The sequence below is a fragment of the Phoenix dactylifera genome, chromosome 8, assembly GCF_051530095.1.
Source record: "Phoenix dactylifera cultivar Ajwa chromosome 8, Ajwa_hap1_PhDact_Kaust_v1.1, whole genome shotgun sequence".
NCBI lineage: Eukaryota > Viridiplantae > Streptophyta > Magnoliopsida > Arecales > Arecaceae > Phoenix > Phoenix dactylifera.
Window position 1 is genome coordinate 27,377,405 of NC_143197.1, and position 140,480 is coordinate 27,517,884.

General features: G+C 43.0%; 10 protein-coding genes across 20 annotated transcripts; 3 read left to right on the plus strand and 7 right to left on the minus strand.

Moving 5' to 3' along the window:
• The first annotated feature begins 2,686 nt into the window (after positions 1–2,686).
• Positions 2,687–7,562, plus strand: LOC103717905 (leucine-rich repeat receptor protein kinase HPCA1-like). Of its 2 annotated transcripts, XM_088703352.2 has the most exons (16): positions 2,687–3,030; positions 3,169–3,336; positions 3,986–4,109; positions 4,184–4,255; positions 4,644–4,718; positions 4,801–4,872; positions 4,988–5,149; positions 5,306–5,380; positions 5,465–5,536; positions 5,659–5,730; positions 5,826–5,894; positions 5,983–6,057; positions 6,147–6,218; positions 6,337–6,471; positions 6,573–7,045; positions 7,120–7,562. In XM_088703352.2, the coding sequence occupies exons 2-16, from the start codon at positions 3,252–3,254 to the stop codon at positions 7,170–7,172; spliced, it is 1,686 nt and encodes a 561-aa protein (XP_088559478.2). In that variant the 5' UTR covers positions 2,687–3,030; positions 3,169–3,251; the 3' UTR covers positions 7,173–7,562. The 2 variants fall into 2 exon arrangements, with proteins under 2 accessions (XP_088559478.2, XP_017700875.4); XM_017845386.5 differs by having other exon boundaries at positions 2,765–3,336.
• Positions 7,563–9,047: 1,485 nt separating this feature from the next.
• On the minus strand, positions 9,048–10,451 carry LOC103717903 (glutathione transferase GST 23-like). The gene is made up of 2 exons (XM_089925043.1): positions 10,077–10,451; positions 9,048–9,520 (listed from the first exon to the last, which is right to left on the minus strand). Exons 1-2 carry the CDS (start codon positions 10,389–10,391, stop codon positions 9,161–9,163), a joined length of 675 nt encoding a protein of 224 aa, XP_089781169.1. The 5' UTR covers positions 10,392–10,451; the 3' UTR covers positions 9,048–9,160.
• Positions 10,452–14,458: 4,007 nt separating this feature from the next.
• Positions 14,459–22,854, plus strand: LOC103717890 (uncharacterized). Of its 6 annotated transcripts, none has more exons than XR_005511160.3 (7): positions 14,459–14,629; positions 15,385–15,550; positions 18,155–18,206; positions 18,294–18,360; positions 20,775–21,433; positions 21,557–22,056; positions 22,539–22,854. XR_005511160.3 is itself a non-coding variant. In XM_089925044.1 (5 exons), exons 2-5 carry the CDS (start codon positions 15,395–15,397, stop codon positions 20,863–20,865), a joined length of 366 nt encoding a protein of 121 aa, XP_089781170.1. In that variant the 5' UTR covers positions 14,459–14,629; positions 15,385–15,394; the 3' UTR covers positions 20,866–22,854. The 6 variants fall into 6 exon arrangements, 2 of the variants coding, with proteins under 2 accessions (XP_089781170.1, XP_008804668.3); XR_005511161.3 differs by having other exon boundaries at positions 21,567–22,056; XR_015968323.2 differs by having other exon boundaries at positions 20,775–22,056.
• Positions 22,855–24,556: 1,702 nt separating this feature from the next.
• On the plus strand, positions 24,557–31,181 carry LOC103717891 (leucine-rich repeat receptor protein kinase HPCA1-like). The gene is made up of 19 exons (XM_008806448.6): positions 24,557–25,119; positions 25,758–25,881; positions 25,956–26,027; positions 26,394–26,468; positions 26,551–26,622; positions 26,735–26,896; positions 27,023–27,097; positions 27,182–27,253; positions 27,376–27,447; positions 27,543–27,611; positions 27,700–27,774; positions 27,864–27,935; positions 28,054–28,188; positions 28,290–28,762; positions 28,836–28,991; positions 29,546–29,685; positions 29,779–29,998; positions 30,092–30,327; positions 30,575–31,181. The coding sequence occupies exons 1-19, from the start codon at positions 25,035–25,037 to the stop codon at positions 31,076–31,078; spliced, it is 2,889 nt and encodes a 962-aa protein (XP_008804670.4). The 5' UTR covers positions 24,557–25,034; the 3' UTR covers positions 31,079–31,181.
• Positions 31,182–33,175: 1,994 nt separating this feature from the next.
• Positions 33,176–55,136, minus strand: LOC103717892 (putative methylenetetrahydrofolate reductase (NADH)). The gene is made up of 12 exons (XM_026808768.4): positions 54,614–55,136; positions 53,592–53,774; positions 53,157–53,217; positions 52,983–53,065; positions 38,864–39,037; positions 38,126–38,299; positions 37,951–38,051; positions 37,731–37,842; positions 36,292–36,372; positions 35,963–36,140; positions 33,729–34,063; positions 33,176–33,495 (listed from the first exon to the last, which is right to left on the minus strand). The coding sequence occupies exons 1-12, from the start codon at positions 54,830–54,832 to the stop codon at positions 33,412–33,414; spliced, it is 1,785 nt and encodes a 594-aa protein (XP_026664569.3). The 5' UTR covers positions 54,833–55,136; the 3' UTR covers positions 33,176–33,411.
• LOC149753056 (uncharacterized) lies at positions 48,607–50,448 on the minus strand. Its single transcript, XM_089925042.1, has 2 exons — positions 49,708–50,448; positions 48,607–49,626 (listed from the first exon to the last, which is right to left on the minus strand). The coding sequence occupies exons 1-2, from the start codon at positions 50,299–50,301 to the stop codon at positions 48,712–48,714; spliced, it is 1,509 nt and encodes a 502-aa protein (XP_089781168.1). The 5' UTR covers positions 50,302–50,448; the 3' UTR covers positions 48,607–48,711.
• A 2,956-nt stretch (positions 55,137–58,092) lies between the features above and the next one.
• Positions 58,093–60,453, minus strand: LOC103717889 (protein SKU5 SIMILAR 14-like). The gene is made up of 3 exons (XM_088703353.2): positions 60,077–60,453; positions 58,592–59,704; positions 58,093–58,516 (listed from the first exon to the last, which is right to left on the minus strand). Exons 1-3 carry the CDS (start codon positions 60,319–60,321, stop codon positions 58,219–58,221), a joined length of 1,656 nt encoding a protein of 551 aa, XP_088559479.1. The 5' UTR covers positions 60,322–60,453; the 3' UTR covers positions 58,093–58,218.
• Positions 60,454–62,015: 1,562 nt separating this feature from the next.
• LOC103717888 (putative galacturonosyltransferase 7) lies at positions 62,016–74,064 on the minus strand. Of its 3 annotated transcripts, none has more exons than XM_008806441.4 (10): positions 73,447–74,064; positions 73,090–73,118; positions 72,937–72,996; positions 72,692–72,748; positions 68,935–69,055; positions 68,777–68,832; positions 68,162–68,457; positions 64,178–64,535; positions 63,547–64,092; positions 62,016–62,868 (listed from the first exon to the last, which is right to left on the minus strand). In XM_008806441.4, exons 1-10 carry the CDS (start codon positions 73,586–73,588, stop codon positions 62,587–62,589), a joined length of 1,947 nt encoding a protein of 648 aa, XP_008804663.3. In that variant the 5' UTR covers positions 73,589–74,064; the 3' UTR covers positions 62,016–62,586. The 3 variants fall into 3 exon arrangements, with proteins under 3 accessions (XP_008804663.3, XP_026664568.3, XP_038980804.2); XM_026808767.4 differs by having other exon boundaries at positions 72,948–72,996; positions 73,447–73,771; XM_039124876.3 differs by lacking the exons at positions 72,692–72,748; positions 72,937–72,996; positions 73,090–73,118; positions 73,447–74,064 and adding an exon at positions 71,251–71,388.
• An 18,358-nt stretch (positions 74,065–92,422) lies between these two features.
• On the minus strand, positions 92,423–105,431 carry LOC103717887 (uncharacterized). Its single transcript, XM_089924965.1, has 11 exons — positions 104,862–105,431; positions 102,110–102,595; positions 97,108–97,280; positions 95,891–95,912; positions 95,660–95,794; positions 94,979–95,092; positions 94,293–94,436; positions 93,947–94,159; positions 93,548–93,758; positions 93,229–93,335; positions 92,423–93,131 (listed from the first exon to the last, which is right to left on the minus strand). The coding sequence occupies exons 1-10, from the start codon at positions 105,324–105,326 to the stop codon at positions 93,295–93,297; spliced, it is 2,004 nt and encodes a 667-aa protein (XP_089781091.1). The 5' UTR covers positions 105,327–105,431; the 3' UTR covers positions 92,423–93,131; positions 93,229–93,294.
• Positions 105,432–109,649: 4,218 nt separating this feature from the next.
• Positions 109,650–118,517, minus strand: LOC103717885 (uncharacterized). Of its 3 annotated transcripts, XM_008806435.5 has the most exons (10): positions 118,377–118,486; positions 118,120–118,246; positions 117,837–117,949; positions 116,247–116,335; positions 115,976–116,114; positions 112,115–112,189; positions 111,790–111,911; positions 111,638–111,713; positions 111,204–111,263; positions 109,650–110,137 (listed from the first exon to the last, which is right to left on the minus strand). In XM_008806435.5, exons 3-10 carry the CDS (start codon positions 117,912–117,914, stop codon positions 110,000–110,002), a joined length of 777 nt encoding a protein of 258 aa, XP_008804657.3. In that variant the 5' UTR covers positions 117,915–117,949; positions 118,120–118,246; positions 118,377–118,486; the 3' UTR covers positions 109,650–109,999. The 3 variants fall into 3 exon arrangements, with proteins under 3 accessions (XP_008804657.3, XP_008804656.3, XP_008804658.3); XM_008806434.6 differs by lacking the exon at positions 118,120–118,246 and having other exon boundaries at positions 118,377–118,517; XM_008806436.6 differs by lacking the exon at positions 118,377–118,486 and having other exon boundaries at positions 118,032–118,145.
• Positions 118,518–140,480: the final 21,963 nt, after the last annotated feature.

Sequence of the window (140,480 nt, forward strand, 5' to 3'; positions counted from 1 at the left end):
ATAATACTTAGAACGGTAATAATACTAAAAATCGTAATAATACTAAAAATAGCAACAATACTAAAACTAATAATACTTCTAAAATAATAATAATACTGATAATATTAATAACACCAATAATAGTAATATACTAAAATAGTAATAATAGTAATAATACCAATAATAGTAATAGTACTAAATATAGTAATACTACTAACAATAGTAATAATACTAAAAATAGTAATAATACGAATAATAGTAATAATACTAAAATAGAAATAATACGAATCGTAGTAATAATACTAAAAATCGAAATAATACTAAAAATCTAATAAAACTAAAATAGTAACAATACTAACAATAGTAATCATAATAATAATCCTAATAATAGTAATAGTACTAAAATAATAATACTAATAATAAAAGTAATAATAGTAATAATACTAAAAATAATAATACTACTAAAATAGTAATAGACTGCACACCAACGTGCTACTTGCTAAAAGAAGGTTGGCCTATTAGCTTCCGTTGCCCATTATGCGGTTTTAAGTGTCGAAACTGCAACTCATCCTCTTATCAGATGACTATTGACTTAAGAGACATTTGGTCTTCCATGATCTCTTCTCTAAACTTGAATGGAGAGGTCCTGGAATTTTCATAAGATGTGGACAACCTGGAGGAGGAGGAAACTCAAAAAGGGCAGCTGAGGGAAGCATGGGACAAACCATGGCACTATGTTGGCAATTTGGCACGAAATAAACTGGAGAATTTTTAGGGAATGTCTCTATTTGCCATTGCTCTTTGGCTTATATGCAAGGCCGGTAACTGTTTTCTTTCTGAAGGCACTTTGTCCTTAGCCCCTTATGTGCTCTGAATTTTTAGGCCATGGATTACAAGTCCTCAAAAATGTGCGTCCCACACAGGGAAATGAAGAGGATTCTTGGGTTAGATGGTAGCCTTCAGATGACGCATTCATTAACTTGAACACCGATGCTTCTTTCTTGGATGTTGACAGATTTGCGAGAGCAGGTATTATTTGTTCAAGGCTGAAGCCATCAGGGCCACATCCTCACTAATGGCTGAAGCATGAGGAAGCCTTACTTCAAAGCAAAGCTTGATGGCTACCTGACACCACAATGACCACATTATCATTGAGAGTAATCATGCTGCTCTCTAATACAGCTCCTCAACAACTATAGCAGATGCTATTAGTTCTATTATCACATCCATGTATGGATCCCTATTTAAGAAATTTCAAGCTATAACTTTTGTACGGGAAGGTTTTTATCCTGATCGGTTGAGGCAGCTGCTTGTTTTGATGTTACTCTTGGTTTTTATGCCCAGAGAAAATTTTGTAGCTCCGTGGTATATTTTAATCTATATTAAAAAAATCAAACAGCGTTTCTTTTGGACGATTTATATGCTTCATCCAGTCCCGCGTAGGCCTGTGCCACCGAGGCCCCGACCCTTTAAAATCCGCTTCGTCTCCTTGTTTTCCTCTCTATCTCATCAATCGGATACGATAGAATGTTGGAATTAAGACATGATTGTACTCGTTGACAGGAACTTGAATTAATATTTTTATAATGCAATATTTTTGTTGTAATATCCTATTCACCAATGGGAATGGATTTAGATCACAATACATTATGACCGTGATCTCCTCCTTGATGTCAAACATGTGGCTACAAAAAAAATATCCAATATTCTCAAAAAAAGAAAAAACTCCAGTAGTTCATAAAGTTAATAAGGGATTAGCGGCAAACATGGAATATGAGAGAGTCATAGTATTTTAATCCACCTCTTCATCTTACCATCCACCACATATTGGGATGACATAAATTATTAACTTGCCTAGGGGGAAGAAGAATGATCAATTTGATAAAAACGACTGAAGTTTTTTTTTTTAATCCTTTTTATGTGATTTTATTAAGTAGCTAGTGCTTTCTTGAGGTTGCTCAATACGAGAAGGAAGAAAAGGTCAGAAGAAAAATTATAATTGTTTCCCTCTTGCCCCTTCTCAGGGATTTCCCTAGTTCACAATGTGTGACAAATCCAAAGATTAACACCCCAAATCACAGAACTGCTGGATACCTGGGGAGGACAAAAAACAGCAAAAACAAGGAGAAAGATGAAGGGATGCTTGACTGCTTGTTAACCAAGTCCTAATTCTTTGCCCCCTCTTTTCAAGGACAAGATTGGCCGGCCCAAGGAGACACATGCCATGTAACCGCTATACTAAATCTATATTACTGTTGAAATATCCATGTAACATGCCAATTTGATATTCAGCTGATGTACTCGAGCCAAGTTCGCCATGCATGCAGTTTGCATCCATGTTTTCTTTCTGTGAATTTGCAGTTAGTGATATGAGAACTGAGATTGACGAAAGTCTTAGCATATTTTCTGTTGTTTCTTGTAATCACCAAGTTAGTTCCTTTTTATAGTCACATTGCGGATCGAGCAGTTAGTTAAGTTAGTTCTAAGTTTTGTTTCGTAGCTATCCATGAACAGCTGATTCCTGCACCTGTTGCCAAGCCTTGACTTTGTCGCCTGGTATACCAAAGAGCTCAACCGGCAGTTCCTTCAAATTTTCAGATTCAATAGAGTGAATGACTCAAAAAATTAATATATGATACAGAAGAACAGCTCGGGGTCCACACAACTGCCCCTACTAATAACATTTATTAGAAGCTAAAATAATGGCAATAAACACTGGATCAATTCAAACACCCTTGCAATTTGATGTTTTTTTTCTGATTTCTTTATTCGCGTCCTCTTCCTTGATTACATCCAGCATGATCTCCTACCGAGGGACGGCAGCAATTCAAACACCCTTGCAATTTGATGTTTCTTTTGATTGCTTTATTCTCGTCCTCTTCCTTGATTACATCCAGCATGATCTCCTACCGAGGGACGGCAGCAATTCAAACACCCTTGCAATACGATGTTTTTTTTTTATTTCTTTATTCGCTTCCTCTTCCTTGATTCCATCCAGCATGACCTCCTACCGAGGGACGGCAGCAGCGTATCGATGATGACGAGGAAATGGTAAGAAGATCCATGGGCAGACTACCTTTTTAAACCTCCATCCTCATGATTCAGCATCCCAGACGCATTGATGAGGGTGAATTATGGCATGTTAGTTGCTAGCCTTTTCTCTGCCAACTAAACAGCTTCTAATACAAGGTGCTGATTGGAATAAGCTGCTCTGGTGGTTGGCTTTGCCGGCGAGAGACCGGGCGTGTTCATTTTATCTCCTTCAGGCTACCATGGGGACGACCCTGCGGTTCTTGCTGTTGCTCATGTGGCTATCAGGTCTTCAACTTTGTTCATGCGACACCGATCCACAAGATGGTAATTCTCATCCTGCTGTTTGTTTGTCCACTGATTTGAAATAGATTATAGGAAGAGATTTCTTCTTTGTTGGATGAAGCAGTTCATAGAGACGTGAGGTGGTCCCATATAAATGCGTTTTGATGAGCTTTGTCATGAGTATCATCATATTTTGGGCCGAAAAATCAGTATGTGGAATGAAAATCTCAAGTGTACGGATAATTTCCCAGTCTGTCTAATCTAAATCAATATTCAGCGTCCTTTCTCTGCATATTAGAACCCCCAAGAAGATTAAATTCCACTTAATAGTTCATCACATCTCTAAAAATATTATGTGAACCACAAATTTTCACCTCTTGATGCATAAAAGTTTAGCAGCAAGATATTTCTTTCCATTCTTACATTCTGAAGGATTGCTGATAATAGAGTTCTGTTTTGGATCTTTCATCGTAGAGTTCTCTTCCGAACTTTTTGTTATCTCATCAGATTTCTAGTCCCTTGATTATGAATAACTGCGTTATTGTTTGCTGTTTTTACTGTCATCAGTATTTGTTTCTTCCAATCTGTACGAGGAGGAAAAGAACTGACTCAGAAGACAGAATCTAAAATTAATAAACAGAGTTAATTATATTATTATTGGGCTAACAATGAAGTGATTTAACGCTGACAGCTGCTGCACTGCGATCGCTGATGAATCAATGGCAGGCTGCGCCACCAAGCTGGGGGCAGTCAGATGATCCCTGTGGGATGCCCTGGAATGGAGTTATCTGCAGCAAATCCAGGGTGACAATACTGTAAGTATTTAATCTTCTCTTCTAACATGTTCACTCTCATGCCATTCTCTACTTAATTGTTTTGGTGTTTGCAGGAGACTATCAACAATGGGCATCAAGGGAACATTAAGTGGTGACATAGGTCAACTCACCAAATTGCAATCCTTGTAAGTTTTTTCCCTTTCGAGGTTTGCTAGAATCTGGACTTCATCATGATGTAGGCATGGCAATGCCACGTAGGGGAAACTTTTTTCAGGATGACAAAATTTAGCTGAGCATCCCCTTCACAGTTACACACAGCACTGAAACATCTTAAAAAGTATCAAAAGATGTCTCCTATGCCTGTATGACCAGTTTATCTTTCTCCAGTAAAAATAATGAATTAGATAAATCAAGAACTTTACGAAACACTACACCGTCTAATCTACTTGGCAAGTCTTGCTACTCATGTCTGAACTGCCAATGGATAAGCATAGTGGAATCATGCATCATGATGAATATGAGGTTTGATCGTATTTTCTGGATCCGGTAGAATCTAAACCAAACCACCTGCAGGGACCTGTCCTACAACAGTGATCTTGGCGGTCCACTCACTCCAAATATTGGGAACTTGAAGGAGCTCACCACCCTGTAAGTCCAACGGCATTATTACTTGCCCATCTCTCTCTTACTAATTAACATGACCAACAATACTGGCTGTTGTACTTCTCAGAATCTTGGTTGGTTGCAACTTTAGCGGTACCATTCCATCAGAATTAGGCAATTTAGCAGAACTCTCATTCTTGTAAGTCTTGCTCGATAGGGCTTAACAAAATTGCATCTTGTCGCTCCAGATCTTAATTTTTCATTGGTAAACAAGGATCTGATGATTTTTCTTTTCCACCAACCATAATTTCCAGGGATCTGAACTCCAATCAGTTCACTGGAAACATACCTGCCTCGCTTGGGAACCTCTCCAATCTCTACTGGCTGGACCTGGCAAACAATAAGTTGACTGGGATGCTCCCCATTTCAAAAGGAACAACCCCTGGTTTGGACCTGCTAATCAATACGAAGCATTTGTGAGTGCTCCTTTCGAATTTCTTCATCATCTCTCTAGAAAAAGAGGGAAGAAGACAATTTATGTTGCGTCTGTTCGAGTCAACCAATCTAAGCAAGTGCTATTATATGCTTCCTTTCACATGAATGATTCCTCTCTTCTTTGGGTGATTTGACAGCCATTTCAACAAAAACCAGCTATCAGGTCAAATTCCAGAACAACTGTTCAGCTCTCAAATGACACTGATACACATGTAAGCTTGCTATTTCTCATTGTTTTTGTCAGACTTACCCTCTTAGCTCTTCATTCCTTGACTGCTTTTAGCTATATGTTGCAGACTCTTTGATGCAAATCAATTTACTGGGCCAATTCCGGAGTCCTTAGGACTCGTGAAATCGCTCGAGGTTCTGTGAGTATCTTCTAACCACAAAGTGGCATGGCTCTACTGTCCTAGTCACTAGAATGTTTCTATATATTTACCTCTTATCGTAAAGGAAAGGTTCATAACTATAATTTACCATGTTGCAACAGTCGTCTTGATCGGAATTTCCTGTCGGGTTCAGTTCCTTCCAATATTAACAATCTTACAAACATCAATGAATTGTAAGCGATCCCTATGCTAATCGCAATCGACACAGGTCCATAACAAGTGTTTGCAAGTGCCATCTGTACTAATTTTCTATTGCCATCATTTTCAGGAGTCTAGCAAACAATAAGCTTGATGGGTCAATGCCAGATCTGACTGGAATGAACAACCTAAATTATGTGTAAGAAGCCGTTCAAACTCCACTGCTAGTTAAAAGCTTCAAATTATCATATGACTAGTAACGGGAAATTCTTTAATTTGGTCTACAGGGATTTAAGCAACAACACTTTTGAACCTTCAGAAGTTCCAGCCTGGTTTTCAACAATACAATCTCTCATGGCCCTGTGAGTTCTCTAAGCTTTCACTAGAAATACGGTGCACTTTTGTTTAGTATCAAGTAGGCTCATTTAAAATGTGTCTGCTGGTTATCCAGAGTCGTAGAATCTGGAGGTCTTTCTGGGCAAATCCCAGAGAAGCTATTCAGCCATCCTCAACTGCAGCAAGTGTAAGTGTGTTGCAACAATCTTTAATCAGAATATGAGAGGAAAAAGAAAAATTCTATTGATGGACCAGTGTAAAAAGGATCCTCTTATATCTATCTCATTGCTGTAAATCTTTCACAGGATACTGAAAAACAATGAACTCAATGGCACCCTTGATATGGGCAGCAGCATCAGCTCCCAGTTACAGATTGTAGATTTCCAAAACAATTCTATTGCTTCGTTCATACTGACTTCCAAGTACAACAATACTGTAATGTGAGTTCTTTCCTCATTCCAATTCACTATACACTAGAATCTACATTGCATTTCCATCCTGCACATCCTCATCTATAAATCATTTGGTTTTTCCATCGTAGACTTGTCGGCAATCCTGTGTGCAGTTCTCAGCTATCAAATACCATCTACTGCAGCCTTCAGCAGCAGAACTTAACACCATATTCTACCAACCTATCTCAATGTGGCTCCAAATCATGCCCCAGCGATCAGAGTCTCAGCCCTCAGAGTTGTGCTTGTGCCTATCCATACCAGGGGTCGATGATTTTTAGAGCACCTTTCTTCCGGGATGTGACTAATAGAACCCTGTTTGAAGAACTGGAGAGGAGCTTGTGGACAAAAATTAACCTTACTCCGGGTTCAGTATATATTGCAGACCCCTTCTTCAACAGTGATAACTATCTACAGCTGCAACTCAAACTCTTCCCATCCACTGGAATGTACTTCAACGGGTCAGAAGTTCTAAGAATCGGGTTTTATCTTAGCAACCAGACTTATAAACCACCAAGCATATTTGGACCGTATTATTTCATTGCATCTCCATATCCCTTACCAGGTATCTGCTCCATCCTCATCTCAATATACGAAATTTCCTTGAGAAAAAAACTGACAATAACCACTGCATCGCAGGTGGGGCTGGTGGGAAAACCTTGAAGAGCACAGGCGTTGACATGGGTGCCTAAGAAGAGTCTTTTTCAAATGGGGGAGCCAAAACGAAATTTTGTTTATAGCGATTTTGACACGGGTGCTTAAGAAGAGTCCTTTTCAACTGGAGGAGCTAAAAAATTTTTTTTTTTATGATAATTTATTTTTGGTTTATGCCTAAGGAGAGGCAAATTTTGGAACGCCTATTTATGGTGTTTTTCCCCCAAGTTTAGGATGCTTTTCCTTACGTTTTTTGTTATGATCTTTTTTGTTATGGTGTTTTTCTTTCTCTTCACGTTTAGGATTATTGATTATAATTGCTTGAAAAGCATTCCAAACGTGCCTATATGAAGGCATGCCCTATGTTATGTTTTCAGAGAGAATTTAATTCGAGTTTGAGTGAATTAAGGAATTAAGCATTTGGCTTATTTTTTGTCTCTTGAAGTGCTTCATCCTCAACTCAGTTTTGAAAATCTATACATTGATTGAAGGTTAAATCATTTTACAAAATGTGCCCAGTCCGTCATTCTCATGTTGATTGCGGCTACATGTTGGACATGTTGAAAGGAGCGGAACACCATAATTTTTCTAAATAAAAGATCTTTAATTGCCTCAATTACTGCATAAGGACTTAGAATTTTTAATGATTAGTCGGGGCTATGCGATCCTATTACGCAGATAGAGCTGGAAAGAATTTGGTCCAAAGTGAAGAATACTGACTCTAAGCTTATAGATGACTAATGCAGTTGATTTTTTTTCTTTTAGTTTTTTTTTCGGGGAATGTTCTCATTTCAGATTGCTCGAGCAGTGGGTTTTGTTCTTCCTTGTCAGCATGGTTTTGTCCTGGTTGTATATGTTGAAGTTTCAGCCAGCTACATCTTCTCTATGGCCTTTCAGCAGATTGTATTATGCTTTAGAGGAGGTACCATACATGTCTCATTCGGATGTGGAAAATGGTACAACAGCTTAGTTTTCGAAGATCAACAAAACAGAGCTCTTCACGTTCAAAAGAGGATGGTATAGCAGGAAAGTGTTGGTTTGGAAATTTTTGTAAAATCACTTGAAACTTTCAGGCAATGAATGCTCCTGCTTATAGGTTTGGATGAGGTCCTTTCCTTCACTGCTTCTTCTTATGAGGATTAATATTTTCTGTTTTGATTATCAGACACTTGGTTTGGGGCCATTTAGCTTCTTTTTATAGCATTTGTTCCTCTCCTCTCTCGATAATTTAACTCATCTCTGCCCCTCATCTTTGTTGTAAATATGATTAATCTTCAATAAAAGTTGGATGGCTCCTTTTTGCCTCCCTTTACATCAAAAAAGAAGAAGAGAGAGTCCAAATGATGGTGATAACAGCAATCTAGGTTGCTCCTTGATGTGCTCATCTTTGAAGGTCTGAAGATCAAGAAAGAAAATAATTACTCGAATTTGACCATATTGGTCTTAGCACAACAATCCTTTGCTTGCTGGTTAAGAACTCTTTTTTGGAACCAACGGTGTTAGCTTAATTGGTGAGTACCTTCATCTTCAAGTAAGAGAGCGGTCGTGAATAACCACCATAATTTATTAAATATATGTCACCATTTTGTCATCATAGGAAACCAACATCAAAGTTGGATTCTCGCATCCCAAGTTTTTTCTTTAATCCAATGAATACTCATTGTAGTTTGGTGGTCCAAGAACTTAAGAGAAATTTCGGGCTTCCTATAGAGTGGCATCCCCATGGAACCCATGAACAAAAATCTGGTGGTTCTTATGCCCTTGATATCAAATCTCGCCTTCGGCCCCCTCGAGAAAAGATTCCTATTAGTTTACACTACTTCTTGCCCTTGGGCTCCACTAACAATTGGTTACTGCGTCTTGAAGCTTTTCGTGTACTTGCAGTTCACAAAGGTTGAGACAGTAAAGCTATGGCTTATTACTGCATTCCTTTCATTCACAGTATAATAGCTATTACATTTAAGGTATCTACTCTGATACATTAACTGGGATCGAAATCAAGTTGGAGACAATGGCCATTTTGCGTTCATTTATTCCCTTTTGCTAAAAAGGTTTCACGCAGTGCTTGATACCTGAGGAGCAACTTCTCTCCAGGTGGCAAGCTGTCTTTGACGACTGGAGAATTTAAGAACTCTTCCATCCATGCAGAAAGTAATGGAAACCTCTCGGTGTCGATCATTTTGAGCTTGGTGATCTCCTCATAGATTGGGATCACATATGCAAGTGGACCAAATGATATATCTGCAAGTCCAATTGTTTCTCCACAGAAAAATTTCTTTCCTTGAAGCACTTGTTCCAATATTTTAAGGTTCTCAATAGCTAATGCATATGCTTCCTCTTGCTCTTTCCCTTGTGTGGTAAAAAGATGCCAAATTGGAGGCGACAACTGCAGCATAGATCGAGCATCATTTCACAATAGTGATGCAAGCAAAGAAAAAAATTGAGGATTGGAGGCAGAAATCGAGCTTAAAAATTGTTAAGTTTGAATCATTCTTCCATTCTTCGTAAAGTCAATCCTAACGAGCAGGTAGAATGAAGAAATAATGCAATCAATGCACACTTCTAACAAAACTTTCGGTGTTCAGTTATGAGCGCAAGCTAAACTTCTCAGCGTGGCAAATCAGTTCAACCACCAACCAGAGAGGATCCATTAGTGCTAAATTACGGCTCTGTTTTGGCCTCTCTGCTGTTTTTTACTGTCACCATTAGTGCTAAATTAACTAGTTTCTATCTTGGTATTCTATCCAAATTTATGGAGTCTTTGAAATTTTTTCTGCGAATGTTATTTTCTTGTTCTACTGTATAGCAGCTTGAGAAGACATCTCCAGCTGAACTGAGAAGAATATCAGGAAGGAGATGTCTCTTCTACGTATTGGAAACAAAAATCTACAAGTATTGGAAACAAAAATCTACAAGTACTGGAAACTGCAAGCGGTCTGTACCTTGTCCTCGCCAAATTTGCACCAGAAGCGGGCCATGGCTCTCTCGTAAGGATCTTCAGGCAAGATGGGATTGTTCTTCCAAGTTTCTTCTATGTATTCAAGGATGACAGGTGATTCAGCTATTGGTTTTCCATTGTGCACAATCACTGGCACCTTCTTATGCACAGGATTGTATTCCAAGAGCAAATTGCTTTTGTTGGAGAGATCCTCTTCTATATATTCGTATTCCACTCCCTTGATTCTCAGCGCCCATTTGATTCTGATTACAAACGGGCTCGACCATATCCCAAATAACTTCACCTCTCCCTTCTCCATTGCTTTGCTGAAGGTTCCAACTGTGCTGGTAGAGTTTTACAGAGAGGAACGCATGTTCGTAGGAAGCTTCTTTCATGGAAGTCAGTCTTGCTTGCTTGTTTTTTCTGATGACTGCTAGTTTGGTCCTTGCCCATCTCTGTCAGAGAGGAGTTGTTTTGGTTTGCTTCCTCATTTTTCCGTCACTTGCAGGGGTGGCAAACGATTTGGACAGTTTAAGCTTGGCACAGAAAAAACTTTATTTAGGAACTTTCTCAGAGAATCTTCATGGCCGAGTGTGGCTGAATCATTGACACCTTTACTCTGATGTTATGTGTTTAATTCATAGTTTAAATATTTAAACTCTTAATTATATATTTTTGGGATGCAGGAGGTCGGTTCATACCTTAGATCTGTACTGGGTTAGAATATGGTGGCCCAAACGGACCCAACCTGGGCTCATGATGGGATCGGCTTTAGAAGATAACTTTCACAAGGACCATCCAAATCATAAGTAGGGGCAAATCTTGCTTGGTACTACGCTATGGACTATTTGGAAGGCGCGAAACAAAACTTCTATCAAGGTGTTTGGTGTCCAGATGGCCTGTCATGTCTCTAACCTGAGCATGCGACATAGCCACATATTCCGAGACTCGGGCGAATATATATGACCTACAAGTACAAGTTGAATACAACCTTAATATTATTCGACAGTACGGTCCTCATTTCAAAATAAAATAAAATAATTTTATTATTAATAAGTAACAAAAATTATCTAATTGTAATTTTCAGTTATTTGATTGGTATAAGTGATGCTCTAACTATTTCCCCTCTTACCTGTAAATCCCAACCAAAACTGAGCGCCAAGTATCCTCGACTCTAAAAAAAAAAATAATAGAATAGTACGGGCTAACAAAATAGCAAAAATAGTAATTACACAAAAATAGTAATAATATTAATAAAATTAAAAAAGTAATAATATAAAATAGTAATAATTCTAAAAATAGTATTAATGCTAACATAGTAATAATAATAGCAACAATACTAAAAATGCTAACAATATAATTATAGTAATAATACTAATCATAGTAATCATATTAATAATAGTAATAGTACTAAAAATAGTAATACCACTAAAAAGAGTAATACTACTAAAATAGTAATAATACTAATAATAGTCATAATACCAATAATAATAATGATACTAAACTAGTAATAAAAGTAATAATACTCAAAATAGGAATAATACTAAATTATGAAAATACTAAAAATAGTAATAATACGAAAAATAGTAATACTACTAAAATAGTAATAATACTAATAATAGTAATAATACCAATAATCATAATGATACTAAAATAGTAATAAAAGTAATAATACTAAAAATAGTAATAGCACTAACATTATCAAAATACTAAAAATAGTAATAATATTAAAAATAGTAATACTACTAAAATAGTAATAATACTAATAATAGTAATAGTACTAAAATTATCAAAATACTAAAAATAGTAATAATATTAAAAATAGTAATACTACTAAAATAGTAATAATACTAATAATAGTACTAGTACTAAAAATAGTAATAGTACTTAGAACAGTAATAATGCTAAAAATCGTAATAATACTAAAAATAGCAACAATACTAAAACTAATAATACTTCTAAAATAGTAATAATACTGATAATATTAATAACACCAATAATAGTAATGATACTAAAATAGTAATGATAGTAATAATACCAATAATAGTAATTGTACTAAATATAGTAATAGCACTAAAACTAGTAATAATATTAAAAATAGTAATAATACGAATAATAGTAATAATACTAAAATAGAAATAATACGAATCGTAGTAATAATACTAAAAATCTAATAAAACTAAAATAGTAACAATACTAACAATAGTAATCATAATAATAATCCTAATAATAGTAATAGGACTAAAATAATAATACTAATAATAAAAGTAATAATAGTAATAATACTAAAAATAATAATACTACTAAAATAGTAATAGACTGCACACCAACGTGCTACTTGCTAAAAGAAGGTTGGCCTATTAGCTTCCGTTGCCCATTATGCGGTTTCAAGTGTCCAAACTGCAACTCATCCTCTTATCAGATGACTATTGACTTAAGAGACATTTGGTCTTCCATGGTCTCTTCTCTAAACTTGGATGGAGAGGTCCTGGAATTTTCGTAAGATGTGGACAACCTGGAGGAGGAGGAAACTCAAAAAGGGCAGCTGAGGGAAGCATGGGACAAACCATGGCACTATGTTGGCAATTTGGCACGAAATAAACTGGAGAATTTTTAGGGAATGTCTCTATTTGCCATTGCTCTTTGGCTTATATGGAAGGCCGGTAACTGTTTTCTTTCTGAAGGCACTTTGTCCTTAGCCCCTTTTGTGCTCTGAATTTTTAGGCAATGGATTACAAGTCCTCAAAAATGTGCGTCCCACACAGGGAAATGAAGAGGATTCTTGGGTTAGATGGTAGCCTTCAGATGACGCATTCATTAACTTGAACACCGATGCTTCTTTCTTGGATGTTGACAGATTTGCGAGAGCAGGTATTATTTGTTCAAGGCTGAAGCCATCAGGGCCACATCCTCACTAATGGCTGAAGCATGAGGAAGCCTTACTTCAAAGCAAAGCTTGATGGGTACCTGACACCACAATGACCACATTATCATTGAGAGTAATCATGCTGCTCTCTAATACAGCTCCTCAACAACTATAGCAGATGCTATTAGTTCTATTATCACATCCATGTATGGATCCCTATTTAAGAAATTTCAAGCTATAACTTTTGTACGGGAAGGTTTTTATCCTGATCGGTTGAGGGAGCTGCTTGTTTTGATGTTACTCTTGGTTTTTATGCCCAGAGAAAATTTTGTAACTCCGTGGTATATTTTAATCTATATTAAAAAAAATCAAACAGCGTTTCTTTTGGACGATTTATATGCTTCATCCAGTCCCGTGTAGGCCTGTGCCACCGAGGCCCCGACCCTATAAAATCCGCTTCGTCTCCTTGTTTTCCTCTCTATCTCATCAATCGGATACGATAGAATGTTGGAATTAATACATGATTGTACTCGTTGACAGGAGCTTGAATTAATATTTTTATAATGCAATATTTTTGTTGTAATATCCTATTCACCAATGGAAATGGATTTAGATCACAATACATTATGACCGTGATCTCCTCCTTGATGTCAAACATGTGGCTACAAAAAAAATATCCAATATTCCCAAAAAAAGAAAAAAAACTCCAGTAGTTCATAAAGTTAATAAGGGATTAGCGACAAACATGGAATAATTGTGACTGAGAGAGCCAGAGAATTTTAATCCACCTCTTCATCTTACCATCCACCACAAATTGGAATGACATAAATTATCTTTCTGTCGATGATTAGTGCTTGGTTGATATTTTTTTTTGATTGTTGTTGTTGTTTGCTGTTATTATTGTTAAAAAATTTGAGAAAGTTGAAAATAAAGAATCTCCCCCAATAGATAAAAGGGATGACCATTTGTTATAACAAAATCTAGTTCATTATTTTTTTTGTTACAACAATAATGATTGTTATTACAACCATTCTTCATTCAATTCTATTCGAATTGAGATTTTATGAAATATAAATATTAACTTAATGATGTTCTTCATCTCTATCTCTATACTTATTAAATAAACGGGAGAAAAAGAAACTTCACCCTTTCTAAAATTCAAAAATAATCTAACAAAATCATAGAAAATTCTAGCACGACAGTAGTTTTAAAACTAACTGGAACCTTACCAAAATAATTTTTTTCTAATTTATCTTTACTTATCTAATTTTTTTTGTTCTTATTTAGAACTAAGCTTCTATAACCTGAAAAAAAATCATGGATTAAAAATATAAACTAATATATATTATTTTTAAAATTAAAATATATTTTATAAATTTTTTTATCATTGCATCGCACATGTAGAATTAAAATGGAAAAAAAAAAACAAAACATGTTAGTAATTAACAAACGTTGTCCAAAAAAAAAAAAAATCATCGCATCTTTGCATCTTATCAAGCCATTATACATTTATTAGTTTTATATTTTAAAGCAGGTTGCGTCGAGCCAGGTCAAAATTCAATCTCCGGCCCGCTAAGTCCGCACTCGGGGTCCGGGACGTAGCAGAGTCACCGCTGTTAGGGTTCCGGGAAGACATTTTTCTCACGCTCGCTGCCGCGCTTCGTTCTGCCCCGGCAATTCTTCCGCAGAAGGTCAACGAGATCGAATCGTTACTCCATTTTCCTTCTCCTCATCTCTCTCTCGATCTTCGCTCTATTCGATTAGAAAAGTGGCCGTTTCTCGTGTTCGAGGAAGGCGAGCTGTGGTTTCGGTATTCTTTCTTTACCACGGGCATCTCCATCGATCTGGTAGCTCTTAGGATCCGAGGATGCTTTTGTTTACCATTGATCGATGCATTGCATGGACTTTTACGTCCAAAAAACTCGTTCATTCATCAATTTCACTCACATAGGTGTATATCGTTCAGCCTTGATGGCACCTTCGCTCGCATTATTGTAGATCAGTCATGCTTTATGGTAAAATAACTAGGGTAAGGGGAGGCTGGGGTTTTTGGGTAGAAATGAGTGGTGCCTTTTACTCTGATCCATTTATTCCGAACACAATCTGATCTTTCGACAAGAAAGGTGCCTTTTTCTTTCAGTATGTTTGAAAAATTGTAACTTGGTGGGCATGCAACAACCTTAGACAGCGGCACCTCAATCTTTGTCAACTTATAGACTAGAATTATATACTGGTTTCCGGATGGAAGGTTTTCGTGCTGCCTAAAGTTTTTTTGGTCCCTTCAACTCTTTTAAACTTTGTTATGTTCATGATTTCTGGAGATGAATGCGTTCTTACGTATCCAATTGCTGTTGGTTTAATGCAGTTAATATGTGTCACTATTTTTGGAGAATTCGTTCTTTTCATTTTAGAGTGGATCTATGTCTGACATTCTTTTGTTAATCAGGCTTGAAGTCATGGCGGGTCCTGGCAGATCCATGCTGTATTCGCTCCTTCTATTTTCCACTATTCTCTCACTTCTTGAAATGTATAGAGGGAAATTGGCATCTTCTGAGTTGCTGACGATTTTTGGTGGCTTTATCAGCTCCCTTTTATTTCTCGTGCTGCTAACAGTGAGTTCTAAGTGCCTTAGTTGTTATTTTATCCTCTGTATGCGACTCTTTGCTCTGATGCTAAGTGCATGCCATTTTTTTTCTTCAGTTGTACAATACTATATTTTTCTAAGTTTGCCATCATTCCCTTCTTTTATGTGAATCACCTCTCTTTGCTCATGCCTATAATCTATGATCTTTTACTGCAGAGCATTGTAGACGAATGTATTACCATGAGGCCATAATAGAACCTCCTCTCGTCAAGTACATACCTGAATAACTGATAAGGTCATTCAATGTCAAGAGTGGTCAATGACAAGTATATCTTAATTCTTGATTATAAAAGTTGTTTTATAATCAAGAAAATGATAGCTCTTGATGGAAAAGAGGCTCACCATGTATAGATACATTTGCATGTATATAAACATACATACCTTTTTCTTTAGAGCGTACCAGGCCCTTTTTTTATTGCTGCATGGATGGAGCTGTCAAGGAGGGATTACAGTTTGAGACAACTTGCTTGAACTCCACAGCTGTTATTGATACTGTAGAGAATGTGATAGGATGGGCTACAAACCATTCTCTTTGAGTTGGAACTCTATTGCCTCTTCTTGCACTTGGAGAGGCAATAGCCATTACATAGAAATATATTGTTTCTGTTTTTGGTACTCAGTTTGAGTTGAATGTATCCGATAATACACCAACTTCCTAGTATAACTAGAGGCATTTGAATAGAAAGAAGGTTAAATGATTCAGCAAATGACATAGATTCTCATGTGCTGTGATTTCTAGCTATCCTATTACCCTTAAGATTTATATTCTCATTGGAAGCAGGAAATTCTTTGAAAGATACCTCATTTCAACAAGACAACCACTCACTTGTTTTATTCTTATGCACTGTTAGGAATGCCTTCGGTTTCATCAAACATGACCAGATGACTACTGGGTCATAGGTACAGTAAGGCAAAGTAGTTTGAATATCTTACCTAGGGTGCCACACCCACCTTGGAATGTCTATTTGCAATCTTCTACACTAGCTTATAAGTGCTTGTTACACAATATTTTTGAGAGCACTCTTTCCCAACTATTGCACCCAAATCCATGCACATAGTCCAAGTATCATAGTAGATCAACATTTTGGCATTCTCCACAAGAAGACCAACATATCGTCTAAAAGTTACCTAAATAACAATATAATGTCATAATAATAGACTTAGGCCTACATAGTCTCAAGTGTCAAAGTAGATCATTGTTTTGGCATTCTCAACATGAAAACCTTCATAAAGTCTATATGTTCCGAAACGACAATATAACTTTATAATAATATACTTAGGCCTAAGGTTGGCCCCCAAGATTGTAGGATATTGATATGGATGCTATCTAAGAAGATTAATTAGAGATAATTATCCTATCATGAAGCTAAGAAGCGATATCAATAGAGGATAATGAGAAGAGAAAATGCTTGAGATGGTTTCTGCATGTGCTACAGTGGCTAGATACTAGCTGTGTCTGGAAGGAGTCTCTAACATGGGCTGTCTGGAAGGAGTCTCTAACATGGGCTGCATGGTTTTCAACTGAAAACAGGAGAAATGTCATATGGATAAAGGCTTAAGGCTGATCTTGCGTGCAGACCAACCTTGATTGGGGATTGACTTGCTAGAATTAATTTTTGTCTCTATCCTTTTCTCAATAATTTTAGTTTCTCTTATCAACAATGTTTTTGTTTTTGTTCTGACCCTTTCTGCAATTTCCTAAAGCTTCTGTGATCAACCTTTTGCAAACATCTAGGTTGTGTTAGAGATTAATGTAAATTATCCAAACATTTATCAAATCATCCTCATATAGTATTGCTCTTAAGTGTAGTTCTATTAGTTTGGGGTCATTATGACTACTATAATCTTGGGATAAATCTGGAGGGAAATGGAAGAAGAAGCAAAAAGAAGGAATAGAAGAAGGGAGGGTGAACGAGGGTGTCTCACGATTGCTATACAAGTTGGGAAGAGTAAGCCTGAGCCGTAGCTCCCTCCATCCAACTTATGAGCTTACTGATTTGATGAATCTCTCTGGTGTTAGATAAGCTAATAAATGTGTTAATTTTGATCTATCATTTTCTAATAGCCTTACATAAGAGTCACCTAAACCAGGTGTCAGATAGCCACAGAAGTCTTGAAAATAGGATAATATGGAGCTTCCATTGGGAAACAAATATGCCCGTATAATCAATTTGCTTATGCAGGCTAAACTAACATACTTACGTGTCTAACCCAGCTCTGTACTTTCTAGTTTGGATTGAATTTTATACAAATAATAAATATGAAAAAAATGTGTATGACATGCAAACCGAATGTTATGGTGATGCGTTTTTCTGCTGTCAATTATCTTAGAATTATAACCTGCCTGACTTGAAGAGAATAGTAGTAAACTTCTAACACATTTTTTTTTGCAAGAATGATATCCTTATTAAAAGATCTGGTAAAGAACTTTTTTTCTACTGTTATAAAATTTCAGAGGCCAACTCCTTTTTTAGTATTTGTTATATACATAAAAATTTCAGGAGTCAAGCAATGTAGCCTTAGCTAAAGAGCAATGACTTATCAAGTTATGTTGACTTCACTTTTTCTGCAGTTCATCGGGAATTATCAAGAATCAAGTGGGACAAAAACAGGGTGGAGTGCTGGTAAGTATAATAACATTTTACAGGCATTTCTGTTTAGTGACACTCTATTCTTCTTCTTTTTAAAGGAAAATTGCATTTTTTTGGCAGTTGCACTGGCAGAAATTGTTGCTCTTATTGCTGCTAGTACAGTTCATCGTGTTTGTGTCACAACATGGTATTGAATTATCCTATCTCTCATTGCAGCACTTTTATTTTTTAATATTATGATGACGCTAGGGTTATAGGATGGATAAATCTCTGACAATTCTTTTAGATGTTTGCATGATAAACAAAACATAGATACTGACAGATTGTTTAGTTTTAGTTGTCAAGACACAGATAAATGAATTCCTAGGGTGTAACTTCATTTCCATATAAGGAATTTCTGCCTGGAATTTTATGATTGCTCTACAGTTCTAACTATTCCTGGCTGATAAGGTTGGTCCTGTTCCATAATGCTGAAGTGGATTAGGTTAGCGATGTTAAAGAAGGAAGAGGAAGAAGAATATCTATTTGGATTTTGAGCCCTGGGAATCTACCCTATTCTTTCTTTTAGATCCCCCCCCCCCCCTCTTTTTTTACATTCCTTTGATTGACTGCTTTTGTCATTTAATTAATCTACTTTCATCGACAAATTCTGAACCTTTATCATTTTCAAGAACTTCCGTATCCGTACTGTTGTGTAGTCCGGGGCCCCGAAAGTTCGCTTTAGTGATGCCACCATTATAATTTCACTCAATTTTAAGTGTTATCTACAGCTCACATTCAAACAGAAATTTCTTGTCTTCACCATTATGCACCTTCACAGAAAGATAAGATTGCCATCATGCCATGTCATTTGAGCTGGTTACTTCCATTCAAATAGTCCTCCGGTTGTTTGTGAACTGAGGTATGTCCTACTGCTCTACATGTTATAGACTAGTCACAGGTACCCATCCTTGGTGGCGGTTCACCTAATAAGGTTTCTAGGAGGGGCTTCCATCTACTCTTGTCATCGAGCTTTAAGATGATTATGGACATTTATAGTGATAATCCTTCATAGCAGATGTGGTTGAAGAGCAGATTACTATTTTTTCTTGGATGCTGTGAATCTGCACAGGGTTTTGCTGCTTTATTATTCAGGTCTTGACTTTAGAACATGTGACATTTGATGAAGATTATCCTCTTTATCCCACCTTCATTTTAGACTATTACTAACAGATAGCACCAACAGAATCGTGAGTCAGCCAAGCATGACATTATCATATCATCTAGCTGATAGCACAACTCTTCACAAGGCCTACACAGTTTCAGCTATCGGCCCCTGTGCTGACTTCATGACAGCTCCAATATGCTTTTAGCTCTATCAAAATTTTTTGTTTAATAACTCCCATCATGATAGTGTTTTTTGATAAAGATCATGATGGTGCCATTACACTCCTTTTGCTCTAATGATGCTCATATAAATAAACATATGTAGGCAAAAGCAAATTTAACATTTCGCACACCTACTTGAAAGGACTACTTTTGCACTACATTAAAATCAAGGCTTAGAAGTTAGAGCCTTGTTCTCATCCATCAAATAGAGCACTACCAGCTGCAGATGGGTGTACATGATCAGATCTATGTTTGTTGCTTCTTTTGGGTTGATGGAATACAATAACAGTTCTACTTGAAAATTTCAGAATCAACCTTGCAAAGAAGTCCTATACATATTTCTAAATGGCCCTTTTTAGCTTGCTGAGATGAATATGTCATTTTGTTAATGGTGTATCTTAGAAAATTTTGATGGTCAGCTCCCCAGTTTTGCTGAAAATGGTATCTGACCTTGGTCGAACAATTTATGGGTTAAACAAACTTCACAGGCATTATTGATTGTATGGAAAGTTGTGGTGATCAAATAAGCCCTAGTGGTCATCCCTTTCTTCAAGCAAATGCATATATTTCTTCTATTATGTATGGATATGTTGATGGTGTTATGATTATACTGCAAGTGGATCTTATTGTTTTCGCGGTATCAAGGTCCTTTAGACTTCTAAGGATATCATATTGTCTGAACGCAAAAAAAAAAAAAAATAGTTTCTGAAAAGATCAAGCTTGCAGAACAGCTTTTTGGAGTACGAGTCCTTAAGCATCATCTTTTTTACATATTTGATGGTGACTGATCCACAAGCCGAACAGCAAGATTCTGCTATATTTGTATCTATCTCTTGTCAAATAACTTAACCAAATGTCAGACCAGCTCTGACCTTTTTAGAGATCGTCGCAGGTCATGTGCTGTCAATCATTTTTTTCTTGGGAAAACAACCATGTATGACTTTATCATGCTATAACCATGACTTGCATTTTCAGGTCAGTTGACCCAGAAAAATGTCAAGTTGAGACATCAGCTAAATGTTCTTACCATTTTATTTTCTTTGTTTATATGTATATATTTCTCTCTCTCTAAAAAAAAAGGAAAGGAAAGAGAGGAGTTTTTGCATCATATCTTTTAAAACATACCGCTAGTTGTTATTGCTAGTGTACTTATTTGTTTTGGTATACATCACAGGGTTGCGAGATTTAACCTTAAGCTTAACACTGTCTTTCCTTTATTCCCGTTGTTTGCAGTTTCTTATTTTCGGCTGGACTTCTATACAAGGTTAACAAACTTTCGGGGATGATGCTTGCTAAAAGTGAATCAAAAGTGCGGCGCTATTGAATGAGTGGCTCATCAATTGCCTATCAGTAGAGTGGAAAGCCTATAATTGTGCAAATATGGGGCTTTGTTAAGATTAGACTCTTCAACTTTACATCTGGATACACAGATTATTGAGGATGATGCCTTTCACAAAATGATGTTTACTAGTCTAAAATAGGTGAGATTTGGTACATTGTTACTGGTCTGGGTTGATGCCCTCATTGAGGGGAGACCATAAAGAGGGCACGCATTTCTTTCCATAAAGATGGATCTTGATGTTTTTTTTCCGACCGGATGATAATGTCATGCTTGTGATTTGAAAAGCCGGGTTGTATACTTCTTATTCAATTTTGCAGCAACTGGGACATCAATGCTTTTTCAGAGAGAGCAGGTTGTGATTGATACATGGAGCGTGGACCCAGGCTATGGCCTACTGTAGTGCACGGGTGATTCAAATGACAAGGCCCTTGCATGCCAAGTGGCAAGGGTCGACATGAGGACATTATGCCGGCACTGTAAAAATAGCTATTGCATGAGTCATAGGTTAGGGATTTTCACATACAGACACTGTAAAAATCCTCCCTTTCTGGTAATTACATACATGCACTTTAAGATTTGTGGCTGGATTTCTATGTAGCATCTACCACCTACAGTTGATAATCTTTTAAAAGGATCTATTTGCTGATTTTTTTTTTTTTTTTTTGTTGCCAAGCACATAACAGCTTCCAGTGGACTTTCGTCCTGAGAGATATTTTGGTTGAAGACAGACAAGGCATGATGGTCATTTCATAATTTATGGCGCAGATTGGGATTTGTTATGCTTGTGCATGTAGCTGTCGGAAGCTCAGGTTTTGTTTGTAATAAAAACTCGACGATTATAGACGGGAGGGCTCTTGGACTTACAAAGGGCCGAGTTGGTCGTCCCTATCTCTGTTCTTTGGATGCTGCAGTCCAGGTTCAGCCAAATCTTGCTGGATTCTCCAACGTCCACATCTGCTGGCCTCCTTCCAGGATCCTCCTCAACCCATCCTTGGAGAAATTATAACCTGCACCATGAGCATCACATCGGTAGTGCATCACACGACTGAGACAAGGTGTGCAGGGCGGCAATCCAGGACAAATTATTGGATGGACCAGATCTAGTGGACCTGGTCCATCACCATGCGCGCCATGTCAACGGTCCAAACCGGTTAGCCAATTTGGACCAATGTGGTAGATGAACTGCCCTTTTTTTATCCATTTCTTTTAAATTATTAAAGTGCAGATGGACCTTCTTAATTTATTTGAATTACATGATGCTTGCTTTGAAACCCAACAATTTAAAATATTTTGGGTTTCATTTGCCGCATGCCTTTGACATCTTCAATATCATTTTAAGAAAACTTCTTGAGCGCGATATCCAATATCTCTTGTTATCGGTCAGACGTGCAGGAATAGGAAGGCTCTTGTGATATTTTATGTATTTGGTGAAGCCCCGTTCCTCTCGCATTGACCATGCACAATGTTTAGGCCATGCCAAACTTGCCTAGGGAGGAGAAGAATGATCAACTTGATAAAAACGACTGGAGTTTTTTTTTTTAATCCTTTTATGTGATTTTATTAAGTGGCTAGTGCTTTCTTCGGGTTGCTCAATACGAGAAGGAAGAAAAAGTCAAAAGAAAAATTATAATTGTTTCCCTCTTACCCCTTCTCAGGGATTTCCCTAGTTTACCTGGTGTAGCATGTGACAAATTCAAAGATAAACACCCCAAATCACAGAACTGCTGGATACCTGGGGAGGACAAAAAACAACAAAAACAAGGAGAAAGATGAAGGGATGCTTGACTGCTTGTTAACCAAGTGCTAATTCTTTGCCCCCTCTTTTCAAGGACAAGATTGGCCCAAAGGGACATATGCCATGTAACTGCTATACTAAATCTATATTACTGTTGAAATATCCATGTAACATGCCAATTTGATATTCACCTGATGTACTCGAGCCAAGTTTGCCATGCATGCGGTTTGCATCCATTTTTTTCTCTCTGTGAATTTGCAGGTAGTGATCTGAGAAGTGAGATTGAGGAAAGTTTTATCATATTTTCTGCTGTTTCTTGTAATCATCAAGTTAGTTCCTTTTTCTAGTCACATTATGGATCGAGCAGTTAATTAATCTTGTTGCGATGACGGAGAATGTTATTCTTAAGGTTGGTTTTTAGTACCACTTTGGAAGTTCATATAAAATGTCAATAACTTTCTGCATGTATTATGTACTTGTATAGCTGAGGATGGTTGGTGGCCTTGTCAATTCGAAGAAAATGCACCAATCTTTTTCATCCGAGTTCGGTGAAGAAATGTCAGCTATGAGTTGAGGTTGGATAAGAACCACACAACACATCCAGTTTTTCTAGTGGTATCTGTCACCAAGCCACCAACCATCACCCCGTCAACTTGGTACAGCTAAAATGAATACGGAAAGGACGCCGTACATTTCTAGACTCTTTATCCCCTTTGGAAAGATTTTATAAATTGCTAACGCCTAACCAAGACCCCGGAGGGATAACCAGGAAAACACATAATATATTACTCTTCGCAGATAAATTTCAACATAGATTTTGGTTGTTCATTTTGAGGACTGACTCTTTTTGGCATCAAGACTCATTTGGTTTGTAGATTTTTTTTTTTCTTTCGAGAAGTCCATTCTGTTGACAATAAAAAAAAGTGGTACATTGCATAATGATTTATATTTAATTAAGCATCTGCTTTCTAAAAAATTTTGGTCAAATATATTTATTATACCCTGAATAAAATAAATTGATAATTTTAATGACTTAAAGTAGTTTTGAAAAAAAAATGATGTCAATTCTCAAGTGATGAAAAAATAAATCTTTTATGTCCCTTATTAATTTTTTAATAAAATATATTTATCTTATTCCAATATAAATATTATTTTTTTATCGATCTCTTGAAAATTTTAACTAAGCTGGTTTTTTTTTTTTTTTTTTTGGTGGCGAGCCATTCAAGTCCTGAGGCCTCATAGCTGAGAACCCGGGATAACAGTTAGGAAACCGTATTGGATTGGATGGGAGCTTGTAGCAGACTAAGATACGACGTCCATCAGCAAGTTATTCGTACTGACCAGCCAGGGAGGGATGGTAGTTTTTTTCTTTATGAGAGAGAGAGAGAGAGATGTTACGTTTTCTTTTTGATGAGAGAGAGAGATATGGTACTTTAATGTGAACAGCTTCTGACATCCTCCATCTTTAATGGAAGGGCTGATTTTGATAGGTGGTCCAAGCTGTTTGAGTATTCTCTCAGTCAGACCCTATCAAGAATTAAGAGGTGGTTGCATAATCTAACCATCCAACAGCAGCACTTCAAAGAATCAGGCACACTTTTGTGAACCAAACAGCAAATATCACTCCTCTGCAAATGGGCAGACGGCATATAATAAGAACTCATGATAAAGTCCAGGGGTATTCGCCGGAAAAGCTTTGCTTTGTGATGGCATCCCTCTCCTTTTCTTTAAACCAACCCTTGATACCCTTCTAGTTCTAAGTTTTGTTTTGTAGCTATCCATTAACAGCTGCTTCCTGCGCGTGTTGCCAAGCCTTGACTTTGTCGCCTGGTATACCAAAGAGCTCAACAGGCAATCAAAAATTAATATATGATACCGAAGAATAGCTCGGGGTCCACACAACTACCCCTACTAATAACATTTATTAGAAGCTAAAATAATGGCAATAAATACTTAATCCTGGATCAATTCAAACACCCTTGCAATTTGATGTTTTTTTTTTTGATTTCTTTATTCGCGTCCTCTTCCTTGATTACATCCCGCATGATCTCCTAAAAAGGACAAGGTAGGAAGTCTACTCTGGTGCCGATTCAACGTATTGGCAGCTGAGGAGAAGCAACCAACAAGAGATGAGTGATTGCCGCATCATGGTGATTGCTGCATCACACCGATCCATCATTGTTTGGCTTCCAAGATAAGGCAAGTCCTTGGGGAGGCTACCTTTTCTAACCTCCATCCTCATCATTCAGCATCCCAGAAGCATTCATGAGGGTGAATTATGGCATGTTAGTTGCTAGCCTTTTCTCTGCCAACTAAACAGCTTCTAATACAAGGTGCTGATTGGAATAAGCTGCTCTGGTGGTTGGCTTTGCCGGCGAGAGACCGGGCGTGTTCATTTTATCTCCTTCAGGCTACCATGGGGACGACCCTGCGGTTCTTGCTGTTGCTCACGTGGCTATCAGGTCTTCAACTTTGTTCATGCGACACCGATCCACAAGATGGTAATTCTCATCCTGCTGTTTGTTTGTCCACTGAATTGAAACGGATTTCTTCTTTGTTGGATGAAGCAGTTCATAGAGACGTGAGGTGGTCCCATATAAATGCGTTTTGATGAGCTTTGTCACGAGTATCATCATATTTTGGACCAAAAATTCAGTATGTGGAATGAAAATCTCAAGTGTGGATGGATGATTTCCCATTCTGTCTAATCTAAATCAATATTCAGCGTCCTTTCTCTGCATATTAGAATTCCCAAGAAGATTAAATTCCACTTAATTTTTCATCACATCTCTAGTAATATTATGTGAACCACGAATTTTCACCTCTTGACGCATAGAAGTTTAGCAGCAAGATATTTCTTTCCATTCTTACATTCTGAAGGATTGCTGATAATAGAGTTCTGTTTTGGATCTTTCATTGTAGAGTTCTCTTCCAAACTTCTTGTTATCTCATCAGATTTCTAGTCCCTTGATTATGAATAACTGCGTTATTGTTTGCTGTTTTTACTGTCATCGGTGTTTGTTTCTTCCGATCTGTAGGAGAAGGAAAAGAGATGACTCAGAAGATAGGATCTAAAATTAATAAACAGAGTCAATTATATCATTATTGGGCTAACAATGAAGTGATTTAACGCTTACAGCTGCTGCACTCCGATCGCTGATGAATCAATGGCAGGCTGCGCCACCAAGCTGGGGGCAGTCAGATGATCCCTGTGGGATGCCCTGGGATGGAGTTGTCTGCAGCAAATCCAGGGTGACAGTACTGTAAGTATTTAATCTTCTTTTCTAACTTGTTCCCTCTCATGCCATTCTCTACTTAATTGTTTCGGTGTTTGCAGGAGATTATCAACAATGGGCATCAAGGGAACATTAAGTGGTGACATAGGTCAACTCACTAAATTGCAATCCTTGTAAGTTTTTTCCCTGTCCATGTTTGCTGGAATCTGGACTTCATCATGATGTAGGCGTGGCAATGCCATGTAGGGGAAACTTTTTTCAGGATGAAAAAAATTTAGCTGAGCATCCCCTTCACAGTTACACAGAGCACTGAAACATCTTAGAAAGTATCAAAAGATGTCTCCTATACCTGTATGACCGGTTAATCATTCTCCGGTAAAAACAATGAATTAGCCAAATCCGTCCAATCTACTTGGCAAGTCTTGCTACTCATGTCTGAACTGCCAATGGACAATCATAGTGGAATCATGCATCATGATGAATATGAGGTTTGATCGTATTTTCTGGATCGAGTAGAATCTAAACCAAACCACCTGCAGGGACCTGTCCTACAACAATGATCTTCGCGGTCCACTCGCTCCAAATATTGGGAACTTGAAGGAGCTCACCACCTTGTAAGGCCAACGGCATTATTACTTGCCCATTTCTCTCTTACTAATTAACATGACCAACAATACTGTCTGTTGTACTTCTCAGAATCTTAGTCGGTTGCAGCTTTAGCGGCACCCTTCCATCAGAATTAGGCAATTTAGCGGAGCTCTCATTCTTGTAAGTCTTGCTCGATAGGGCTTAACAAAATTGCATCTTGTCGCTCTAGATCTTAATTTTTCATTGGTAAACAAGGATCTGATTTTTCTTTTCCACCAACCATAATTTCCAGGGATCTGAACTCAAATCAGTTCACTGGAAAGATACCTGGCTCACTTGGGAGCCTCTCCAATCTCTACTGGCTGGACCTGGCAAACAATAAGTTGACTGGGACGCTCCCCATTTCAAAGGGAACAACCCCTGGTTTGGACCTGCTAATCAATACAAAGCATTTGTGAGTGCTCCTTTCGAATTTCTTCATCATCCCTCCAGAAAAAGAGGGAAGAAGACAATTTGTGTTGCGTCTATTCGAGTCTTCTTGCACATGAATGATTCCTCTCTTCTTTGGGTGATTTGACAGCCATTTCAACAAAAACCAGCTATCAGGTCAAATTCCAGAACAACTGTTCAGCTCTCAAATGACACTGATACACATGTAAGCTTGCTATTTCTCATTGTTTTTGTCAGACTTACCCTCTTAGCTCTTCATTCCTTGACTGCTTTTAGCCATATGTTGCAGACTCTTTGATGCAAATCAATTTACTGGGCCAATTCCGGAGTCCTTAGGACTCGTGAAATCGCTCGAGGTTCTGTGAGTATCTTCTAACCACAAAGTGGCATGGCTCTACTGTCCTAGTCACTAGAATGTTTCTATATATTTACCTCTTATCATAAAGGAAAGGTTCATAACTATAATTTACCATGTTGCAACAGTCGTCTTGATCGGAATTTCCTGTCGGGTTCAGTTCCTTCCAATATTAACAATCTTACAAACATCAATGAATTGTAAGCGATCCCTATGCTAATCGCAATCGACACAGGTCCACAACAAGTGTTTGCAAGTGCCATCTGTACTAATTTTCTATTGCCATCATTTTCAGGAGTCTAGCAAACAATAAGCTGGATGGGTCATTGCCAGATCTGACTGGAATGAACAACCTAAATTATGTGTAAGAAGCCGTTCAAACTCCACTGCTAGTTAAAAGCTTCAAATTATCATATGACTAGTAACGGGAAATTCTTTAATTTGGTCTACAGGGATTTAAGCAACAACACTTTTGAACCTTCAGAAGTTCCAGCCTGGTTTTCAACAATACAATCTCTCATGGCCCTGTGAGTTCTCTAAGCTTTCACTAGAAATACGATGCACTTTTGTTTAGTATCAAGTAGGCTCATTTAAAATGTGTCTGCTGGTTATCCAGAGTCGTAGAATCTGGAGGTCTTTCTGGGCAAATCCCAGAGAAGCTATTCAGCCATCCTCAACTGCAGCAAGTGTAAGTGTGTTGCAACAATCTTTAATCAGAATATGAGAGGAAAAAGAAAAATTCCATTGATGGACCAGTGTAAAAAGGATCCTCTTATATCTATCTCATTGCTGTAAATCTTTCACAGGATGCTGAAAAACAATGAACTCAATGGCACCCTTGATATGGGCAGCAGCATCAGCTCCCAGTTACAGATTGTAGATTTCCAAAACAATTCTATTGCTTCGTTCATACTGACTTCCAAGTACAACAATACTGTAATGTGAGCTCTTTCCTCATTCCAATTCATTATACATTAGAATCTTTATTGCATTTCCATACTGCACATCCTCATCTGTAAGTCATTTGGCTTTTCCATTGTAGACTTGTCGGCAATCCTGTGTGCAGTTCTCAGCTATCAAATACCATCTACTGCAGCCTTCAGCAACGGACATTAACACCATATTCTACCAGCCTGTCTCAATGTGGCTCCAAATCATGCCCCGGCGATCAGAGTCTCAACCCTCAGAGTTGTGCTTGTGCCTATCCATACCAGGGGTCGATGATTTTTAGAGCACCTTTTTTCCGAGATGTGACTAATATAACTCTGTTTGAAGAACTGGAGAGGAGCATGTGGACAAAAATTAACCTTACTCCGGGTTCAGTATATATTGCAGACCCCTTCTTCAACAGCGATAACTATCTGCAACTGCAACTGAAACTCTTCCCATCCACTGGAATGTACTTCAACCGGTCAGAAGTTCTAAGAATTGGGTTTGATCTTAGCAACCAGACTTATAAACCACCAAGCATATTTGGACCGTATTATTTCATTGCATCTCCATATCCCTTCCCAGGTGTCTGCTCCATCCTCATCTCCATATACGAAATTTCTTTGAGGAAAAACTGACAAGAACCACTGCATCACAGGTGGGGCTGGTGGGAAAACCTCAATGAGCACAGGCGTTGTTGCTGGTATAGCAGTTGGTTGTGCTGTTCTTGTCGTTGTACTCGTTGCTGTGGGGATCTATGCCTTACGACAAAAGAGAAGGGCTGCAAGAGCCATGGAACTAAGCAGACCCTTTGGTAATGCTCAAAATATATAACAATCATGAACAGTGCATGTCTAGTTTGATAAATTCATTTAGCATTTGAAATAGTCTTCAGAAGAGAATGCAGGAAACATGAAATGCTGTCCACATATCAATACCACCGAGAATATGCATATATGCTAGCTATATAGGTTATGGTCATAATCAAAATTTGATATCTCAGTACCGGACCCCGTACTGGTGCCACACTAATACAGTATCGGTACGGTATGGTATGAAGCTTTTTTTGGCGTATCGAATACTCGGTACGTCACCTGTACTAGATACCGATACCGAACACTCGGTATACCATCCGTACTAGATACCGATACCGAACTAGTATAGTACGGTATATCTCGTACTGTCTAGTTCAGACCGGTACGACATATCAGGGTCATAACTTCTCTCCTTCCTAAAGAATTGATTGAAGGAAAAAAAAAAAAGGAACATAGAAATCAAGAGAAAAAAAAAACTTCATAATGCACTGACATGGAAAAAAAGAGTGAAAACATTTCTGAGTTTCCCTTTGGTATTTTTTCAACTTTTCAGCTTCATGGGCACCCAGTGGCAAAGATAGCGGTGGTGCACCACAGTTGAAAGGAGCAAGATGGTTTTCATTTGACGAACTCAAGAAGTGCACTAACAATTTCTCAGAAACAAACGAAATTGGATCCGGAGGCTATGGAAAGGTAAACAAACTGGCAGGTCATCCATTTATTAGTGCTTCTAGGAAGAAGAACACGAAGTGCTGAGTGTTGTGACTTTATCTTTTCCCTCTTAAGGTTTATAGAGGAATGCTACAAAATGGGCAAATGGCCGCAATCAAGCGAGCAGAGCGAGGATCCATGCAAGGTGGAGTTGAGTTCAAGACTGAGATAGAGTTGCTGTCTAGGGTTCATCACAAAAACCTTGTAGGCCTTGTCGGTTTTTGCTTTGAGCAAGGGGAGCAGATGCTGGTATATGAGTTTATTCCAAGTGGAACATTAAGGGAAAACTTGATAGGTCAGTACTCCATCTGCATCTCAAAAGGTTTCTGTTCCATAATGTCTTACTTTACATTAAGATGTATGCTTTTGTTGTTATTTCCAACTGCAGGAAGAGGTCGCACGCAACTGGACTGGAAGAAGAGACTAAGAATTGCTCTAGGCTCAGCTAGAGGATTAGCTTATCTTCATGAACTTGCTAATCCGCCAATAATTCACAGAGATGTCAAGTCTACCAATATCCTTTTGGATGAATCTTTAAATGCAAAGGTTGCAGATTTTGGTCTCTCAAAGCTGGTGTCGGACAGCCAAAAGGGGCACGTTTCTACTCAAGTTAAAGGAACACTGGTGAGAATCTTTGCTCCACTAATCAGCATTTACCAGTGCTTCTTACTTCTTTTGCAATTATTAGATGGCACTTCTCAATGTAATCACTCATTTGAGGGTATTAGAATATATAATTGATGATTTGCATCAAGATTCATTTTGATCTCAATCTAGTGCAACTAAAATAACTACTTTGAATATTAGAATTGGCATCTTTGGCGATGAACGTTTGCTGTCTTTAAAAATTTTCTTTGGTTCTTCCTTACAGGGTTACTTGGATCCTGAGTATTACATGACCCAGCAGCTCTCAGAGAAGAGTGATGTTTATAGCTTCGGTGTGGTCATGCTAGAACTGATAACTGCCAAGCAACCAATAGAGAAGGGCAAGTATATTGTTCGTGAAGTGAGGACGGCAATTGATAGATATGATGACGAATACTATGGCCTAAAGGAGATGATGGATCCTGTCCTCCAAAATACAGCAATTCTTACAGGTTTCAGGAGGTTTGTAGAGTTGGCAATGCAATGCGTCGAAGAATCGGCTGCAAACCGTCCCACAATGAGCGATGTGGTGAAGGAAATTGAAATAATATTGCAGCAAGATGGATTGAACACAACCTCAAATTCAGAATCTTCATCTGCCACAGAATTTGGGAACACAAAGGGTACGCGTCATCCTTATGACAATCAAGTATCAAGAAGAGACGAAGGCGGCAACGCCTTTGAATACAGTGGTGGATACTCGTACCCTGCAATAATTGACCCCAAGTAGCTGCCATTCTTTTTATTTTGTTTGTTTTGCCTTTTCCATATTTGTTTGATACATTTTTCTTTATGCCTATACAAAATCTAAATGATATTTAGAGTTATTGTAACTTGCAACTCTAGAAGATATTTTTTTTGCTCTTTGTTCTTTAATATGTGCAGGGTTTCTTGATAGCCCAAATGACCAATATTGTGTTGTAAAGGAAAGCTTCTGATACACTAAATAAGCACCAAATCATCGTCATAGCAATGATAGATCATAGGCTCAGGGAAAAAAAGGCTTCTTTTTTGTTTCAAAATATAGACTTTTCAACCTATTTTACCAGAAGATTTGTAATAATCCAGAACCTCACTCAAAATGGCTAGCTGGAAGGTATTATTTGGGTTTCTTGATCCAAGATCTATCCAGCGAATAACCGATGTGAGACTAAACACACGCCCGCACGAGTACTCACAAGATTCACTTTTTTTTCCTTTTTTGATACTAAGGGAGGGAAAATCCACCCAAGATTTTATTAAAAGAATTGGTAATTACATAGCAGATGAGTTAAAGGAAGTAGAGAGTCTACCAGATCAGAACTGCAGGTATCAGTTGTAATCGAACAAACCCATTAGAAAGGGAAGAGGATATCTACTCTATCTTTTAGCTAGCTGTGTATAAGCTAAAATAGAAACAAAAAGAAAGGATTGTGACATTTTTTGAAGAGCATAGCAACCACTTCAGCAAAACCAAGGAAATCTTTTTGATTGCAAAGTATAGATCAATCCTTAAACAGATGATGCATTACCTTCCAAAATACCGGTTCTTCCATCAAGCTTTTGTTGAGGAACATCCTAGATTTCCTTTCCTCCCAGCAACACCACACAATTTGCTGCCGCCTGCATAAAAAAAGCCTAACGAAGATCTGATTTGAAATGTTGTTTGCACCATGAAGAACATATGTCAGCCAAGCTAGTATGCACAGAAGGGACCCTTAACTTGTTTGCAAAGCCAGACCAGGCCTGGGACATCAATGGATGGTTAACAAATAAATGGTCGGTTGATTCATTGGCATATAGCACTAGGAGATTTGTGAGGACCCGTACAAACATGTGTTTAGTCCTACATCGATTATTTGTCGGATAGATCTTCGGTACTTATATAGGATCTATGTAAGGACCCATTCGAGCGTGTGTTTAGTCCCACATCGGTTAAAAAATACTTAGCTCATAGCTTATGTGGATAGGAGACACTGCAATACTGGTTCATAGAAGTTGACCACAGGCCGATCGTGGTGCTTGTAATTAGATTTGAATGAATTTGAATTCTTAGCCTGACGAGGACGTCAAGGCTCGAATGAAGGAAGTATGAATGTGTTTAGTCCCACATCGCTTATTATGACACTATGATGCTTCTAATATGTTCAAAGGAACATTTGGTAAATTCTGCTGCTGTTAAAGTCCAAAACGTCTAAAATTTCCCAGCCCTTTGTAACGATGTATAATACTAAAATGGTTCACATGCATGTAGTTAGGTGTTTCTTTGGTTCACAAGGCTCATTTGTTAGTATATTACAAATTAGGAACTAAATGAAACGCTACTGTATGATAACTAAACATAAAAATGTACCAAAGGACAGTGTGTTGGCCCATGCGTTGCAACGATATTTTCATGCCAAGGACAAGTTTGGTAACAGTGTGGCCCCAATGACAATACTCCAAACCAAATACAGGCGGAGATTACGAAGGTTCAGAAACAACAGGCGGAACTTCTTTGATGGTTCCCTGTTGTTTAGTGAGCGGCGAAACCTTCTGGAATTAAAATCACGAATCCTCTTTAGATATCCACACTGCGTCCATGTCCTCTAATAGATTTTACCAGGCTGCTCTTGTTGACAAAATAATGGATGACAAGGTTGGATTGGCATAGGTTACCTGTCAGCCCACAGTTACCGGTGAAAATGTGGAGAGTAAAAGCAGGGTTGCATGGAAATTTTTCGTGCCCTTACGAGTATTTATTTATTTATTTTTCAAATAAAGTCTGTAAGGAACAAAAGCACCTGTCTCATGAAAAGAAATAAATATTCACAACATGCAGCAGATGGAATGACATAAGAGACCAAAGTAGCAGACATGAACTCAACGGCTCATTGAATTTATTAATGAATTAAAATAGCATGACTGACATGAACTTGCATGTTCTGAAAAATTCAATTCATTCCATTTGCAGAATAAAACTGGATATTCAAAGCCATGTGCTGAGCGATTTCTGGCTCTTGAACTGCCTTTCAATCTGTTTTAACTGTAACACGCCGTAAATGAAGGAAGTTGCTAGGCCTTGAGTAAAAGAATTGTCTTAGTTCATATATCCTTGAAAGCAGCAAAAAGATCTCCATGAACATAATCATCGTCGACAAGACTAACCAAAAAGTAATTACTCTGCACCTGAAAACATGAAATGATCAACTTGTTCAGCACCTAATGAACTTCCAAAAGAATAACTAATAAATGAAAGTGTGTGTGTGTGGAGAGAGAGAGAGAGAGAGAGAGAGAGAGGCCTGCTGAACGTCTAAAACTGCCACTTGAAAGTAAAAAAAATGGAAGGTGTTTAGGAAAAAAATCTACACAACCTTCAATCTAATATCTCATATACAAACATGATTGTGTGTCCAACGTACCTGCTCTAATAATTCCCTAGATGGGTCACCGTGAGGAAACAAGCATGCCCATCCCTTCGTCCAGATCTCAAATGCCTCATCCTTCCAAACCATAAAGCTTGCAGGATCAACAACAGTTGGTTGGACGATCTCTTTGGCAGGGAAAACGCCCCATGTCACTGCATTGACTGCATTTGGGGCAACATTGGAGAGACATTCCCCTTCTCTGTTCACAGCAATATATGTGAGAGATGGAAATCCCTTGCACTTTTCAATCAGTAAATTTATCTTATCTTTTGAACAGAAGAATTCAAGATAAGCCTTCTGATAGACGTATCCCCCTGGTCCACCCCACCCTGACAAACACAATAAACAAAAGCATTATTAGAATGTGCCACGGAATAGTAACATGTATGGGAAAAAATGTTACTCAGAAAGCAAGGACTTTGCATTGAAACAAAAATCCAACACCAGATCTAAAATTCACCTTCTTACCCAACAACCCCCCACCACCACGATGAAAAAAAAAGAAGGAAAGAAGGAAAGGCTTAAGAATGAACAGTCATATATGTTACTAGAAAATAATTTATATATACTCAACTAAGTCTTAATCCCAAACTAGTTGGGTCAACTACATGAATCATTTTCCTCCATTTTGATATGTTTAGGATCATAGTTTCCTCCATGAATCCTTTATTAAAGCAGGTTGGATAAAATGAAAAAATAATTAATGCACAACCCAAAATTCAGAGTGATACTTCTAGTGCTTCATTCTGAAACCTTGACAGTAGCTCAAGGTTTAAAGATTTGCAGAAACCCTTTCTGTTGTAACTAATAGGAGTCTCCAAATTATTGCTGTTAGTTATATAAATTTGCCTAGCTACCTCCATGCTCATAAGCTCTATAAGTTTAGCTATATACAGTTTCCCTCATTCCCAACACTTAACAAATCCAATCCCCTTCCTCAAGTGGGGCCTCTTCTAATCTCACAAGAAAGCAATAATGCATGAATACGACAAAAATACAAGCATTAAACAGGAATATGTGAAAGTCCGAGCTACTTAGTAATGATAACTTTGCTCTCTGGTTCTTCCAAGTGAAAACTTCTAAAAACTAAAATTTTACCACATATTAGCCTTTATATTCTAATTTGTGTTATGTTAATAATAATGTCATGCAATCTATTCATTGCCCACCTTCTTGTACATATGACAAGTTTCAGTCCAATGTCTGGTGAATTAGTCTCCTGGTTGCCATTATCTTGTGGTTATCCTCAAAAACACATGGGCACATCTCCTCTGCCATCAGTGCTGATCTGCATATGTACCATATTTTTCGCTTATATTTTCATTCTTTATGATACCAAATCCAAGGTGAAAAAAATAACCAGTCAACATCTTAGAAGCAAGGATCACTAAAATTGCCATCGATCCTCATTCTTGAACAAGATCCCATTCTCTCTTCTGCTCTGTTTTCTGTCGCACACTGAATTTTGAACAACATAATCATTTCCTCCAAATATCATTCCTCTTTAGGCCCTAAATTCTAAAATCATCCCTCTCTAGGTCCTATTTTCACAATGCACATCTAAGAGGAATTAAGTATGAAACCATTCCTAATCACGAATAGCAGGTTTAGTTCATCTATGATAACTAATAAGTGCAAGGAGAAGGTGGCTTATGCCCTAAAATAACTTATGGCCGTGACTTATTCATATTTATAATTATATGTTAAAGGAAAGTTAGAACAAAGTGCAAACATTTACATGTTTATATTAAGAACTCAAATTGTAGTAAGAGCCATCCATATGCAATTTGAGCATGCATCATTGCTTTGAACAATATGCAAAATTGCCTTGAACAATTTAAGTTGAAGTACCATAAGTGATATCATTTCATAGAAAGCAATAATGCATTTTCCTGCAAGCAATTCAAGTCCTCTGACAAATTTATATTGAAAAAATAACAGAAAAAATGGTGTTTGGCCTACAGTCGTTAATCGTTATCTATTCTCTGGCTAAAAGAGGTCACAGGTCACATTCCAAAAAAAACCATATTAAATTTCTCATTTCTCAAGGTCCTTAAGATAGATGAAAACAAGTCTGATCATTTAAAATAAATTGAATTTTATATGCAGAAACATGATTTCATTTTCAAAAAGGAAGTCATGCTTTCCAAGTCAGGGACCGGCTCAGAGGTCATATAAGAACTAACAAATACTTGACCTTGAAGACGTTTAGAATAAATCTCACTTACCAACAGTGGGAGAATCAGATTTCTCTCCATTAATTGCAGGTTGGCTATTGATGGTGAGAAAACCCTTTAAGATGATTTCTCCCAGATGTTCATCAATTATCTTTGTCTCTGGCTGAAGCCCATCTAGCTCCGACCACGGGCTACTTCTAAGTTTTCCCAGGCAGAAGTTCATGAACCTCTGTCGAATGTATTGTGGGAAAAAGAGTAAGATCAGCCTTTCATGTCCACAAATATGCAGATATTCTTCAAGCAAGAAAGATGTAAGAACCATCTGAAATAATTCATAAAGAAGTGTTCCAGAGCAACAATAATCAACTATAGAGGAATACCTCTTTGATGTCATTCAGAGATTTCAATGGGATTGCCCATTCCTCTTGAAGCTTCTTGTCCCGTGCACGTGGGCGCATGAACTGTCAAACAGATAATAAGTTTTAGATATAATTACCCTGACACTGACATACAGTGTGAGTAAGCAGACAAAGCAAAATATTAATCATTTAAATAGCCCTCGGGAAAAAAATAAATTTAAAAATAATAGGTTAATCTAACAGCTAAAGAGCATTACCATCTACCATGAGCTAAAATAAAGAGACGGTGTCTTGAAACAAGCTTTAGCAATGGTTTAATATCTTTCACTTATACTTTGAGCTAGTGTTGTTATCAAATCCCCAACCAAAAACGCGAAGAAGAATAAACATTCTGAAAAAAAAGGACTACTCTAGAAGGGGCTATATGCCAGTTCGTTCTTCTTAATGCTAGAAGGGGGAAAATTTGAAGGAAATAAAAGAACTACCTAATAATAGTACTGTAAGTCAAGCAAGTGAACAATTCTTTCGAGAATGGCATGTCCAGAAGTTTCTGATTTATAAAATTCTAGAACATTAAAGTTTAGCCTAAGTTAGACGATTCACAGGCTTTGATCAAGACTGTCAAAAGTTCTAATGGTAAACCATGAAAGAGATGACAAATAGTGGAGAAGATAACCAGGGGTTGAGTTGTATATGGTTGGTGTCTGCCAGAAATTTTAGTGCTTGATGTGGGCTAAATTTAGGACATATGAATACTGTCAGGAGCAGTTTTTCAGCATGGCTATGACTGATCTGCGTAAGATCTCTCTAATGCAGATAAGAAAAGGAAAGCATTAATGGGAAAGGGCTTTTGGCAGCTAGACATGATAAATCATACCGTTGGTGGATTTTTATTGGGTTCTGGAGAATCTAAGGGGGTTTCAAAAGCCAGTTAAAAACAGGTCCACTTTTCAATTTTGTAACAGCAGACATGGAGAAAAGTTGGGAAACAAAGGAAAAGTTGGAGAAGAGAAAGAAAGAACATGAAAGGAAATAAAGAAGAGATTATAGGACTCCTACATTTATCTTTATCTGAATCAACTGAACCAGTCTATATTCTAGCCCTCATCTTATCTTTGATGGGGCTGCATTGGCTAAACTACTTCAGTCCATATAGGACTAGAAAAACGGGGAACTAATAAGCAAATATAAGTTATTTCTTTTAAGGTTACAATTTTTTCTAAAGACTCAAAAAGTCTTCATCTGGTAAGTTGAACCCTGCATGAGGTCAACATTTTAAGTTATTTTGGACCCTGTATGAGGTCAATATTCGAAGTTTCCAGCACCCAATCTATTGTTGGCTGCACTATATTCCTATTTATCACATATCATTTTGACAAGGAAAAGTCAAAAAATACAATACAGATACATTCTAAAAGTGCAAAATGTTGTGATTGGAAATTTAGAGATAATTTGGTGACCTGGTAGTCTGTAAGGGCTCCATATGATGGGTTATGAGAATCTCCCCACCTCCCATGTGGGTACTGGTCCCAACCAAGAGTCCTTGCAATGTAGCTTTTTGGACGATTAGCCCTGATCCATGGTACAGAGAAAGTTAGAATGCGATCATGACTGAAGAATATCATTATTATAACATTCTCTGTTTACAACAACCATGAAACTCTGAAAAGGAAAGCATACCAAAAGATAGGTCGAACATCTTCTTTAGCACGAAAAACATTTGTTGGTCGCCTCCATGGTAAGGACCTTGAAATCTTAGATTCCTCAATTAATCCAAGGTTCTGCAAACATATTTTCTTGAGTAACTCAAAAGAAAAAAGGGAACATGAAACCGTGATATCAAACAAAATATCACCATTAATATGGCCAATGCAGACTTCTCCATGTTTAGCGTGTAAAGATGCAATGTCTTGATCCCGTGAGCTAAAATCTTATTGCACATCTCGGTTCCAAGGTGGATTCCATATGCCTTGACAGCCTCTTCATTTTCTTTAATAGGCTCTAGGGCAGCTGTAATCTCAGGTGGTATCTGCAGAATACCATTAGTCATATCATCACCCAACAAAAATGCAAATTTACATGTACCCTAAAGGCATTACTCATATATGTTGAACTAGACCACTTAAACATATGATTAAAAAGCAACATCAACAAATTCAGATATCATCCAATAAAAGATAGAAACAGCATGTTTAGGTGCAGAATGTGAACTTGTTGGCTTGGCTTAGAAAGAAGGCAAATGGAATTATCTCTAAAACTCAGGACTCTGTGAAGAGGTTTATTGTGCAAAACATTGGTTAGGTTATTATTTTCTTTATGTGTGCAAACCAGTCACCTGACTCCATCACTCAGCAAGCCCTCCGGAAAATGTAACTTTGTAAACTTTGCAAAAGGACTAAATTGTTTAAAGTAACAAATAATGCAGGAGTTCAACTATTAAAATGAAAGGAACATCTACAAAATCCCATTGATGAGCATAAATGACACTGATATACCAGATTCAGCAACTAATATCATGTAACTTGATATCTGTACGTCCAAGAATAACTTAAATTTATAAAGAAATAAGTAAATTCTGTAAAAGGGAACTTACCCTAGTTTTACAAAAACCAGTCATACGCAAGAAGCCCTTATAGTTGTTTATTGGCATTATACCAGGAACGATGGGACAGGTTATCCCAATTTGACGGCAATCATTCACAAACTTCAGAAATATGTCAGTATCATAAAACAACTGGGTGATAATAATATCTGCACCAGCATCCACCTGTCAAAGAGAACAAGGGAGTTGGGAGAGAGCAACAAATCAATGCAATGAAAGAACAAAAATGAAGCAAATAGAAATAAATTAACAATTCAAAACTTGAAACATGATTAATAAGTATCTTGAAGCATTTAGACAATAACTATATATTATATGAGTGTGTTAAATTTCTTGATGCACCATAATATAAAATGGTTGTGATTCCGCAAGGATTATTTAGCCTCTTGGTTCCTTACAAGATTTAATGATCTAACATGTATACAAATTTAGACAAATTTTACACTCTTTCATAATAAGGATGTTCATAAAATGACAAGAACAACATAGACATGGTTATGTTGGAGGCATGCTAGAACTTGGATCAATATGATCTTTTATGCAATGACAATGGCAAAAGAAATAATTGCAATAAAGGAATTGCATGGATATACTACGTAGCAATGCAAAGCCTCACCCAAGCTAAACACAGACCTGCACGAGTCCTCACATACTCCTCCCGTTTAAGCCTTGCCATCCTCATCAGGCTAAGAGTCTAAATCTAGTCAAATCCAACTACAAACACTACGATCGGCCCATTGTCAACCCCAAATTGGCATGTGCTGTGGTCCACGTAAGTCATGGACCAAGTCTGCCCCGATACCATTTGTAATAAACCAAGACCTCACCCAAAAAAGCTGGCCGATGTGGAAGTAAACACAAGCCGGCACAGATTCTCGCATCCTAGCCATTGCATCACCAACCAGACCCAACCAACATCATAATGGCATTGCAATAAACAATATATCAAATTTTTTTCCTACCAAACTGTTACGGGGGAACTTAGCCACCATGCCCCACGTGACCGGCACGCGCGCCCAGGAAGACTACGGCAGCCCCTTGATCCAGCAATCCGACCCCGAGTCGGACATCTTCGGCTCCGCAGCCCGACCCCGAGTCGGCTGCCCCTTGATCCAGCAATCCGACCCCGAGTCGGACATCTTCGGCTCCGCAGCCCGACCCCGAGTCGGCTGCCCCTTGATCCAGCAATCCGACCCCGAGTCGGACATCTTCGTCTCCGCAGCCCGACCTCGAGTCGGACATCTCTCGACAACGACAGGCTATTCCCCAGAGGCACGCCGCGGCCCTCTGCTCCACTACCCCCAGCAACGGTCGTATCCGGCGCTGCTCCACGATCCCCTGTAACAGCCGTACAAAGCGGAGCTCCACTACGCCCTGTCATGGCCGTACCCAGCGCTGCCCCACGACGCCCTGTAACGGCCATGTCAGTGGCAGCTCCATCGTGCTACACGAGGACCAACCCCCCAAAAGGACCCCCCAGCCTGGTATATATGCGGCTGGGGGGAGAAGGGGGAGGGTAAGCAAGAACTTCCAGAGCATTCTCCTACTTGCTACTATTATCTTTCCTTCTCCTCCAATCTCCTCTGACTTGATCGTCGGAGGGCCCCCACTACCCCAGTGGTGGTGCGAGGCTTGCTTGCAGATTTTTCGGTGGAAAGTGGAGCGCAATCAACACCAACCAAGGCAACCCAAACGGAACCCCGTTCACACCGCTGTGCCAATCGTTCTCGGTTTGGACCACCAGCAACAGTTGGCGCTAGAAGGAGGGCACCGAATCTCAGAGCGATCGTAATGACACGGCGAGGTGGTCGTGGAGCTTCCAATGCCTCCGGTCGCGGGGCCTCTCGCGCCTCCGGCCGGGAGGCCGCTGCGTCTCCAACACATTCTCAGCAACACTCCACCGTTCCACCCCCCATTCAGATGGTCGAAGCCGCTCAGTTCGACCAGTTAGCCCAGCAGGTTCGCACCCTCGCGGAGGCAGTGCAGAACCTGCAGGGTGTGATGTCTCGGGCGCCGCAGCGGGCCCAGGAGCCGCTGCTCCCTGAGCGCTCACCTGTCCTTCTCAACCCGCGCTCCTTCCTCTCCCATGGGGAGGAGCGCCGGCGCGAGGAAGATTCTCGAGCACGGTCCATTCTGCCGGGACCTTCCCATCGGAGCTGCGCGGGGTACGAGAGGCGGGCCCGGGTGCGTTCCCAGACCCCCCAGTCCTCAAGGAACCCGCGCTCCAGTCGGTCCCCCTCTCGGTGCACCTTGTCTCCCATCCATCGGTCGCGCTCCCTGGACCGGCGGGTGGACGATCTCCACCGACAACTCCAGGTCCTGAAGGGCCACTCCAAAGATCCCTTCGCCGACTTGGAGATCTCCTCCCAGCCGGCGCTTGCCTCGAGGATCCTGCGGACCCCGAATCCGCCGGGGTTTAAAATGCCGGCGATCGAGCCCTATGACGGGGCGGCGGACCCGCGGGATCACGTCGAGAGTTTCAGGACCCTTATGCTCCTCCACGGAGCATCAGATCCTCTCCTCTGCAAGGCCTTCCCGGCGACCCTCCGTGGCCCGGCAAGGGCGTGGTTCGCCGGCTTGGAGGCTAACTCAATCCAGTCCTTCGACCAGTTTACTCGCCTCTTCATCACCCATTTCGCCGTCAGTAGCCGGCGGCGACTGGTCTCCGACTCCCTCTTTGATGTCCGGCAAAACGAGGGAGAAAGCTTGCGGGATTATCTTACCTGCTTCAACAAGGCTACGCTGGAAGTCCGGAACCTGAGCCAGGAAGTGGCTCTTTCAGCCCTGAAGCGTGGCTTCCGAAAGGGCAGACTCACCTTCTCCCTGGACAAACGCCTGCCGCGGAGCTTCCCGGAGCTGTTGTCCCGGGCGAACCAGTATGCGGACGTCGAGGAGGCGGCCGCCCACCGGAGCAAGGAGGCCGCCGAGATCCCTCCAAAGCTCGGGAAGAAAAGGCGAAAAGAGGCACGCCAGAGGAGGAGCCCGACGCCTCAACGTCGGCGCAGGAGCCTGTCGCCGGCGAGGAACCACGGCGCCCTACGCCCTCGTTCTCCGCCCCGACATTTCAACCGGTACACTCCTCTCCTGACTCCCCGGGCCCAGATCCTCATGGAAATCAAGGGGCGGGAGGACCTCCCGGTCCCGAGACAGATGAAGAAGATTCCTGGGAGGAGGCCCTCTCGGGCGTACTGTGAGTACCACCGGGACCACGGCCACGACACCGAAGACTGCTTCCAGCTTCGGGACGAGATCGAGGCTCTCATCCGCCGAGGGCGTCTCGGTCGATATGTGAACGATCGACGTCCCCCCGCAGACCCGCGTCCGGCCGATCCGGCCCCTCAGGAGCCTCGGGAGCAGAATCGACCTGTCGCGGGCGTGATCCACACTATCACTGGGGGCTGCCCCCGGCCCGAGAGGAACGCAGGGGGCTCGACTGAAGCGTCAGGGGCAGCCGTCGCAAAGAGGCAGAGGGTCGGTAATGTAATCACTTTTTGTGATGAAGATGTAAAGGGGGTTCAGACCCCCCACGATGACGCCATGGTGATCTCCCTCACTATGGCAAACTATGATGTAAGGCGTGTTCTTGTGGATAGTGGAAGCTCAGCTGATATTTTGTTTTACGAGGCCTTCCAAAAGATGAGCTTGTCCAGACAATTGTTGCACAAAACATCCACCCCCCTCATAGGATTCACTGGTGACGCTATCTCGGCCGAAGGTGTCGTTGAGCTGCCTGTGACTGCGGGCGTTGCACCCGCAGAAGCCACGGTGCGGCTCGGGTTCTTGGTCGTCCGTGTTCCCTCGGCCTACAACGCTATCCTCGGACGACCCGGACTGAACGCCCTTCGCGCGGTGGTCTCCACGTACCACTTGCTCATGCGGTTCCCCACGGCGGCCGGGATTGGAGAGGTCCGAGGTGACCAACCGACCGCAAGGCAATGTTTCCTAGCAACTCTCAAAGGGAAGAAGCCCGTAGAAGCCTTAAGCGTCGAGTCCCTCGACGCCAGAGACGAGGTGGCCTTGCGGCACAGGGAGCCGGCCGAGGGTGTGATCGAAGTTCCCCTCGAGGAAGGTCGCCCGGACAGGACGATCCGGGTCGGCGCCAATCTCGACCTGGGAGCTCGAGCCCGGTTGGTGGAATTCCTCCGAGCCAATGTCGATGTGTTTGCCTGGTCGGCGGCCGATGTACCTGGGATCGACCCGGAGGTCATTTCTCACGCCCTCAACGTCGACCCGACCCACCGACCGGTAAAACAGAAGAAGAGACACTGTGCCCCGGATCGGATCCGAGTGGTCGACCAGGAGGTAGACAAACTCTTGGAGGCAGGATTCATAAGGGAGGTCAGCTACCCGGAATGACTGGCAAATGTCGTACTTGTCCGGAAGGCGAGCGGAAAGTGGAGGATGTGCGTCGACTACACCGACCTGAACAAGGCATGCCCCAAGGATAGCTTTTCGCTTCCGCGGATAGACCAACTGGTCGATGCGACTTCCGGATATCAGCTGCTGTCTTTCATGGACGCCTTCTCCGGCTACAACCAGATAATGATGGCTCCACAGGACGAGGAGAAAACTGCCTTTATAACAGACCGGGGGCTGTACTGTTACAAGGTAATGCCCTTCGGTCTGAAGAATGCTGGCGCCACTTACCAGCGCCTCGTCAACAAAATCTTCAAAGAGCAAATCGGCCGGAACATGGAGGTGTACGTGGACGATATGCTGGTGAAGAGCCGCCATGCAGACCAGCACATCGCGGATCTGGAGGAGACTTTCGCCACCTTGCGGAAGTTTCACATGAAGCTGAACCCAGCGAAGTGCGCCTTTGGCGCTTCGGCCGGGAGGTTCCTCGGTTTCATTGTCAACCAGCGGGGGATCGAAGCCAACCCGGACAAAATCAAGGCCATCCAAGATATGTCCCCTCCGACCAAAGTGAAGGAGGTTCAGGAGCTCGCTGGGAGGGTCGCCGCGCTCGGACGATTTGTGGCAAAATCGGCCGAACGCTGCCAACCTTTCTTCAAGGTGTTGAAACGCCCGAAAGACTTCCTCTGGACGGCCGAATGTCAAGCAGCATTCGACCAGCTCAAGGAATACTTGGCGTCTCCTCCCCTGCTGTCCAAGCCGCAAGAAGGGGAGATGCTCTACCTCTATCTGGCGGTCTCCCCAACCGCAGTCAGTGCGGTACTGGTTCGGGAAGAGGCAAAGCTCCAGAAGCCTGTGTACTACATCAGCCGGGTCCTACGGGATGCCGAGACGCGGTATACGAAGGCTGAAAAGATCGCCTTCGCGCTGCTGACCGCGACCAGGAGGCTTCGCCCCTATTTTCAGGCCCATTCTGTCACCCTCTTGACCGATCAACCGCTGCGGCAGATCCTCAGCAATCCAGAGAATGCGGGACGGCTGGTGAAGTGGGCAATAGAACTTGGTGAGTTCGACATCCGCTACCAGCCCCGACCCGCCATCAAGGCCCAGGCGCTCGCGGATTTCCTCGCTGAGTGCACGGTGCAGGAGGCGGAACCTAGGTCGCCGGAAACACCCAGCCTCGACCTCCCAATTTGGACGCTTCACATCGATGGGTCGTCGAACCCCGAAGGTGGAGGGGCCGGGCTGGTCCTTACCAGTCCAGATGGAGTGATAGCCGAGTATGCCTTGAGGTTCGGATTTCCAGTGACCAACAACGAGGCGGAGTACGAGGCCCTAGTCACGGGACTCAAACTCACCAAGGAGCTCGGCATCCGACGCCTGAAGGTCTTCACCGACTCCCAGCTGGTGGTCGGGCAGGTCCGTGGAGAGTTCGAAGCCCGGAACCCGACCATGCAGAATTACGTCCGGAAGGTGCAAGCACTCATTCCCGACCTCGGCAGTGTCGACATCCAGCAGGTCCCAAGAAGTGAAAATGCCAGGGCCGACAGGTTGTCCCGCTTAGTGAGCGCAGACGCGCACAACTTGTCGAGGGCGATCTACCTGGAGACCCTGGATGCCCCGAGCATCGGCGAGGCTGGAGCGGTGATGGCGATTGATCCAGAGCCGTCTTGGATGGACCCGCTTGTCGCCTACCTCGCCGAAGGGATCCTCCCTGAAGACGAAGATCAAGCTCGGCGACTTGTTATGAAGTCCGCCCACTACGTACTCTATGAAGGGAGGCTGTATCGAACCTCGTTCACCGCCCCCCTCTTAAAGTGCCTCCGCCCCTCGGAAGCGGCCTACGTCCTCGGCGAAGTCCACGAAGGCGTTTGCGGATCACACTTGGGGGCTAGGTCCTTGGCGCATAAGATCATGAGGCAAGGCTATTATTGGCCTACCTTGTTGGAGGACTCAAAGGATCATGTACGGAAATGTGACGCCTGCCAGCGCCACGCCAACGTCCAAAGAGTCCCTTCTGTCCCCTTGGCACCAATCACTGCACCCTGGCCCTTCGCCCAGTGGGGAATGGATATCCTCGGACCATTCCCCGTCGCTCCAGCTCAGCGGAAATTTTTGATTGTTGCAATCGACTACTTCACCAAGTGGGTGGAGGCAGAGCCGCTGGCCACTATCACGGAGGCGCAAGTCCGGAAGTTCGTGAAGAAGAACATCATTGTCCGATTTGGGGTACCTCGGGTCCTCATCTCGGATAATGGTCGACAGTTCGACAACAAGCATTTCTGTGACTTCTGCGAGGAGTTTGGGATCGAGCATCGGTTCACATCTGTGTCGCATCCCCAAACCAACGGCGAGGCCGAGGTCACAAATCGGACAATCCTCCAAGGAATCAAAGCGCGAATCGGTCGGACGGGGCAAGCTTGGGTCGAAGAACTCGAGAATGTCCTTTGGGCGTATCGGACCACGCATCGGACCCCTACTCGGGAGACGCCTTTCAGCCTAACCTATGGCACGGAAGCCGTTGTCCCCGTGGAGCTCGGACTCCCCTCACCTCGGGTGGCCGCGCACCGACCCGAGGCCAATTCGGAGCAACTTCGAGGGAACCTGGATCTCTTGGAAGAAGCAAGGGAAATGGCGCAGGTTCGGATGGCGATGTATCAGCGGAGGGTGGCCCGATATTACAACTCCAAGGTCCGACCGAAGCTTTTCAGAATCGGAGATCTGGTGCTAAGGCGAGCTAAAGCATCTCAACCTGCGGAAGGTGGGAAGCTAGCGCCAAATTGGGAAGGCCCGTATAGGGTTCGCTGGGTAAACCGACCTGGCTCCTACCAGTTGGAGGCCCTAGATGGTCGAGAAATTCCAAGGAGCTGGAATTCCGCTAACCTGCGGATGTATTACCAGTAGAACGACAATGCCAGAAAGACAGTTCAAAAATGTATAACACTTTTCATTTCAATAATTTCTGGTTACAATGGCGTGCTCGTGTGATTACAAGGAATTCCCAGAGGAGAATTAGGGTGTAAAGAAAGTAAAGAAGAGGTGGAGACTCCGAGGAGCTGAAGATCTGGGATCCCGAAACCTCCATCCGAAGCGGCTGCAATCCCGCCGGGAGTGGGTGCTTCCAACCGGAGGCGCCATCGGCGTCTCACGAAGAAGACGAAGAGCCGGCGCGGATGAAGAAGAACTGGACGAAGGAGAAGTCCACACTGCTCCTACCCAGAGGCGCCATCCACGCCTCACGAAAAAGACGAGGAGCCGCCGCAGACGAAGCTCCCGCTGCCTCCAGGGGAACGCCACCTCCAAGGGATATTCCGGTCCTCCCCAGTGTTAGGGGAGAGAAGGAATACAAGGGAGAAGAGCATATGGAGGCGCGGTCCCGGATCAAGCGCCTGGTGCGGAGCTCAATCGGGAGGCCGAACTTCAAGGAGGGGAGACGTGATCCCGGATGAAACGCCTAGAGCGGAGTTCCGCCGGGGAGAACCTCCTTGTTGATCCCAGATGAAACGGCTAGTTGGCGGAAGTCGCGAAGGGCGCGCCTCCCGTTCCTTCGATAGGGGTCTCTCAACCATACGCCGGAGAGGAGGCCCACGATCCATGGCAACCTGAACAGCTCCGGCTTGGCAGGCTCCATCGCACCTGCACCTATATTTATAGCCAAACTGCGGCCCCCCGGTCGTTCCGCTGCGGGTGGCTCCAATAAATGCGGGCGCATTGAATCCGGAGCCGATCCGGCTCTCGAGGCGTATCTTCCCGCGATTTCCTACGCGTTATTCTCCTTAATCGCATTCTTCGTGCAGGACACTCCGGGTGGCCTGTACCCCTAGGTCCACATATCTCCGCTCGCGCCCAGGCCGCATCCGCCTCGAAGAACGCGCGTATCGCGGCCGCTTAACTGACACTCCTCGCAAGCAGCAACTGGCGATCCGATTTCCCAGGTAACCCCTCAATTAGCATTTAATGCCCATCTGGTGTTCCCCAGGCGACGCTTGGAGAGGAGGAGAAACACGATCGCAGCTGGCCACGGAGAAATCCCGTCGGGCGGCAAGCGACAGGCGCACGACCAGCGAACGGAATTTTCCGAGGCTCGGCCCTCGGATGCCAGGCTAACCCGATGATCATCCCGGGAGCAGACTAGCCTGAAGCCCCGACCGGTCGCCTCGGCTTGCGCCAGCCTTGGCCGACCAACGAGCGGAATTTTCCGAGGCTCGGCCCTCGGATGCCAGGCTAACCCGATGATCATCCCGGGAGCAGACTAGCCTGAAGCCCCGACCGGTCGCCTCGGCTTGCGCCAGCCTTGGCCGACCAACGAGCGGAATTTCCCGAGGCTCGGCCCTCGGATGCCAGGCTAACCCGATGATCATCCCGGGAGCAGACTAGCTTGAAGCCCCGACCGGTCGCCTCGGCTTGCGCCAGCCTTGGCCGACCAACGAGCGGAATTTCCCGAGGCTCGGCCCTCGGATGCCAGGCTAACCCGATGATCATCCCGGGAGCAGACTAGCCTGAAGCCCCGACCGGTCGCCTCGGCTTGCGCCAGCCTTGGCCGACCAACGAGCGGAATTTCCCGAGGCTCGGCCCTCGGATGCCAGGCTAACCCGATGATCATCCCGGGAGCAGACTAGCCTGAAGCCCCGACCGGTCGCCTCGGCTTGCGCCAGCCTTGGCCGACCAACGAGCGGAATTTCCCGAGGCTCGGCCCTCGGATGCCAGGCTAACCCGATGATCATCCCGGGAGCAGACTAGCCTGAAGCCCCGACCGGTCGCCTCGGCTTGCGCCAGCCTTGGCCGACCAACGAGCGGAATTTTCCGAGGCTCGGCCCTCGGATGCCAGGCTAACCCGATGGTCATCCCGGGAGCAGACTAGCCTGAAGCCCCGACCGGTCGCCTCGGCTTGCGCCAGCCTTGGCCGACCAACGAGCGGAATTTTCCGAGGCTCGGCCCTCGGATGCCAGGCTAACCCGATGGTCATCCCGGGAGCAGACTAGCCTGAAGCCCCGACCGGTCGCCTCGGCTTGCGCCAGCCTTGGCCGACCAACGAGCGGAATTTCCTGAGGCCTAACCCTCGGATGCCTGGCCTAGCGCCGGAAGAGTTTCCTGAGGCCTAACCCTCGGATGCCTGGCTTAGCGCCGGAAGAAGTTCCTGAGGCCTAACCCTCGGATGCCTGGCTTAGCGCCGGAAGAAGTTCCTGAGGCCTAACCCTCGGATGCCTGGCTTAGCGCCGGAAGAAGTTCCTGAGGCCTAACCCTCGGATGCCTGGCTTAGCGCCGGAAGAATTCTCTGAGGCCTAACCCTCGGATACCTGGCCTAGCGCCAGAAGAATTTCAAGAGTCGGGAGTCAGCGAGACGCTACCAAGAGTTAAAAAGAAGAAGGACGAAAGTGAAATGAAGAAACTCTATTTGCATTAACTTTCATTGTTTCAGGGCCGAGACCCATACAACTTGGCAAAACGCCAACACACAAAGAAAAGAACGAAAATACAGAAGGTCAGCTTGGAGGAACCCCCGGGTCGGGAACGCCGGCCACGTCCGCAGAGGGTAGGGAGACGGTTGGAGAAGCAGCAGGCAATGGCGCCGGAGAGGAGTCGAGAAGGGAGATCCCACTCAGGTCAATTTCGGGGTACTTAGCCGACACCCTTGCCAGGCCTTCCTCGAAGCCTAAGACAAAGGAGTCGGACCCCGCGTCCGACATGTCACGGACGAACTCGTCAGACTGACGATAGGCCTGTACCGCCTCCGACATATCACGGGTGAACTCGGCGGACTGACGATAAGCCTGTACCGCCTGACGCCCGATCTCCGCACTCTTCTCGGCCAGCGCCGCCTCTGCCCGCTCTATAATCTGAGCCTTCGCCTCCAAGACCTTCGCCACAATCCGGTTGTCCGCCTCGGAGGAGACCCTCAGCAGATCAGCCTGAGCCTCCTTGTGCTTCGCCTCGGCAGCAATGCGAGCAGCCTCAGCCTCCTCCAGGCGCGAATGAAGCTCCTGGTCGCTCGCGCGGGACTTCTCCAAGGCCGACTCCAATTCGCCCAGCTTGGCTTTAAGAGACCGGGTTCGGTTGCGGGCGTTGTCGGCTGACCGCTGGGCCTTCTCCCACCTCTCCCGGTAGTCGGCAGCCTTCCGGGACTGCTTCTCGGCCCGCTCCTCCGCCTTCTTGATCTCGCCCTCGAGACCCGAGGCAACCTTGAGTTGCTCCTGAGCCTCCAACAGTTGCTTCTCGAGGGTGACGAAGCCGAGTGCCCGCTCTTCGGCCACCCGGAGCCTCATCTCGAGGTCCCTGGTCGTCCTCCCCACCGCAGCCTGACCTCCCTCCTCTACTGCCTTCAGTTGGCTCTCGGCCCTCGCCAGAAGCCTCGCCTGTTCCTCGTAGCACTCCTCCAGGCGGATCATGTACTGGGCGAGCTAAGAGATAGGAAAAACGAGGGCGTCAGACGGGGATCAACAGAGCCTATAAATGATGAAAGCGACCGAAAGAACACTCACCGATATGAGACAGACGCAGCTGGCAGCCCCAACGTCAGGGACCCTCATCTCCCGGACCTGCCTGCGGTCCTTCTCCAGCAGTACCGTCTCGATGAGGTTTCGGGCGCCGGCGAAAGTGAAGGCCGACCCCGACTTCTCCCCGGAGTCGGACGGTGGTTCTGCAGCCTTACCCTTACCCATCGCTTGGGGAAGAGTCATGCTGACCATGCTCGGGGCGGGGACCGCCCCTGGAATTGACAGGGTCCCGCTCGGCCGGGGCCTCGGCGCGTCCCTCCTCGTATCATTCGGAGCCGACCGAGTCAAAGGCTGGGCTGGGGACCGATCACGTCCGACCCGTCCATCTCGGCCGCGCCCGGGTGATGCCTCCGGAGAAACGGTAGTCTCGGCATCGGAGGGCTGATACAGCGTCAACTCCCGGTCCGCGCCCGCGGCGTCCCCCTGATCGGTGGGTCCGGACCCGTCTGTCGGCGTCGGAGTCGCCTGCCGGCGGGACTTCTTCGCCGGTGGGGCCCCGCTCGGAGGAGCTCGTTTCTTCCTCCGGACTGCTTCCAGTAGGGACGTCCTACCAACAGCCGTTGCCTTGTCCGACCGCATGATGTCGTCGATCTCTGCAAAAAGGACGAGGTGGTCGGAGGTTGAGAAACTGAAGGAAAGAACGAGACGAAAGAGGAGAAAAGAGCTAAAAAAGAAATGGTGGCGGGCTCACGGTCAGTGGGGACCGAGCTCAGACCAACGTTCACCAAGGTATCCTCGGAAATAAGGCAAGCCACCGAGGGGAGCCGGCCCTCGGCAACCAACCCCTTCAAGACGGCGACGCCATCGGATTCCTCCCTCGACAACCTCGATAGGCCAATCGGGGACTTCATCGGCGTCTCCCAGGTTGCCCTGATTCCCCAAGAGGGATCTACGTCAATGAAAAAGAAACGCTCCTTCCAGCCGTGAATGGAGGAAGGAGCCTCCTTGACGAGGCCGCACCCTCGCCGCGCCGCAAAGCACCACCACCCTTTGTCCTGGGGGTGGCCGCTCAGGCCGTAGCATTCCCAAAAGACATTCAGGGTGGCGGGAACCTCGTGCATGCGGCAGAGAACCTGGAAGGCCGTCAGGGCGCGCCATAAGTTCGGCACCAGTTGCGTCGGCGCCACTCTTAAACCCCGAAGCACCTGCACAACTAAGTCCGAGGGGGGAAAGCGAAACCCAGCCTGAAGAATGCCCTCATTGATGGCGACCTTCCCTGGAGGAGGATGGGACATCCTCTCCTCAGGCCCCGGGAGCGTAACATTGCAGGCCTCGGGAAGGTGGTATCGAGCCACGAACCTATCTAGGTCTTCAGCGACCAGCTCCGTCTTAATGCGGTCTGCTCTCACTTCGCCCATCCCTAATGGCCAGTGAATCTACGGTCAGGACGGGGTCAGGAAGGGGGAAAGGACCGGAACGACTGGAGTACCCTAATACAAAAGGAGAAAGTATGGAGAGCCTTAAATTGAAGAATGGGGCAACTCACCGGAAGAGAAGGAAGAACGGCTCCGAGAGCGTCAAAGGAGGAGCAAGCGAACAGTCCGACGGCAATGACGGCAGCGCAAAGGAGAAACTCGAAGATGTCTGTAAAGAGAAAGGCGGACGGAGGAGGGCCCCCGGTTAAATAGGCGGAAAGGTGGGTGACGCCTCGGTGACGCCAGAGGACGCCTGGCTGCCGAAGGGTCGCTCGCGCCCCAAAGGCGAATCGACGCCATTAAGGAAGGATGTCCGCCGAAATCCTCAGACTGCCAGGTCAGCAACAACCGCCATACGCCATAAAGAAGGCGGGGAGCTCGAAGCGCGCGCGCCTCTCCGAGGGATGGCGGCAATCTCGAAGCATCACTCCCTTCACCCGTTCCCCTTCTGGTTCCAGACTCGGAAGTGGGGGGCTACTGTTACGGGGGAACTTAGCCACCATGCCCCACGTGACCGGCACGCGCGCCCAGGAAGACTACGGCAGCCCCTTGATCCAGCAATCCGACCCCGAGTCGGACATCTTCGGCTCCGCAGCCCGACCCCGAGTCGGCTGCCCCTTGATCCAGCAATCCGACCCCGAGTCGGACATCTTCGTCTCCGCAGCCCGACCTCGAGTCGGACATCTCTCGACAACGACAGGCTATTCCCCAGAGGCACGCCGCGGCCCTCTGCTCCACTACCCCCAGCAACGGTCGTATCCGGCGCTGCTCCACGATCCCTTGTAACAGCCGTACAAAGCGGAGCTCCACTACGCCCTGTCATGGCCGTACCCAGCGCTGCCCCACGACGCCCTGTAACGGCCATGTCAGTGGCAGCTCCATCGTGCTACACGAGGACCAACCCCCCAAAAGGACCCCCCAGCCTGGTATATATGCGGCTGGGGGGAGAAGGGGGAGGGTAAGCAAGAACTTCCAGAGCATTCTCCTACTTGCTACTATTATCTTTCCTTCTCCTCCAATCTCCTCTAACTTGATCGTCGGAGGGCCCCCACTACCCCAGTGGTGGTGCGAGGCTTGCTTGCAGGTTTCCCGGTGGAAAGTGGAGCGCAATCAACACCAACCAAGGCAACCCAAACGGAACCCCGTTCACACCGCTGTGCCAATCGTTCTCGGTTTGGACCACCAGCAACACAAACCATGAGAGAGTTACAAGCGCTGAGACAACCATAGGCCCTAAACACTAGCCCAAATAAATGACAGCACTGTTGATATTTCAACAAATCACTTGTTATTATTATAGCCCCACTAGCACCAAAATTACACCAATCTATTAGCAGATTTGCTATATTGACTTGCCTCGAACACTACTAATCTTTGTCATGAAGCTAAATTACAACCATCAGTATTTACAGGACCGCAGAAACCACCTGGTGCCACAACCATAAAAATAAAGCCTTTCACTTAGGAACAGCCTAGTTACCCAAATACTGCCCAGGCACCATTTAGTGTCCCAGTTGCCTGCATACAAAAGGATGCTTTCTATAACCTCATTCATCTAAAACAAGAATAATGACTTCCAAGTATGAATGCGATGGCCAAACATAAGCAACATGAAGAATACTTTTTTAGCATGTAATAAAACCACAGCTGATCTGTTTTCATATCCATTACAACTCTAGCCTTGTGTTGCATCATAACTATGTTTCTCGATAGTATCTTGCTATCATGCCAGATTGTCAAATGCATTTAATTTTGCAGCTTAAAATAGCAAAAGCATTTAACAGTCAGTTGAAGACAAGATAGCATATGAACCAAATGAGGAAACTGAAGAAGGAGGTAACACACCTTTCTCTTCAAATAAGCAAGATCATTGCTGTAGGCTTCTAATGTAGCACCTCCTTCACATTGTATCATGTCGGGGTGTGCCTCTGAGATGCAAGATTTGTTTTTCAGAACAGCTCATAATTAGCAATGCAACAGCATGTACTGATTGTAGTGGTTGAATCTATAAACACTCACCTGGATAGCCAGCAACAGTTATGCCAAAATATTCACCATACTTAGATCGAATGTGCTGCACCTGCAAGTTAATTGAAGTGACCATGCTTTAGTACAAGATTTTCTTTCTGCAAGGCAGCTCGAAGAACTAGGCAGCTAGTACAAGTTCTAAAGGGAAAAACATCATAAGATGTCAAAGCTCAGCCTTATAGAAGGTGAAGTAAATATTTCAGAAGTCCACAAAGTGCCGGTAACGAATAGAATAGTTTATAAGTCGAAGCTATAGGCGGTTTGGCACCAACGGTGAACATAGATTTTTTTTTCCTCTACTAAGGTAATGTCTCCAGAAACCAAAATTAACTACATATATGAGACAACTTCCATAATTGAACTCTCACTCCAACAAGATGGAATAGCTTTTATAAACAGAGACTGAAGACTATAAAGGAGCATTACCAGATCAAGGGCGCAGGCAAATCCACCAGCAACCTGAACAAACTTATCCTGACCATGAGGAGGATCCCCTCTTAGAGCCAAAACATTCTGAATCCCATTGGTCTTGATGGTGTCTAGGGCATGGTCGATCTTCTCCACCGGCATGTTAGTGCAAGTTAAGTGCATCATTGTTTCCACACAGATCTGGAAAAAAGAATCAGCAAACTCATAAATGATACAACATTAATCCTCATCCGTAATATTTATGTTCAGTACACGTTAGATTTCCTCTATCCTTTTAACAAGTAGCCAAAAATTCTCTCAATATTTTAATTGGATATATAGATTTTTCTTTAATTTGATTTTCAGGATTCATATCTCAGTTTCGAAAGTATTCTACATAAATGTCTTAACAAGCACTGATATTAGTAACACTGTAACACCGTTAGTAGTTATTTAGTGGTGCCACTCCGCATCAAGCAATCAAACCCACTTATCACATATGCTAAGTAGTCCAAAGACAAAAAAAAGACTTTAATTAAATGCAGCTAATAAAAGCAAGCCATGATAAGCATCAAAAAACAACTAAACAGAACAGAGGAAGCAGCAAGATATCTCCAGTTCAGAGTCCTTCATACTCAGATCTGCAATTCAAACAATAAAATGGAGCGAAAAGAACAACTTCCAAGAGAAGGTGGCAGCGAAAGTTCGGAAGCGTGAAAGACAGCAAAATTTGAACAGCTTAAGTTTCAGATCGACGAATGCCAAGAAGCAAAAAGTCCAGATCTGAATCTTATCCACCATATCTTGAAGAAAAACACCGTTAACTACAAAAAGAAGCAACTTTAAGCTACAAAATTTTCTGAGAGATCCGAGCAGAAGGCAGCATCAAATCACCTTCAACTACCCGATCAAGAATGTATCAAAAAAAAAAAAAGACGATCAAGAACAATAACAGATCCAAGGAAACAGGATCCTGACGAGTAATAGAAGAGTAACAAGAGCTAAAGAGAGACAGGAAAATGACAGGCAGGATCTGATACCATGTTCTGCATGCGGTTGGCGATATCGAGGGTGAGATCGGCGGTGGAGCCGCCGGCACCCCAGGTTATGTCGCAGAACGAGGGGTTGTGGGCGACCATGCGGTCCATGCGATCGAAGAGGTTCTCCACCCCTTCCTCCGTCTTCGGGGGGAAGTACTCGAAGGAGAACACCGTCCGGCCCTCCCCCTCCGCCGCCCGGATCTTCTCTATCACCTTCATCTCTTCTTCTCTTCTGAGCTCTCTCTCTCTCTCTCTCTCTCTCTCTCTCTCTCTCTCTCTGTGCTGCCGTTAACGGCGTTTGGGCGTCGTCCGAGAAGCGAGGGGGCGCGCAGGCGAATACCTACCGATGATGGCTTTATAAAGCCGAAATTTAGAAGGCCGAAAAAAAGAAAAAAAAACAGAGAGAGAGAGAGAGAGAGCCTTGGATTTGGATCTGCCTGCCTCCAACTACTGCAGTGGATGAACAGTCTCTCTCCTTTCGGCGTCGCAATCACACACCAACCCACTCTAGTTTCCTCCATCCATTGGGCAAATACGAAATGGGGTAGGTCAAGGTCCAGGGTGGGCTTGGTTGGGGAGCCCATGATCACTGACCCGTTGTTACTTGTGGGTTAAGTGCAACTGCATCGGTGTTGCACTGGAAAGGCTCAATCTGCATCATGTTAGGTGCAATTTAGCTTCTACATAACTATGATCATCCAATCTTTTCTCAGCTATTTGTAGTTTAGATTCTAGCTTTATAAAAAATGCTAAAAGATCATTCATCCTTTCTTATGTGACAGTCAAATGACTGACCAAATATACTCTCCAAGTATTAATTTATCAATGATTGTCGCATAATGAACTAAGCTGTGACTAGACAAATGATCTATGACGATATGACGATGTTCATGAACTCAAGCCTCGAATTAATGGTCATACCCCTCTTCTTGGCAACTAGAGATCATAGATTCGAGTCTTCAGTATTGCATCTCAAGTATTTAAACCTAGGTAATCATAGTGCAAGCAGGTCTCTCTTGTTTTCACCCGGAAGTATTTGTAATGACACTAGCTTTACATCAATCAGCTGAGGGAGCGAATATCAAAATTTATGGAAATTCATTGTTCACCTACCCAGGTTGACTAATTTTTTTTCCAAGGCGAAATTTGAATTGATAATTAATTTACTAGTGAGTACACGATCTTTTGACCTTTCAAGGCAGATCATGAATATATATGGTTGATTTGGTCCTGACCAATAGCAATCATTTTCATGTCACTATAGGTAGTAGTTTGCAATAAAATGGTTCCTACTATATATTTTCTTAACTAATATTATAAGCTGCCCTTCATAGGTGCGATCCATGGGCAGATGATCAATTATAACGTTTTGGTCATGTAAGCGCATTAGTTGGTGCACATAATTGGATATGCGTGCGCACCATATTTATATTACTTTATTTTATACACTGAAAAGATTGAGTCGTCTTTGCATGATGATTTAAAATGCTCATGGACTCCTCTTTACTAAACCTGTAAACCATAGCCTTGATCTACTCCAGGGACAAGTGCAGTATCAAAGTAACACAACTTGGAAGACCTTCAGCACCGATCTCTCTTGCTGCAACCTGCTTTTGTGGAGGTTGCCACCTAGCTACGTGACACTTCCATCCAAACATGAATCACTTAAGGTGCCAATAAATTTGTCTGGTTATGCTTGTTATCCTATTATCATCCTTAAAAGTAGACGGCTTTGTCGCAGCCACTGTAGAATTGTCATTGGACACAGATTTTTGAAGAGTAAAACCACTCCATTAATTACATGCCCACGAATAATTTCATCATAGAGATTGGTGCAACTCGAACTGACTAAATCTATTGTTGCCATGCCTATGTTGTTGGTTAATTATGAAGTTATCAAATCAGTATTAATATATCCTATAGACCTAAAGTATTCTCTTTAGGAGGTTGTGTGCTGAAGTATGATAATCCGAAAAAATTAATGGCACCTAGCTAGCAATTGTAGAACTGGTGACATTGGCTCAGTATCTTCTTTGAGCAAAACATGGTCTCAATATATATCGTTTTCTATGACAATTCTTGGGCTGCCAAACCTGGAGACTTCTCCCCTAGCTCGCTTACCAACCGCAGGGCGACTTTACCATGCTTTTTGGCTTAGAAATGTAGGGACTTGGTCGTCATGTAAGCGTCACTTTTTTCACTGGCGAGTGATGCGAACGTTGCTGAAGACTATACTTCTATTTGTTTGCTCATAAATGGGTGAAAGTAATAGAGTAATCCAGCTATTTATTCTCAGACGGAGACCCCATGCTGAAATTTTTTTGTTCCGGTTCACCAGACCTGCTTGATCACCGAAAGATCTGCAGATGTGTCCTCCAGCATGGAACCGTTGCATGGGGTCATTCTTTTTTCCTCACAAAAGAACGAGACCCCACATGATTTGGTGTCGGCGTAGAATTAGTTCATTAGAGCCTCTCAAAGTGTATGCATGGAAGAGCGACATCATAGTAAATTTCATTTTGAAGTCACCTTTTGCAGTCTAAAATTAGCCAACTATTGTCAGATCAAGTGTTTCGATAGATAAAAAAAATGTGTGTTGATTGGTTTATGGACAAATAGTCGATAGATTCAAATAGCCAGAAGGGCCAGATGCATGTATAATTGTCAATGTTTAAGTATCAAAAAATTTCGGTCTGCGCAGTTTTGGACAAATAATAGCACTTAATGGCACTTGACAATAGTTTTAGTGGGGCTCAGTTATAGTTATATACGAACTGTTCTTGTTGAAATTTCATCCTGTCAAGATAACATGGGCATTCTGGTGCACCATCCTTTGTGTCTTATATTGCTGTAAATAATGTTCCTGTCGGTCATTTTTCAGCAGTTCAAGTCCTCTCGATCGATCCCCAGTCTAAATTTTACAAAATTCGTGCAATTTAGTTGCATGAAATGTTTTCAGAGAAACCAAGCACCCGATCCTTTGGGTCCTTGGTTGCCATGTTATGTTTGATCCCAGCATCAAAGCTGTCCTAAATTTGCACACCGCATTAAATATGGTCATGATAATGCAGGTAGTAACTCTCAACGATCGATCATGGAATTCAGCTAAGGTGAACAGTTTGGGAAGTAAAATGGGAGATGTAGAACATCTGGCGATCCCGTTCATCATGCCTTCACCAACATGCAGAAGGCTGACTAAATCTACGTCCCTACCATGCTTGGCATGCAATAACGCAAATAAAACCTCAAGCGCGCGCACATATTCATACGTGCATGCATACATACATCAATTCAGAGCAAAGATATCTAAACCTTCAAGGAAACACAGATTGTAGTCACAAGTATATACTATTTTTATTTTGATGAATGTGCATATTATTCATATATGAACCATACGTTAGGAGAGAGCTTTGCTTATATAGCACACGACCAGCAAACCCAGAGAAAAAAGAACCACGAGAGGAAGAGAAGAACAAGCCCAACAGAACACCCCATAGATAGCACTCAATCTTACCCCCTTTCAACACCACCCTTCCCTCCGTCCTCTCCTCACCAAAGAACGGGGCTCGCTGGTCGGCGGCGGCACAGCTCACCGGCCGCATGCTTTAGGTGTAGGATGGCGGCAGGGGAAGCCCAACCACCGCCCCGCAGCGGAGTGCATTAAGAGGCATATTGTATTCATCCCTTAACGATCGTTCTGGCGAGGTCACACTGACGTACAGCTGCTGCCCCAAGTATTTATTCTCCCAATTCATGGATCTCAAATTCCACATTCCAGCATTGTCGAAGGTCAGCAAGATCGCCGTCCATGACTTGGGGAATACATGGACACTGTGCCGGCTCACGGTGTCCAAAAGATTGTAGCGTTTTCGGCTCTCCGGCGACCACTTACCTGGCCCCATCCTGACATCAACATTGATATGAGAAGCATCAGTAGCTGCATATAAGTTTCATAGCATCAACATTGTGTACACTTACCCGGCAGGGAAGAAGGCGTAGCCATCCAAGTGGTAGGACTGGATGCTCTTCTCCGTGTTCTCGAAGATGATCTCGATGAAAGTCCTGAACTCGACGGCGATGACATTGGGTGCAAGTGTCACCGGAGTATCAGGGGCCGGGGGAGCGTCGCCCATGAGACTGTACTTGAACACCGGGTTGCTGAGGTTGAAGTACTCGGCGAGCTTGAGCGGCGTGTCGGGGTCGACGTGGGAGACGCCGTTGATGAAGTTGCGGCGCTTGCCGTCGACGATGCTGTGGCCGTTGACGAGCCTGATGGAGCGGGTGATGTTGATCTGGCCGTAGTGGTAGGAACCCTGGGGGTTGGGGCGGGCGGCGCTGGCGGTGAGGTTCCACCGGAAAGTCCGCCACTGGTTGAAGGACCAGGCCCAGCCGGTGGGTCCCTCGGGGATGACCGGGGATGGGGGGGTGTTGGAGCCGGCGTAGCGGAGGACGGCGGTGGCGGTGAGGACCTTCTTGGTGAAGCGGGTGGAGGCGACGAGGTAGTAGTCTCCAGGGGCCTGGTCGGCGGTGACGAGCACCGACAGGCACTGGCCAACGTGGACGTCGAGGGAGGTATAGAGATTCTGGACGGTGTGGGAGCCCTCCATCTCAACGAGCTTCAACGGATGCTTCTGGATGCGGAAATTGAGAGACGTTTTGAGGCCAACGTTGCAGAAGCGGAAGCGGTAGACGTCGCCGGCCTGCATGGTGAACATGGGGGGCTCGTCGTGGCCGGCGGCGTCCTTGCCGCGGCGGCCATTGATGAGGACGCCGGCGGGGTGGCCGACGCTGCGGCCGGCGTCGAGCTGGCCGGCGAGGACCTTGTGGCTTTTGGTGAACCAGTCGCCGGCGAGGACGTTGAATTCTTCGGCCGGGGGGTCGAAGGGGACAGGGATGAGGAGGCGGCTGTGGACGCGGAGCATGCCAAAGCCGCCGGCCGCCTTCTGCATGCCGAGGGAGGGGAAGTAGAAGAAGCTGCCGATCTGGTCCTTGGGCTGGAAGTGGTAGGTGAAGTTCTGGCCCGGGAGGATGGGGCAGTTGGTCCCCGGAGCCCCGTCCATCCATGAGTTCTTCCTGTGCTGAATGCCGTTCCTGCCCAATATGGCATGGTTTGAACATAAACAAATTCTGATTAGCAGTATATCAGCTGATCCAAGGCGAATTATATTTAGTGTTCTATGGGTTCTACTTATGAAAGGAAGCATTGAGGGTTCTATAAAACTAGCAATGCTGCCTAGTAGACTCTGATTTAAGATGAAAATGGAACAACTTATGTGATGCCTATACTAGCTCTTTGATTTGTAGGGATAATTGGTAGGTGGTGGATCCTCTAAAAACCAAAGTTGCAGGGAATTCCAATAGATCAAAACAGGACACTTGAGCTTTAATTGCCGAACGACTAAAGGAAAAAAAAAAGCGTAAATTATGCATGAGAATGTTGTGTGTGAGAGGAGAGGGACGAACCATGTGAGGAGGAAGGGCTCATCGAGGTTGTTGAAGACGTTGATGACAATGTTGTTGTTGGAAGTGCAGTTGATTTCGGGGCCCGGGAACTGGTTGTTGATGAGGATGACTTGTTGGGGAGTGCCAAAAGGGGCGATGGTGCCGTATGTCACGTTCCATGTGAAGAAGAGGTATGGGTCCTCTGCCCGGACGGTCGACAGGCCCAAGAGCGAGAGGAGGATGAGCACGGCGGCGACACGCGACATTTCTTTACCCACTCTTCGCGTCTTTTGTTTCTCTGGTTAATGCTTTCTCTATGTAATCTAACTACTAAAAGCAAAAAAAAAAAAGGGAAAAAACAGTGCCTGTACAATATTATGGAATCAGCACAATGCCTGAACTCCTAGAAAGAAAAAGAGAAGAATTGATAGGATGCGGAGCTTACGGTAATGAAATTTAACCGGTGCCCATGGGAAGAGCCCGGCTGAAGTTTATTTGGGGTTCCTCTGGGTTTAGCCGGGGGGTGCTTCAACCGGGGCAGGGAGAGGCAAGCCCCATTTTATAGTAGGGATGTGTTTTGACTTCCAGCGAGGATGGACGGATTTGGATGTCAATGGCCGTTCCAAGCCCCTCTCTCTCCTTCACTCGTTCTCCATGCGTTGCGGTTTTTCCCTTGTAGGCAATGGATGGGTAACTGAGAGAGGGGAGAATTAACTGCAATGCCGGAGGGAGGAACAGCTTGGATCTCTGTTTTGTGTCTGTGAATCGTGATGCTTGAATTTTGACCGATTCTTAACCGGTTTTTAGGCACAAACGGTTCAAACGTCCGTTTAAAATTTTGCTAATCTTAGTTTCTGCTACGTTTCCCCAAGAGCCTCCACAATGGGTGCGGACCTCGTTGTCAGTGCGCCACAGGGTTTCCAGAACAAATTTTGTGCTAAAATGCTAGCCTCATCGTTTGTGGTTCTTAAATGCGATGGTCAGTGGCGTCAAGGAGCATTTGCGAGAGCCATACCATGTTCCATCTTTTCGATACAAATAAGCAGTCAACCATAAGTATTGACGATACTCTCACCATGCAGCAGAATTTAACGCATCAACTGATTGCAAGACTTCCATGTAACCATTCATGATGACATTCACTTTTCATGTAAATGTTACCAATCCTTCTTGCATGTGTGCCAGAGTTGTACGAGAATTTGTCGCACATCATCTGATTGCAACTATGGTTGCAGAGGATCACACCATAGAATATCTATGTTACCTAAATGAAAAATAAAAAGTTCCTTCATGTCACGGCATGCACCTGATCACTGAATGTAGTAGGTTGAATTCAATAAGCCTATTGTTTGGCACATGAATCACAATAGCGTAGGGCACCAGCGATGCACCTGAGAGTAACCTTGGATAGCTGTGACAGCATGAAGTGCATACTAAGACTGGAGGATGGTTCTGACAGTAAACGTGTTTTGCATGTCAAACAACGTACATATTATTCAATATACAGAGTAGTCCCTAGCAAAAACATTGTGGCCCGTGCAGCGATGACCCGTTTGAAAGCTGTGCCACGTACTTCTTCCTACATAGCCAACAAAACACACCAGGTCTTTCCATAATTACCATCCTAAAAATCCATAGAAATGCTCTATTATAATATCTACCATTCAATCAAAATATAATTCCAGATACAAATGCCAACTTGAAACCACTACTGATCTTGGTTACGCTGTAACCAACTACCTAAACATTTCCCCACATATTACAATCTTACAAGCAAATCAATGATTAATTCGATTCAAAAATAATAACACCTTGAACAGAATATAGTTTTACTACATACAACTCTAATTTTCAGGATCATCATGTAGAGCAACACGTACCATTACTTCACCGTAGGGTGGAGAGATAAGAATTCTCATCAAAATTAATAGATATGCATGGTCCCTGAACTAGCAGCACATCTTGTGAAAAACATATTCCATTACATATGCAGTACTTGACATTAAAGAATCACCAATAGAGAGATCCCAGCTATACCCTTATTGTGACAGAAAACTGATCAACAAGGGTCAAAAAATAGAGGAAAAAATCAATCTACATCCAAGGTATGATGACAGCAATCCAATTTGATGTGCCATCTCAATAATTGTCCAACTATATCACAAATGAATGATGCAATCAACTAATACCTGGACTTACCTGCAATACCGCTTTGCAAAATCAACTCTCCTAACCTGTCCGTTGTACATCTCTCCTGCTGCCATTAGGAAGCACAAAATTAACATCCAAAATTTTTTCTGCTGAAGCGCCTCTGGCTCTTATCAGACATGATCAACCCATAATGCTGCTTCACCCATTTATTGCCTTGACATCTCAACCATCTCAGTACCTGACAAGCTGCTCTTCTTGTAGAGGAATCTTCTTCAAACCTAATAATGGGGACATTCATCAACTCTGAAGCAAAAAATTTGTGTTCATCCCCTTGTCTTGAATTTGCATAGTCCGAAGTCCTACACCTCATACAAGTGCCGCTATGGATTTACATTGCACTCATCCATAAACCGCTCTTCTTTAGTGAGAAATTTCTTCCAGTAGCTCTTGTATTTAGGTATACCTAGTTCTAGCCATGGTTTCATATTGCCATTATAATGCAATGCGGCAGCATTCTTAATGGCATCTGCACTAACTCCATAATCATGACCCAGTCTTGACTGAACCCAGGTATCATCTAGTGCATAGATCAAATCTTGAAATGCAAGCAAGCTTATGGGCAGTGCTGAAGCTCTCCATGATGCTTCACTCCCGTTTTGAAACTGACATTGGCAAAGCATGACAAAACACTCAGAAAGTCTTAAAATTAATGAGGCAATTCCTCATTGCTTATCTGCCAAACTTGAATAGCATAGTTTTTCTTTTCATTTCATTCATTGAAAAAAAAAAAACATGTGACTCAAGCCTCAAAAATCTCATATACACTTCTGAAAATTCAAAACTGCATAGCAATAATAGAAACGTAATACAAAGCCATTTATAGGTATTCCAATATGGGGGCAGAAGCCACTAACCAAAACTTATATCCAAACAAGCTGATAGTTCAAGAACAGAAATTATATTTGACAAGGTACCAAACAGCCAACACAGGTCAAAGAAAGTCTACAACTACTCAATTCTGACAACCAATCAAATTGCAGCTGAATTATTAATTATCAAGTTCACGATAGTTTTGTTAATAACTATAAGTAAAAATATTCATTTTTCTATATATATGTATATATGTGTATATGTATATATATATATATGTATATGTGTGTGTGTGTATGTATGTATGTATATAAGTGTATATGTATATATGTGTGTGTGTGTCTATATATACATATATATATATATATGTATGTATATATGTGTGTGTGTGTGTGTCTATATAGATACATATATATAATCCTTGCATACTGCAAAATGACAAGACAAGACTAAAGATTAATGCCACTTACCTTTTGGAGCAGGCCTAGGTAATTTCCAGTAATGTTGCGGTCTCTCCACCTTTCCAAATCTATAATGTTCAGTCCGGACATCCAGGCACAAGAATTTCCGTTATAGTTATATCCTCTCATATACGTTTTCAACTGACCCAATCTAATTCCACAGAACTGAACAGCACCATTCACCTTGCCTTCCAAGTCAAGGTTCCATAAGGATGACAAGTCCTGTTGAACCACGACATCATCATCCAAAACAATCACCTTTTTCAGACTTTTGAATATTTCAGGTACAAGAAAGTGTGAGTGACCAAAAACGGATATATACTCAGTTCTCATCTGCATAGGAGATGACTGAGCAATGTCACGGATGGAAACACGGAATTCCTCAGAAGGTGATAGCTGTCGTGGGCCCAAATTGTAGACGTTGATCAGCTTAAGATTGTCAAAATTCAAGACACAAACAGTTGCCTCCTTGTAAGAATTTCTGGCAAACCAGTGTTTCATGGCATAAAAATTTTGCCCATCAGTGACCAAATGGAAAATCATCTGTCCACTTTTCTGTGAAATTACAAAACAAAAGTCAATCACACCAGTCAAACATGAAATTATTTTGATATCCAATCATTACAACAAAACAGTTTACCTCAGCATTCATCACAGCGGAATTGATGGTAACAGATGCTGCAAGTACGTTTCTTGAGAAGAGCACATAGTGCCGAAAGCTTGGGTTGTTGAGCTTCTGAGCATGTAATTGCTCTATATCCTGCAATGATGTTTTGAAATATTCGACTGTCAATCTCATTGACAAGCAATGGAGACTTCTGGGCATGGTCTGAACACCAAGGTGGTACAGGAAAGAACTCTGCTTCATATGGAAATGAGCTTCATCCTCGGTCAGATCAAGTATCTGTCTAAGTTTCTTGTCAACATTATTGCAGTCTACAGCACATGATTTGGCTTTTGCAATTGTGTGATCCATTTTCTGTATCTTCTTTCCAACACTGAAAGGTGAAAGTGAAGTTGATCTTCAGAACCAATTCCTCATGATCCAAAAAAAAGGAAAGAGAAACTTCAAATGATTTTAGTAGATTTCTGAAGTAAAATCCAATGAAACAAAAATGCATGCTGACCTCTGTAGCCCCAGACACATGAAGGCTAGGAAAAGAAAATTTCAAAATGTTCATTATAAGTCAATAGTAAGCATAATCAGAAGTCCTCAATCAAGGGTTTTCCCAGATCACAAACTCTTATGGTAAGTATGGTTCAAATTTTGTTCTGGTCACAGATAAAACAGGACACAACTGATCAAAGCCATAATGATTATTTTAAGTCATTCGCATGGACCAACAGTCTTGGGCAAAGAAGCACATTTAGGTGTTTCATTAAGAGCTTCACTTGAAATGCCTAGAAACCACCTCAAATAATCCAATGTTCGGTGTCAGTTTTGCTCTGACTTCTCAGGAATCTTGATCATTTTCATTACAAAGGAAATGTTTCGACCACAACTTTTTAATCTACAATTGTAATATGAAACTGTTATAAATCGTACTTGTAATGATCTCTCAGAAATGACCCAATCAAAGTAAGCCACAATGAAGAGAAAGGTTCAAACTCTAGTAGTTAACAAATATGAAGATGACAATGGCCAAAAATAGCTTCCAGAAGTTCTTTAAAACACACAGAGAGAGAGAGAGAGAGAGAGAGAGAGAGAGAGAGAGAGAGAGAGAGAGAGAACTAAATTGTAAAAAGGATACAAAAAATGTTAAGAATCAATCTAGGATCACACTTTAGATGCGGGTCTTACTTCCTCTCCCCAAAGTAGCAAATTAACCCCGTATTGCACCACTCTATATCAAACACTTGGCCAGGTTCTTGGATGATCCTCATACTCGTTTCTTTCGCACCTCTACAGTGCTCACTTCATGTTATGCTCCATCCTATTTAATCATTAAGGTAGCTTGGATGTTTTTACCAACAAGTGCCTAGACACCACATCATCCGTATAGGATTCTCCTAGGGCACATCTGTTTGAACCAAAAGGATAAAATGACACCATATGTGGTGAGGAAAATATTCCATATTTCATCAAGAGAAAAATAGAAGACAAGTGCTTTTTCTAAGTGTTCGCTTTCATAAGGATCCTCCACAAGATGATAGTAAAACGTTTGAATAATTTTTCTTTTCATATTAGTGACACAAGCTCGGACTATAATTTTTTTTTCTAACAATAAAAATTACTTAAGAAAATAAGTAAATGGAATTGATAATACAAAATCCAGCTCACTTTGCATCCCCAAAATCTAGATTCTTTATAATAATTTAGAACCAATGCATTGGATATATGCAGTCAACTTATTAGCTTTTATAGTTTTCTTTTTGTGGAAAAGCTTTCATAGTTTTCTGAATGACCATGGACCTCCAAGGGCTCAACCTCCCCCATCCTGGTATGATTCCTAAACAGACAAAAGGATCATTCAAAATTCAGAGCCTCTGAGAGAAGATGAAAACCAACACTCACTCCCAACACCAAAAGATGTTATCCAGAACTAAACCATCTGAATGAATTCAATCTTAAGTCAACAATGTAAGTAACAACTCCTCTATTGCCTTTCCATTCGACTCATTTGAGATACAAGTAGGACGTAACAATGTCCAAAGCTTTTAATTTGCATGGATGGGATTTTAAGCTAAATAGGTTGTATATGTAACTCCCAAAGATCTTGGGAAACAGAAATTTGAAGGATATGAAGAATAAATATAGTAGTATTAGATCACATAAAAGAAACCTATTTTGCACAACAAGGTGTCAATACATCAGTCTTTGCTCAGTTACGTGTAGGAAACTACAGATATGATTATACATATAACAGGCAGTAATTCCAGAACTGTTACGAAAAGATAAATTGCAGATCCACAAAGACACCTTGTCCACTAGATAATTTGATGGTCATCTATTATGATTAAATGATCCATGTTGATGGGTTCATATATAGACTTTTGAGTTGGGTCCGGTACAAGTCAAGGTTTCATACGTTGTTACCCACACTTGACCTAAACCAACCCATTGTCACCCCTAAGCTTACTCAATGTTGCTACTTGCTTGACACCCAAATCAGAAACTGATCCATACAAAATCAAAAACCAGCGAGTGTTGGGTTGGTTAAAGGTCCAAACATATCTAGACCTAACCTATAAACCTGATGGGTCTTATGAAATCTCTACCATCTAGACCTAGACCAGACCTAATTCTTGAACAGTTAGTCTGATTCAAAATTTAGACCTGAACCATGGGTGCAGGTCCAGGTTGGCGATAACTGGACCCTACCTGACCCAATAGCACCCCTAATAGGAACAATAAAACCTTTACCATCAATTTGGTGAGGCATTAGTTCAAATCATATACTTGAAATTAATTTGGATCATGCATAGGACATATTGGATATAGACCTAGACAAAGTTGAACTCAATCAATAGATGCCAAGAAGCATGAGTTTGCCTAAGGCCCCGTTTGGCAGATCTTTTGGAGGGTCATAAAGCACTTTCTAGTCCTCCAAAAGCACTTTTAAATGGAATAAGGGTGTTTGGTAAAAAAATCAAAAAGTTGTTTTAGCTTTGCCAGAAAACTAAAACAGCTTTTTGGAAGAGCTGTTTTGAGTTATAATATTTTTTTTTCTTTTTGGATCAAAATACCCATGATAAAATATAACAATTACAAAAAATAATAATATTAATATATAATGATAATAATTATAATATTTTATACCTTTATTATTGTATTATACTATAAATATTATATTATATTATATTATATCATAATACATTGATATATTATGCTATATAATATCAAATTATGTTATATTATTATGCTATAGTATATAATATTATATTTCTATATTATAATAATATTATATTACATTACAATAATATTATACTATATTACATATTTATGTATTAATATATATTATATTTTATTATGCTCTGTTGTATAATACTATGCAATATCCTTTATGGTCATTTTGTCATACCAAAAGTATTTTTTCAGTTTGTTTACCAAACACATATTAAAGTCTCATAGCACTTTAGAAATGTAGTTACCAAATAGCAAATAGCTTTTTATAAAAGCTCTACTTCAAAAAGCTCTACTTTCGAAAGCTCTATTGCCAACAGCTCTGCCAAACGGGGCCTAAGTTGTCCATGATATCCTGCTACCACCTTGTAGCCTCTACGTGTTGACACTAATCATCTAACTCGGCCCAGATGGCCTTGCCTCATTTGAACGCTGCATAATATGCAACCCTAAAGGACCTTAACATGAACTCATCTATATAATGCAACAAATCTATGATCTAAGTACCTCAAATTTCGTTTGACATCGGAGGCCACTAATTAATAACATGATTGCATAAACATAACAAATATTTAAATTTAACTATCCTAATGCATTAACATTCATTATATTTGGCACCAAACAAGTTCGTGATAATATAAATTTTGTAGTCTACAATGATTTCTCTCCATAATGTCACTTGCATCATGCATGAGCCCTTTTACTAGCAAAATGCAATGCTTTAAATCAATTGATGCATGAAGAAAGGAAGATTAGATACGTCTAGAAGACATCACTTACAATGATGGAAGGTCAGCATCTAAAATAGCTTCACTAAGCATGCGCTCATGTTCTTGAATATTCTGTTTCAATTCACGTGACAACTTCTCCTGTCCCTGAAGCTTAGCAATGCTTGGGTAATAAGCTCTAGCCACAAATAACTGATCTTTGAGTCTTTTCACTATAGAATCTTTCATCGTTTCTTTATGTTCCATGGACCAAATGCAGTAGCTTCCAAATTCAAGCTGACATGGTCTCTCCATCTCATCACCAGCTGCACTTTTGGAACGGATTTCCTTTTGATCTCCCCCATCATTCTAAGATAATTAACACAAAAAGTTATTTTGGAAAACCTACAAGTTGAACCCAAGGGGATCAAGCAAACAAAATCACTATGGTATCATACACCTCAAGATCTAAAACAAGGTCAAACGTGAAATCTAATGCACATATAAAATCTGCCTATTTTCAAGGCAAAAGAAGCGAAATGATTTTTTTAAAAAAAATTTATTTATCAAGGAATTAAGCAAGAACTGCCACTGGGTCAAAGAAGGCAGTAGGCTGAATCAGTTCCACAATTTTATATGTGCTTAATATAGTGACGAGCATTTGCTAAAACATGAGATTAAGTCTTACTCTTGCATTCAGAGATGAAGGTACTTTTGGTGCCACTACTTGTTCTTTTGGTGGACCTGCATGCATGATCAAGAGTGGGGTTTTAGTTTTAACTTTCCTAGATGCAAAAGAAGGGGGAAAATCAAGACAGTAAACATAGATGAATTTGCAAGGCTTACCTCCATGGGTAATATTCTTGGGTTTAGAGTAGGGCATAGCATCCTTTGGATGTGAAGTGGATTGCATGCCAGCATAACTGGATTCAATCAGAGGTTTCTTTGTGAAGTTTTCAGGAACATCCTGATATATAAACAATTGCAAATGTTCTCATATTCTAATTTGCCAATTTGATGTAGCTAACAAATAACTGGACACTTCCAAAAATAATATAATATTAAAGACGTTTCAGGCTATAGGTTACGTGGACTTGATCGGATAAAATTAATATAGGTGCTCATTATGGCCTAAAGATTGTGTAGAATATATAAACAATTGCAAATGTTCTCATATTCTAATTTGCCAATTTGATGTAGCTAACAAATAACTGGACACTTCCAAAAATAATATAATATTAAAGACGTTTCAGGCTATAGGTTACATGGACTTGATCGGATAAAATTAATATAGGTGCTCATTATGGCCTAAAGATTGTGTAGAATACATAACAAAAGAACAGAAGAATCAGTAAAGCTAGATATTAAATTTAAATTGCTCAAACAAGAAGAAAAGCTGATCAGTTGAGGAATGACCAACAATTGAGGGATGGCAGAAAATTTTCAGAAAGAATATTTATCAAACCAAAAGAATATATAAAAATGAAAGACAATTTTCAGAGAAAATCATGCATGCAAAATGAGATGACAATACCATCACTTAAAGCAACTTACAGTATATGATAATAGTCGAAAAGGTTGCGCTAGCTACCAAAAGCTTAGAACATCGTGCTAAAGTACATGAACCTATGACATCTAATAGGCAGATAAGGAAGCACCTTGGCACATCCATGAAATATAAAAACTGGATCTCATAACTTAATGAGCACAGTGTGAATATGGTAACTTGTTGGGACCCTTTGAAGTTTGAAAAATTAACTTGAAATCAGGCTTCCTCTTTTTCTCTTTCAAAACTAAAGAAAAGAAGACCTTTGATTTTGCTCATGGGCCTCGACACAACATGTTTTCCAGGAGCCTCAATATATGACAATTTTCTCTTGAAAGGAGATATCCAGAGAATTTGAAGCACTTATCTTCTGCCCCACAATGACAAATCATGTAAGTTTGTTAGGTGCTCATGGGATCTATCATACAAATTTGGGACACAACTATTTAGCCAACATTTTCTTGGGTAAACAAATAATAGATAAGGCAAACTTGTGGCAGCACTAAATTTTTGTTTGTAGCAACTGTTCTCTCAAGATTTTCAACTATGTTCTTGCTGTGACAATTAATGAGAAGATTAGGCTTTAATTGATGAAAAGATAATCTATAAATGTTTTTAACTGATAAAAGTATATTATTATAAGTTTGATGACAATCTAATTTTTTATGTGAAACTATGAGCATATAATATTTTTTAATTATTTTTTTAAAAGAACAAAATCAAGGAATCCACATTTTATCAAGAAATTTACCTAAAATTCAAAAAAAATCGTGATAGATTTTCAAGATTTCTGAAAATTGTAAACAAAGATGATTTATCTGCAACACCTATAGAAGAGTGTTAATTAACATAGACTTGAGTTTTGGAACCCAACAACCTATAGAGGAGATCTGAGCTCATATCTCGCAATCCAAGCTAAATTTTTCAAATCCACTATCCATGTAATATGATCCACGCAATAAACTCCTTCTCTTCTTTCTCCTTAAAAATCTGTTAAGCAGCCTCAAGAGACCTCAAAAGTTTCTATGGAACCAGGAAACCACATGCTTCCAATATTCTCAGAACCTGGCAATTCAATCTCAATCTTGACAAGATGCTTCTTGAAGACTTGCTTTATCACCAAGGAGTAAGATGTCCCTATCTTGATTTGGAGGGGGGAGAAAGAATGGCCCTAAGGACATCATTTACCTCACTATGATGTTAAAAAAAATATGGTCATAATCCAAAATGACACATTAAAATACAAAGATACAAATTAAAATACATACAGTGTGTACATACAAATCTACATCATACACATACATATATGTGTGTGTGTGTGTGTTACTTAACCCCCTCACCAAAAGTCAGATGTAACGAATTTCAGACAAAACCCGCCAAAATTGGACCATCAATTTCAGTTAAAATGGACAGCAACTATTGCAGTTTTAAATATGTAATATCTTAAAGTTTTAGCCACATGTAAAATTACTGTTATTTAACTGGCAACAGTTTCTATACAATGAGGTTTTTCAGCTGCGGATTTGTTAAGGATCTGATATCCAACTTAACATCTGATTCAACCGATTCAATCTAATCAAGGTCAGCAATCTCGGTACCGGGTAGTGTATTCGTACCTTATCGATTCGGTATGGCATGGTACGGTACACTCCTGTGCCGAAATAGCTTTCTGACCCATTTTCTCAATTTCTTTACAACCCCTCATACAAGGAATCTTATTGATCATTACATTGCTGTGGCTTCCAATTCAATTTGGAAATCCTGAAACCAAAGAGTGCAAATTCGTACTCAATCCTCAAATCAACTTCATAAGGTCTCACAGCCCTCTCGTGTTAACCCAACCCCAGAACTTATGGACCTCCCCATCAGGTTCATATGAATAACCGACACTAAATTAACTATTATTGGAGTAATAAGAGGTGACAAAATTGCCTAGGAATAAAAAATTATGAACTAACATAAGGTGCATAAGGTTATAAAAGGAACAACAAACACTGCAAGCAGGTGCCCTAATCAACCCCGCTAGGATTCGAAAATGTCTGATGGGATTCTGGGAGGAAGAACTTGCCTATAAAAGGGAAAAAAATAAGCAGGCAGTAATACATAATGATCTAGAACATATTTCATGATGAACACAAGGGGTAGAGATATGACAATGTGGGGAAATCTCTCAAAGGTGCATGTATGGGAACAAGCATTTAGAGAACATGATTAGTTTTAAAAGGAATTACTATGTAAAAAGGCCTGCCCTGAGATTTCATGAGTCACATATAATTTTTGTGGAAATGAAAGAATGAAAAAAGTTAAAATCCGTCTTCATATATTCATCGTTAAACAATTTTTTCTATCCTTATCAACAAGCACTGAAAATAAAAGGTTATATCCCTTAATTTTCAAACATAAAATTATGGGAAAAGCTCTCAGTTTAACTCTCAAACTCTTACATCCGGAGTTAGATTCAACAAGATGTAAATAATAGATGCTATACAGATCCAGGAATGCGTAGCAGCCAATATCAGGTAAAATCCTTATGCAAACAAATTCCAAGATAAGCCCACACAACCCCATCAACAAGTAATTGTTTAAATAATCCTTTGCCTGCCGCCAGAAGATTAATATGCATTAAACAGACAAAAACAAGTGCCTGTCACAAACTCTTTCCACATCTGTCACTTTCGTCAAGATTCGGGCGTATGAAAATATACAGGATTCAGGAAGAAGACCATTCTCGTAATGCATCAAAAGTGTCGAGTGAAAACACATCAATGAAAAGCTGATGCCTTAAGTAGAAAAAGGGTAGTACTGTAGAAATTCATTCAAGCAAAAAAGTTCACGATGAAGTGCTGGAGAGCTACGTTGAACAATTAACCCATAACATACGGTAAGAAGATCTTGAAAGAGGATGACTCCCAATAAATTATCAATTAAAACATGCACTCTCAACTATAGCTATTTTGACTTATTTAGGTGCAACTAGAAAGAAAAAAAATAACGCAATAGAACCCATCCTCCAGATGAATCCAAAAAATGCAAATATACAGTTAGCATAGGGCAAACCTTTGGAATTGCTGGTTTAAATTTATCAATAAGATCATGAACCCTCGACTCACCCACCTGCCAAACACCAAAAGCACAAAACAGCATAAGTTATTAAAGACATATAGACAAACTACAGCTTTTCCGGATCGAATCAATCAGTTCAACAACCGATCTACCAAAATGAAAGTGACTTGAGCAAATCCAGAAATCCACAATAATAAACTCCAAAAGAAATAAAAAGGAAAAAAAAAAAAGAAAGGGACCTCGGACTGACTCTGCTCCAGACCAGCATCCACACGGGCGTAATTCTCAAAGACAGATTCCTACGCAACGATCAGAACCAAAGCAAGCTATAAGAAACAACCAGCGAACAAAAAAATTCACTCCATCAACAACATAATAATAACTTCTCTCACCGAAGACGAGCGCTCATCACTCAAGTATCCTGCACGAAAGACAAGAAACAGCATCAGAGATCCCGACCACATAGCAGTAAAGAACAACCAAATGCAGCTAGAACTCTCCATTCCCCCTAATTCTCGAAACAAAACAAAATCAACCCCACAGATCTCTCCATCTCGAGGCCACGGAAAGCATCCGAGCCAGATCCGGAGCAGGGCGCTGGAATCGGAGTTCCAGACCACAATGCGGCCGGAAACCAGGATCTCGCTGGCCAGACCGCATCGAGAACAAAGGCAATGCCGAGGCCGGGGCGAGATCTGAGAAGATCTTAGGGTTTAGAGAGACAAGAAGAAAGGAGGGGGGGTACGAACCAGAGGGGAAGCGGTTGTGGAGGCCAAGGAGGAAGGCGAGGGGGACGAGGAGAGAGAAGAAGACGAGGGCGAGGACGGCCACGGCGTGTCCCTTCCATCGCCGCTTCGCCGGCGGCGAACTCGCGGCGATGTAACCCTTCATCTCCTGCCCTCTCGCAGAAAAGCGCACACCCTCTCTTTCTTCCCTCCCCTATTCCGCCCGTCCTTTATTTATCTGTCTATGCCTCTGGGAATCGCCGCTGCCTCTCGCCTCCCCATCGTCTCTCCACTCCAAGTCTCCAAACCATAACTGAAACGTGGAAGCCCTCCTCTATCTCTCTTTCTCTCTTTGATTGATACGTAGAATGGAATAATAGAGATAGATTCTTTGGATTTTTTTGCTTTTTTTTTCCTGCTGTCACTGAGAGGACTATGGAAATAGAAAAGGAGAAAAGAAACGAAGGGAGGGTGAGAAAAAGTTTGAGAGAGACGGAGAGGAGTTTGGAGGGTATATTGGTGCAGAGAAGAAAGTGACGGCCAGGAGGATAGGAGCGTGGTTTGTGAAATTTGATGTGAAGGGGGAAGTTTTGGGAGGTGATTGTTCACCGGGGCAGTAAGCCTAGCGGCATGGGCCATCTTGGTCTCTTGGCTCGTGATGTGCTGTATTTCTCTCGGATCCCACGCGGGTTTCCCAGTGGGGCCGACTCGAATAGGAAGTGACCGCTTTCTATTTAACCGGACAGGGTTGTGTCACTCACGCGAAACAAGGATGCACGCTCCTTCGCGCGAATCAACCGTTGGATCGCGCAAGGGTTGCTTCGAGATCCGCATAGACGGATGAATGGAAGTTGCGGGGCGCTTTGAGAGATGTGCGGAGCACAATCCGACGGATGAGATCGCGAAAGTAGATCGATCGTTCTTTCGCGCGAAAGATACAACCCGAACCTCCATTTAACCGACCCTTGTCGCTGCACGTGGTATGCACGTGAAGGGCGTTGATGAGGGAGAAGCTGGGGCAATCCTAATCCGTATTAATTAAAAGTAGCAGAAATAGTTAATAAGGCGATTGTGAGTTAAAAACTACTGCTAAATATATGTGGTGCAGGACACGTAAATGAAAATATAAATAACTGTACTTACGTGAGAAACGCGTATATATGATTATTTTGCGCATTTATTTTGTTTGAATGTTTATTAAAAAGAGGGGATGTGTGAACGGCATCTTAATTTCTGACTATATCAAAAGTTCGATGTCACAAACCTAGCCTTATGGGCATTGTTGGGGGAATAAGATTTTTCCCCCCAAGTGACACAAATGCCTCCAAGAAGCCGCACAATCGCCGACCCTGAACAGCCGAAGTCGGCGTCCGATCTCGGAACGCCCGACCTCAAGACATCCGACCTCGAGACCTCCGACCTAGGAAAATCCTGACGCTCAAGGTCTACCCTTGTCAGCCACCTACTACGGCCGTACTCCTCCGAGGTCCAACTAAGGACCATACCCTGCCACTGCTTCAGCATTTATTGCGCATGGCCGCTGTAACCCTCCGGTTCACTCTACAATTAATGTGGATCTCCGGCTTACTCCACCATTAATGCGGATCTCCGGCTTACTCCACCATTAATGCGGATCTCAGGCTTATTCCACAATTAATGCGCATGGCTCCTGACATCTACGGATCCTCAGCTCTCCACGGCAAGTTAGCCCAGCAGAGTCTGGTCAACCATGATAAGTCTCTGATCTCGGCCATACCTCCGACACCAATGCAATGATTCGCCTGGTAGCGTACTGGTTCGGGTCGTACGACGTCCTCACCGCCGACATCAGCACAATGATTCGCCTGACCGTGCGCCGACCTGAGCCACATGCCGAGCCGTACTATGGCCTCGCCCTGTTACATCACAGGTAAACCGACCCCCACCTATAAAAGGGAGCCTTAGCTTCTCAGGAGGGGGTTGGGAAATTCCGCGCCTTACAAGCACTGTTCATCTCCTCCTTACACTATCTGCCCCCTCCCTGACTTGAGCGTCGGAGGGCCGGCGCCGGAAAACTCGGCCACCGGCTTGTCTGCAGGCACCCAGACGGAGGACGCCGCCCGCTGACGGATCGCTGCCCCGCCGTGAGGATCCCCAGCTCCCTCTCTCCGGCCACCCCAGACGAAGGACGCCGCCCGCCGACTGGTCGCCGCCCCGCCGTGGTGACCCGCAGCTCCCTCTCCCTCGACCGAAGATTGCCCCCGGGTCCAATTTCCAGCAACAGTTGGCGCTAGAGGAAGGGCCCGAGTAGCAGTCATGAAGTTGAGAAGTAAGGGAGCCTCCAACGTCTCCCGGCGTCCTCCGCAAAGTCCTGGACGCTCTGTCCAGAATTCTCCAACTCCGGCTGACCCAGTTCCTCAGGTCCAGCCGAAACAGTTCAACGCCTTAGTACAGCAAGTCCAGGCCCTGGCCGCCGCCGTTCAGGGCCTGCGACGCGAGGAAGCTTTACCAACGCTTCCCCCGCGGGCCCAGGTCCCGCCGGAATTTCTTCCCAACGGCCCGGTTCTCCCCGGCCAGAATCTACATGGCTCCTCCAGAGCCAATAACGAAGAACGGACTTCCCCCCAGAGAGAGCTACCGGGGGAGGATCTCAACAGAAGACTCCAGCCTTCTGAGGCTGAGTCAGCCCCGGACCGCCGTGAGCCGGCGCAAACCGCGGCGACAATCCCGCGGGTGGGGGAGCTCGACAGAAAGGTTGAGCACTTGGAGCGCCAAATTGCAGCGCTCCACAGTAAGAAGGCGAGGCAGGAGGGAGACTTTGAGTTCACTACCAAGTCCCCCTTCTCCTGCCGGATCGAAGATGAGCCGGTTCCCGCAAGGTTCAAAATGCCTCAGGTGGAGCCCTACAGCGGAATCACCGACCCTCTCGACCACTTGGAGAGCTATCGGGCCCTCATGGCCCTACAAGGGTCCTCGGAGGCCATACTTTGCAAGGCCTTCCCAGCAACCCTCCGAGGGACCGCTCGGCTTTGGTTTTCTGGACTGAAGCTGAACACGGTGTCCTCTTTTGAGCAACTCGGCAGGCAGTTCGCCACCAACTTTGCTGCCAGCCGACGCCAGCAACGGACGTCAGACTCCCTCCTCGACATCAAACAGAAAGAGGGGGAGTCCCTCAAGGAATACCTGGACCGCTTCACCGCCGCCACATGGGAGGTTCGCGAGCTAGACCAGTCGATAGTCATGTCGACTCTGAAGACTGGGGTTCGCTCCTACCGATTCCTCTCCTCCATCGAGAAGAGCTTTCCGGCCGACTTCACCGAAATGTTGGCCCGGGCCCGGAAGTATGCGAAGGCCGAGGAGGCAGTCGCCTCTAGGCGGGGAGCAATTGAGCCCGCCTCTAAGAAGCAGAAGAAGCGCCGCAAGGAGCGCGACCGACAAAGGAGCCGATCCCCCCGTCGAAAGAAGGATCTCCCCAGACTGAGGAGCCCGCCCCGTCAGCAGGGGCGACCTCAGCAGAGGACCCCTCCTCGACCGAGGTCCCCACCACGGCCTCGGACATACCCGGGGAGGTACGAGAACTATACACCCGTCAACGCCCCCCGGGCCGAGATCCTGATGGAAATCAAGGGTCGGGACTTCTTCCGACCCCCGCCGCCTATGCGAGACACGGGATTTCCCCGTAATCCCAGGAAGTACTGTCGCTTCCACCGAGACCGTGGGCACGACACGGAGGACTGCTTCCAGCTCCGGGACGAGATAGAAGCACTCATCCATCGAGGAGTACTTAACCGGTTCGTGAGAAACCGGCGCGAGGAAAGGAGGCCGGCGGAGAATGTCGTACCAACCGAAAATCCGGACGACAACAAGCCCATTGCCGGCACCATCAACATGATTGGAAGGGCCTCAGCAGGAGCAGCCGCCCCGGGAGCACCCCCGAAATGCCCACGCACTGATGAAGTCATCTCGTTCTCGGACGAGGACTTAGAAGGGGTCGAGACCCCTCACGATGACGCTGTGGTCATCTCAATGATTGTAAATAAGTTCGATGTAAAGCGTGTCCTAGTTGACAATGGAAGCTCAGCCAACATTTTGTATTATCATGCCTACCAAAAAATGGGGTTGACAGAAGGACATCTCCGGAGGATCAACGCCCCACTGGTCGGGTTCACCGGAGATTCGGTCCCGGTCGAAGGTGAGACCAGCTTCCTTGTCACAGTTGGCCTCGCCCCTCGGGAGAGCACTGTGAGGACGGACTTCCTGGTGGTCCGACTGCCCTCGGTCTACAACGCCATCCTTGGGCGGCCAGGGCTGAATGCCCTTCGAGCCGTAGTTTCAACCCACCATCTGCTCATGCGGTTCCCTACCGGCCAAGGAGTAGGCGAGGTCCGAGGAGACCAGCTGGTCGCCAAGCAATGCTACATGGCGGCCCACGGAGTAAAGCAACCGACCGAGGCGGCAATGCAGCCAACGGGCCCTTCATTGCCCATAGAAACCCTCGATGCGAGGGACACCCTCTGGAAGAAGCAAGTAGAGCCCGGTGAGCTCCTTGTTCAAGTTCCACTAAAAGAAAATTTTTCCGAGCTAACCGTTCAGGTCGGCTCCGGCCTCGGCGCCCGCGAGAGAGATCGCCTCGTCAGCTTTCTGCGGGGAAATGCTGACGTCTTCGCCTGGTCGCCTGCGGACGTGCCGGGAATTGACCCTGAGGTCATGCTTCACCGACTCCAGGTGAGGCCAACCAGCAGGCCTGTAAAGCAGAAGAAAAGGGGCTCCGCCCCGGAACGGCAACGTGCTGCGGCCGAGGAGGTGGACAAACTCCTCGAAGCCGGCTTCATCCGGGAGGTCTCCTACCCGGACTGGCTCGCCAACGTAGTCCTCGTAAAGAAGGCCAACGGGAAATGGCGTATGTGCGTGGACTACACCGACCTGAACAAGGCCTGCCCGAAAGACAGCTTTTCCCTTCCAAGCATCGACCAGCTCGTCGACTCTACTTCAGGGCACCAACTGCTAACTTTTATGGACGCCTTTTCAGGGTACAATCAAATCCGAATGGCGCCAGAAGACGAGGAGAAGACGGCCTTCATCACCGACAAGGGCACCTACTGCTACAAGGTGATGCCCTTTGGCCTGAAAAACGCTGGGGCCACCTATCAGAGACTGGTTAGCCAAATTTTCAAAGACCAGATCGGCCGAAATATGGAAGTCTATGTGGACGACATGCTGGTGAAAAGCCGAGCGGCGGAACACCACATAGCCGATCTCGACGAGACATTCGCCAAGCTCAGAAGATACAAAATGAAGCTCAACCCGGCGAAATGTGCGTTCGGGGTCACCTCGGGCAAGTTCCTGGGTTTCATAGTGACCCAGCGCGGAATTGAAGCCAACCCGGAGAAAATTCGGGCACTGCAAGAGATGTCGCCTCCGAAGACAGTTAAGGAGGTGCAGCGGCTCGCAGGGCGAGTTGCCGCCTTGGGAAGGTTCGTCTCTCGGTCAGCCGAGCGCTGCCTCTCTTTCTTCAAAAGCCTCAAATGGCCGAAAGACTTCCGGTGGTCAGAAGAATGCCAGCGAGCCTTTGAAGAGCTCCGGAGCCTTCTGGCCTCTCCCCCGCTGCTCACCAAGCCCCAGAAGGGCGAGGTTCTTTATCTATACCTGGCCGTCTCCCCGGCCGCAGTGAGCTCAGTCCTCGTCCGGGAAGAGGACAAGCTCCAAAAGCCGGTCTATTACACCAGCCGGGTCCTCAGGGATGCTGAGACCCGATATTCTAAACTTGAGAAGACCATCTTCGCTCTCATCATCTCGGCTCGGAGACTCAGGCCTTACTTCCAAGCCCACACAATAGCTATATTGACCGACCAGCCTATGAAGCAAATATTACAAAGGTCAGATCGTGCGGGGAGGATCGCCAAATGGGCGGTTGAGCTCGGAGAATTTGACCTCGAGTATCGGCCCAGGCCGGCTATCAAGGCCCAAATACTCGCCGACTTCATCGTGGAGTGTACCCTGCCGGACGACCCCGAGTTGCCACCCGTATCCGCGGAGGAAGCCCCGAGGCAACCATGGGTCCTGCACTCGGACGGGTCTTCAACCTCGGGGGGTAGTGGAGCCGGACTCATCCTCACCAGTCCAGACGGAGTGGTGGCCGAGCAAGCCTTGCGCCTCGAGTTCCCGGCTTCGAACAACGAGGCCGAGTATGAGGCCCTCATCGCCGGGCTCAAGCTGGCGAAAGAACTGAAAGTGGAAGACCTGACGGCCTTCAGCGACTCCCAGCTGGTAGTGAACCAGATTCAAGGAGACTTTGAAGCTAAAGAGCCATCCATGCAAAAGTATCTCCAAAAGGTGCGGGAACTTACGTCTGCCCTGAATTCTTTCAATATTCAGTACATTCCCAGGGCGGAAAACTTCAGGGCAGACCAGCTGTCCAAATTGGCAACTTCCCGCATGAGCGAGCTTCCCAAGGGAACAACGCTCGAGTATCTTCAGATCCCCAGCACGGAAGAACCCGAGCCCACCATGTGCATCGACTCCGAGCCAAGCTGGATCGATGGGCTCGTCTGCTACCTCCAAGACGGGACCTTACCTCATGACGAGACGGAGGCTCGCCGAATCAAGCGCCAAGCCCCCCGGTATGTCCTGTACGAGAATAGACTTTATCGTCGATCATTCACTTCTCCCCTTCTCAGATGCCTCCGCCCCTCCGAGGCGGACTATGCCCTCCGAGAGGTCCATGAAGGGATCTGCGGAAATCACATGGGGAGTCGGGCACTGGCCCACAAGATCCTGCGGCAAGGATATTACTGGCCCACACTCTAGAAGGATGCGACGGATTTCGTCCGGAAATGCGATCGGTGCCAGCGAAACGCCAATATCCAGCGCCGACCTTCGGCCCTGCTGACTTCTATCATCGCCCCCTGGCCATTTGCCCAATGGGGGATCGACATCCTGGGGCCCTTTCCCCAAGCCTTCGGACAAAGGAAGTTCCTGGTCGTCTCCATCGACTACTTCACCAAATGGGTCAAGGCCGAACCCGTCGCCCGGATCACCGAGCAAAAGATGCGGGACTTCGTGTGGAAGTCCATAATCTGCAGATTCGGACTACCCCGTATCCTTATATCTGACAATGGTCGACAATTTGACAATGTTCATTTCAGGGAATTTTGCTCTGAGCTCGGCATTGATCACCGTTTCACCTCGGTTGCTCACCCCCAGACAAACGGGGAAACTGAGGTAACTAATCGCACTATTTTGCAGGGACTCAAGGCTAGGCTTGATCGGTCCAAAGGACAGTGGGTCGAGGACTTGTACAATGTCCTTTGGGCGTACCGGACCACGTTCCGACTGCCCACAGGAGAGACCCCTTCAACCTAGCATACAGCACTGAGGCCGTCATCCCGTTGGAGATCGGCCTGCCTTCTCCAAGGGTGGAGCATTATGATCCTGACACCAATTCCTCCCAGCTCAGGAACAACTTGGACCTCGTCGAAGAGACACGAGAGGTCGCCCGGGTCCGCATGGCAAGATACCAACAGCGAACGGCCCAATACTACAACTCCAGAGTCAAGCCCAAGCTCTTCAAAGTAGGAGACCTCGTCCTCAGGAGAGCCGAGGCTTCTCAACCGACCGAGCAAGGAAAGCTCGCCCCGAATTGGGAAGGGCCGTATCAAATCGCCCGGGTACAACGACCAGGGGCATACAAATTGAAGTCCCTGGAGGGGACTCCGATCCCGCGAAGCTGGAACTCCGAGAATCTACGAATGTACTACCAGTAAAACCCCTAGGGGTTCAAGACAATCAGGACAATGGGCTCAGTTCCTTTTTTGCAAATAATTCTCTTATCTTGACGACTGTAATTCTCTTCTAATGTTGGGCCATCTGTGATCCCCAGATTTTCCGGCCAAAATCGGGATGCCTCGAGACTCGACCGTAGAGTTCCAAACTCCCTCGACCTCGAGAAGTATCGCAGGACGATGAAACATCGGCTTGACGCAAGGGTCCCTCGACTAAGGTCGGGATGCCCCGAGGGTCGACCGTAGAGAACCAGACTCCCTCGACCTCAGAAAGAAGCCGTGAGGGGTGGAAAGGGTGGTTCCACCCGGGGCGCCACAAAGTGGACCCCCGGGAGCGGTCGACGATCCCCGATCTCCGAAGCGGACAATACTTTCCCTCGACTAAGGTCGGGATGCCCCGAGGGTCGACCGTAGAGAACCAGACTCCCTCGACCTCGGGAAGAAGCCGTGAGGGGTGGAAAGGGTGGTTCCACCCGGGGCGCCACAAAGTGGACCCCCGGGAGCGGTCGACGATCCCCGATCCCCGAAGCGGACAATACTTTCCCTCGACTAAGGTCGGGATGCCCCGAGGGTCGACCGTAGAGAACCAGACTCCCTCGACCTCGGGAAGAAGCCGTGAGGGGTGGAAAGGGTGGTTCCACCCGGGGCGCCACAAAGTGGACCCCCGGGAGCGGTCGACGATCTCCGATCCCCGAAGCGGACAATACTTTTCCTCGACTAAGGTCGGGATGCCCCGAGGGTCGACCGTGGAGAACCAGACTCCCTCGACCTCGGGAAGAAGCCGTGAGGGGTGGAAAGGGTGGTTCCACCCGGGGCGCCACAAAGTGGACCCCCGAGAGCGGTCGACGATCTCCGATCCCCGAAGCGGACAATACTTTCCCTCGACTAAAGTCGGGATGCCCCGAGGGTCGACCGTAGAGAACCAGACTCCCTCGACCTCGGAAAGAAGCCGTGAGGGGTGGAAAGGGTGGTTCCACCCGGGGCGCCACAAAGTGGACCCCCGGGAGCGGTCGACGATCCCCGATCCCCGAAGCGGACAATACTTTCTGAAGCAGAGCTCTGCCATTGAACTAGCGCGCACCCTACTTCGGTAGAGCGCCCACAGGCCCGCCGACCTGACACAAGACTCCTCGACTAAGGTTGAGGCGCCCCGGGGTCCGACCAGAGGGTCTCAAGCTCCCTCGGCCTCGAAAAGAACTGTGGATCGATAAAGCCTCCCCAGATCCTCTCAACTTCGGTGGGTGTCGTCGGGTCCGTGAGAAGCCCGAGCCCCCTTACAAGTCAAAATGACTCCGGAGGACGACGAGGAAGGGAAGCAACCTACCCCGCCATGTGAAACATAACTCCGAGAATGCAAGAGGTACATCCAACTCGATGCCCTCCTTGTCAAATTTTATCTACATACCGCTAATCATCTAACGTTGGAGTCCTATCTTGCCCCAAAGTCGGGCTACTCCAATGGGTCGGCTTAAGACCGATCTCCTAACTACATTATGCATGCTCCGTTCGACAAGTCTCCGCTCGTCAAGTCTCAACTTGAACAAAGTCTCCGTAAGTTAGGGCCCAACTCGGCCCCCATACATAGACTCCGATGTCTAGCTGAGAAAGCGGTCCCGGCCGCAAGTGCACCAGCCGAACACAGATACTAAGGCGATCTTCAGAGATTCCAGCCTTACTCACTGAAATCTCGGCAGAGTCCGAGAGCAATAACTATAAAAACCTTCGGCGATAATTCGACTATTAGCCCGCGCTCCCTACAAAGGACCCGGAAGTCAAGTTCGGAAACCCGACTAGACTCACCCGAATAGCGGCACGAACAGACCTAGCCCGGTCCTACTCGAAGGGCTAAGGCCCGACCTCAATGCCTTGGATTTTTCTAAAGGCCGAACGTGACGACTTTCGCGATTCTAAGATCCGAGTTATAGGACTTAGAAAATTTTCTGGAAACCTAATCTCGGAGCTCCCTTTGCTCGGAATGACTAAGATCCGAGAAGGCTAAGGTATAACTCAGGAAAAGGGCAACTTCGTTAAGTGGCCCGAGAACTAAAATACAGAGTTAGAGGTCGTCGAGGCGGTTAGCTAAGACCCTAGCCTCATTCACGATAAGAAAGGAAAAGACGAGCACAAAATGACAAAAGTATTTTTTTATTGACAAAGGGCCGGAGGGCCAATTACAAAATTGGAAGTCGGCCATTCAAGAGCCGACCTCGGATACAATGAAAAAGAAAAAATACGCCAAGCCTTAAGCGGCGGCAGCTACATCCGGGGGATCGTCTGGCACTGTGATGACCTCGGGATCTTCAGCCGGCACAGGCTCGGGGTCGGGGGCAGGGGCCTCGGGTGCCGCCTCCGGGACGTCGACCGTCTCGGCCGCCGGTGCCGCCTCCGGGACACCCTCCGTCTCGGCCGCCCTCCGTCCCGTAGCCCGCGTCCATCCTCGGACGGACCGTCGAAAAGTCGTACTAGGGGCAGTACCGGATCACCTGCAGCCGGAAGTTCTCGAAACCCCGGAGAAACCCGTCGACCGTCTCCTCCTCTAACATGTCACGGAACTCCTGCGACCCCTTGAAGAGCTCCACGGCATGATCAGCTCGCTCGAGGGCCCTCCTCTCTCGGGCCTCGAGCTGCTCGATTCGGAGGCGGGAAACCCCGTCCTCATACTTGAGGCCCGCAACCTCGGATTGGACCTCCCCCAGGCGCGCCTCCGAGGCGCGCAAGGCCGACCTGGTTAGGGCGTGAGCAGCCTTCTCCTCCTTGAACTCCTCCGCCATAGCGAGGCGCTCGGCCTCGGTGGCCGCCCTCCGAGCCTCGGCCTCGGCCAACGCCGCCTCCAGCTCGGCGATCCTTTTCTTAGCCGGCTCCAACTGCCGGCTGACCCGCCGGGTCTCTTCCTGGCATCCCTGGGCGATGAACACCAGGGTGTCGAGCTCGTGAACATGCTGTAAAGAAAGAGACAAAATGATCATGAGTTAAAAACATACGGATTCACTAACAACTTTAAGGAAATCGAAAAAAGGACTTACCCGGGCGGTGTTGCAGTAAGCACTGTCAACGACCACCTCCAGCGGAATGTTCCGGAACTCGGCCCGGTCCGCTGGAAGCATCGCACGCCGAAGCACGGAGCGTGCGACCTCGGCGTTATGAATGACCGAGCTCCCCTCGGGAATAGGGGAGTCCGGCTCGACTGACTCCTCCCGAGAAGCTCGGGAAGGGCCCGGCATGCCCGAGCCCGAGGTCCCGGAGCCGCTCGCTTCGGGGCCTCGAGTCGGCTCAGGTCCCGGGCGCTGCTGCCGGATCGTGGACGGCTCCCCCCGCTGGGCAATGGGGGCAGGGCAAGGAGGGGCTAATGGGCCCACGTCGCTGACGACCCGTGCCCGCCTCGGGTCGGCTGTGGAGGCCCCCGCCTCGGGGCCACTCGTCCCGGCCGACGTCGAGGCGCCGTCTGATCTCGCCCTCTTCCGAGGCTGAGGCATAGTTCCACCGGCCTCGGCCTCTCGCCTCCTCAGGCAGGAAAAAAGCGATGTGTTGCTGGTCGGCATGAAGGGAATGTCTGATAAAAATTTCACTAAGTGTCAGACCAGTAGCAGTGAAAACAAAGGACAAGGAAAGAAAGTAATATAATTACCCTTACCCTCGGGGCGCGCCGAGCTCAGACCCACGCTCGCCAGGGCGCCCTCCCGCAGGAGCTCGGTCAGGTCGTTGCCCCTCCCGAGGGCTCGCAGAGAGTCTAGGGTCCTCAGCTCCCTCCCCGACGGCTCGGAGAGCCTGTTGAGGGCCTTCAACCGAGGGTGTCCCTACCTCGGGTCGAACCCCCAAGGCGCCTCGGACGTCAGAAAGAAAAACTTCCCCTTCCACTCATGAATCGAGGAAGGGGCGCCTTGGAAGAGTGACATACCGCCCCGAAAGGCAAAGTATAGCCACCCTGCGTCCGCCGGGCTTCTTCAACAGAAAACACCGGCGGAAAAGATCCACTGAGATCGGAATCCCGTGCCCGAGGCACAGGGACAAGAACCCGATTATCGTCCTCCACGAGTTCGGAGCCAACTGCGCCGGAACGAGCTGGTACTCGGCCAGCAGGTTGTTCATGAACTCGTGAACGGAAAACCGCAGACCAGCCCAGAGTGTCTCGCGGTAGACCGCGATCCGACCTGGGGGCGGCTGCGTCACCCTGTCCTCCGGCCCCGCGGTTTCAAGGCGAAACCCGGGCCGGAAGAAGAAGCGGGAGCGGATCAACTCCAGCTCCTCCTCTGACAGGCTGGACCCTACCTCCTCCGGACCAAGACCCATTTTACAAGAGCGAAGTGAAATCGAAAACAGAGAATGAAAACTGGGGAAGAAAAAGGAAGGAGAACCCTAGCAGTTGCAGGGTAGGAACCTACTAGACATTGCCGGAAATCGCTCCGGGCACCGACGGCGAGGTTCGGTTGAAGAAGGAAGCAAGGGAGAAAGACAACAAAAATAAGAGGCAGCCAAATAAAACCTTTAGGGCAACCTCGAGGGGTTTATATAGACCCCCTCGGCGGTCCCGATCGGCAGGGTCGGTTCCCATCCCCCGATCGGATTGCGCCACGTGTTGACCTCGGAGACCGAGGCACCGTATTCACTCCGGATCAATAAATCGGGTACGAAATCGAAGCCCTGTCCCATCGGATCTCGGGGCCTCATTATGGGTCCGCAGAATCGAATCGCCTTGAAGAACGAACGGACGGCACCTCCGCTCCCCTCATTTAATAAGGCCCTGGGGCACGTGGAGCCCCGACGTAGCCTTCACCTCGCCGGATCCATGATCCAGTAATACGAGATCGGAAGCGTCCGATCCTAGGTCATGCCGCGTGTCCGTTTTGAACCCCGTAATGGCACGCTCATTGATGAGCGGAGAATTCCGATTACGGGATCGAGGCGTCGCCTCGTCGAGCCCAAGGACCCTCATCATGAGTCCGCCGCACGAAGCGATCTTGGCGATCCAAGAGACGCCACCCCCGTTACACCCGCTCCGAGAAACGTAAAGATACGAGCTCCACCATAAGTTCGCTGAATAAAGCAACCTCGAAACGCCCAAGGGCGCGGGTCTCGCCATAAACACTCCGAGAAACACGAGGGCGCAGACGAGATTCGCCCCCCAACTTTAATGATAGACTTTACTTCCCACGTCCGAGCCCGCAAGCCGCTCGAACTTGGAAGTCGGGGGGTAGTGTTGGGGGAATAAGATTTTTCCCCCCAAGTGACACAAATGCCCCCAAGAAGCCGCACAATCGCCGACCCTGAACAGCCGAAGTCGGCGTCCGATCTCGGAACGCCCGACCTCAAGACATCCGACCTCGAGACCTCCGACCTAGGAAAATCCTGACGCTCAAGGTCTACCCTTGTCAGCCACCTACTACGGCCGTACTCCTCCGAGGTTCAACTAAGGACCATACCCTGCCACTGCTTCAGCATTTATTGCGCATGGCCGCTGTAACCCTCCGGTTCACTCTACAATTAATGTGGATCTCCGGCTTACTCCACCATTAATGCGGATCTCCGGCTTACTCCACAATTAATGTGCATGGCTCCTGACATCTACGGATCCTCGGCTCTCCACGGCAAGTTAGCCCAGCAGAGTCTGGTCAACCATGATAAGTCTCTGATCTCGGCCATACCTCCGACACCAATGCAATGATTCGCCTGGTAGCGTACTGGTTCGGATCGTACGACGCCCTCACCGCCGACATCAGCACAATGATTCGCCTGACCGTGCGCCGACCTGAGCCACATGCCGAGCCGTACTATGGCCTCGCCCTGTTACATCACAGGTAAACCGACCCCCACCTATAAAAGGGAGCCTTAGCTTCTCAGAAGGGGGTTGGAAAATTCCGCGCCTTACAAGCACTGTTCATCTCCTCCTTACACTATCTGCCCCCTCCCTGACTTAAGCGTCGGAGGGCCGGCGCCGGAAAACCCGGCCACCGGCTTGTCTGCAGGTACCCAGACGGAGGACGCCGCCCGCTGACGGATCGCTGCCCCGCCGTGAGGATCCCCAGCTCCCTCTCTCCGGCCACCCCAGACGAAGGACGCCGCCCGCCGACTGGTCGCCGCCCCGCCGTGGTGACCCGCAGCTCCCTCTCCCTCGACCGAAGATTGCCCCCGGGTCCAATTTCCAGCAACAGGCATTATAATAGAAAATTTGTTTGCATTCCATATAATTTCTTCTCGTGATTTCATTTTATATAATAGAAATGGAAGTAAGTAAGGGGTGTATTTGTTTAAGATGGGACTAGCTTTGGAGGAAAGAAGGTTAGGGTGCCACGAAATCAAACTTCTAAGGTTTTCTATGCCACGCAACAATATAGATCCAACATATTTATGATAAATGAGGAAAATTCATTTCACAGCTTTGAAAGATTATAGTTGATCTGAAAAGGCAACTCAAATGTTTCATTAATTGACAAAACTGTCATGTTTTTAGAATCTACAAAATTATCAACCTAGGTTAGATGAAAATATTAGACCTTTCTTCTATTTGCGTGGAACGAAAGTATTTTGGCTACATCTCGATCAAGATTTGAAATACTATGAAACAGGATCATATTAATCACATATCAGCATAATATGTAAAGTTGCCGTTGCTTCATGGTTCATCATTATACCTTAATATGGCATGTATTACATATTTCAATATGTTTTAACATGGAACCCAATCTCTTGAGCAAGAGATAACATCTATATGAGCAAGCGCTTGGTGGTTGTTTTCAAGTACATAAAAGTGCATTCCAAACTAAGTCCAAACAAAATTATAAATAAATTATTTGCATAGAATTTCATTTGAAGAGTGGTGATGCCTTTAAAGCAGTTAGCAAAAACAGAGGTTTGCACAGAATTTCTTGTTTCTAAATTATGCTTGTTGACATAATTTATATAATAGGTAGGTTTGATAAACAAATTATTTATTTGCAACATAGACATATTTAATAGTTCTAAAACCTCAACTTGTGCTTCTTAATATATCATAGATAATTAAGAAAGAGGGAAAAAAAAGTAGTTCATGAACTAAGATAGAATGGATATTTATTAGAGCTATACTAGATAGCTGAGATTCATGAGATCACAACTACGTACCCATCAAATGTTCTTTCCCTCAGATAAACCAAATGAATTGGACGTGTCCAATATAGCTGAAATGAATGTGTTCTTACATATTACTTCTCCAAATGCCATGTCGTTGGGTGTGTCCTGATGAACTGGAAATGGTGTGCATGAATGCTAGTAGCTGTTCCTCATAAGAGTTCCCTTCAATTGATTCAAAGTTTGTCCTCCTACTTGCAATGGCTATCAAACTTAATAAGTACAAACCACATGCACAGTGTTCTTCTCACTCCATTCACCTCCATTGGTTTCACTAGTGTTGGATCATCAAATAGGCGCCACAGAGAAACATGGAAGTTATTTTAATAAACCGAATCTTAGCAACATCTAATGCACGCCGCGCAATCTCCTAACCTCATTATTTTTCACCTGGATTTTCCTGTGACAAACTTCCTAAGTGGCATATTAAACATCCTCTTTATTATATTAAACAAGATCTGATGCATGCCTACATCAACCATTTAATACTATAAAACCTTTCAGCACTATTAAACAAGAATACCGTGCTTTGTGTTGTAAACTCAAAGCAATGCTTTTAGAAAAATCAGAGGCAAAGTACCGCCCAAATCAAACTATTCACAAACATGCGGGACCACATCGGGTGGGGTTCCTCTGTCCCAACTGGTGATGACCTTTGCGTACTGTGGATTGCGAGCAATGAGAATTTTTAGGCATGCATGACGTTATATTATTTATTGGCAGGGACACACGACACGTCCGTCTTAGCCCTGCATTTGAGGAGCTTTGCCGACATTGGTCCCCCTTTCCACTTCTTGCATGGTGAACGTTTGATGGAACCGGTTAGCTGTAACATGCTTCAATAGTGTGCTCCAAGAAAGGGGATACATGCTTATCAAGAGTGTTACAACCCACGATCTCACTCAAAAAAAATTAGCTAAAAAATATTATTCAAGATTCTTGGCCCTATATAAGTACTCAACATCTACTCGATGCATAACTAATATGGGACTAAATATATGCCCACATCGATTCTCATATACTTTTCTTGTTTATGTCTCGACAGCCTTGCTAAACTAAGGGTTCAAGTTCATTCAAACATAATCAGATGCATTACGATTGGCTCGTGGTCAGCTCTAATGGACCTATGCTACAGTATTTTTTAATTCACATGGGTTGTGGACCGAGTCCACTTTGATATTATTTGTCATAATTCAGGATCTCACCCCCAAAAACTAGTCAGAAAGTGTTATTTGGGTTTTTTGACCATGTATAAATGCTAAAGATCTATTCAGTGTATAGCTGATATGGAGCTAAACGTATGCCTGCACGAGTCCTCGCAAAAAAGAAAGAGGGGAATACATCTGTTGTTGCTGATCCCACTAACTTCAAATATGGACCACGGCGATACTTCTTTCTAAGTGATTAGGGGAGCAGCTCCAACCTCAACAAACACAAGTTTTGGTTCCTGAAGTTAATACTTGATTGTCCCTTGAATTTTAGAGGGCTAGCTGCTAATCTCTTCCCTAAACTATGGAAGGTGCATGTTGAGAACGAAGACTAGTATAAGAACGATTAGTCGATTTCATGGCGGCTCAACATCATGTTTCTGTTCTGGTCGCATGTTACCAACCAAATATGCATGGCTCCCTTGTAATGGATACCTCAGGACTTGTTAGCAGGGTGAAGAAGCAAATCAAGAGTATTATCGCTCAACCACAGCCCAAACACATGATTTCTTAAAGATGCATATCATGTTTAAAGATGTAAATTTCTTTAAATATCCTTTTACAGCTAGCCAAACATTTGAAATTGATAGATTTTTCAGTAGCTGATCACTTTTGTTGTATGATTCTGGTTTTCCTCCAAAACTTGGCATGGGAAAATTTAAAGCTTTTCAAAAGTCTAGAGCCAATTTTTTTGCTCCCTTTTGCATATACTCTGATCTTATATATTTGGTTGCACTATGATGATTCTATATAGCAATATTCCCAAATCACTCTCTCCTCAAATCACCGCCCAACCCAGTCATAGGATGCTCGTCCTTAAGGTCGGATATCCAAGATCACCTCATGCTAATGATCTTGGACTGAAATTTGAGAACAAAAATACCCCTCAGTCCAGCAAAAAAAATTATATACCATATCAATATTATGTATTATATTAACATTATTATTATATTTATGATATATATTATACTATAGTTATTATTAATCATATTATCGTCATATTATTTTTCAATAATAATTTTAAGTTATAATAAAATATATTATTGTATTTTGTATTTATACATTGAAATTATTTAATATATTACTTTTTTTTGTCTTATTTTCCTAATCAAAATAAATATTAGTATTAAAAATATATATTTAAGTATAAGTAAAAATATCAATTCTATAACAAAATTAATATATATATATATATATATATATATATATATATATATATATATATATATATATATATATATATATATATATATATATATATATATATATAGATTTTTATGGCATATATTAGAGATAGTTTTGATATTATATGGTTAGTGATTTTGGATTCTATGAAATACCAAATAAATTACTTGTGGATACTCGAAAATTTTTTATCACTGGAACATAGCATACCAAATACGGTGATCTCACATTATCAAGGATCATGTTGTCCCGAATAAGGATCGCCTAAGATCATTCCAGTGATCTCATCAGGGTCACCAAAAGTTACCCGTGTTTTTATAGAGGGTACATTTTTCTTTACGCGCTTGCGTTTATTCTAGGTGGGCCATGACCCATTCGAGTAATTATAGAGTTACGAGCCTCTCGTAAAGAACAGCAGCAATAGCAGAGCACTTTGGAGTTGAATTTTTCCACTTGACTTTTGGTTGATCTGAAGTTGGGTGATCTAAAGGCCTTCTGATGAAGGAGAGTGAGTTCACCGAGGAGCTGCAGCAAAGTCCAACACCACCGGCAGATCAATTGTGATCTACTGCCATTGCATGTCCTCTTGGTTTGGCTGCTATGATCGCCTTGGAAGTACCAACTTTAGCTTCTTGAAGCTTACAATTTACACCAAAAGAAGTGACCCTTGCAAACTTAATTGGCATCTAGTATCATGAGCACATTGGAATTTCAGTCTTTGCACTAGACGTCGATGGTGTTTATTTCAAGGCTGCCAAGTTTTTCCTTCATCATGTCCCTTATCAGGTGCCGTAGATGTACCATCCTGGTCTGTGTCGGCAAAATAGGTCGCTTTCAACTGTTGGATTCTTCTATGCGCTTTCTTCCACGGCTGTGATGAGCCCGACACCCACCAAAAGGCTTGGTGAGTGTTTTCAATCCCCGTCTAAATGCTTTCCTTAAGAAAGAAAGTAGAAGATGACATCATGATAAGTTTGCAAGAGCCTGGAATTTGCCATGCACCACAGGTCGAAATCAGCAAAGAAGCGCTCCTTTTGTTTTGCTTCGAGGCCAGTCTCTACCTTTGGACGCAAAAGCATCGGTCCAAAGGCATGAGTCTTAATTTTTTTCCTCTTGGTATTGCGATGACATGGACAGCAGGGAATGCAGGAAAGCAACAGGGATCCATCCAAACTGTATGCCGTTTATTTTATTATGTCGAATTCTGCTCTATATTAGAACACTGATGTTATTTTCTAACAGTACACAGGCTGATTCTGTTTCCAATGTCTACAACGCTGTGTTAGGGATTGGAAGTTCCTAGATTAAAACATAAAAACCATGAGGAATGATGCAGTATTCCATTTACATGCATAGGAGACTAATAACTACTCTGTAAGCAGATTCAGATTGTAGTTCCTGCGCAAAAACACTGATGTAGTCCTATGCAGCCTTCCAGAGGCACCTTCCATAGTTGTTGGCCCATCGTATGCTCTTTTCTCACCAACATCATCCATCAGACTGCAATAAACAATCGTTGCTGTGCTCTCTTCATAACATGCCACCACTCGCGAAATGAAGCCAGCTACAATTTGCTCTAATTCATGTTTTCCGACTGTGAGATTCAATGAAGGTAGATCCAGAGTCCAACTCACAGCTAAGAACATAGGACACAATTTAAAATCAGAGGAATGGAACAAGCTGCAGTCAGAATGGCCAACATTGCAAGGGTGCAAAATATCCATACCCAATTTAAGAGGCCAGCTATTACAGACAAATAACGATAGTTTAATAATTAGCAGCACTTCAAAGGGTTGCTGTACCCGAGTTAAACTGGCGATGTCCTGTTTACAAGAATTCCAATATTCACTGCGAAGAAAGCATCTTCACCGTACTTGCTTAGATGATAAAAATAAGGATCAGTTTTCTCTTCACCATGTATAACAAAAATGTGACATTATAACCATGCAATGCAAAATTGTTCGCAAGAGGCCATTTTGGCTAGTGCTGTGAACAGAACTAATATTTTTGTAACCTAAATGAAAGTAGAGCAACTTTTGGTCTGACCGGTAATCACCTACGCCTTGCTAATATGTCATTCTTGTATCAAAGGGATGTGATACTGCAGAAGTTTCAATGTTTCTCATCAGGGAGATGATGATCCATGTTGGGTGAACCAACATATCGACCAACATATCAGCTGTCTATATTACAAGCTATACCATGGCTACATCACGCAGCAAGTGGTTGTGTTTAAAAGGAGGGATGAATAAGTGCGCAGCTTCAAAAAGAATCCAGCACCTGCTTCTCCCGTCCCAATGAGTGACATCCATAGACCAATCATCAAATAGCGAGTGAGATAAAAGGGGAAGACCATATGATTAAGAACTTCAGCATTTTTTCAGAAAAAAGGCAACTGATGCACATCAAGGAGTGTCATGTCCGGCTTCTTTTTGACATTGTTGGTTGCTCAACACTGTGCCAGGGTATGGTAGAACAGAGTAAATTGTTAAACTAGAAGAATGAACAACAGCATATATATAACCTTTACAATTTTCTAGTGGCATATATACCTTTATAATTGCGTCTCCACTCTAAACAGCAGCAGCATCATTGTCTGTAGGTCCAGACTCACTGGCCTATTTATCTGAAGATTCTATACTCTCATTTGTTTCTGTACCTAAAAACAATATAATGATATAATTCAACCAAAGGTTTAAGAAAGAGGAACAAAATTCCAATATACTGCTTCAGTCCATTTCTGTCATCCATTATAAGAAGACACACTATGCCTACTGGAGGGGGTGGAGATATTTAATAAAGTACTCAGACCAAGATATATTTGGAAAGTTACCGCTTGTTATCTAAACCATAATCAACAACATGTTTCACCTGTTTTCTTATCATTCTTCCGTGAAGCCTTTTTAGATTTTTGAGATTTCCTGGAGCGTTCTTCGGATGACTTGATGAATAAATGGCTATATTTTTCCAGTAATTTATTCTTTTCTTCTAATAAGCCAAGTAATTCGTATGCATCTGCTACTTTCCGGACAATTGATTTTTTCGGAGGCTTACGGTCAAATTCTTCAAGTCCCTTAAAAAGCTAGCCAAGTGGAATAAGAAAAACACATGATCAGCAGAAATAATATATACTGAATATAATTTATTTAATTCTACATGAGATGATAATAAGATTTTACTACGTTCATGAAATTTATCGGAAAGGTGAAAAGATTGTAACACCAAGCTATGATAAAGATATTTATTTATTCACAAATATATGTGCAGTACCTTTACAAGCCTCTCTAGCATGTTATTTCGATAATAAATAGAGAGCATAAGATCACAGAACCGCCAAGGCACTGAATGCAGATCATGACCGATCTTCTTCACCCAAATTTTGTGAGCTTCCTCTGCCCTATTGTCTTTTTCTAATGCACGTATTAATTGCTCATATGTTCCCATAGTTGTTCCTTGCCCTTTGCTCAGCATCCATTTTACAACCTAAATTGAGAATATGCGTCTTGATCAAAGTACTGGGGGTAAAGAACAACATGGAATAAACAAGTAAAAATAGGGAAGCTGGGGCACCACCAAAAAACCAATTAGACATTGGATATTTGTTACACGGTTATACCTGAACAACTCGATGCCATTGCTCCTGCTTTTCAAGAACAATAAGTGCCCTCTTCAGCATGGCTAAAGGAAAGTTCTGCTCCCATGCAACCCAAGCATCAAGAGTACCATACACAGCTTCTTTCGAATTTTTGAGGTCAAGAAGCTGCAAATTTTGAGAAGTTTTGCCAGTCAACTTCACACAACAGGTAACAGCAAGCCAGCAACTGAGCAAGCTGATAAATCCACCAATCTTTTAACTGAAAAAGTTGCAAAATTCCCTCTAAAAAGATAATGAAACTATTTAGTCAGCCAGCTATGCTATCTAGGCTATCCCAGCTGATGCATTAGCTTTCAATTTTCATTTCATGAATAAAAAAATAACCAATAAATCACTTTGCCAAGAAAATTTGACTAACCAGACATGGTTTGATTATATTACCATGTTACATATATATAATCAATACTAATTAAAAAGTCAAATCCCCAGGACTTATATAGTACTGTAATATTAATACCATGCTACATATAAATAATTGGTTAAGATTTCCTTTTTAGACTTTTTAGATTATACGTACCACATATAATCTATACCATCTATATAACTTTTGCTTTATTTTCAGACTTGAACTTTATAAACATTGAACTAAAAAGAAATCCCTCTTTGGATATAACACACACATAAAAAAAAAAAGTCCAAATACATACTGTGTTAATGAGGAACTTTGCTTTCTCCGCTGATGAAATATTCTTCCCAATTTGTTGTCTGGGTAGTGGCTCTATGTCACTCCTCTGTTTCTGATTGACCATACTATTATCATGCTGTAAATGGAAATAAACAAGTAACTTCAATGACCTGATTCTACCAAAGAAAAATCTACAATAGTTTATTTCTACAAAACTAAGTATTCATCCCATTCTATACAATTAGAAAATGCTAATGTAATGCCTCAATCTTCTCTGGAAAAGTTGAACATGAGCTAAAGATCTTCAGAGAAAGGGAAAAGGAGTATAACAATAATAAAAAGAGGAAAGCAAACAATTTTACATTTCCTAAGATCCATGAAACATGTTCGCATAACATGAGAAGAAATAATAGCAGATAAAATTTTCTTTTAAAAAGACCAACAAATACATTGATTATAAATTTAATTACCCCTTTTTTTACTAATAACGCCTATGCAGAGATATGAAAAGGTTAAAGATGACCCAGAGACATCCAGATACAATTCTCTGGCTGTGTCATGCCTCAAAGAATTTTATCAGAACTGAAGTAATTTTCTGAAAATATTTTACGTAAAGAATGTCCTTTCAGATGATTCTATAACATGAAGAACAAACATATTTTGTTCCTAGTTCTTTTAGAAAAGATCTTTAGTTGGAAAGAACCTCTGATGGAAACTTTGCTTTCAGACCACGTTGCTCAAATACTTGATCTTCCACAATTCTGCTATCATTCGAATACCTAGATTGAAAACCAAAAGTGCTGGTGGCATAACTGCTGCAGCAATGTCCTGCTACAAGCTACAGAGAAAGAAAGTTGGATGGTTAAGTCCATTCAGATATAGCAAATGATTTCTATAAAAATGGCCAAACAGAAGTGACAATAATGGGAGATACCTCTGTCCTTGCACTCCAAAGCCTGTATATTAAAAAAAGAAGAAGAAGAAAGAAAAATGAATTAGGTTTAAGGAACATAGCATAAGGTGGTTAAAATGCCGAGATAATCTTCATCTACAAGAGGGTTTCCATCATCTGATATTGACATCTTTTACAGGATGTTCTATTTAGTTTAAATCAAATGGGCCATAAAATGCTTCAGAGAATCTGGATTTGGGACGTTTTTAGTCACTAACTTAGAGCTGAAGCTAATTAGTCTTTTAGGAGTCTTTGATATGGATACAAAACCAGTAAAGTTGGATCCTGGAAGGTAATAGACGTCAAAGGGAAAGGGGAGAGACAAAGATTACAACACCTCAAGATGGAATATTGGATGCCGAGAGAAATATAAAATGCAACATATAATAATAAAATAAAACACATATTTAGGCTAGTTAACATAGTAAAATGCCAAAAGATAATAGGCAAAACGCATAGTTGTGCGTCATGTATCAGCCTGTATCAGTGTTTCCATCAACCGCACAGCAGCATATCGCAATGATAAACTATGATACAGTTAAACATGGATCAACACTCTGTCATGCTCTACTCATATTACTGGATTATCTGTGCATCCCAAAAATATGTTGTTAGTTTTGTTTAATATAACGTTTATCAAAATAAGCTTTTGATTAAAAAATGTAGGTAACTCAGTAAGTTCTCACCCTAAAACTTAAGTTTTTTAGTTTTGGATCCACAATTTTATATCATGCCAGTTAGTTGGCGATTCACTGGTCAGATTCAACTAAGAAACATGTATGTTTACGTTAATTAGCAGCAGCATGTTCATTAGCCAGTAAGGACCAAGACGGCAAATGTTGAATCGGAACAACCAAACCAACTGATATTGAAACAAGAAAATATCAGCCTACACGAAACTGGGAGAAGCTTGGCTCATTCAGAGTTCTATTTATTAAGCAGCTAATCAATTGGAAATGCAACAGATAATAATCCAATACTACTTATTTTCCAACCATCAGCAACGGAAGACAGCTTCAAACTCATGGTTATACATTGCAAGCATGTAAACTAGATCAAAATGGAACCTTTCTAAAGGGAAAACCGAAGAATGACTTCCAGGTTCTAAAAAGCGTTGTGTGGTTATAATATGAGCTAAAGATTTTCAAAGTTATAAACTTGAAGATACCAGGAAAGAAAACAAAAAAGGGAAAATATACCAAGAGTGTTCTCCAATATTAGATTTGATTATGAGTTGAAGAGACCCAAGGGATCGCCGGAAAGCACCCGCCATCTGTGTCCACTCTTCTTCTCCTCCTCCTCTGATCCAATCAGTAGAAAGAAAAGCAAACAGGGGGCAAAAATTAGGGAAGAAGGGGGAAGATTCAAAGCCCTATTCCTCTTCGCTGTTCTACTCCCCTTAAACCCTAATCCTCCGCGGCTGGCGTCCCCGTGCCTCCGTCCTTCTTCGATTCCAGACCCCAACCACCAGATAGCTTCGAATTCTAAGACCGGTGTTGCGAGGGGCCAAGCAGCGGAGGCGGCGGAGATGCAGCGGCGGCGGAGGAAGGACGGCGGGGTTGAGTTCAGTGCCGGGAAAAGAGGGGAAGGCGAGTTCGGGTGGGGATCGGTAAGTAGGGTGATGCTCTGGTTGCACATTTCGGTCCACCAATCCAATAAGCCCACCCGGCCCAATAAAAATGTATGGGTTCGCCAATAGGAGCAACAAATTTGATGCAAATATAGTGAGCATGCAAATAATAAGGTTCAATTTCTCCCCCTACCACGTAATCATTTGAGGGTCATTACACGAAACATCAAAATAAAATTTTAGTAATAATTTTATAATATAATTAATTATATTTAAATCTGAATTTTATGTTTATATATATATATATATATATATATATATATATATATATATATATATATGGTGAACATAAACTCATAAAAGTCTCACTATATGAAAATAAAAAATAAAATTTGATCACAAATTCTTATATAATTTATTAGCCAGACTAAGATTTATATTTTATATTTTCTTATAGTAGGTATAGAATTAATCTATGAGCACTATATGAAATATTAGAAATGAAAATTTCATATAAAAATTCTATAATTTTTTATTATTATAATAAGACTCATATTTCATATTTCTATATGGTTGTTAGAAAGATACTCCATAAGAATTAAATAAAACGTAAAAAATATAATTTGACATCAAATCCCTCTGTAGTTTATTGATTATATAAAAATCTAAGACTTTGTTCTATCATGAAAATTAAAATCAATGATAAGTCTCTTCATAATTCATTAATATATTTTTAAGAAAATAATTTATTGGTTATATTAAGATAAGAATTTTTATGTTTCTATAAAATTTACTTCGATGATGAATAAAATATTTAGTGTTGATGTATAGCAGCTGGTTTTAGTTGACATTATTTATGTAGGAAGTTTTTTTTTCTGCTAAACCAGATGTATCATACAGTATGGGTACAGATACAGTCAAAAAAAAAAAAAAAAAAGTCGAAAAACAAGGCACCATATGTTCAATGCAAGTGCAACAACTGATATGCTTCAATGAAAAAGCTAATTTCCTAAAAGCAATTGAAACTGATTGAAGGAATAAAAAGAATAACAACTAAGGAGAAGAAAAATTACATGACATGGACATCAATTTGGCCTGACTGACTGACCAGTAAATTGGCTAACATAGCAAGGTAGAATGAGAACTTGGAAATGACGACAATTGGACTGCAATAAGCTGGAATCTTGGAAGACTTTCTTCAGCCGTGTATCACGCCCCGTGATTGCACAGGCCCCACACGATACATGAACTTCGCGTACAGCGCGATGCTCGCACGAGGCAATAGGGGAATAATAATGAAAATTAAAAACAGTCATAATCATATTTAATGAATAATAGAAGGCAAGTAGAGCAATAACATATTATTTTTCAAATTACCATTCACTCAATAAAAAGAATAATTTCCTGTTTGTATCATTTTATTGGGAGGAAACTTGAAACAAAATTTTGAATTTTAAAATTATTATTTATAAATGACAAATAGAAACAATTATATATAAAATGCCATTATAGCGAGATTGGTATAATAGTGCTTGTTGATTAAATATCTATGGACAATATATATAACATCATGGACTCCCTAGTGTGGAACACATGCATTGATTGCTTATAATAGTAATGACTATTACAGTATTATGTGCGAGCGTTATCTATATAAAAACAATACTTGTTGTTTACTCATCTTATTTACAGTAATTATACAGATAAAAAAACAATCGGCGTCTCCTTTATAGCAACTTTAATATAAAATAACCTGGTATAACAATCTTTATCTTTTTCATTATATGTATATATGTATATATGCATATGTAATATGATGGAAAAAGCCTAGATTTGTTACGATGTGTACAAGAAAATACATGACTCATTTAGTTATTATTATATAGCTTTTAGCTTGACAACTACTAACATGCTCCATCGATGACTTATGATTTGTATTAATATCACAAAGTTAATTAGTTACTTTAGGTGCAGTTCACTAAATTGATAGCTAAAATCTTTATATTTTCATCTAACTATTTGTGATTTAAATATATAGATGGATTATGGGACCAAACTTCTATATTAGTTTTTATATTTTTAATATATTTTATTCATACGATTTTTTATGATTTTTTGATATAAATATTAGAACAAAAATTCAACTTTGTCATGTTAATTTTAATATTTTTATTTGTTTTTTTTTAGAAATAAAAACAAAGAATGCTACATCTTATTGTTGTCAATTTTATCAATGCATTTAATAGTTTTTCCTAATTTGGTGATATGGACTAAAGACAATGTATTTGTATTGTTAGGTTTTGTTATTCTTGGCATTATTTTAGCTGTAAATTTAGCACTTTTAACGACACACATAAAGAAAACAAGAAAATAATAATACGTGCAACAATACATCTCTTTTTGAGTAATATTCAAGAAGCAAAAAGTTTTTAGTATAAGTATGAGACTCATATGTTTTTTGTTCCTTATAGTTTTTGTATTAAATTTCTTCTGCAAATTACGTTGGTCTATTGTTACATATATGTAGCAAATCAAGCAAGTCTAGAATTTTTTTTTTTTTTGATTTTTCCTTCGAGCGATGCTTACAATAATTTCGTTTCTAGGGTTTTTGACAGTCCTGCATGACAAGCAAAGGTTTTGCTATTTTCGCATGAAGGCTTACAAGCAGTGACAAGATCTCACACAGTTAAAAAGAGTGCTAGCTTCGTTATTATAAGTGCTAGTGACTCAGATTATTTAAAATTATGTACGAATGGCAGAGTTGCATGCTGTATGAGAATGTTTGATACAAAGGCTTCTCATATCATTCTTGTGGGAGATTCTTTGACTGACGTTCCTCTTATTCAGAATTACTGGAGAATGGGAGCAAGCCTACATTCACACGAGGCGACACATGTTTGTAGAGAACGTGGAACTAGTGTGATAGATATTTCTTCTAATTTTGTGCACATTTTATTTCCTGATTTCTACCGATGTATTTATATTAGACTAATAAATAAATTCAATTTAACAAAAAAGCAGAGCCGATCTCTAAATTTGACAAATTATTAAGTGAACTAGATCCATCGGCGAAATCATCTTAGATCGATTCATTACATATTAAAGTAAAATTATTTGATGAATTTATTTCATCCTACACTCATGGTGAATCTCATATGTCTAACAATTTCTTTTTGGGCTCGTTTGGTTTGCGGAAAGCATTTTTTCTTCTAAAAATATGATTCCTGGGAAGCAGTTCCTAGAAAGAAGATACCTGAGAAAGTACTTTTGGCATGTTTGGTAAATCATGGAAAAGTGATAAATTTACAAAGTGCTTATGTTTGGTTGACCATCCATTTTCCTATGAAAGTTATGTGTAATTTCTATTATATCCTTAACAAAAATTAGGTCTTGAATGCCTCTTTAATGCTGAATGATCTTTTTGAGGAAAAATAAAGGTGGAGTGATTTCCGCCTCATGTTTCTCATGGGAAAGACTTTTCCATGAAATGTGAGAATCATATTTTTATGGAAATACAACTTTCTCATCTCTCTTCTTTGAAAACTCTAACCAAATAAAAGGCATCTCATTATTTTTTCGTTGACCATAATTTTTCCTCTTCGATTCAGCACGTGAACCTTATCAGACCTGAAAGGAATATTGTCCTGATTCGGCACGTGAAATCAGTCATCCAGCGGTCCTCTTCATGCATCAAAAGTTGACAGCCTGCCGTTTTAACTTGGCAGAACATCACTTTCGGTGCTGAGGACTTTTTCTTGACGAGCACATAAGAAACTTCGTGCTTCACATCGCTGCCAAGATGGTGTTCCCACTAATCCACCATTGTCGACCTTTCTTCACTCCGGGACCAGGTCTCTGGTCAGCAAACAGAGCCCCCCTAACAAGAATCAATTTTCAGGCTGCCAACTCCCAACTTGGACTCATTACAGCCATCATCTGATTCATTACAATTTCTGGTTTCCAACTGTTACAGTAGCAGAGATTTCTTCCATGTCACCATGTCTCATTTTCTTTGCATTTCATTGCCAGGCACAAACAAATAAATCAAATTGGTTGACTAATGTTCCAGCTACCCTTGACATACAGTCACATGCAAACAGAAAGAGCTGAAGAATGTCAAAGCACGAATGTTTCGCATCAGAGTTTCCCTTTAGTTCATCGACTAATCTTCCGCCGGCCGGGGCAATGTCTACACTTTGAACAGATAGTTGGCGTAAAATATGGTTCAAAGTCCAAACTGCCAATTTTGATGCTTTAAATTGATTGATTTGAGGAAATAACGGACACTGTGATTCAGTCAAAAGAAAAGAAAGTGCATTGTTACCAACAGACAATTCACAAAGGCAACAATAGTTCAGTATGAGAAATTTAGGACTGCATTGATTGCAGGCAGGTTACAACAGTTCTGTATATAAAATCTTTCTGTTGGCTACAAAACTGATACGCTGCCTTCTGTAATCACATAGCAGTGGAGAAGGGCAGCACGCAGGAATTTGATATTAGAAAGTTGCCAAAAAAAGGCTCTGTTAGCATCTCTACAATAAACAGCAATTTGCTTGTCCCAGAAGCAATTTTTTGTCATTGCCCAGAAACAGATAATAGGCCTGGGCGTTAACACGACGAATTTATCACTTGTAGGCTGAGAAATGTTGAAGATGAGAGACATCAGACTCATTAATATGCTCGACCCCTACGATTTTATCCAAAGGACATTTGCAATGTTTCTGCAATTCGACATATCTCCCCATGTCAAAATTCTGCCTCTGCGACAATTTTCTTTGTCTGGATAAGAAGAGCCTCTTCATCAGATCTTGATATGTTGGATCCCTTGATGTAAAAAGGAAGTAGGCATATCCAATGATTATGCCGGTTGTAGTGGTGAAAAATGCTATCGGCTCCATGACATCCCATGAGAACTCCCAGAATGTTAGACGAAAGAAAAGACCAACTTGAACAATGAAGAACCCTAATCCTGACCACAGAACACGACGGACCTGCTTGTGAGCAAGCATATCAATTTCTTCCTTTCTTCTCTGCAGTTGCTTTAGCTCTTCTATCCTTGGATCATCCTGAGGTGCCAGCGCAAGGGGAACAGCTCTGCTAACGAGATCAACAACCTAAAAGAATAGGCAAATAGATCAAGATGATAGGCCTCTAGTCTCCCAAAGTCTCTCCAGGTAGACAAAATAAAAAATAAATATGATCACCAACCAAGGAAAAAAAAAAAAACCTCTGGGTTTAATTCTTAAAAGTCCCCAAGATATAACAGTTCATTCAGCGCCGTAGGTTTCTTGAGAACTGATAAAATTTAAAAAACACACCAATTACATGCCCAATTGCCAAACTTAATCATCTTTTTGGGAAAATGCCAAACTTATTTATCATTCATTGCTTAAAAGAATTTGTGAGCACTTCAAAAATTTCATTGCTAATCAAACAATTCAAGTGAAAGAAAAGGAAGCATGGGAAATATTTTAACATTGAATTGCATTTCGAAGTTGTGTGAACTGCTCTCTGCCACTTCATTGAAATGAATTAAAAGACAACCAGGCTTTCAAGTATGCTTTGGGGTGACAAATTTAATTTTTTTTGGAAAAAAGAAACTTTGCAGTAAATGCATTAAATTTTAAATCTATCATGACAATGCAATGGCATCAAAAAAAAAAAAAAAACAAGCAGTAGAATATTCTTGAGAATCTTTAGATAATAATTCATATAGCATATCTATTACTTGCATGTTCAATCCAATAGAACTTATGCAGTCAATGAAACACACGCACACAAACAAAAAATCCTCATAGGATTTTGCATCCATTCAACTTTCCAAGTTCGCAGGAAATAATATGACTGAAAGTCCAACGGAAATTGACAATCCTCAAATGAAAAGGGAGCTAGAATAGATGAATGATTTCCTTTTCTTCCATTCAAGTATATATTAGTCAAGAAAATAACTCAACTGGAAGCCAAAGATAAACATGGAAACCTCAAACCAAGGAAGAAAGAGAAGCTTAACGAGGGAAAACCAAAAGTTCTGCCAGTTTATTCTTTATATACATCATTTGAATGATCAAGTACTGAAAGTTAACCAATGCAATCTTCTAACCTTTCACAACAACAAGAAGACAGCGAAGCCTGAGTTGCACATTTTGAGAAAAATAAAAAAAAGAATGGATATTATTTTCAAACTGCTGTCCTAATTCCAGATACAACTGAAGCTTGTCGAGATAAAGGCTTAGAAAATCTCATTCCTCAAGAGTCCTCATGGAAATCATTTCTTCCAATCCTCGAATCTCATTTCCAGAAAATTCAAGCCTCACAAGAAGCAACAATGAACCTTTTTGACCTGTCCCTTATTTATTTGAGACAGCACAACATCTTTGCAGCAATCACAAGCATGGTATTTTGTTCTTTAACCTCCTCTTCTGATATCAGGTATATCAGAGATTAAAAAGTAACACCAATCTAATACCTAAGGGCCAGTTTGCATACCTACTTTGCATTTTGCTTGATACTTCCTATAATATGAGAGATGAGAGTCTGCTGATGAGAGGTGGCAGTGGAAGGGAGAAATTGGGAGAACCAGGAATAAGAAATCAATCCTACAATTCCAGGATATCTTAAATATCAGATATTACCTAATCAGATTGATCTAGCTAGTCCATGGGTCTCCCTGTTTCCCTAGCTGGTGCCCCCTGCCTCCTCTTCTCAGCTGATTCCAACTCTTGCTGAAACTGTCCTTGGATTCATACATCCCCTACTGCAAATACAAACCAGCCCAACAGGAATTCTAGAATCAACACCTCCACTATCCAAATCTAGAACAAAAACCTAAATGGCAACTGGCCGATAAAGTGAACCCCAAATGTTCAATTTCACTCCCTAGAATCATCCATTTCATTTACTTCATAGGAATCTCTTCATCAACTGTGGAGCCAGGAATCACCAAAAACCCACAATAAAATGGATTCATCAGCAATCAAAGAAGGACATCTCTTTGGTCCAGGAATCCTTCATCAAATCCATCATCCACATTTTCCCTTGTTCAGCCACCACATGAAACTTTTTCTACTCGGAGCAGGAGAAAACAACCATACTTAATAGAAATAAATGATTGAAATCTAACAAACACCTATAAATAAGAAAAAAAAACCCTTCCAACTATCCCATAATTCTTGAATTCAGATAAATAGCTAATTCAAATCCATCCATCGCTAAATACCGAAATCCCAATCAAAATTCAAAGATCTAAAAACACGACAGGAGGAGCAAAATCGAATTTTTGTCTTCGCCCTCCTCATGTCGAATAAAAATAGCAATAAACCGGAAAAAATCTCACTTTAACAACTAAAGAACGAGAATTGCGAACTGAGATTGCTCAATCACCTTATCCGGGTGGAGATAGACCTTGTCCCTAAAGAGGAGGAGGACGCCAGCCTCGTCGAGGACCCGGGAGAAGGTCACCGCCTCCTCCCGCGTCCGCGCCACCCCCATCTCCTCGCACACCTCGAGGAGCTCCGAGTACCCGATCACCTCATCCCCATCCCTCTCCAGCTTCCGCTTGAGTGCCTCGACGTTCACCAGCCGCATCAGCCGCTTCGCCTCCGCGAAGGTTATAGCGTCCAGGGAGGCACCTCCGCCGAATCTGCGGCGGTCCGCAGGCCCGGCGGCGGCGGCGGGCGGGGACGGCGAGGCGGGGGGGTAGACGGACGAGGAGGAGGAGGAGGAGGAGGAGAAGACGTGGAGCCAGGGATGGCGGATCGGGTGCTCCGCCCACCGACAGCCGGTGGGCTTCACCCCCCCGCCTAGGAGGGTTCGGAAGAGGAAGCGAGACGAGGAGGATCGCCACATCGTCGAAGAGCGAGAAAGCAGGAATGGAGGGAGAGGTGGGGTTGGGATTTCGTTGGAAGGGTTGGAGTGGGGGATGAGGCTGGCCGTAACGGTAGGTCAGCGGAGAGAAGTCGAGACCGGGATGTTCGGAGACTTAACGGAGTTATAGGCTCCGCCTGGCGAACAGACCGTAATAACCTATCCAAAAATAATAATAATAATTAGAATATTTATACAGAAAATTCAGCCCAAACCAAAGTCAAAATCGCACGTGTTGCAGACCATGACTATTTTTTTTTTTTAATGAAGGCCACCAATATTTGATAATGTGCAGTACCATGCATTACAGTGATTTATTAACAACTTAGTGACTCATTTTTTTATTTAACTTTTTTTCAGGCCTATTTAACTCTTCATGATCAATTCTTGCAATGACTAATATGTTAGACCTTGAGTTTTATGAATATTCTTACTCCATATATCATGAACATATGCCTTCTCCTTAATATATAAATGCAATATAGTAGCTTCAAATAATCTTCCCATCATGGCTGTTTTTGTAAAACTGGTTGTCCTTTACTTTCTCAGAGGCAGGAAGGCAGGACAAAAGATATTGCCTATGACAAGCTTTTGTGAAATTTCAGTGTTATTTTTATTTCTTCTTAAGTTTATATTTTTAATTAGGAGCATTATGAATATTTGCCAAAATTCTTACAATGTAATAGTCTGGATTGATCCATGAACTAATGACAATAGTTTACGACACTGTCAACAGCCATATTCAAAAATTAGGCAAGAAGATTTATTGAAGAATCCTACAATCTTGTTCTAGTGTAATTGGCAACATAGCTTGCCATTGAATTGGTATCATTGTTAGCATTCTTATAAATACATAATACTTTAATTGGAAGCAAACTAGGCATCATCCGCCTAAAGTGGATGAATTCTAAAATCAGTCGAAGATGAATTTGAAAATAATTTAACAACTACCGAAGAATCACCCTCTAAATAAATGCGAGAAACTCTCAACTTTTGCATAGCATAAGACAAGTCTTCCCACGCAGTTCTTAATTTCATCATCAGTATAGTTGTATCAAAAGCTTTGAGACCTCTAACAGCAAATAGGATTCCACTAGCACTTCTTATAACAAAAGCCCGCTCCACTAAAAATAACTCTTTCTTGTATACTGCCATTAAGGTTGATCTTGAGAAACCATGAAATTAGTGATTTCCAAAAAAATAAAGATATATGGAGATGTAGAAATTGTATGAAAAAAGTTACATATTTTTCCTTTTATCAAAAGTTTCTTTGAATCCGGCATCTAGGCAAATTTTTAAGCTTGGATAAAAGTTTTTAGCAAAATCAGCCTAGCACCCAATGTCGTACTCTAAAAAAATTAATCATTTCTAACCAACCAAATTTAATAGACAATATAGCTCGTCAAAATTGCTTCAAATATTTTATCTTTGCTACGAGACTTTTCTTTAATAATTTGAAGAAACTCGTTAAGAAAAATAGTTGACAAAATAGGAGAATCATGAAATGGGACCATCCTCTAAATCTGGGCCATCAGTCTGCATTGAATTAGAACGTGAGTTATAAAGTCCTCGATCCCAACATAAATCACAATGACTCAGAATATGAAGGCCTCCTTGATGCAAGATATCGCGACAGAGTAATCGGCTCCAAGCCGCTTTCAATATAGATTGTACAATCATAGGGCCCATCCTTCAGGCCCAATAAACAACATGATTTGGCTGAGATTTGACCAAAAAAAGTTGATTAAAGTCAAATACTTTAATTGTCAAACGACCCCAACCTAATCTATCAAAGTTGCTATCATTGGTATTGGACAAGAAAATATTTTTTTTTGTTAAGTCGTTTCCGAAAACCTGATAGATAAAACGCCGATTCCATCTCTTTTCTCCTTCAATAAATAAGCCCCTTACTACCAGTCCTTTAATGAAATAAAATCAACATGAGTAGGCCACCAATAAAAAAGTCCTTTGCTAAGGTAAAGTCAACATGAGTCGGCCACCAAGCTAAAAAAAAGGAAGAAAATGAAGGATCTTGGAGCATATTTACAGATTTACTAGTATCAACAGTCCATGAGCATATCTTTTTTCAAATTCCACCAGTTTGTTTTTAACTTGCATTATTACATCATTACACTGATTAAAGTGGCTGTGCAAAATGGTGATTGGCTAAGGATGAGCAGTGGATCCAAATTCTAAATTGTACAGTATTGTTTGGCCCTTATGATCACAAGGAATGGCGGAACGACAAGCCTTTGTGAAATTCCAGGGTCATTTTTATTTCTTCTTAATTTTTATATTTTTAATGAGGAGTATGACGAATATTTGTCGAAATTCTTACATTATAATAGTCTGGATGGATCCATGAACCAACGCCAAAATTGTTCGATACTGTCCCCGTATTTAAATCCTACTATTTTTGGAATGAACCTGAAATGGCACCACCTGTTTGTCTTTAACTTGCATCACTGCGTCATTACACGGGTTAAAATAAGTTATTTGGACCCCAGTATCTGTGCAAAACGGTTGATTGGTTAGGGATGAGGACCAAATCCAAGCCACCAAATCTCTCCCATGCACGCTAAGATTGGGTGGTCCCCACGATAAAACGCGCGATGGCTCGAGTGGATAAGGACAGTCATAAAAGAAAAGGATTAAGAGTCTCGGGAAACCGAACCCATCATCACCTTAATCATGCCAGCTAAGCTGTGGCGTGGCGACTAGACGCCGTTGTGCTACGTCAGTGGCGAAGACCCATCTTATCTTCGTAAATATTAAATTTTGTCGATAATGATCAGTTAACACTACTCCTAGATCGTATCATTCTTTTTTAATGACCGGGTGAGTGTCAATCTGAATGCAATGTTTGGTTTTTTATTTTTCCAACTTCAGCGTTCCAACATCATGTCCATATGGATAAGGTGGAAGTTAGTGTTGGTTCGTTATAGGTGTCGATTTGCTATTGATTTTTTTTTTATTAATTAGTTTTTAAAATCTTTCATATTTATATATAAATTATCTTTCTATATTTGTATTTTTATTTTTAAAATCTTATAATTTATTACTTATATATTTTTTGGATTAAGTTAACTGGATGAGAACCAAATATTCTGTACTTCCACTAATTTGTTGACATATAATCTTCCATAATAGAATACTCTATCGGGCATGGCCTAAATTAGAAGAGTGCCGCTGAAGGCAAGGTGAGCAAGAAGAGGCCTAATCATAACTAGGGCTCAGGTTGAAAACTAGGAAAAAATCTAATTTATGCAAATGGAAAACTCTATAAGGATTTTTATATAAATAAAAAAAAGATAGCAACTAATACATAAAAATAAAAGACTTCAGGGATTAATCTGCTAACGTAAATTTAAAATATTAAATTTACACTTTTATTTGTATATTATTTTAAGAAAATGAATAAGAGAGTTTTTTAGACTTTTTATTTGCATATCAATACTTGACATATATATATATAATACATATGAAAGAAAATATGAATAAAGAATTACGCATCTGATGCTTTTTTGAGCATAATTATTATGTAACATTTTATTTCTAAAATATTTTATCAAGCAACGCACCTAGGATGGACAAGAATCCATGTAATGTTGAGTTATGAACATGATTAAATTAGATGGATATAGAGAAAGAAAGGATGAGCAATATTTTTGAATTTTTGTATGTTTGTAGATATGTCTTACTTGATAAACATATTTTCTCTTTTGACTAAAACACTTTTTTGGTACAAATTTGACTAATACACTTCTACTGCTGGTCTCTTGTATCTAGAGCAATAAGTAAGAAAATAATATATGTATATGTATATGTATATGTATATGTATATGTATGTATGTATATGTATTTATGTATGTATGTATGTATGTATACCCTGTGGAGTCATTTAAAATTGTATAATATATTGGACGACAAATAAAAAAGATATGGGAATGCCATCCGATTCTTTTCCGTCTCGGAGGTGAGAAAGAAGCGATTCACTTAATGACAAGGGAAATGACTCGGACATCCACAGGAGAGCACAAAAGCCTTTTGGACCCAAGGCATTGCTTTCTGCAAGGAGGAAACTATGGTCGAACCCATTCGGATAAAGCTGGTTACATGGCCCGGATTTATTGAAACCAAACGAAGTTTAGTGCTTGTTTCATCCCCTAAAAAGAAAAAAAACAAATTACCTGGCCTAGATGTTCCATTTTGGCAAGTCATAAGACTAAAAGGATGGATGTAATCCAACTTACTCTTTAAATAGTGAGCATAAATGATTTTGCTGGGTTCTTTTTCAAGACAAGATTGTATAGAACTCAATCAGCTTCATTAAGATAAGAATATTGTCTAGTATATCTGACATACAAAGGCCCAAAGAAAGATCAAAAACAAGCTAATCAATGTCTTTAACATTCACTAACTTCACAGCATGTGGCATGAATTTCTTACATTCTTCTGAAACTTCTTCCCTAGAATCACCTGTTACTGAATCCTCCATGAGACTTGGGAGAACAGGTAGACAGTTCTACCAGGATACATGGTGGCTTGTCTTACCAAAAAGTGAAAAGAATTACAACAATAGCATGAACATATGCAACAATAAAAATACTACATGGGAGGAGAGCGGAATTGAAAGGCTAAAGGCAATACTACCATCACTGGGTGTGGCTCATTTTAGAGAAAGTCTTCATCATGCCTCTGAATATTTTCCAAAACCAAAATACATTCATTAATGCCAGCATAGGTGGAACAGTCACCAAACTATATCGCCCAAGAGGAAATATTGTCTTCACCTGAAACAGGAGGATAAGAAGATATATCTTTGTTGTTGAGGGAAGATGGCCTATTCATCTTGCCGAAGAAAATTTTCAATGACAATATTTCATATGGTTCCTAGAATTATCAGCTAACAAATGCTAAGTTCAGAATTCCATGTTCTGGCATTGTGATGGTTGCTTACAAAATAACAGTAAAAGAATTTTTTTTAATAGAATTCATTGAAAAAAATTCAAAGGAATGACTTGAACCTTCAGGAGATTCATTATGACAAGCCACCAGCCAACCAAGATTTTTTTTTTTCACAAAAAAAAGAAACAACAGGAATTTGTTAAAGATTTTGCATAAAAATTTCACTATAACCATTAAGAGGGGGAAAAAACCACAACCAAGACAGATTGCTAAAACCTGGAGAAGATAGCCTCACATATCAGTACATCACAAACATGATGGCATAACCTAAGCAAGCCCCAAGATAGCAAAATATAGTAAATATCCAAAACCACATACTGTCTCTAATCTGTTAAGACGAGCTTGAAACAAATGATTAGGTATATAAAAACACTGACGGAGAATTACATATACATCTCTGGAAAGAGTTTTTTTTTTTCATGTGCGTGCGGGCATATGTGTGTGAACTAGAAGGAGAGATTTTTGTACCTAGAATCCTGCATCCCAGCTGAGACTTTTGTACTTAGACACAAGCAGCAATATAATACTGGCCTCTTTAAGCCTATTGAGTCGCCCAGTTATGTGTCCTAGCAATGGTATAATAGCCTATTCTTGTGTATGTAAAACAGAGATTAGCATTCTTATTATGTTGCCCACTTCTGTTACTTTACACTTCAAATGAACTCTTTGGACGAAGAAGTGGACTTTCAATATCCCCTATCCCTAGTCTGCTGCTATGTACCTTGGGTCATGGGTGCAAGTCATATTGCGTTATATATTGGTTGAATGCTTTAAAAGGATAATGTGCATTTCGCTGCATGCTGCTTAAGTTTCAGCGTCAACAGCCAATAAGTCAATCTCACATACTGAGTTTCCTAATTAGCTTTTTAAAGAACATAATCGGCAGCGTACCTGATCAAAATGAAGATACATATGGGTGAAGAAATAGATGAACAGAAGGATCCTTGCAACCTATAAAACAAACAATCCACAGGTCAAAGAACAGGATTATAGACAGCAAAAGCTTAGAAAACATATTAGTGGCATCGAATGACCATTTTGTGTTCATTTGAGTATGGACCCATGTATTCATCCAATTTTGAATGCTTAAGAATGTTGAATGTTTTCAGATATATGATTTAAAAAATCTAGTTGATGATATAACAAGTCAATCATTAGAATCCGGACTATGTCATTAGAGCCCATCTATACTAATTCAAATTGTAAAATATCCTTTCTGGAAAATGACATAACACTGAGACATGTGGATATATGCTTTGACTTGAGGTTAACAAGTAATATAACTCCCCTATCTAAAAGCATTGTCTATATGAACTTGATCATACCAGCCACCCAAGGAACAAGGCCACGCCATTGTAAATGTACAGATTAGAACTTTTCTGCCCAGCAACATCCAAATACCTGCAATCATCCTTCAGGCTTTAGTTTAAAATATAAAACAAAAATCAAATGTTTGGAACAGGAAGTCAAATCATACCATCTGAGATTTACAAAGGGAGTCGTAGCTTCAGAAAATAAAACCATGAGTATATAAACATGTGCCTTGCCACTTATCAGGGAAAGCAAAATTGAATACATGGAAAGCCCATGATGCAAGACCTGGAATGAAAACTATACAGGTTTAATCTACAAAAGGAAAACTCAATGTGCCATGAGCATGTAAATATGTGGCTTGTCACTTTATCAGAGAGAAACAAAGATTGAATAAATGGAGAACCCGTGATGCAAGACTTGGAGTGAGAACAATATGGGTTCAACCTACAAGAGAAAACCTCAATGTACCAATGCATTGAAGTACTTACATATTCCTTGCCACCCAAATAAGGGAAAAACCATAGAAGCATTGCCAAGTCTGAGAGAAAGTAACCAATAGAAATCTGTAAAAAAAAATAAATAATAATAATCAAACAGTTGGATACATGATTCAACAATTGGATTAGAAGAAGCAGTCAAATGTAAAGCCAACAACAATTAGCTCAGCTGGTTGGCACCCTTCTCCTCATCCCACGCTCCTGGGAAAAGGTTCTGGATTCGACCACAGAAGGTGGCATTAACATCACATTAAAACACACGCAATCAAGGTTGAAGAAGGGTTCATTCAAGATAGCACTTGTTAGGTATCTAAATATATCTTTATAAATAGACACCATAGCAAGATAGATTTATATAGTTGTAAAATACTAAAACTCATAATCACTTCATTGATCAATAAAAGCCAAGTAAATAATGGTAAAACTGAAGGTAAAAGAAATTAAGATAAGCAATCCCATAATACAATTGTTGTTATCATCATTGTTTTTCATGAATTAATCCCCTATTACAAACTCAAGTAGATGGCCTAGCAAAGTACATAAATTTTCATCAGAATAATTATTGCAAGTTTTTAAATTGCAAATTCATTTTCTTATCTAAGCTTCATGTTGACATACTCCCTTAAATTTTGTGTCACCACCCATTAAGCAATCAATTGCCTCCTCCTGATGATCCAATTGGTGAGGAGTGAATAGGGAAGATGATGCCCATATCCTTAGATCAATGGAATCATATTTACTGTTTTTATTACTAGTGTTGGAAATTCTGGGACCTCCATATGCAAATCGCAGCTCCAAATCCCATTAGATGCAGACCGAGTAGCATGCGCCCGTCATTTGACAAAGGAAAAAGCAAAAATAAACGACCAAAAGACCTACAGCTATTTACTCAGCTGGCTGGCACCTCTCTCATCATCGCTTGTGTTGAGGATTCAAGTTTGACTAAGGATGGCAGCAGCCCCACATTTATTCTTGAAAAAAAATAAAAATAATAACTCTGAGAAAACATGTATGGTGTTATGATGTGTCTCGTACTTGGAGGATGCACAGGCACAAGGCCTCTCCTTGGGTCTTGTCTTCATTTTTTCCATAATATAGGGATGCTGGATGATATAAACAAAGAATCAACATTTTCTTCATTCAATAATGACTGAATTTTTCTCAAGCATTAACCGAGCAAATAGCTTGAGAGAAGAACCAACCATCAAGGAGAAAACATGCATCAAATGAACCCAAAAGAGAACCCAAAGCTTAATAGTGTAAACATCCATAGTGCCTCTCTTGCCTACCTCTGCCCCACAATTTGATTTTCTCTACTTGTGCAGCACCACCGCCAAAGTCTCTCTCCCTCTCAGTGTGCGTCTCTGGTGCTCCTTACAGTCATAACTCCATCATGATAGAGAAATCCACTCCTATTCAAATCAAACAAGAACAACATTTAAATATACAACATAATAAATCCCATATATTGACATAATTTGTTTGTCCATCTTGAAGAATAAGCAGAACCTACTGATCATCATTCTTACTTTCCCATGATCCCTTCCTCCTCCACTTGGAGAACTTGCTTGCTTATCTTTTCATAGATCAAGCTCTGATCATTAAATCCTTTCTTCCCTTGCATGACATCATTCTATCATTGAATTGGTGTCTCTATCTCATGTAACCCTAATTATTCCCCTCTTTCTAAAAACTGTCAGTTTGAAGTAAACAAAGTGAATCCAATATCTTGCACTTCAAGCAAGCATCTTTTACCTGCTTGAACGAAATGCTTCTCTATCCAATGCATTATTTATAACCATCCCACAATGATGAGACAATATTGTAGAGTATAACACCAAAAATGCTGTCAAAATTTTTCTTCTATTCAAGGAATTAGATCTTTTTATCCGAGTTATACATGATGAAAACAAACAAAATATAAGATCGACACAATCGATAAAGATCACACAGCTCATGGATCCTATGAAAATGTTTCCAACTTTCCATCATCATCAGTCTATGTTATCATGCATCAGCAGAAAACCTTCACCATCCCCTGCTCCTGCACATGCCACACTTGCCGAACCATACTCAAAATTAAGATAGAACTTTGCTTTCTATTCCCTTTAAATAAGAACTAATTTATCTGAATTGAATCCTTCGACTAGCAATCCCTATCATTCTCCGGATGGAAAATTAACAATTAGAGTCGACAAAATCTTATAAAAGATGTGAAATCATCAACTTATATTGTATTTGTCCTATAGGAACTGAATCATCACCACATAGGATTCTTCCTTAAGCACCCTTCTTTCCACCAAAAAAAATCATACATTAAGAAAAACAACAAGTTCAATACTGATTCTTGCAAAGGGCATTATAAAAGTGACATCTAGCATTTCACAGGGAAGTTATTGTTTACAAGTTGTTGCTCATTCTGATAACATTAGGATTGCTATTTTTGATTTAACAGTTTTAGGTTTCTTGTGAAATTAAAGCACAACTCTAAGAGGTCAATGAACAAATATTTATTGGCTGTGGTAGAAACCGATTTGCTTAGTGTTAGCTTTCAATCTTACTGTATTTAAGAAAAGTTAGTCTTTTGCCTTTTGGGTCGCAACACCAAGTGGTGCTATAGTAGTTTGGGTGGAGTAGGACCTTTGTCCTTATTGTGCTGAGATACTATCCACATATAGTATAAAGTGGTCATGAGTAAGGTTTGCCGTTTCAGTATCGGACCTCGTACCGGCACCATTCTATTATAGTGTCGGATCCCAGTACAGCAAACCTTGGTCATGAGTGTTAGGTTATTAGTTAAGATCCTGTAACATGGCATCCCTTGGTCTCATACTAGAGTAAGTTGGGCATCTTCCTGTAGTAGAGTTGAGAGGTTGGGCGTCCTCTCATCTTGGAGATAATTGCGTCAGTTTCCAGCCATGAATGAGTTTTGTGATTATTATTTTATTAGTAAAAGTTTTTATTTGTCCAAATTTATTCTCTCCTCAATTTTATTTCTTGTCAGAAATCTAGTTATTGGGGCATATTCTTGTAGTCTTGGTCATGGACAGTCCTCTTACGTAAGATCGTGCCGTTCTACAGTTATATGAATCAAACTCATATGAGATGGTTCATGGGCAATTGACATATGTAGAAACCAACACTTGAGCACACAAATTTTCAGATAAGAAGATATTCATATCTTCACACATAACTAATCATCTGAGTGACATAAAAAACTTCAGGGTTTTGAGAAGGAAAGCAACAAATCTTAAGTTATGGAGGATTAAAATTTCCATCAATTAATTGTGTTTTCTCCAAATCTAACAATGTCACTTCATTCTGCTAAAATCACTCATCGTTTTGTAATGCACTTTATTAAGCAGTTAATACATAGCATGAATAAAGGGGTACATGGGTGTCTAGACATTGTTGATTTTCCCTTAAACATCGTGCTCCATCAAGCACAATCTTCAAATAAGATGCAGCATTGGAGGCAAAAAGTAAGAAGGAACAGGCAAGCAGGATGTAGTAAAGCAGACCAGAAGCACTGTAAGATCATGTAGCTAGTCCAATCTGATACTCGACAATGTAATTTAGCTGGCAATTTATGAACAACTCATCATCTCTGAGAATACTACAATTTGCACAGTGCCATTATGATTTCATGTCTATTTTCTATCTTTTATCAATGGTATATCGTAGGATAATGTTAAAGACACATCTAGGAAAGCAAATGAACAGAAACAAAAATTTCTTCATTTAATTTCATTTCAAAAGCATTTTGAAATGATCATAATACAAGCTTATCAATTTATTTCAAAAAAAAGGGGAAAAAAACTCATAAGTACAAATTGACAACCAACAACTTACCCCAAATATGGTGTCAGATAGCACTGATTTTCTATTTATCATTAGCTCTTCATGAGGACCATCCCTAAAAAGGTCTGAGATCACTACCAAATAGAAAGAAACTGTTGCAGCTAGCACTGCATGAATTGTGGAGAAACCCCTGCGTGAAAGATCTGTTAAGGAATCCGGGAACTATATTTTTTTGAGGAAGGAATCCTGGAACTATAAAAATAGCTGAACAAATTCACTGAATCATCTTACTAATACCAATGTACATGTCAGAACGTCTTACCTATTGTTCCATTCGACCTTTTGTAATTTGCTTAGCCTGTTATAGGCCTTAAAGTACCTCAAGCTGAACTGACATGTAATTTTGTATACCTTCAAAAAGAAGCTTTGTTGTAAATAAAATTAAATAAAATAAAGAAATAGATGCTCATCTAAGAAAGCACCTACCCAGTCCCCCAACCCCCCTCAAAACAACCAAAAAAAAAACCTTCTAAATGCAGCAGTATATTCCTAATTGGCAGTGAAGAAATTTATTACCGAGATCCTATCTCTTCTCCTCAAGAAGCAGCAAAAGACTAGCATTTATTCCATTATAAAATAAATCATCATATATAGTTAATTTTAATAACAGAGGAAAAATCACAAAATTTTCTTTTTTGTCAATGAAAGAAAGAGCTTCAAGGGAGATATCCAAATGAAAACCTAATCATGGGTTCTATTTTAGAACCTAAATTTACTGGCTACAGATAGTAGTTTATCCTTTCATCTCAAATAATTTCTCACTGAATGGCTGATATTAAGTTTACATGTCAGTTATCACTAAGAATTTGTTAATTTTCAATTTCGGATTTGTATGAAAATTTCCATGGTATTTTATAACAGAAAAAAACTACATTATTTGGTTGTATAGCCTAGTTTGGTGACTTAAAGGTTTACAGAAGTAGGAAAAAAGGAACTAGAAAAAACATGAACAAATAAGAAATGAAACTCCATCTAAATCTTGGATAAGTGCTTTTCTTACATGCTCTAAAGACAATTATATTCTAATCATTTTTAATATTTTTTCTCATGTATATGCAAAGATAACCAGGCATATAATAATAGGTCCAATAAGGTTATAAACAGCTAAAACCATTAACTGCTTGGTTTTGGTTTATGACCCATAACAACAAAATTTTCATTTAGATGTCCACAGGTTTGATGGATCCACAAATTTATCAGTGTTATTCTCATTTCTGAAAGCAACAAGTGTGATGTACGTCGAGCATGTAGGGTAAAAAAAAGAAAGAAAAGAGTTTGTCCGCTCCAAAGCACAACTAAGAGCCTTTTTGCATCATGGTATGAGGATTTCATGGTGAACTGTACAGCCAGCTGTGCCTAAGAAACTTGAATAGCCATGACTCGCTATCTCAACTACAGAAAAAAAAAAATGAGATACAGTTATGTGTATGTTAAATGACTTTGTTCAATCTATTAAACATTCAAATCTTTATTCAGGATGCCTTGCATAGTAGTCCTTAGACTGACAATGGTGCTTGCAATTTATAATATGTTTTTGGAGTTTCCATACATGAAACAATAGCACTCAGAACTCTGGTTATTTCGTTCTATGGATTTCAAGTGCTTCCCCAAATAGCAAACTTTATCATATATTGCCACCATAGAACAATCTGATAAGAGATGACTACATATTGCTCACCGGAACTACCACTAATCTCTGAGGCAATTACAAGCATAACAATGACGCAACGTTTAAAAGACACCAGCATAAACGTTGTCATAAACAATTAAAGGAATAATTGAACTTAAGCATCAGAATCCATGCCGGAAAACATGATTTTTTAAGATCAACAGAATGATAGAAAATGCTTACGATCTTGCACATGATGATACCGGAGAAGACCGATATCGGCCAAAGAATTTGCTCAGTGGGACCGAAATTCCCATCCATGGACGCCTTCCGTCAAACAATCTCCAGCCCACAGACTGAAACCCATAATTCGATTTCCATCAGACTCAAACAGATCAAAAAGCTGCTTCTATTAAGCAAAATTGAAGGGTCTAATACTTCTCCAAGAAATCCATTCTCCGTGCATAAGCTCCAAAGGGAAAAGTAAACAAAAGAATGAACAAAATAAAGCAAAGCAGAGAGAGACCTTTTTTCCGTCAGTCAGCTTCATCTAAGAAGCCAAAGAGTGTGAAGAAGGTGACCAAGAAACCAATAAAGATATGGACAAGGACGATAGGAGCAAACAGCCCAAAGGTATCTCTAAAAAAACAGGACTAAACAAATGAAAGAAAACAAAAAGACATTTAATCAATTGGTCATGTCATTAAAACTTCCTTTACGAAGCCAAAACAAAACAAAGAGCAAGCACTTCGAAGAATTCATATAAAAAAAAAGATAACAGACCTGGGCGAGTAAAGAGAAGGCGGAGAGGCCAGTAAGATCTGCTAGATTTTGTATTCTGGGCATCTTTTTAATGGACCGAAAAGTTGGAGGTAGTGGAGAGAGGGCGTGGGAGTCGTTGATTCTGGGCTTGTGGACACGGGCAGCGAATCTAAGCGGCGGCGTCTACGTGAATTTAGTGAGGATGTGAAGGATGTGAAGTAAACCATGCGCCAAAGTCTTATCTAGTGGGAGTCAAGAAGGAATAAGGTTTTATATCAAATAAGGTTGGCGTGTCCTATCGAATGGGTTTATTTCCCAAGCTTAGGGGTTAAAAAAACCGGTAGATTCAGAAGACCACAAAGTCCACGTGATTGCTTTGCCCTGGACTTTTTTGAACCTGAAACTAATGCGAAGCGCCTTATTTCCGTGGTGTCTTCGTTGAATTCCTCCAACCAGCAGGACACAGCTGCTGCTATCTTCACTAGAATAGCAAACAGCCTTTCTTTTTGGAGTTGAGATCCTTTCTAGTCTTGCAACCCTAGCAAGCAGGGGCAGGTCCTAGAGGCGCCCCACAACTGGAAAGTTTTCTTTAAATATAATATTTTATCAGTATAAAAAAGAATTTCCAAATAATTATTATTATATGGCACCTCCTACAATTAACTTTCAAGAAACTAGGAGTTTCTTAATATTTCATACCATCTTAGCATTTTAAGAAGGAAATCCGAATTCCATATCTTAATTAGTTTCTGAAAAGGTATGATCCCTTAGTTTTTGAATCAAAATAATTGGTTATATTACTAATTTAAATCTTACACTTTGAAGTTAACTTTTTTTGGGTGAGGGAAGTTAAAAGCCTCAACCATATTCAAATTCAAATTTGATCCCATTAATTGAAGGGAATTTTATTAACTAGTTAGTACAGAATACTACCAGATAATACTTTGATGATAAAAAGTGACAACAAAATCTATATATAATAATATTGAAAAAATATCATTAAAGTATTATTATAAGGAACAATAATTTTATTTTCTCAAAAAAATCTTATCATATAGATATATGACTATTTCTATATTCCGCAAGGGTCATCTTGCATGTGTGCATGTATATATCGGCTCTCGAGGGCTCCGATCTAAGCCCTGCCTTGGAGTTTTGTAGATTCTAGGTAGTTCGAGCAAAATACTATTTCACGTACATTATGAGGTGACTGTAGTCACAATAATTGTATGAGATATAAATAATTTATTAGATGATAAATGACGTTACAAAATTGGACCTCTCTAGTTCAACCTTAAATTGAAGAGAGATGGAGCTCATTTTTCTATGGTTGGGTTTCCATTAAAAAAAAATATTTCAAAGAAGTGGTTGCAAATTTTATTTGTTTATCTAGGTGGGTAGAACCATGTTGTCGTGGCCTTATCAAGTGGTCTTTTTTTTTTTTTTCTCTCTCTCTCTCTCTCTCTTTTTGCGTGGATGCTTGGTTAACGTTCTCTTTAAGATGCCATGCGGATTGCACTGATGATGGCCCCTTGCCACATATTATAATTCATGAAATGTTAGTTGGGATGTGAAAGGACGATATCCCGTGACAAGAGATAGTTGGTTTGCACGGTTAAGAGGTGTTAATGCCACAATGTGTTTACCTTAAAATAAAGCTGATCACGGGTCTTCTGGCTTGCCTAATCCGATCCAAAATTTTTCGGACTTGGGCATTAAAAAAAGGCCCATAGGTCGGGCCTGGGCAAGAAAAGCGGCCCGACCAAAAAAATCAGGTCAGGCCTGATCGGGCCATTCTGGCCCATTTCCAGATTCTAAACAAAGAAAAAATCGGACCTGTCGGATCGGGCCTATCGGATCGGGCCGGGCTAGACAGGCCTAGAACCAGATTTATAAAATCGGATCGGGCCTGGACAAAAATTTAAGCCCGACAGTTGGGCCGGGCCAAGCCTGGGCATAGCCATCGGGCCTAATTTCTTCTGTAGAGCCCGGTCCGAGCTCGGCCCGGCCCGGGTTTTGATCAGCTCTACCTTAAAATTAATAGAAAATACTTACGATCCCTTTCAGAGGACCTGCGGTATGGTATGATGGTTCCAAAATCAAAGATGACGTGGATATAGATATCTATGATAAGATTACTATTTTTGGATATACCATAATAATCATACATGACAGTGATATCAAATTATCTTCACTTCTCAAATCACCACCGAACCTAACAATGAAAAATCAATCTTTAAGTTAAGTATCCAAGATCATCTTAGGAAAGTGATCTTAGGCTGAAATTTAAGAATAAAAATGCTCCTCAGTCCAGTATGAAAAATTGATATATCAATATACCTAATATATTATATCAATATTATATTGTATTGATATCACACATATTGTATTTATGATAGACATTATATTTAATATATTATTAATCATAATATTATCATATTATTACTCAATTATAGTTTTAAATTATAATACAAATATATAATTGTACTTTATATTTATATTATAAAATTATTTAATATATTGCTTCTATTTGCCATACTTTTCTGATCAAAATAAATATTAGTATTAAAATAATAATAATATATTATAAGTATAAACAAAAATATTAATTCTATAATAATAATTAATATGTATTTATGGGATTAATAATTTATAAGATTAATAAATGTATTTTTATGAAATATGTTAATAAATATATTAATAATTTATGATAATATATGATTAACAAATATCTTTTATGAAATATATTAAAGGTAGTTTTGGTATTATATGGTTAGTGATTTTTGATTTCCATAGAATACGAAATATGTTATGAGCAGTTATCCTGAGATCTTTAATCATTGAAATATAGCATACCCAACAAGATGGTCTTAGATCATCGGGATCAAATTACCTTAGGATAAGAATTGATGATCTTAGATCACTGGGATCAGATTATATCATGATAAGGATTACTGGTGATCTAACATGATCTTGATGAACGCCGCCTTAGGATACTTAGATTGATTTTGCGTAAACCACTAGTGATAAAATGGATAACAAAATCTTGCATGAAGTGCCTCCCTCCATGTAGGTGCGCGAAACCCAATTTGGCACACATTCAATGCAAACTAAGGGGCACAGCAGTACTCCAAAATTAAAATTCCATCACACGGATGGTGCAATGGTGGTGAAGATGATATGGTATGGTGATAATTTGAGCAAATCAATTGTCAACAATATAATATGTACCAAAAAAAAGTTACCAACAATATAATCAATAGCAATTTGAAGCAGTTCTATAAGACCAAAGGACAAATTAAAGGCAAGGAATAAATTTTTCTCTTTCTTGCATGTTCCAACCAACGTTATACATATTTCAATATTGATGCCAAGCATCTCTTTGTGCCATCCTGTGTGATTGTATCTTAGTTTTCATCTCTAGTCCCGAGCATCAATCATCCTTGGAATTCATCATATCTTTTCATTTGGTGTTCTTGTGCTTGTTGCTTTGTTATTCAATATCTTTCAAGTACTTTTATTAAGACATTGAAATTATTTAATTAATTATCCCACAAATACATTAGTCAAATCGACCGATTTGGCATGCCAATGGCGCTTGATTTTTTGTTTTCGTGTTTTAAAGAAAGAAAAATTCTAGATTTTTTTTATAGTAACCTAGTGTAGATAACTCTCATTTTACAAATGAACATCTTGACGAACACAAGCGTCAATCTCTTAATAAATAAGCATGAAAATTATTACCTTTCCTATCCCAATGTTTTTTTATATAAAAAATCTTGATATGAGATCAGGACCAATTTGCTGCAAGAGATAAGTTGAAGTTAGGTACAATGAGAACCACCAAAAATTTTGGAATTCTTTAGCTTGCTTTCCTCTGAGAATTTTACACAGTCGCCAAGGAATTCTTGGGTCCAAGAATTGGAGCCGCTGGTCAAGGACTTGTTCAATGGGTTAGATTGACCAATTGTGATACAAGTTTGGTTGATTGGTCTTTGCATGACTTGACCAGTTTGATTACCTTTCTATAAACTTGTTAAAGGGGGCTCTTCTAATCACTTAATTTGTCCCCGTCCACCCTAATTGGGACCTAATATGAGCCACTAAACCATATCAAAACCATCCATTTCATGAGAGTCATAACGAAACACTAGAGCATCATGCATGGAAATGATAGGTCGTAGATGGAGGACAACCATGGGAGTTGTTGCTGGAAATTGGACCCGGGGGCAATCTTCGGTCGAGGAGAGGGAACGACTGTTAGTCCTCACGGCGGGGCGGCGGTCTGTCGGCGGGCGGCGTCCTCCGTCCGGGGCGGTCGGAGAGAAGGAACAGCAGGTCCTCGCAGCGGGGCGGCGATCCGTTGGCTGGCGGCGTCCTCCGTCCGGGTGCCTGCACACGAACCGGTGGCCGGGTTCTCCGGCGCCGGCCCTCCGACGCTCAAGTCAGGGAGGGGGCAAATAGTGGGGAGAAGGAGATAAACAGTGATTTTTGGGTGTATGAATGTTCCAATCCCCTCTTGGGAGGCCAAGGCTCCCTTTTATATGCGGGGGTCGGTTTACCTGTGATGTAACAGGGCGAGGCCGTAGTACGGCTTGGCATGTTGTTCAGGTCGGCGCTCGGTCAGGCGAATCATTGCACTGATGTCAGCGGTATGGCCGAGATCAGAGACTTATCATAGTCGACTAGACCCTGCTGGGTCGATTTGCCGTGGAGAGCTGGGGATCCGTAGATGTCAGGAGCCATGCGCATTTATTGTGGAGTAAGTCGGAGATCCGCATTTATTATGGGGTAAGCCGGAGATCCGCATTATTGGTGGAGTAAGCCGGAGATCCGCATTTATTATGGAGTAAGCCGGAGATCCGCATTTATTATGGAGTAAGCCGGAGATCCGCATTTATTATGGAGTAAGCCGGAGATCCGCATTTATTGTTGAGTGTGCCGGAAGATTACAGCGGCCATGCGCAATAAATGCCGGAGGGGTGTTAGAGCACGGTCCTCGGACATCGGGGTTTCTCTTAGGTCAGAGGTTTCGAGGTCGGTCGTTTTGTGGCCGAGCGTTCCGAGGTCGGACGCTGACTTCGGCTGTCCGGGGTCGGAGGTTGTACGGCTTCTTAGGGGCATTTATGTCATTTGGGGGAAACTTTATTCCCCCCAACACTACCCCCCGACTTCCGAGTTCGAGCGGCTTGTGGGGCTCGGACGTGGGAAGTAAAGTCTGTCACTAAGGTTGGGGGGAAGGTCTCGCCCGCCCCCTTGTGCTTTCCGGAGCTTTCATGGTGAGATATGCGCCCTTTAGCGTCTCGAGGCTGCTTTATTCGGTGAGCTAATGATGGAGCTCGTATCATCATGCTTCTTGAATCGCCAGGATCATTTTACGGCGGATTAATGATGGGGGACCTCGAGCTCGTCGAGGCGGTGTCTCGATTCCGTAATCGACGTTTCTGGCTCATTAATGAGTGTGCTGTTACGGGGTTTGAAACGGACACGCGGCGCGACCCGATCGGGGGGATGGGAACCGACCCCGTCGATCTGGGCCGTCAGGGGGGTCTATATAAACCCCACGAGTCTGCCCTAAAGGTCTTGTTTGGCTGCCTCTTATTTTCGTCATCTTTCCCCCCTGCTTCCTCCCTCAGCTGAATCTTGCTGGTGGTGCCCGGAGCGATTTCCGGCAATGTCCAGTAGGTTTTCTTCCCGTTTTCACTAGGGTTTCCTCTTTTCTCCTCCTCGTCAACTTCCATTTTCTACTCTTAACTTTTGCTCCACTTTTCCGTGAGAATGGGTTCCGGTCCCGAAGAGGTTGGGTCGAGTCTGTCGGAAGGGGAGCTGGAGTTAATCCGCTCCCGTTTCTTCTTCCAGCCCGGGTTTCGCCTTGAAACCGCAGGGCCGGAAGACAGGGTGACGCAGCCGCCCCCAGATCGGATCGCGGTTTACCGCGAGACACTTTGGGCGGGCCTGCATTTTCCCGCCCATGAGTTCGTGAGCAACTTGCTGGCCGAGTACCAACTCGTCCCGGCGCAGTTGGCTCCGAACTCATGGAGGACCATAATCGGGTTTTTATCCCTGTGCCTCGGGCACGGAATCCCGATTTCGGTAGGCCTTTTTCGCCGGTGTTTTCTGTTAAAGAAAAACCCGGCGGACGTAGGGTGGTTATATTTCGCCTTTCGGGGCGGTATGTCACTCTTCCGGGGCGCCCCTTCCTCGATTCACGAGTGGAAGAGGAAGTTTTTCTTTCTGGCGTCTGCGGCGCCTTGGGGGTTCGAGCCAAGGTGGGGATACCCTCGGCTGAAGGCCCTCAACAAACTCTCCGAGCCCACGGGGAGGGAGCTGAGGACCCTGGACTCTTTGCGAGCCCTCGGGAGGGGCAACGACCTGACCGAGCTCCTGCGGGAGGACGCCCTGGCGAGCGTGGGTCTGAGCTCGGCGCGCCCCGAGGGTAAGGGCGGTTGCATTATTCTATTTATTTATTTCTTGTTCTCCGTCTTTACGGTCACTGGTCTGACTCTTAACAAAATTCTTGATTTCAGATATTCCACGCATGCCGACCAGCAACACATCACTTTTCTCTCGCCTGAGGAGGCGAGAGGCCGAGGCCGGGGGTGCTGTGTCCCAGCCTCGGAAGAGGGCGAGGACGGACGGCGCTTCTTCGTCGGCCGGGACGAGTGGCCCCGAGGCGGGGGCCCCTGCAGCCGACCCGAGGCGGGAGCGGGTTGTTGGTGATGCGGGCCCGTCGGCCCCACCTTGCCCTACCCCCCTTTCCCAGCGGGGGGAGCCGTCCGTGGTCCGGCCGCAGCAGCCAGGACCCGGGCTTACCCGAGGCACCGAGGCGAGCGGCTCCGGGACCTCGGGTTCGATCGTGCCGAGCTCTTCTCGGGCTTTCCGAGAAGAGTCGGCCGAGCCGGACTCTTCTATTCCCGAGGGGCGCTCGGCCTTTCAAGATGCCGAGGTCGCACGCTCCATGTTGCGGCGTGCGGTGCTTCCAGCGGACCGGGCCGTGTTCCGGGGTATTTCGCTGGAGGAGGTCGTCGGCAGTGCTTACTGCAACACCGCCCGGGTAAGCTTTCTTCTTAATTTTCCCGAGTTTTTAGCGTACATATGTGCTTTTCAACTCACAATACCCTCGTTTCTTTCTTTTCAGCATATTCTCGAGCTCGACACCATAGCGTTCATCGCCCATGGGTATCGGGAAGAAGTTCAACAGCTCGGCCGGCAACTGGAGCCGGCCAAGAAAAGAGTCGCCGAGCTGGAGGCGGCGTTGGCCGCGGCCGAGGCTCGGTGGATAGCCACCGAGGCTGAGCGCCTTGCCATGGTGGGGGCGCTCGAGGAGGAGAAGGCGGCTCATGCCCTGACCAGGGCAACCATGCGCGGCACGGAGGCGCGCTTAGGGGAGGTCCAGGCCAGGGTCGCGGCCCTCGAGTATGAGGAGGGGGTCTTGCGCCTCCGACTCGGGCAACTTGAGGCCCGGGAGAGGAGGGCCCTCGAACGAGCCGAGCATGCTGTGGAACTCTTCAAAGAGTCGCAAGAGTTCCGCGACATGTTGGAGGAGGAGACGGTCGACGGTTTCCTTCGAGGCTTCGAGAACTTCCGGGAGCAGGTGCGCCGGTACTGCCCTCAGTACGACTTCTCGACGGTCCGTCCGAGGGAGGACCGGGGCTGGGGGTCCGACGTGCAAGCCCTTCCTGCCATCCTGACGTCCGAGGTGGGAATATACGAGCAGGACCCCGCCGAGCCTTCGACGGGGGTAGCCGAGGCGGACGGTGTCATAGAGGCGGCTCCGGCGGCCGAGATCGATGCTGTCCCGGAGGCGGCGCCCGAAGCTCCTGCTCCCGGCCCCGAGCCTGTTCCGGAGAAAGATCATGAGGTCATCAATGTGCCGGATGACCCTCCGGATGTGGCTCCCGCCGCTTAGGACTTAAGCATATTTTTCTTTTCTTTTTCATTGTATCCGAGGTCGGCCCTTGAGTGGCCGACTTCCAATTTTGTAATTGGCCTTCCGGCCCTTTGTTAATGAAGAAATGTTTGTCATTCTGTGTTCATCTTTCCCTCTGTTGTCGTGGATGAGGCTAGAACCTTGGCTAACCGCCTCGACGACCTCTAACTTCGTATTTTAATCTTTGGGCTGCTTAACGAAGCTGCCCTTTTCCCTGGCTATATCTTAGCCTTCTCGGATCCCAGTCGTCTCGACCAAAGGGAGCTCCGAGCTTAGGTTTCTAGAAAATTTCTCTAAGTCCTATAACTCGGATCTTAGAGTCGTGGGAGTTGCCACGTTTGGCCTTTAGGAAAATCTTAAGGCACCGAGGTCGGGCCTTAGCCCTTCAAGTGGGACCGGAATAGGTCTATTCGTGCCGCTATTCGGCGAGTTTAGTCGGGTTTCCGAACTCAACTCCGAACCTCTCATAGGGAGCGCGGGCTAATAAACAAGTTATTGCCGAAGGTTTTCATAGTTATCGTCCTCGGACCCTGCCGAGATTTCGGTGAACAAGGCTGGGATTCCCAAAGATCGCCTTGGTACCTGTGCTTGGCTGGTACATTCGTGGCCGGGACCACTTTCCCAGCTGGACGTCGGAGTTTACTTAGAAGAGCCGAGTAGGGCCCTACTTTATGAAGCCTTAGTACGGATTACGGAGACTTGACGAACAGAGCAGGCATAATGAGGTTGGGAGGTCGGTCTTAAGCCGACCCAGCGAAGAAGCCCGGCTTTGGGGCAAAATAAGACTCCAACATTGGACGAGATCCCGCTCGGCAATATGTAGATAAAATTTGACAAGGAGGGCGTCTAGTTGGGTGTACCTCTTGCATTCTCGGGGTCATGCTTCGCATGGTGGAGTAGGTCGCTTCCCTTCCTCGTCGACCTCCGGAGTCATTTTTGACTGGTAAAAGGGGCTCGGGCTTCCCATGGACCCGGCGACTCCTGCCGGAGTTGAGAGGATCTGGGGAGGCTCTGTTAATTTGTAGCCCTTTTTGAGATCGAGGGGGCTTAAGACCCTATGGTCGGACCTCGGAGCGCCTCAGCCTTGGTCGAGGGATCTCACATCAGGTCGGCGGGTTCGTGGACGCCTTGCTGACCTGTGATACCTCCCGAGGTTGAGGGAGTCTGGTTCTCTACGGTCGACCCTCGGGGCATCCCGACCTTAGTCGAGGGATCGTTCGTCAGGTCGGCTGGTCTGGGCACGCTCTACCGACCGGCGACGCTTTCCGAGGTCGAGGGAGTCTGGTTCTCTACGGTCGACCCTCGGGGCATCCCGACCTTAGTCAAGGGATCGCTCGCTTCGGGGATCGGGGATCGTCGACCGCTCCCGGGGGTCCACTTTGTGGCGCCCCGGGTGGAGCCACCCTTTCCACTCCTCACGGCGCCTTCCCGAGGTCGAGGGAGTCTGGTTCTCTACGGTCGACCCTCGGGGCATCCCGACCTTAGTCGAGGGATCGTTCGTCAGGTCGGCTGGTCTGGGCACGCTCTACCGACCGGCGACGCTTCCCGAGGTCGAGGGAGTCTGGTTCTCTACGGTCGACCCTCGGGGCATCCCGACCTTAGTCGAGGGATCGCTCGCTTCGGGGATCGGGGATCGTCGACCGCTCCCGGGGGTCCACTTTGTGGCGCCCCGGGTGGAGCCACCCTTTCCACCCCTCACGGCGCCTTCCCGAGGTCGAGGGAGTCTGGTTCTCTACGGTCGACCCTCGGGGCATCCCGACCTTAGTCGAGGGATCGCTCGCTTCGGGGATCGGGGATCGTCGACCGCTCCCGGGGGTCCACTTTGTGGCGCCCCGGGTGGAGCCACCCTTTCCACCCCTCACGGCGCCTTCCCGAGGTCGAGGGAGTCTGGTTCTCTACGGTCGACCCTCGGGGCATCCCGACCTTAGTCGAGGAGGCGCTACGGGGGGCCGCGAAGGTACTACCCCGTTGTTGGTGTCGAGCGCCACGGGGGACTGCGAAGGTACTACCCCGTCTTCCCGAAGTGTCGAGGGGTCTGGGCACGCACTGTCGACACTCGGGGCATCTCGACCTTAGTCGAGGAATCTTGCACCAGTCGACGTTTCACCGTCCTGCGATTCTTCCCGAGGTCGAGGAAGTTTGGGACTCTACGGTCGAGCCTCGAGGCATCCCGATTTTGGCCGGGGGATCTGAGGATCACAGACGACCCAATATTAGAAGAGGATTACAGTCATCAAAATGAGAGAAATATTTGCAGAAAAAGGAGCTGAGTCCGTTATCCTGATTATCTTGAACCCCTTGGGGTTTCACTGGTAGTACATTCGTAAATTCTCGGAGTTCCAGCTTCGTGGGATCAGAGTCCCTTCCAGGGACTTCAATTTGTACGCCCCTGGCCGTTGTACCCGGGCGATTTGATACGGTCCTTCCCAGTTTGGGGCGAGCTTTCCTTGCTCGGTTGGTTGAGAAGCCTCGGCTTTCCTGAGGACGAGGTCCCCTACTTTGAAGAGCTTGGGCTTAACTCTGGAGTTGTAGTATTGGGCCGTTCGCTGTTGATATCTCGCCATGCGCACCCGGGCGACCTCTCTTGTCTCTTCGACGAGGTCCAAATTGCTCCTGAGCTGGAAGGAATTGGTATCGGGGTCGTAATGCTCCACCCTCAGAGAAGGCAAGCCGATCTCCAATGGGATGACGGCCTCAGTGCCGTATGCTAGGTTGAAGGGGGTCTCTCCCGTGGGCAGTCGGAACGTGGTCCGGTACGCCCAAAGGACATTGTACAAGTCCTCGACCCACTGTCCTTTGGACCGATCAAGCCTAGCTTTGAGTCCCTGCAAAATAGTTCGGTTAGTTACCTCAGTTTTTCCGTTTGTCTGGGGATGGGCAACCGAGGTGAAGCGATGATCAATGCCGAGCTCAGAGCAAAACTCCCTGAAATGAACATTGTCAAATTGTCGACCATTGTCAGATATAAGGATACGGGGTAGTCCGAATCGGCAGATTATAGACTTCCACACGAAGTCCCGCATCTTTTGCTCGGTGATCCGGGCAACAGGTTCGGCCTCGACCCATTTGGTGAAGTAGTCGATGGAGACGACCAGGAACTTTCTCTGTCCGGTGGCCAGGGGAAAGGGCCCCAGGATGTCGATCCCCCATTGGGCAAACGGCCAGGGGGCGATGATGGAGGTCAGCAGAGCTGAAGGTCGGCGCTGGATATTGGCGTTTCGTTGGCACCGATCGCACTTGCGGACGAAATCCGTTGCGTCCTTCTGGAGTGTGGGCCAGTAGTATCTCTGCCGCAGGATCTTATGGGCCAAGGCTCGACCCCCCAGGTGATTTCCGCAGATCCCTTCATGGATCTCTCGGAGGGCGTAATCCGCCTCGGAGGGGCGGAGGCATCTGAGAAGGGGAGAAGTAAATGATTGTCGATAGAGTTTATTCTCGTACAAGACATACCGGGGAGCCTGGCGCTTGATTCGGCGAGCCTCCATCTCGTCATGAGGTAGAGTTCCGTCCTGAAGATAGCAGACGAGCCCGTCGATCCAGCTTGGCTCGGAGTCGATGCACATAGTGGGCTCGGGTTCCTCCGTGCTGGGGACCCGAAGATACTCGAGCGCTGTTCCCTTGGGAAGCTCGCTCATGCGGGAGGTGGCCAGTTTGGATAGCTGGTCTGCCCTGAGGTTTTCCGCTCTGGGAATATACTGAATATTGAAAGAATTCAGGGCAGATGTGAGTTCCCGCACCTTTTGGAGATACTTTTGCATGGATGGCTCTTTAGCTTCAAAATCTCCTTGGACCTGGTTCACCACCAGCTAGGAGTCGCTAAAGGCCGTCAGGTCTCCCACTTTTAGTTCTTTCGCCAGCTTGAGCCCGGCGATGAGGGCCTCATACTCGGCCTCATTGTTCGAGGCCGGGAACTCGAGGCGCAGAGCTTGCTCGGCCACCACTCCATCTGGACTGGTGAGGATAAGTCCGGCCCCGCTGCCCCCCGGGGTCGAAGACCCATCCGAGTGCAGGACCCATGGCTGCTTCGGGGTCTCCTCCACGGACTCAGATGGCGGCTCGGGGTCGTCCGGAAGGGTGCACTCCACGATGAAGTCGGCGAGTATCTGAGCTTTGATAGCCGGCCTGGGCCGATATTCTAGGTCGAATTCCCCGAGCTCGACCGCCCATTTGGCGATCCTCCCCGCACGATCCGACCTCTGCAATATCTGCTTCATAGGCTGGTCGGTTAATATAGCTATCGTGTGGGCTTGGAAGTAAGGCCTGAGTCTCCGAGCCGAGATGATGAGAGCGAAGATGGTCTTCTCAAGTTTAGAGTATCGGGTCTCAGCATCCCTGAGAACCCGGCTGGTGTAATAGACCGGCTTTTGGAGCTTGTCTTCTTCCCGGACGAGGACCGAGCTTTCTGCAGCTGGGGAGACGGCCAGATATAAGTAAAGAATTTCGCCCTTCTGGGGCTTGGTGAGCAGCGGGGGAGAGGCCAGAAGGCTCCGAAGCTCTTCAAAGGCTTGCTGGCATTCTTCTGTCCACCGGAAGTCTTTCGACCGTTTGAGGCTCTTGAAGAAGGGGAGGCAACGCTCGGCTGATCGAGAAACAAACCTTCCCAGGGCGGCTACCCGCCCCGCGAGCCGCTGCACCTCCTTAACTGTCTTTGGAGGCGACATCTCTTGCAGTGCCCGGATTTTCTCCGGGTTGGCTTCAATTCCGCGTTGGGTCACTATGAAACCCAGGAACTTGCCCGAGGTGACTCCGAACGCGCACTTCGCCGGATTGAGTTTCATTTGGTATTTTCTGAGCTTGGCGAATGTCTCGCTGAGATCGGCTATGTGGTGTTCTGCCGCTTGGCTCTTTACCAGCATGTCGTCCACATAGACTTCCATGTTCCGGCCGATCTGGTCTTTAAAGATTTGGCTGACCAGTCTCTGATAGGTGGCCCCAGCATTTTTCAGGCCAAAGGGCATCACCTTGTAGCAGTAGGTGCCCTTGTCGGTGATGAAGGCCGTCTTCTCCTCGTCTTCTGGCGCCATTCGGATTTGGTTGTATCCTGAAAAGGCGTCCATAAAAGTTAGCAGTTGGTGTCCTGAAGTGGAGTCGACGAGCTGGTCGATGCTCGGGAGAGGGAAGCTGTCTTTTGGGCAGGCCTTGTTCAGGTCGGTGTAGTCCACGCACATACGCCATTTTCCGTTGGCCTTCTTTACGAGGACTACATTGGCGAGCCAATCCGGGTAGGAGACCTCCCGGATGAAGCCGGCTCCGAGGAGTTTGTCCACCTCCTCGGCCGCAGCTCGTTGTCGCTCAGGGGCGGAGCCTCTTTTCTTCTGCTTTACAGGCCTGCTGGTTGGCCTCACCTGGAGTCGGTGGACCATGACCTCGGGGTCAATTCCTGGCACGTCCGCGGGCGACCAGGCGAAGACGTCAGCGTTGTCCAGCAGGAAGCTGACGAGGCGATTCCTCTCATGGGCGCCGAGGCCGGAGCCAACCTGCATGGTTAGCTCGGGAAAATTTTCTTGTAGTGGGATTTGAATAAGGAGCTCACCGGGCTCTACTTGCTTCTTCCAGAGGGTGTCCCTCGCATCGAGGGTTTCTATGGGCAGTGAAGGGCCCATCGGGCGGTCTGGTGCCTCGGCTGGTTGCTTTACTGTGTGGGCCGCCATGTAGCATTGCTTGGCGACCAGTTGGTCTCCGCGGACCTCGCCCACTCCTTGGCCGGTGGGGAACCGCATGAGCAAATGGCGAGTTGAAACCACGGCTCGAAGGGCGTTTAACCCTGGGCGCCCAAGGATGGCGTTGTAGACCGAGGGCAGACGGACCACCAGGAAGTCCGTCCTCACAGTGCTCTCCCGGGGGGCGAGGCCAACTGTGACAAGGAAGCTAGCCTCACCTTCAACCGGGACCGCATCTCCGGTAAACCCGACCAGCGGGGCATTGATTCTCCGGAGGTGTCCTTCTGTCAACCCCATTTTTTGGTAGGCATGGTAGTACAAAATGTTGGCTGAGCTTCCATTGTCAACTAGGACACGCTTTACATCAAACCTATTTACAATCATTGAGATGACCACAGCGTCATCGTGAGGGGTCTTGACCCCTTCTAAGTCCTCGTCCGAGAACGAGATGACTTCATCAGTGCGTGGGCGCTTCGGGGGTGCTCCCTGGGCGGTTGTTCCTGCCAAGGTCCGCCCAATCATGTTGATGGTGCCGGCGATAGGCCTGTTGCCGCCAGGATTTTCGGTTGGTGCGACATTCTCCGCCGGCCTCCTTTCCTCATGTCGGTTCCTCACGAACCGGTTGAGTACTCCCCGTCTGATGAGCGCTTCTATCTCATCCCGGAGTTGGAAGCAGTCCTCCGTGTCGTGCCCGCGATCTCGGTGGAAGCGGCAGTACTTCCTGGAATTTCGGAAAAATTCCGTGTCTCGCATAGGAGGCGGGGGTCGGAAGAAGTCCCGACCCTCAATTTCCATCAGGATCTCGTCCGAGGAGCATTGACGGGTGTATAGTTCTCGTACCTCGCCTGGTACGTCCGGGGCCGTGGTGGAGACCTCGGACGAGGAGGTGTCCTCTGCTGAGGTCGCCCCTGCTGACGGGGCGGGCTCCTCAGTCTGGGGAGATTCTTCTCTCGGCGGGGAGACCGGCTCCTTTGTCGACCGCGCTCCTCGCGGCGCTTCTTCCGCTTCTTCGAGGTGGGCTCGATTGCCCCCCGCCTGGAGGCGACTGCCTCCTCGGCCTTGGCGTACTTCCGGGCTCGGGCCAGCATTTCGGTGAAGTCGGCCGGGAAGCTCTTCTCGATGGAGAAGAGGAATCGGTAGGAGCGGACCCCAGTCTTCAGAGCCGACATGGCTATCGACTGGTCTAGCTCGCGAACCTCCCATGTGGCGGCGGTAAAGCGGTCCAGGTACTCTTTGAGGGACTCCCCCTCCTTCTGCTTGATGTCCAGGAGGGAGTCTGATGTCCGTCGCTGGCGCCGGCTGGCAGCAAAGTTGGTGGCGAACTGCCTGCCGAGCTGCTCAAAAGAGGACACCGTGTTCGGCTTCAGACCAGAGAACCAAAGCCGAGCGGTCCCTCGGAGGGTTGCTGGGAAGGCCTTGCAGAGTATGGCCTCCGAGGACCCTTGTAGGGCTATGAGGGCCCGATAACTCTCCAAGTGGTCGAGGGGGTCGGTGATTCCGCTGTAGGGCTCCATCTGAGGCATTTTGAACCTCGCGGGAACTGGCTCGTCCTCGATCTGGCGGGAGAAGGGGGACTTGGTAGTGAACTCAAAGTCCCCTTCCTGTCTTGCCTTCTTGCTGTGGAGTGCCGCAATCTGGCGCTCCAGATGCTCGACTTTTCGGTCGAGCTCCCCCACCCGTGGGATTGTCGCTGTGGTTTGCGCCAGCTCACGGTGATCCGGGGCTGACTCCGCCTCAGAAAGTTGGGGTCTCCGGTCGAAACCTTCTCCCGGTAACTCTCTCCGGGGAGAAGCTCGTTCTCCATTGTTGGCTCTGGAGGAGCCATGCAAATTTTGGCTGGGGAGAACCGGGCCGTTGGGGAGACCCTCCGGCGGGGCCTGGGCCTGCGGGGGAAGTGCCGGTAAAGCCTCCACGCGCCGCAGGCCCTGAACGGCGGCGGCCAGGGCCTGGACTTGCTGTGCCAGGGCATTGAACTGTTCCGGCTGGACCTGAGGAGCTGGGTCAGCCGGAGTTGGAGAATTCTGGACGGAGTGTCCAGGACTTTGCGGGGGACGCCGGGAGACGTTAGAGGTTCCCTTACTTCTCAACTTCATGACTGCTACTCGGGCCCTTCCTCTAGCGCCAACTGTTGCTGGAAATTGGACCCGGGGGCAATCTTCGGTCGAGGAGAGGGAACGACTGTTAGTCCTCACGGCGGGGCGGCGGTCTGTCGGCGGGCGGCGTCCTCCGTCCGGGGCGGTCGGAGAGAAGGAACAGCAGGTCCTCGCAGCGGGGCGGCGATCCGTTGGCTGGCGGCGTCCTCCGTCCGGGTGCCTGCACACGAACCGGTGGCCGGGTTCTCCGGCGCCGGCCCTCCGACGCTCAAGTCAGGGAGGGGGCAAATAGTGGGGAGAAGGAGATAAACAGTGATTTTTGGGTGTATGAATGTTCCAATCCCCTCTTGGGAGGCCAAGGCTCCCTTTTATATGCGGGGGTCGGTTTACCTGTGATGTAACAGGGCGAGGCCGTAGTACGGCTTGGCATGTTGTTCAGGTCGGCGCTCGGTCAGGCGAATCATTGCACTGATGTCGGCGGTATGGCCGAGATCAGAGACTTATCATAGTCGACTAGACCCTGCTGGGTCGATTTGCCGTGGAGAGCTGGGGATCCGTAGATGTCAGGAGCCATGCGCATTTATTGTGGAGTAAGTCGGAGATCCGCATTTATTATGGGGTAAGCCGGAGATCCGCATTATTGGTGGAGTAAGCCGGAGATCCGCATTTATTATGGAGTAAGCCGGAGATCCGCATTTATTATGGAGTAAGCCGGAGATCCGCATTTATTGTTGAGTGTGCCGGAAGATTACAGCGGCCATGCGCAATAAATGCCGGAGGGGTGTTAGAGCACGGTCCTCGGACATCGGGGTTTCTCTTAGGTCGGAGGTTTCGGGGTCGGTCGTCTTGTGGCCAAGCGTTCCGAGGTCGGACGCTGACTTCGGCTGTCCGGGGTCGGAGGTTGTACGGCTTCTTAGGGGCATTTATGTCATTTGGGGGAAACTTTATTCCCCCCAACAGGAGTATTATCTCTCAAGAATCTAAAATTTTTAGGCAACTCAGTGTCGTTTGCATAAGTAACAAACTGAGTTAGAAAACATAAAGTAATATTATTTTTTGTTAATATAGAGTGTAGAAAAATTTGTCTCATGGAAGGAGCAATAACCAGGATTTGATTCATGAACCACCCGGGCGATTTCTAGTGGTTAAGATGCCAACCAACTTTAGGCAACAGTTGGTGCCTGGTGGCCACTAAGAATAGGATATTTGTTAATGTTTGACATGCGAAACAGCCTGCTTTATGTCTGTAAATAATGATGGAACATCCATAGTTATTATTGTTATTATTTTTTTTAAAAAAAAGTTAAAACACCAAACGGCTCGATCAAAGAAAAAAACGATTTTTCTCAACCCGCTCAACATCAATCTCTCAAAAAATTAATAGAAAAAGATAGAATAATTGCAAAAATAGGGCTTAAGCCCCTTTTCTTTTATTGATGATTCGCATCTCCTAAACTGAGATACCTAGCCCCCATTTATAATACTATTGAGGTTCTCCTTTCACAATTTGGGCTAGTTTCCTCCTCTAGTCTAGTTCAAATAGGACTAAAAATCCTAAAATAAATATGACTAATAGAAATCTTCTAGAAAAAAACTAAAATTTAAAAATATTATAGAAAAAACTAAAGTTCTTGAGGAGATAGATCTAGACTTCTACATCAACTCTACCTTTTGTTGCTCCGTCTAATTCTTCTAGGACAAAGAGCTAGCCCGGTCAAAGTATTACCCGAAAAAAAAAAATTGATTTGACCAACCCTTTTCGGGGCCTAAACGATGGATTACCTGCCAAACATCCAAATAAACTATTTCACAAATTATGGCGAATTTGAAGATACACTACTTGGTCATCTTCAATTTGACGTCCTTCTGAATCCAACCAAGAAGGTAGGGATGTAGATGAGACTTGTTTTGCAACCCTAGCTTCTGAACCAGATTTTTAGAGATGACGTTCTTGTGGCTTCTTAGATCTACAATGGCCTCAATGATGCTCTGTTTCATCTAGATCTTCAAGTAGAAGAGTTTCTCTCGTATCCCTAGATCTGTTTCAATCATTGTCTTGGGTTTTCTTGCCATCATGCTCCATTTGAAGTCTACCGTTCAAACTCGGGCAGCTCCTCAACTTCTACAACATTGAAAATTGTCTTTCCCTTCTTTTTGGAATTCTCATCCTTTTGCGTCTTCCTCTTCGACCACAGTTCGAGGTGAAGTTTCCTATACTTCTCCTTGGTGTGTCCACAGAAATTACAATAATCGTAGCAATTTTTCGAAGTCATGTTGGTTTGCTTCTTGTCCCGCTCTCCCTTCTAGCTTGATCTTTGTTCTCTTTCTTAAACTTCTTACCCTTTTTACCCTCCCTAGGCTGATTGTTCTCCTCAATCCCTATAGTCTTCACGTTGGCTTCGCTGATGTTTTCAACTTTAAAAAATTTTAGCTCCTTTTGGATGCTCTCATGGAGACCTCCGACGTAGTATGATCGTCGATAGAGATTCTGAGTGAGATTGTTTGCTTGTGGAACTCAATGGTGTGGTCTCGGATAGACCTATCATACTTCTCCCATAGCTACTGCCACGTGATCCACCGATCCTCCTCGTGGCCAATTGGATAGGACTGCTTCTTGATTAAACCGTTGAATTTATTCAATGTTAGATTTGAAATGTCGTTGTTCCTCATGTGCAAATTTCACTAAGTAAAAGCATGAATAGAAAGTTTGATACGGGCAAAAGCTACCTTCTGGACACTGAAGTATCCATAGATAGTAAAACATATCTTTAATTTCTCTAATAGTTATCTAACTTTTTTGCATCAATAACTCCGTCATATATAGGGATCTCGATTCAAGCCTCAACTTTAAACAGTTGAAAAGAGAGATATCTCGTACATGTAGTTTGCTTATTCTTATCCTCCTCGCTGGATGGTAGATCTTCATCTCAAGCCATAGGAGATAGCTTCCTAATGGAAGTTGCAGATCCTTATGTTGAGGGTGTCGCCAATCTGGAGATGATTTCAATAAATTGGGCAATCTTCTTCTCTCGTTGTATAAGTGTCCCCTTGTCTCACCATCATGCATCGAGAAAGAACTAGCATCATATTTGTCTTTGTCCTTCGATGTACTTGAAATACAGATAACTCTTCTCCTGTTTGCTTGTATTGTTCACACGTCTTTACTATAAATAAAGACCCCCATAGATATAGAGGATCGGAGCTCTCTTACCAACCTGATCTGATCGGAGAGAGAAGATTTCTCAACTCACTCAACTCGAATCTCTCGAAAGATAACTCGAAGAAGATAGAATAATTGCAAAATTAGGGCTTAAGTCTCCTTTTCTTTTATTGATAATTCATACCTCCTAAACTGAGGTATATGACATCTATCTATAATACTAGTAAGCTCTCCCCTTCATAATTTGGGTTGAATTTCTCTCCTAGTTCGAATAGGACTAGGTATCCTAAAATAAATGAGTAATAGAAATCTTTTAAAAAAAGCTAAAATTTAGAAATATTATAGAAAAAAATAAAGTTCTTAGAAGCCTAAACTATAGAATTTCAACCCAATTCAACCTCTTAGGACGTTGGCCCAAAGTTGTAGATTTCGAAAAGATGTCCATTTTTTTTAAAAAAAATCATCTCAATCAGACATCATATGACCAAGTTATGGCCTTCTGAAGGTTTGGCTTGCGATTCAACTTTCTGATGTGGTGGATCTCGTTGTTGAATTATGTCCAACCCTATTCGTAGTGGTCCAAATGATCCACATCGAGTCTGAAAATTTTTCTGAATCACTAAAAAGCATTTGGTGTAGATGAATGTTGTCCACCAACCTTATTTTGATAGGAAAATGATACCCACCCACCCACTTGACCTTTGAAGGGCCATCATAATGCATGATAGGAACTAGCTGAGAGTGCAATCCACAAAATAAATTACTTCTAGCAATGACCTGGCGAACAATTCTAAAGGAAAATTCCGTTTGATTAAGAAGTGCTCTATAGTATCGGAAGTATTAAATGTTCTATGAAAAGGCATTCCCATCTCATATTTTTCTTTCTTGTGTAACTTTACTTGAATTCCAAAATCATATCGAAATCATATGCAATCGTAGAAATCATCATATTATTATCAGGAGCATGTTTTGTCAATGTTTTCCATAATTTTTAGGTTATAAACTTGCTGAGCTTCATGTGTTTTCTGCTCCTGATGTTAAATTAGAGAGAAAGCACTTGACACATCCCAACGCCACCCATTCTGCCTTGGAAATGGGAGGAGCCGGGCCTAAAGAAGTCTCATGATCAGGTTAACGATGGAACCATGGTGGAGCCCACAAGCTGGCCCAATGAATGCCAGCCTCTATTTTGGCCCAAGGCCGACCCATAGACTCCACCCAATCGTGACCTAATTTGCCTTGTAACTATCTTTAAAATGCTTTCATATTATTTATCTCGTATAACCTTAACGAATCAAAGCATTATTTCTAGGAAAAGAGTATCTAAAAACCAAAATATTATTTTCTTAAATTAATTAAGAAAGATATTATTGTGAACTATGAACCAAAATCCTGACTCGAATCATCTAGAGAGGATTGTAGTTTTCTTTGATATTTGTTCGATGTTCCTCTTTGTTTTAGGCCTTTGGCTCTTCTATATCTCATTTCTCAATGAAATGAGAGATGTCTATTTTATCATAAAAAAGAAGGGAAAAAAAGAGATGAGTGGTGTCTAGTACAACATTTTTTTTAAAAAAACCTCGTACAGGTGGATAAAGTAATTAAGTAATTACACCCTGATTCATTTGGTAAATGAAATACTTCTTCTCTTAGACTAATTTAAAATGATAACATTTATAGTCATATTCACTAAATTTATAGTCATAGTAAAAAAAAAGGGCTTTTGACGGATAATTTCTTTTTTCAACCCCATTCTAAAAAGACGATCCGCACTGCAGTTTACTATGAATGAGACCAAAAAAAAAAGTCCTCATTGTCCAATTATATGACAATTAGCTCCCTAATATCTTTACGTCAAATAACAAATGTAATTTTAATCCTTTTCTATTAAAGAAATATAAAATTCTCTAATAACGATTAAATAGAGTAAGCATATAATGACTATTTAAAATTAAAAATTAAAAATTAGTAATTAAATGAAATAGGGACTACTTTGTTTCATTTATAAGTTTGGTCCTAAATATATTTTTATAAAAAAAAGGAATATGTTAGGATTGGATTGAGTAAGAAAAACTAATACATCAAAATCCCTTTAAGATTTATATATAAATTACATATCTAAGTCATTAAATCTCGTATCATTTTCTTTTTGAGTTCTTTGGATGATGATTTTATATTGCGCATAACTATAATAAAACAAAGCATTCTATGAAATGACTTTTTATTAATGAAACAAGTTTAATTTTTATGAAAAGTAAAAATATTTTTCTCTAGATACTCATAGTGGACCTAATGCATGAATAAGGAGAGAATCGGGAATGAACTATGATCCAAACCATTTGGCAAACAGAAGACCTTTTTCCTAGACTAGTTTTGAACAAAAATCATGATATTTCACAAGCATTTCTATAATCACCTTTACTGAATGTCAGTGCTACTAGAATTCCGTTGTTATGCAACAAGCTATGCTGTACCTTGCTTGGGAAAATTGATGTAAGCAATCGAATCACATGATTATGGCCCCATGTTGGCCTAAATCCTCTCTCTCTCTCTCTCTCTCTCTCATCGCAGGCACACTAAGATATAAAAATTTGGTAATGCCCGTTTGAAGAGAGGTATCACCACTAAAACAAGCCTAATTTCACAAACTAAAATATATTTTTGATGTGCTGGAGATAGAGGTATAATGGAGCTGAACTTCATCGAGCTTGGTTTCGATCAAGCTGGGCTTGAAATTAATTTCAAGCTCAAACTCCAAGATCAAGCTTGATTTATTCACCATCTTGTTGAGTTTAATTCAACCTCAATTTCGAATCAGGTAGAACACAGACCTATCTGATCAGCTTGATAATCCTAAATCGAATTTGAATTAGTTATTAGGATTAAACGAAGCTTAGTTTAAGCATGAATCATAGCCCAATTCTTAATTTTAAGCTTGGTTTAAGGTTTGATTCACGCCTATATTAATATTTAAATTATCTAAAGAATAAAAACATCCACCAATTAAAACATTAAAACAATGAGGAGCACGATTCCTCTTTGTATCCTAACTCTTTCTATAATAAACATTTGCTCGGTATTTTTTTCCAAACTAGGTTCGCTTGAGCAAATTTATTTGTCCTCTATCTCTATCTCCTTTAATAATCTTATGCACCTCCTATATCTATCCCCAATTTTAATTTTAATTTTTTATTTTACTTATATGTATTTAATATTATTTATTTTTTTAATCTGGTTTTTTATTATTTACTACATATGCATTGCTCACATCTGATGCTGGTG

What these genes read in the sequence shown, in the direction of transcription:
- LOC103717905 (XM_088703352.2), top strand. Translation starts at nt 3,252, where the DNA reads ATGGGGACGACCCTGCGGTTCTTGCTGTTGCTCATGTGGCTATCAGGT. An exon ending in ATACAATCTCTCATGGCCCT is followed by an intron (nt 6,058 to 6,146) that starts GTGAGTTCTCTA and finishes CTGGTTATCCAG; the next exon opens with AGTCGTAGAATCTGGAGGTC. An exon ending in CATCCTCAACTGCAGCAAGT is followed by an intron (nt 6,219 to 6,336) that starts GTAAGTGTGTTG and finishes AATCTTTCACAG; the next exon opens with GATACTGAAAAACAATGAAC.
- LOC103717903 (XM_089925043.1), bottom strand. Translation starts at nt 10,391, where the DNA reads ATGGAGAAGGGAGAGGTGAAGTTATTTGGGATATGGTCGAGCCCGTTT. An exon ending in GCAAATTTGGCGAGGACAAG is followed by an intron (nt 9,521 to 10,076) that starts GTACAGACCGCT and finishes TCTATGCTGCAG; the next exon opens with TTGTCGCCTCCAATTTGGCA.
- LOC103717890 (XM_089925044.1), top strand. Translation starts at nt 15,395, where the DNA reads ATGGCGGGTCCTGGCAGATCCATGCTGTATTCGCTCCTTCTATTTTCC. An exon ending in TATTTCTCGTGCTGCTAACA is followed by an intron (nt 15,551 to 18,154) that starts GTGAGTTCTAAG and finishes CTTTTTCTGCAG; the next exon opens with TTCATCGGGAATTATCAAGA. An exon ending in AAAAACAGGGTGGAGTGCTG is followed by an intron (nt 18,207 to 18,293) that starts GTAAGTATAATA and finishes TTTTTTTGGCAG; the next exon opens with TTGCACTGGCAGAAATTGTT.
- LOC103717891 (XM_008806448.6), top strand. Translation starts at nt 25,035, where the DNA reads ATGGGGACGACCCTGCGGTTCTTGCTGTTGCTCACGTGGCTATCAGGT. An exon ending in CTCACTAAATTGCAATCCTT is followed by an intron (nt 26,028 to 26,393) that starts GTAAGTTTTTTC and finishes AACCACCTGCAG; the next exon opens with GGACCTGTCCTACAACAATG. An exon ending in CTTACAAACATCAATGAATT is followed by an intron (nt 27,448 to 27,542) that starts GTAAGCGATCCC and finishes CATCATTTTCAG; the next exon opens with GAGTCTAGCAAACAATAAGC.
- LOC149753056 (XM_089925042.1), bottom strand. Translation starts at nt 50,301, where the DNA reads ATGCGGTCGGACAAGGCAACGGCTGTTGGTAGGACGTCCCTACTGGAA. An exon ending in GCTGCGTCTGTCTCATATCG is followed by an intron (nt 49,627 to 49,707) that starts GTGAGTGTTCTT and finishes CCTATCTCTTAG; the next exon opens with CTCGCCCAGTACATGATCCG.
- LOC103717892 (XM_026808768.4), bottom strand. Translation starts at nt 54,832, where the DNA reads ATGAAGGTGATAGAGAAGATCCGGGCGGCGGAGGGGGAGGGCCGGACG. An exon ending in CCAACCGCATGCAGAACATG is followed by an intron (nt 53,775 to 54,613) that starts GTATCAGATCCT and finishes TCTTTTTTCCAG; the next exon opens with ATCTGTGTGGAAACAATGAT. An exon ending in CTGCATTGGCCATATTAATG is followed by an intron (nt 38,052 to 38,125) that starts GTGATATTTTGT and finishes ATATGTTTGCAG; the next exon opens with AACCTTGGATTAATTGAGGA.
- LOC103717889 (XM_088703353.2), bottom strand. Translation starts at nt 60,321, where the DNA reads ATGTCGCGTGTCGCCGCCGTGCTCATCCTCCTCTCGCTCTTGGGCCTG. An exon ending in GAGCCCTTCCTCCTCACATG is followed by an intron (nt 59,705 to 60,076) that starts GTTCGTCCCTCT and finishes CATATTGGGCAG; the next exon opens with GAACGGCATTCAGCACAGGA. An exon ending in TACGCCTTCTTCCCTGCCGG is followed by an intron (nt 58,517 to 58,591) that starts GTAAGTGTACAC and finishes TGTTGATGTCAG; the next exon opens with GATGGGGCCAGGTAAGTGGT.
- LOC103717888 (XM_008806441.4), bottom strand. Translation starts at nt 73,588, where the DNA reads ATGAAGGGTTACATCGCCGCGAGTTCGCCGCCGGCGAAGCGGCGATGG. An exon ending in TGGAGCAGAGTCAGTCCGAG is followed by an intron (nt 72,749 to 72,936) that starts GTCCCTTTCTTT and finishes GGTGTTTGGCAG; the next exon opens with GTGGGTGAGTCGAGGGTTCA. An exon ending in CAAGAATATTACCCATGGAG is followed by an intron (nt 68,833 to 68,934) that starts GTAAGCCTTGCA and finishes TCATGCATGCAG; the next exon opens with GTCCACCAAAAGAACAAGTA.
- LOC103717887 (XM_089924965.1), bottom strand. Translation starts at nt 105,326, where the DNA reads ATGTGGCGATCCTCCTCGTCTCGCTTCCTCTTCCGAACCCTCCTAGGC. An exon ending in AACATTTCTCAGCCTACAAG is followed by an intron (nt 97,281 to 102,109) that starts TGATAAATTCGT and finishes GAAGAGGAATAG; the next exon opens with GGCTTTGAATCTTCCCCCTT. An exon ending in TGCTAGAGAGGCTTGTAAAG is followed by an intron (nt 93,759 to 93,946) that starts GTACTGCACATA and finishes CCACTTGGCTAG; the next exon opens with CTTTTTAAGGGACTTGAAGA.
- LOC103717885 (XM_008806434.6), bottom strand. Translation starts at nt 117,914, where the DNA reads ATGGATGGGAATTTCGGTCCCACTGAGCAAATTCTTTGGCCGATATCG. An exon ending in TATCTGACACCATATTTGGG is followed by an intron (nt 112,190 to 115,975) that starts GTAAGTTGTTGG and finishes TTTTTTTTACAG; the next exon opens with ATTTCTATTGGTTACTTTCT. An exon ending in TGTATCTTCATTTTGATCAG is followed by an intron (nt 110,138 to 111,203) that starts GTACGCTGCCGA and finishes CTCCTGTTTCAG; the next exon opens with GTGAAGACAATATTTCCTCT.